The sequence below is a fragment of the Falco cherrug genome, chromosome 12, assembly GCF_023634085.1.
Source record: "Falco cherrug isolate bFalChe1 chromosome 12, bFalChe1.pri, whole genome shotgun sequence".
NCBI lineage: Eukaryota > Metazoa > Chordata > Aves > Falconiformes > Falconidae > Falco > Falco cherrug.
The window spans coordinates 18,507,873-18,652,051 of record NC_073708.1 but is presented as its reverse complement, the minus strand read 5'-3'; the positions used below and the strand labels follow the sequence as shown (position 1 = coordinate 18,652,051).

The window sequence follows — 144,179 nt, the reverse complement described above, 5'->3', positions numbered from 1 at the left end:
GCTCAACTTGCTGCATGTAAAATGGCTAAAGGTTTGTTGGCCTTCTGTGTTCATTCATTTTCCTGTCAAATGTTTCCTCTTGCTATCCAGCTCATTCTGGTCTTGTTTCAGATGTTTTCCATTCCAGACTGGATTGGTATAGTGTACTAAATACACTTACATCAGCACAGCATTAGGTGGTGTTTTTATCAGAGTATTTCTGATAATTTTAAGTATAGGATATTATATTCTTATTTCTCTGAGTTTACTAATGTAAACTTAGGATGCAAAGGAATTGATTTATTATTTTTTTGTCACTTCTGAAATTAATTTCACCCATTGGAGTGAAAGAAATTATGTAACTTTCCTATTTTTTTAATATGAGTAAGAGTGAATTATGTGAAATACAGGAATATGTAGAAATTGTTCCCTTCAAGTAGTGTTTTACAAATAACTGAAACTGAATAATGTCACATAAATTAATGGCTTAACTTAGAGTACAGAATATTCTAAATTTGTTGCATGGACTCAGTGTAGCTGGTTTTAGCACCATAACTGTGAAAGTGGGAAAGGAACGGGTTAATTATGTACAACATAGACTGTGCTGTTCAGCCTGTCCTAGTTTGGGTCCTGGATCTGCACAGATCTCAATTAGTGTTCCAGATTTCTCAGTTGTGATCAGATAAAAGAGTGAATAAACATGTTCGCTACATCTTGCTTCTGCAACTTTTATAAATGTTTCTTCCTAACAAAATCCCGATTGTGTCATCTTCTCACAACTGCAGAAAACAAAGGTTAAAGGAGAACAGCATTGCAAGAGGGAACTGGGTCAGCAAGCTGAAGTAATTAGTTTCTAAATTCCTTGCAGTTCTGTGATTTTGCTGTACTGCTTGCTACTACTTTAATGTTCAGTTTGAGATACCTCTGTAATATTTTAAATGTAGATTTCAATAAAAACACTTGTGAAATAGGAAATGGTAATGAAATTAGCAAGAGAAATCATTTATCTGTTTCAGTCTTTACTTAACATGGTGTTAAAACGAAAACAGCTTTTCATAGTTTTCCAATGCCTTAATACATTAAGGTAACTGAAATCCTTCTATAAGGTAACTTCGTTTGTCTGATTCATGTCATTTTCTAAGTAGTTATGTCTTCTGTTGTAATACCTTGTTTTAAATAGATTCTTGTAACGTACATGTTCAACAGGTCATATACTCTTCAGTATCTAACTTATTTCATAGATGTAGTGCTATCCATACTCACTGTAGTTTTATTGTACATGAGGGGCTTTGGACAACTGACTGATAGCACTCCTCAAATCCCTGTGAAATTTTGAGGACAGGAAAGTAGTTAAAAGCCAAAGTATGGTTGCATCCTGTATTAAAGTACAACTAATGTCTAAGTTTATATGTTTTTATTTCCCCCCTGCCCCTGCTTAATGCTGACTAGATATGGGCTGAGGAAGTGACAAAAGTAAGTAAACAATTTAGAAACTGCAGAATTCTCAAACCATAACTTGTGCAGGTCTAATGTAATAAAGGATATTGCATGTTGTTGATTTCAGTCTAATGCTTGGCAGCCTGATGCATTACATCAGAATTCACTGGTTCCCTCTAGGGCCTTTCAAACTCCAGTGGCGAAACAATGCTTGGGGCTTGTTTTATAGTAAGCTGTTCCTGGCTAACTGTCAGTTAGTACCACGAGTCTCATGTGACAAGATACAATAGAAAAAGACCTACAAGACTTGTCTCAAAATTTACTGGTATGGCATCCTGTTAAAAATGACCTCTTGAGAATGAGCTTACTTGAAAATTTTTTCAGAGAGGTTGGGGTCTAGTAATCTAGACTGTCCTGAGAAACACTGACCTTCAGCTTTTACCCAGAACATAGAACAGTAAGTAAAATGCTGGAGTGCATGCAAGAAATGCAGAGAAAAATATGCAATTTTATTAGGCATATAGAAAGCAGCACCTGTTGAGAAGAAACTACAACATACATGTTCTGCCAAAGGAGCAGTAATCCATCCAGGTTTCTAAAGGCAATCTGTCCTTCTGTGTTTGAAAGTTGGATGAAGAGATTAACGGATGTTTTACATTGAAATATAAGAAGCTTCCCAACAAGGATTTCAGACTGTCCAGTAATCTCTAGATCAATTACAGAGGTTTTTTTTGAGTTAGAACAAAAGATCTGTGTGGTGTCAATGACAAACTTTCTTCAGTTTAACTTGACCTCTGAAATGTGGAATTAGAGGATATTAAATACTGTACTATAAAACACATGGGGGAGGTACCAATGTTACATGCTTTATATACATGAATTTTTGTTAGGTGTCTTCTGAGGTGTCTGTTGTAGCCAGTGGAAGGAGCAGAGGCTTCTAGCCCGTGTTCAGCACATTGAGGTTAAACCGGTTTTGAGTGTCAAGAGGAGCTCCTGTCTTTCCTTTGTCTACGGAGGAAACAAGGAGGCTCTTATTGCTGTTTTACCAATAGTGTGGCTAATAAAACATTAGGAGAGTGATTTTATTTCCTGTGTGCTTATGGTTTTGTGTTATCTCCTAGCTACAGGGTTGCAGAGTATTTCTGAGAGGTCATATATTCCTGTGTGAAATTTGGGGAGATTATGAACATCTGGATATTCACTTTCAGAAACCAGGTTCATATTCTGAACTTGGGAAGCAAGTACCATTTTGAGGGGTCTTCAAGGGAGGTACCCAGTGAGGCTTTCCAGTTCTAAGAACAAAATATGACTGCAGCTGTGAGGCACTGGAAAGTTTAGGCTTGTATTTTGAGCTCTTCATTATGTTCAGAAACAAAGGTGATCAGGCCATAAGCTTTCCAGACTGAAAACCAGCTGACTTTCACCTTTACCACAAGGCGTAGAGTAGATATGCTGTCCTGCTCCTGTTCACCTAGCAGTACTGAAAATGGGGATGGGCAAAACAGATGATACACATAGTCACATAATGTAGTTTATGTAAATCTCTACAAACCCAGGAGAAGTTTAAAGTCAGCCTGTACTGGCTGAATTAATGCATGTTACTACATTACTCGCTTTGTCTTTTCTTATAGAAAGTAGTTGATTTGTTTAAATGTTCTTGAAACAAATAGAATTATTCTGATGGATAACTCCCCTTCTGATAAGTTCCTATTCTCATGTGTTTACTTACCTGGCAGGAGGAAGGAAACACTTCAGCGACTGCTGACTTCAGAGGAGACTAGACTATTTATCTCCAGATAATTTTGCTGGATTTTTAAAGGAAATGAAAATGTTGCTAGTATAGAAGGGAGTGCTTTTCTTCCTCTCCTGGCTATCAGATTTGCTTTTCTTCTCAGTTCTTAAATTTCTCTCAGGGACTGCCAGATGGATTTCACTGATAATAATACAGATTTAATAGGACAATTCCAAGCAAAGATCCTTGCCTCAACAAAGTTTGAAAACCAAATTAGTTTGTAACTTGATATACATACTGCTATCTCAGGTTTAAGAAAGAAACACATGGTACTTTACAGCTGCTTCCTCACTGTTTAATTAATGTATAAGCCTTCCCAGCTGCAGTGACTTCAGACCCAAGAAACACTTTTGATATCTGCATCATTCTTCTGTGCTCATTTCTGAGATTTAAGATCCTTCCATGCAACTTCTTGTATTGATTAACATTAGTGGAATGCAAGAGCAGAATGTCTGCAAACACATAAAATCCTTTTGAGACCAATGTTTTATCAGTATCACCTCATTAAGTTTCCTGAAAATACATTTCCTTATTTCATTTTGTTGAGAAGAGTAACTGCTGCATCTTGGACTTAATGCGGGTTTTTGCCTCTGGGTTTGTTTTTAGAAATAATGTATAAATGCATGTAAGCATTAAGGCAAGGTAATCTGGATTCCAGGCTGAGGACATTCTGTCATGGGACAGTATATATTAGAATCTTACAACACACATTTTTCTCTTTTTGTCTGTTTTGAGTTGTCGTTCCCCTCCCCCCTCCGTCTGTGTCCCCCCCCCCCCCCCCCCCAACACTTTGGCTTGTGCTAGATGGATGTCTTCTAAAACTGCTGTAACATTGCTGACTTAGTTAAAGATTGCTGATAATGTTATGTAACAAGGATTAGGTTTGAATTATTTAAATATGAAACTTAAATAATTTTAATAGATTTTTTTTCTATTTGAAGTTAGAACATTTGCTATAGTTTGGATTTATTTACTTTAAAGACGCCTCAATTACAAGCTCCAGAGATAGTTTGCAATAGCTTGGTGGCCAGTATGAGACATTGATTTATGAAATATTCTATTAAAACTTACTATCAAAGATTTATATACAGCTGATTGCTGTGCAGTTACCTGACAAAAATAATGTGAGGTTTACCCTAAATTATTTGCTCGGAGCCCTGTTAACTTGAAGTGTGGAAAAAAATTATATGGTCCTTGGCTGCCACCACTATGCTGTCAGAACCCCTGGTGCAGACATTGTTTTGCCCAGGAACATTTGTATTGTTATTGGGAGAGGTGGGGTAACACTGCTGGCAGAAAAATGCCTTCCTTTTGCCTACATTGATTCTATGTGGTAGGTGTCTGATGATAAAGCTGTTTGTTGTGTATACAGGGCCTCAACATTTCTGAACCCAAAATGCAATTACTTTTTTGCTTAGTGAAGATCAGCAGTGAAAAAGCACGTTTCAAACACCAAAGCTCGTGATTAATGCCTTTATATGAGTGCCTTTGAATAAAATGGAGCTGTTGCAGTCTGAAGGCATAACAGAGTGCATTGTACAAATACTTAATGTGCATCCTTACTTTTAGTCTGAACAGGAAGTACGAATTACTCAGAGTGAATTTGACCGCCAAGCAGAGATTACCAGACTTCTCCTGGAAGGAATCAGCAGCACACACGTGAGTACCCAAAAGGGGTAGAGGGGAAAAGTCAAAATCAGGGCATTCTCTAAAAGTAACTACAGTAAGCTACTTGAGGACTTTAGGCTATAAGGCTTCACTTCAGTGTGTTAACACATCAAATTGTGTGTATTTTAGTCTTTGAATTCTGTTTACTATCCATTGAATGTAACTTTAGTCTTCTGTTAACCTTGAGAATGCAGAAGCTTTCATTTTTATCCTTTAACCTCAGCTTCCCATTCGTCAGATCAACTGAATGTTGAAACCACAAAAAAGTGCTAAAATATTTATTCTGTTATGGAAACAGTGCATGTAAATGGCATGATGCTTGAACAGCCCTGACTTTTCTGCTCAAATATGTTAGTTTTTGTGACATTTTATCCCAATTACCTGGTAAATCCAGACATCATGCCTGTGTGGCACAAATCCTTATGTGCCAGTATTGGCATTAGCACCTGACTAGGAGACCAGGCTTTCTAATGCAGCGTAGTACTTCTAGAGACTAAAAACTTGTTTTCTTTGCTGGATTTTAGGCACATCATCTTCGCTGTCTGAATGATTTTGTTGAAGCTCAGATGACCTATTACGCGCAATGTTACCAATATATGTTGGATCTCCAGAAACAACTTGGAAGGTAGTAACACTGTAAAAACTTCAGAAAAAAAAATTTTTTTTCTAAGTGGTTATGAATAGCAGGAAAACTTACACTGATGTAACAGTGGTGAACACACAGGCATGCTGGACTGAAAGGAAATATATCTGTTCTCAGGTAGCTGATATGTAGTTGCCTTAGTGCAACTACTTCCCTAAGCCTATACACAGCACCAATGCCTTTTGAGGATTGATTTACTGAGATTTTGTATATTTTGTATTTGAGGAAGGTGAGCCCATAGTAACCTCATTTAATGGCACAAAAAGGAATTTCTAGACATGTAATCATTCAGTTGTCTTACACTTCATGCTACAAAACTGCTACACAATGTGGGAAAAGTTTTTGTACTGCCTGTAAATTCCTGTTACCTCTTCATTGGTGACAGGGCACTAACTGATCTTCAATTAAACTGTGTTCTCCACACAAGTGAGTTGCTAGCATAGATATTGTATCTAGGGAGAAATGTACTTTGTAATATAAATCCAAAGCACTCACAGTGGAATGAGCAAGTTTGTCTAGTTTTACTGTTCTGTGGGTTTAGCGTTTTTAAAGTAAGAGAAGAAACTCTCTGATGTTAGTTTGTGCTCACAATCCTTTTTGTGTGATTGGTGGTGATGTAAAGAGATCTACATACTTTTCTTAAAGTCTCCCTATTCTAATTCTTCCTGAAAAATCAGCCTTTCTTAGGGTTAGACCAGACCATGTTATTTAGGTGAGCATACACATTGAAGGATTGTCAGTGCTTAGAAGTTTACTGTAGTGTCTGTTCTAAATAACTGCCTCTATAAAGTATCTCTGTTTTGTTTTTCGTGACAAGGAAATAAAAACAAAAGTGTTCTTGAGTCTTGTCCTTTTCCTGACTTGCAACTTCCTGTGGTGTTTGATTTCCTTTCCTCAGTTCATTTGAATGGGTAGTTTAAGGACTTTTATTAAAACCTCTTTAAAACTGTGATTTTAAGAAAAGCTACATCTTTAAAGTTACATTTTTGTAGGACGTGAATGTAAGTTGTAAAATTGAAAGCTTGAAAATAAACATTTACTGGATTAAGGATAAAAGCCTCTTAAATTAGAAATTAAGTGAAGTATATGTACACAACTATTTTGAGAGAATGTTTTTAAAATCTGTGCTCTTATCCTAGTGTATTTACCAAACAGAAAGCTTTAAGCATAATACCCTTAAGCTAAGGAAGAACTCCTCTTTAAAATATCTTGCTTTAGGATGTATAGCATATCCAGAATAGCTGTCTTTGTTTAAAATTTGTGTAAAAGGCTACCAGGTATTAAAAAAAAAAGTATATTTGAAGAAAATAGTGTCTTTAGGAAAACAGAAGAATGTATCTTTATGTGGCTGTGATCCGATCAAAATTTTTGATAAAATTGCTGTGACTGCTAGAAGACCAAAAGCATGGAAGCTCTGCAAAATCCTACATGCCTCAGACAGCCAAATGAAGTTTCTCTGCCTATGTGGAGTAAACCAGGAATGGTATTAAATCTTGGGTGTGTCTTTCCTTCCTTGTGCAAGGAAGTCCTACTGAACTATAATGGACAGCACTGGGACAGGGTCTCAAGTTGCACTCCTTGCTTTGGAAGAGTTCCTCAACTTACAGGCATGTAGTGCATCACAGGTGCATTAAGTAAATGGATGAGCAGGGTGTGTGTAGTGTTCTTCCTGTGTTACGCATAGGCAGATATAGTACCAAATAAATAGCTTAGGTACCTCAGCTAGATTTTGGTTGTATTGCCAACACCGTGTTGGTTTACAAGGAATATATGGTACTGAGTTACATGTGTTCTTTCCACACATCCAAGTGTGACAGTGTACCATATTCTCATATGAAAGCCAAGAGCTGTGAGGGATGTACTTTTCTTTTGAGATCACTGGTGGACCAAAGGTGTCCAGCCTCTTAAGTGAGGGTTTGTTGTGTGAAACAGAAACCTGGTTCTTAGAGTAGATGCATTATATGTTTTACCTGGGTCAGAATCTAGGGTATAAACCCCAGTCTGGTTCACATTGAGACTATTCAAGTTCCAAATGAATTGGCTGTAGGGAAGGTGGGGAGCGAAAACTTGTGCTCACTTCTCTTTACATAAATAGACATGATTTTATGGATGTTTGTCTTCAAGGCAGCACCAGCTGCTTATCCCTCTACTGGCACCCCCTCCCATGGAGCTGCTTAAAGAATAAAGTCTCCCAGGTTAAAAGCGATCCTTTTTTTTTTTTTTTTTAGTTCCTCAGAATGGACTAAACAAATCTATTTCAAATATTCTGGTACTCTGGCAGCTTTTTTTTCTTGCTGATAACTGATTTTGCTTGGAATTTTCTCGGCTTCCCTGACTGCCAAGCTTAAGCTTTGGTGTCATTTTTTCAAATTACTCATTACTAGTCCCCTGCTCCACAAGCTGTGAAAGTCCTGCTACTCAAGTGTTCAAAAAAAATTACAGACAACCTCTGTATAGCTGAAGCTGTCTGGCTTTGCAAAGACAGAGACTTAATGCTTTACTGATTGACAGAGTGGTTATAAAGCTTTGGCTTTTCCACTAGCTGTACAAACTAGTGACCCTTTGAACTGAACTGATTTACAAGTAATTACTGTGTTAACAGAGAACAGGTTTAGCAGTATACTAAATGGTAATTTAGCAATTGAGAAACAGCTGATTATCATTTAAAATTAAATCCCTCTGCCAACTAATCAAGTAATAAATACATCATGAGGCACAGCTGAGTTATCCCTCCAAAAATGCAGGGTCTACATTTTCCTCCCTTCGGTCTGCTCATTTGATTTGCTCAGGGAACTTAGTGAACTGGTTTGAAAAACCAACCTGGCAAATAAAAAAATATATTTTGTTGTTGTTGTTGTTGTTGTGGACTTGCAGTCTTTTCTTGGTGAGTTGAACCAGCTTTTTATGATAAAATGAGGTGAAGGTAAGCCAGAGGAGGAAGTGGAACTTCCTCCTTTTGACAGTAGTAAACTGCTAACTAAACTCACCACAGTCTCCTGAAAGTCTACCCAATTTTTATATGCAATTCAGTCTAATTGTGAAGGGGCTAGTTCTGTCCCTCACAACATACTCGTGCTGTTTCCCTTCAGTCAGGTACAACAATTGCATGACTGCAAGGTGGACATATTTTACAAGCTGTTCTTGTGGAAAGTTAGCAGTCTTCTTGATGATTTTTGTTAATCAGATTATTGAATCAACTCTAAAGCAACAAATTGCTAGATCTGACTCAAATGACGGAGAATGAACATTTGTGCAAAAAATGGGTAGAGGAGTGGCTCCACCCTGTTTGGTGGCAGTGTAAATTTACCAGATTAAGCGTAGTGTGAAGCTGTAAACTTGTGTGCAGTACTACTGCAGCCAATACAGATTTGAGCGGCCTAAATTCCACCTATGTTCATGGCCACATGATCCAAAAATGAGTCACTATATTGATAGAGTTTTTACCTGCGTCATCTCCTTAAACAGCTCCTCCTATGATTATATAAGCCTGAATAGCGCTGCAGACATAGGTGTCAGAATAAGCTGATCTTGATTTATATGATTAAAGTCGCCACTGAACTACATCTTCAAGAAGAACTTAACTGAGGAGCATAGGTGGGAGGGTTTTAAGGTAGAATGAGTATTGGAATGAAGGAAGGCAGTAAAAGGACAAGGAATGACTACATCAACTGCTAAGTAAGAGGGTTTGGTCTGCCATGGATCTGCATACCAGGTTGCAGGGCAGAGTGACATGAGACAATCTCACAGATCATCATTGCCCCCTGTGCTGTTCCATTCCTCCTACCCCAAAATCTCTTGCTGCTTTGCTCATCTTTCTGCTTCTTCCACTCTTTAGCCATGTGATTCTGCCCTTTCCCTTGTATCTGCTCTGGTGCTCATCACAGTGTTTTGTGATTCAGCTTGTTAACTTAGTAGAAGATTATACACTTTTCTTTACCTTTTTTTTTTTTTTTAAAAAAAAATTCTTTCCAGGCAGGTTAATGAGTTGAATTGACGTCATGGAAGGGTCTAGCAAACACTACAGCTGGCACCGAACAACCAGCAGCCTAACCTAGGAAGGAGGGGCTTAAGCTGATACAAGTTCATCTTTACAGTTGTCCTGGACAAGCATAACACGTGCTTTTGTTTTACAGCATGTAGTTAGCTGAATCAACGAACTCTTTTAGATTACAAAAATAATTAGGTTTTGGGGTTTTTTACTTCTTTCAGAGGGAGGCTGTGTTTATAACCTGCAGACTTCCCTGGTCTGGTTCACCAGCGCAATCTTTTGTGTAGCCACATAAAGATTTGTGGATTGAGGATGAGCAGGAGGAGGTGGAGGCTACTTTTACTGGCAGAGCTGTCAAAATAAATGTTTATTAAAATACAGTCTGAATTAAGTCTGACCAACAGTGCTTTCTTGATTTTTTTTGTGGTTTTTTTTTTTTTTTTTTTGGGGGGGGGGGTTAAGAGGTAATTATCAAGGGTTTTTTAAGGTGGCAATATGTCTTTTTAAGTATATTGGTTTGATTTATACTACAGGTCAGGAACAAGCATCTTTATTTAGGTTTATACAGATATTGGTACCATTCTGTTATTGCTGTCCGCTGGTGTTTGTTCTGTAGCTGATTAAAGCAAGAATGCTAATTTAGGCATGGAGGCATGTATAACTTCCTATATAGTACTGATTCACTCAGAAGTCGTTTTGTTTTCTCCCACAGCTTTCCATCTACTTTTCTCTCTAACAACAATCAGTCTTCTTCAACTCCTGTGCAGAGTGTTTCTAGTCCCTCAGTCTTGGCCTCGGCCTCTGCTTCATTGCCTTCAGTAAGCAATTCAATAGTTACTTCAGGTATCAGTGAACTGAAGTCATCAAGTGGCAGCAGGAAAGCCAGAGTTCTCTATGATTATGATGCTGCAAACAGCAGTGAATTATCACTACTTGCAGATGAGGTAAGTTTTCTATGTACCTTGATAATTTAAAACTAAAATCGGAATGTTTTTGACTGACCATTTAAGATGGGCCACATCAAGAAATCTGTGTAGTTGATATTTTTAATTAAACTTCAGTAGTACTCTTAGAGCATTGTCCTGTATCTATATACCCTAATATTCTGTAACAAGAGGTAACATCTGTTACACCAGCTCAGCTTGCGAGATTTGCTAGACAATCAAGATTCAATTGTGCTGTCTACTTTTTACCACACCTTTAGCACTATTATCAATACAATTGGCCTTTCAAACATTAAATATTGCAATTTGGGAAAAGTACAAAAATACAGCTACTTCTTGGTTTGATGGTGGTGGTTGTGCTGTGTTTGTTCCTGTTCCAATTCAATTGTACTCTTAAGTCAGAGAGCCTATACAAAGCAGGCAGAGATATACAAAAAAGCAGGGTGCTGCAAGAGAGTTCCAACTGGTAATGTGACTGGAGCTTAATCCTGGAGAAAAGCATCCACAGAAAGGTTTTCAGACTTTTTGGTTTTTTTGTTATGTTTTGTGTTTTTTTTTTAAAAAAAATATGCATTATTTAAGAAAAGAAGTCAAGTTGAGATAATTATCTAGACAGTGACATATAAGCTGTGGCCTAAGATTTTCTGTTAACGTGTAGCATATCAACACCATCTGTCTTTCTATCATGCACTTGAAGATCCAACAAACTTTCTTCTAGATAGATTGCCTGTTAAAGTTGATGGTGATATACAAGATTTATAGATAATAATAGAAGAGAAACAATAAATGGGATTTCATCAGGAAAAAAAGGGACTTTAAAATGTGCTACTACATCTACTTCTTTTCCATAGACCAGTGAAGTAATTTTTATGGGCACTAGATTATGTTCCATGGGTGCTTATATTAAGTGCTCTATTTAAGTTCATTAATCCAGTATCTAAGACCTTGGAAATCACATGAAGGTAGACTGTAATTTTTCCTGGCAAGAAAATGTTGTAATAATGCGTTTCTGTTTTTTAGGTGATAACAGTGTACAGTATCCCTGGCATGGATTCAGACTGGCTGATGGGTGAAAGGGGAAATCAGAAAGGCAAAGTGCCTATTACTTATTTAGAACTGTTAAACTAAAAGGTTGGCCTGAATAAAGACTGTCAATTATGGCAACACCATATTTATATACAATTAACGTTATGTAAGCAGGTTTAAGTGTCTTCCATGTTATTGTCTTGAGGGACAAATACCAGCCATTACAAACTGGCTTTTCTGCCAGTGTGGTTGCATGGTAAATACTCTATTCAAACTTAACATGTTTAAAGCTTTTACTTCATGTGCCAAGAACATGTTTCCTACAGATTTGTTTCTACTGAAGTTTTCACTAATACAAGCTTCTACTTTTGAGTAATCTAGATTGAAAGCAGGAGGCACTGTTTTCTACTGAAATTTTTCATTAATGGCAAAGCTTTTCTTCACATAAAATAAACTTATTGTGAACTGATGCAGGTGTAATTCACATTATTTGAATAACCAAAACCAAAAGTGAAACATAAACCTTAAGCAGTCCATATGGTTCTCTTCCCAATGCTTGTGGAGTTCAAATGTGCTGAGGCATATATGGCTATCTGCTGAGGAACTTGTGCATTTAATCGCCTTTGCCAGATGAAAATAGTTGTTTTCTCTCCGCTGAAAGCTGAAGGCAAATTGCCAGTATGTTGATTTTAAACTACATCGAGGTGGGTTGACACAAGCTAATGACATATGTTCTAACTTGTTTTTAATCTTGCCTTGTATTTTTTCCCTTTAATTACTTTCCAGAAAAGAGGCTAATTCAGTTTGATTAGTAATTATTAAGATTCTTTCAACTGCAAATCAACCTTTATGATAAATTAAGCACTGCATTTTGCTAGCCAAATACACACTGTCTCTCTACATTTAAGTAGTTCTATAGATGAGCATACATTTGTTTGGATTATTGGTTTTAATGAAAATCTGCACCAATTCTTATGCAACAGTTTATTGTCATGTTCTAATTGGATTCAATTAGTACTGCACTTTTTTGTTTTGCAAGAGGACCTCCTTTATATAAGTGAAGTGGGAAGGAAAAAAAAGTTTTGAACCTAAAAATGGCTTTAACAAAGGTGGTATTATTTGCAAATAACGTAACTTTTTCCTAAACATTGCACCCTTTAACGTTTCATAAATAGATTTTTAAGGCTATAAAAAGATTAAAAGAATAGATTGCGTGGGAATATATATTTATTATTTTTTTTATAGTTCCAGCATATTTAATTACTTGAGTTGAACCTGGTTGAAGGAAGGAACTTCAACTGAGAAGGAAATTACTCTTCTTGCAGAAGATGCAATGTTGACAGAAGTCCACTTTAGCTCTCAAGGAGTACTGGTACCAGGTGCTTAGCTAACTGCTTCTGATCAGCAACTTTGTTTTCAATGACAGTTCTTTAAAAAAAATTTAACATTGTCATTGCAAACATGTAAAGAGGAAGCTTTCAGCAATATAAATTACTTCAATGTGATAGGTAAAATTGTATTCATTTAGGTAATGTAGTTGTTGAATTTAAAAATTATTATTTTTATTTTGAATTGCACTTCCAGAAATAGCCTCTTTCATTTTTAGAGTGCAGAGGTTACATTAAAACAAATGAATTGAGTTGGCTATTCAATTGCAACCTTCTTGAAGTAACTGCTGAGAAAATCCTAGATTTATTTGGTCTGTTGAATGCAACGATTAGAGGGAAAACAATAGTCTTAATTACAGGTGAATTTAAAATAACCATGAATAATTCATGATGCATTAAATAAAATTAATAGGAAGATGAAGTCCTACGGTTTAGAAGGAAAAAAGACTGAACACTTTAACCACAGTGATGGTCTTATTCATTCTTCTCCAATGTGAACTGACATCAAATGTTGTGTTTACATTCAAATCAGTATTACTTATTTGACTTAATTTATAGAATATTCAAGAATACACATATAAAACAATTAAAAAAATACACTTTACTCTCTGCTATGCTGGACCATTTGCTTCCTATTTAAATGCAATAAAATGTTATAGAGCAGCATTTAAAAAGATGGTGGGGGTTTAGTGAAATGTTAGTACAAGTATGTGAAGGTAACGTTTGGCAGCAAAATTACTTCTTGTTTTACATCAGCAGCTTAAGCTATGTGCAAGAGAAACCGCAGTTGACCCCTTAGTCTAACAAAAGTGCAAATCCATGTTCTCAGGTCTCCCTGTTTCTGTTTAATTTCAAACCAAAAATAATTTTCCTCTGAACTAAACAAAGTTGTTCCTGTTTTCTTGAACTCATCTATCTTGAGGTTCTCTGTTGTACCATTGGGAGGGGAAGCTGGTAGAAAAGTGCTTGTTTAACACTAGTATTAAATTGAATAGAATTTTATTGCAAGTGGTCCCAAAACAACCTCTTTAAGTGTGATATTGTAGAGAACTTACAAAGAAAAGTTGACTGGACTTACTTGGTTTTGTTTTCTGACTCAGTGATTTTTGTAACAAATAGGAAAGAATGGAAGTTGGCTTTGGGGGTCTCATTTCTTCAGTTAATTCCCTGTTTTCTTAGAACAAGCTTTATTGGTTGAAAGAAAGGAAAAAAGGTAAACCAGGCCAGAAAAGCATTATATGAAAGTTCCAGGCATCTGGGAAATCAGATTTCAAGCATGGAAAAAGGTGCAGAATACGCATTATCTTATACTTAATAACTGGTTTGGCAAGAAAAGTGCATCTGAATTGATACCTAAGGATGTGTGCATGGGGGGATAAATACTTTCATTGATGCTCAGCGTATACCTTTTTTTTTTTCTTTATTTACTGGCATTTTACTTTATTTTTCTAGTTAATGCTATGATTTTGGACCATTTCAACCAGAATGGCCATCCCACGTATACTCTGAAACAAACCCGAGTTAGTTTTTGTCAAAGATTATCAGCTTTTGTGGCAGATGGGATAATATATGGCATCGTTAGTGTGAGTAAATGAATGCTTTTAGAAAACCAAATACTAGCTTTAAATAGTTTCTACCATAATTGCTGGTTTTAATACTTTCTTAGTCTAAGATTGAAAAGTAACTCCTACTGATTCTTAACAGAAATCCTGTTTTGGACTTTTTGCAAACCATGAGATTTTTTTAATTGTTCTATAGCTTCTGTTTCTTTCTAGAGTAGTGTTGTATCTTGGAGCAGAATTCTCTACCATATGGAAATTTTGGCTATGAAACCATCAGTATACGTATCTTAATTCAGGCAAATGTGTGTGGGAAGGTAGAGGAAGGAAAGAAATATATCCATGAAGTACATGAATGTGCAAAGTTTATCAAACTTAGCATAGAGCTGTGCCCAAACTAATTAGTGTTCTGAAATGCAAGCATAATTAGCTCACAAACAATGCTGTTATTACAGCTTTACTACCTCTAGGACTGGAGCTAGCATCTCTGGATCTCATATACAGGGTATGAATTAGTATGCTGCCATATTAATTCTTACAAGTGTCACTAGCTCAGGTACCTCTATAACATTCAATAAACTGTACATTATAGAAGTTGCAAGAAAGGATACAATAAAGCCTGTATGTTTTATTTGTCAGGATATCCCATACCTTTAAGGAACACTAAGGAGAGTACTGTCTTGCTACAATGCAGATACTGTAGCAGTAGACTAAAGCAGTAATATGAAAATTTGAAAAATATGAAGTTTAATAACCGTAGGTACTCTGCCAAAACAGAACGTGAGAGAGTTACTTACAAGCTGCTTAGGCGATGACCAGCAAGTACATGTCCAACAGAAGCTTCCAAAAGATGGTTGTGATGTTTTGGGGGAAGAGAAGCAAAAAAGGAAATGTCCAAACATGAAACCTAAAGATATTTTGACAAAACCATGCACATAACCGGAGTTTATATATATGCTTAGTATATGGCTTATAGTAAGTAACCACTGAAAAAGTATAGGTATATTCTGGAACAAGATGTTGGCAGAATAAGAGTGATTCAGATTAAATATTTACACATGGTAATTTTAGATTTAATTTTTTGGATGTAGGTAGCTGTGCAGCTGGACCCTAAGTTTGGCCACAGGATGCAGTTTCGTAATTGCAGTTTGCTGTATTGTTCTCAGTAGAAGAAATATACATGACAGTTTCACTTTTAGATCTGGCCAAGGGAAGAGGTAATATTAAAACTGTTTTAGTTCTGCTATCAAGAATACATTCAGAGTTTAATCTGGGAATTAATTATAAGACATCAATATATTAAATGATATTAAATAGAAATCAGTTATTTCATGAGTGTTTGATTATTAGCACTGAATAAGGGCCTCTTAAATCTCAACTTGGTTCTTTATGGAAGATTGTACAGGAATGACCTGAGGTGTATTCTAGGAGCCTAGGTGTGATAATATATGGAAAATTAGTTAGTTTGCCTCTATAGTGCTTCAAAATAATTAGCAACACAAAAACTTGATTTACTATATGCAACTTCCATGTATCTGTGTAGAATGTGGCTTTTCATATATTACATCTGGCCTTTTCAGCCTCCTCTTAAAAGAATGCTTTCCACCAAGCAGCTTCGTTAAAGTTCATTCTGTGAATTGTGTGTTTTCCGTCTGCATCCATAGAGCTGCTTTTAACACCAATTGTAATTTTAATATCCCATGACAATGCTTTTTACTATTGTCTCAGTCAGTCATGCCACAAAATAAGCATCAGAAGTACAATGTATGTAGCTGCTTTTTCCCAGAAGATTATGGTCATGATTGCTTGGTTCCAGCAACGAGTTTCTGCTGTCAGCAGTCTGTCCATCTGGCTTTTAGATTTGGCAACAACACACACATTATAATGATGCTCCCTTTCAAGCACAGGCATTTGAGAGTATATGCTGACTCCAACAAGTACTGGTAATTACATGGTACTATTAAATGCAAGGTACACTAGCAGAATCTGCTGGGAGTATGGGTTGCTTCATAATGGTTTTGCTCTTTCTTCAGAAGTCATTATACCTTTAAGTATTAAGATGTCCATGCTAAAATTTAAGATTTACTGTGACAAGAAGTCTTTGTATACAACCTTCGTAGCATAATGCCAGTAATCACTGGAAGATACATTTAAGATGTAATATTGAACAGAACCAAATTAGTGTTGTATTTTTAGATTAGTGGTGCCCAAAGTCTGGGTTTCTAGGAATCTGTCTGGCCACACTATGTCATCTATCTTAGAATAATTCTGCTGTTTTTCTCTGTATCTGGTGGTACTGAATGTAGAGATGCCTGAAATTTATAGTTTGCTTTGTTTGTCCTTCTTTCTTAGCTTACTCTCAGGTCTGAGTCTTGCTATGAAACAGGCTATCAAGGCTTTCAGACCCACCCACCCCCCACACCCCCCCCTAAAACAAACTCAAGTATTTAGAAGTAAATAAGCAGCTCAAGAAGGCAGGAATTGGTAATTCCTAAAGACTGCAGTACTGGAGGAAAGCTTAAGTACAGTCTGTGCATTTTGTTTTAGAGCAGTGAAGGACAGGGGGCACATGCACCAATCAGCAAGATACGTGAATGATAAATTTCTTCCTCATGGTGTATAGAAAAAAAAGTTCCTCTAGTGCAGAATATAGTCTCCTGTATCCATACAGATCTGTAGGTCAAACCTAGAAGAAAACTGTATTTAGGAATGCCTTTGCTGTACATCAAAGGACTCCTGTCAGCTGTGGTAGGCCTGATCTTTACTCATGCATGTAGCATGGGATTTATGTATGATGACTTAGGAAAGTCAGCTGGGCAGGATTGGCCTCATCTGTATTTTGTACAGTAAAGATATGAGTACTCCCGATTTTACAAGGAGCTGGCATGGGCTTTCTGTATGATAGAAGATACCAAGAACATACTGCAATTTGGGAAACATAAGAACAAATATAAAACTTGTTAGAACTTATGCTGGCTGTGTTTGTACTGTGTAAACACCTTGACTGGGATTTCAGAATCAAAAGTATGTATTGACTGTATTTTAATACTAGTGTTCACATAATACGATTGGAATCGATTGGAATAGCTGAACTGTGCCTTTAAAAGCTGTGAGGGCTTAAAAACTGACATTATGAAACAGATCATTGGTCTGGGGTTCAAGCTAGGTACAGCAGTACAGTGGAATTGTATGAGAACAGTGACAGACTGCCTCTTCCTTTGTTTTCATTTTAAAAGCCCCAAGAATTTGTCATTTCAGTGTTGTACAGAGAAAGGCACTTGTCACAACCTGCAAATATGAAAGTCTTATGAAACAAATGTTCTCCATTCAAAAGACATCATATTACTTCCTTGACTCAAATTTCTGGCAGGAGTCCTGTTAGTAACTTTTATGCTTCCACCTGGAAGGAACAGACAAAAATATTCCCATTTGTATCCAGCACAAAATACTTGAGTGTAAAAGGAAACGGACTCTCAGATCCCCCAAAATGGAGGCTGAAATTGTCAGTGGAAGGTAGTGAAGCCCTGTAAAGTTCTGCAGTGCAACCTGGTACATTTTAATCCATCTTCAGTGTCTCCACCTAGTCATGCAACTCCATATTAAAGTTAGAGCAAAAGGACTTTATGTTTAAATGTCTAATCAGTAGTTGATGATAATATGTGGCTTCCCTTATCCCAACTCAAAGCTCATCTTTCAGAGGGTCAGGTAGTCATCTGGTCTGAAGTAAGTACTTCTGGGAAAGTGAACAGGGTTATCAAAACCCCCATCAGTCATAAATAAACTAAGTCCTGGAATCTTGTTTAACAAAAACTCCGGTAAGAGTTAGTAGATGATGTTTGTCCCTATATGAGGTCATGGGAAGTTAGTCATTGCCTTCCTGGCACTATGGTTACAACATGGGAACAAGGACTGCGGAATTAGGCTGCCTTATTTTCCATGGATTGCCAAATGTATTTTATTTAGGGTGAAAGTCTACTGAGTCCTGTGAGACTTGAGCTGAACCCCTGTATCTCAGACCTTCTTGAAACCATTTTTTCCCTCCATTTCATTCATTTTAAGAATTTATGAATTGCTGAAAATCCTTGCTAAACCTGGCCTGCAGCCCAATCCTGATTAATTTCCTTTTTTTTTTTTTTTTTTTTTTTTTTTGAAAAAAAAAAGTAGAATTCCTAGCCGGGTATGTTCTAATATAACGGGCTGTAACCATTTAATCACACAGCTATTAATGGCAGTACAAGGCAGTACATTGCAAGCTTGTTAGCTTCTCTTAGCTATGCGAATTTGTGTTTGGTGAAAATGCAAAGACATCAGTCAAGCTGACAGACGCAACCTCAGTTGTCTTCTGTGCTACTGCCCTTGCTATTGTTCAGTGACATGGAGCATTCAGCATGGCATCTGGCAGTGAGAAGCCCCTCGAAACTGATGAATTCTGTACTTGATTAATTCTGTACCTTAGCTGAGGAATGGCAAGAAAATGTACCATGAACGCAAACAAGACATTACTGTATGAATTTTATACCTTTTATAAATAGTTTCCTGCCAGAAGTGAACGATAGGAAACACATTTGCATGGGGAGCTTGCATGCAGTTAATAATTTGAATGCTAAGAAATTTTTTCCTCCTGACAGCACAGAATTGTTTTATAAATTTTTAAAAAACGTAAAATAGGTGTTTGACATGAGCGATTAAGGGAAGCTATTTAGAATTGCAAAATGAATTAGAGCTTTAAAATGTCTTTACACAGTTATAGGCAGAAGCAAAAGTACTGGAATTGGAATAATGAGCTAGGAAATCACTTCTTCAAAAGAAGAAACATTTGAAACCAGAAATAATCTTCCAGTTTTACTTCTCTGAGTTAAATTGCTTTTAGTTCTAGATACTCGACAGTGATATTGATATACATCAGGAGTCTCACAAATAGGAGGTTTTTGTATGTTACAAGTTTTGGTTTTGAAATGTTGAAATCCCCTTTTTTGAGATTTAAGGAGTTATGTTTTATGCATCTTTGGAAAAGGAAAGGTGAATGCCACCAAGGCTTAATTTCACATTTCCTACATTAACCTTTACATGCCATCCAGTGGAAACAGCGTTGGTATTTCTCCATTGGGAATATTAACCATCTAGGTGAGTTTCTAATCCTGTTCCCCTGCAGAGAAACTATTCATTGTTTTCAGTGTAATGCCTCCATATTGCTGATTATAAACGTCGTGTGTCATTGTCTCTTTACCTGGGAGAAACTGCAGCACAGAAATTGGGGGTGATTCATCTGTGTTGTCTTAGTGATACAGTGGTTGAGCCTACTGTTTCCTGATGGTTTGTGCCTTAGTCATATCCTCCTGTTGGCAGAGATGACCTCTTGAGGTCTGTGCTCATGTTTTGTATTAATAGAAAGAGAGAATTCTCTCTGAAGTGTTTTTTTCCATCTCACTTGTTGTCCTGAAAGCATACTTTAATGTTACTTCATAATTTTTTAATTTTCTCAAACTTTAATTGTGCTCTGATGTTTTGGTTCTTGGACAACCTGTTTAAAAAAAATAATAAAAAAATTGTTCAGCACCAGTTGTGAGAAGGTCTGGCAGCCACTTGGGGAATACAGTAGGAGACCGGGTCCAACCTGCATCAGAACAGACTTATTTGCCCTGTTCTAATAGAATAACTGCTGGTGTCAACTTCATAAGGATTTTTTTTCCCTGCCATTTCAGATATTTCTAGTGGTTTTTAGATCTGTAGATTTTAATGTCAAGATACTTCTAAAGACAAGAGTATTTCTCTCAAAAGCCGTATACAGTGACTCTAGTGCATCAGGTGAAGATCTACAAGTTACCATGACTACCCTAAGGCTTTTCCAAGTTGCACTTGACTGAGCTCACACAGCTTGTAGCACTTGAGTTTGCGGCTGTGAATGACAGGAACCAAAAGGCAAGTCCTGCCTCCACCAGACATGCTCCACTGCTGTACCACAGGAGTCTGAAGTTTCTCTGCACCATTTGTGCTGCAGGAAATGGGTTCTTGGAAGTGCAGATTCTTCCTCCCTCCAGACATGCTCAAACACTGCCATTATTGTGAGCAAGAAGGTAAGGGGTTGTAGGGCTATGGACGGTGAGAAATGAATGATTAGAAAACCAAAATCCAAACTCCTGTCAGTGTGCAGTGGAAACCCTGTGGTTCCAGTTGCAATCCAGTTTGGGGTCATTAGGTAGCATGTGTTTGCTAATAGGCTGAGAGTTTTGGAGAAATCTGTGGCAACAAGGGAGGAACATAGAGCTTTTTGGTAATTGTGTTAATGCTGTAAAAAGCCTGTAGATCACACACTTACCTTTTTTTTCTTTTTTTAATTTAAAGACATGCCTAAGGATAAATAGTGTTCAGCTATATTTGGCATGGAATGGCTGATGGAATAAATAAGGGAACCAGTTAAAATTAGAGATGAGGGGAGTCTGGCTGAATGTCAGTTCATGGATAGGTGTGATGGGCTAGACTGGTAGCTGTGCGTCTTTAAAGCATTGTAGAGTTTGACGGGAGCGGTGTTTAAGTTTTGGTGCCAGATGAATATTGAGTGGGCATGCAGGTAGCTTTTTAATTCTTCTGGAGACTTTGATCACTATGTATGTCAGGCTTTTATAGAGGTGGCTCTTCCTAGATTGGACATTTCCAGACATTTTTTGTCCCAACAGCCCCTGTAGGCTACTGGTTCTCTGATCATAGAGGACCAGAGCCAGTGGCATTGGTTTCTGTGATCCACTGAACTGCTCTCAGCTCATGCGAAATCCTGCATATTTTGCAGCTAACCTTTATTTGCTTTAGTTTAAAAATCTGCTGATGTCTCTGTAAGTCCAGCAAACCTTTTAAATGTGCTTATGTGAGTGGAATAGTTTGTACATTCAGATTATGTATATTTGTAAGGTCTTTGCTGGATGGAATTAAATGCTACTTTGCAGCAGTAACCATTTGGAAGAAATGTGGAAAGCAGCGTGTTATTTTAGCCCACTCTGTGGCACTGCTGCCAAATGCTGATTCTGTCTCGGTGATTACTGTAGTTGTCATCCTGTCAGTTCTGCAGCAAATAGCAGTGTAACAAATGTGCTAAATACAATTTGTAAAACCACACAGTTGGATCATGAACAATGGTGACAGTGGTGTCCATCCTTAAATGTGTATCTGCAGGGATTAGGTGCTGTTCTTTGTCAAGTGGCTGTGCTGAGAGGAAGGGAGACTTGGACTGTGGAGTTGGGAAGGGACATAATTTGCTTGTCTGCATTAGTGTTTTGATTCACAATGGGTGTGTGCTTTTGATGTGAACCTCTGCTGTCCTTGCTTAGTGTGCTTTGGTTTATGTCATTGTAGTCTTAGAGTATGCGGTCTGGATTCCTTTAATATGAAATGAAAGTGGGAGATGTTTCCTAGGAGCACACCTGGAACGTGCTATCATGTAATGCCTTCTCAGCACCAGCTCTTTTGCTCTCTAATTCTTTACCCCTGTGACATGCTAATGTAGACAGAGGTGGTCAGTGACACAAAAGAGTAGTGAAAACTCTCTTCAGAAAGTCTCACAGCTTTCTGAGCTTGGATGAAGGTTTTTACCTGAATTTTTTAACTAATTCTTGAAATGATACTGCTTTAAGCAAGACCACAACTTCTGCTTTTCTCACAAGCACTGGAATTCAAAACATAAGCAAACAGCCTCCCTTCACGGGGACAATGACCATAAGTAACTCACTTTAAAACCCATTTAAAATGACAGCATCTTCATACTGTGCTCCTATGTCAACAGAAGACCCATTAGAAGTATGCTGGCAGGCTCTGCCCTTTGGAAGGCTCTTTGTCCATAGGGGTGAGGTTTCTGGGTGTTGCTCAGTATCTGAACAAGAGGAGGCTGGTAATAGGCTACATGTTGCTCACATACTTCACTGCAGGGCCATAGACATATGTGCCTTTCTACATATAGAATTTATCTGCTAATGACAGCAATTCTTACCTGGATGGTGAACATTAGATCACATGAAAACTGTTGACTCTGCCGCAGGGTTTTTCAGTTAATGCAGAGGGGTTTTCAGTCGCTGTTTCAGTAGCCTGTTTCAATAGAGTTTGTACACCAACGCTGTAATTACAAGTATCCCATGAAAGACGTCTGTAGTCATGCTGCTCCAATGCAGACATATCTTTCATGCATGCATGATCTTTGTTGTCCAAATGACCCTTTTCTCCATCCCTGGTTTACACTGTTAATTCTCAGCTGGGGTAAATTGATGGTGAAGCAATGATGTCCTTGTGATTTTGTAATCAAAGATGCAAAATTAAACTGAGGTAAAATTTCTTCCTGAATACATATTCACAGTGTGTAAATGATGATCCTTGTGAGTACAGTTTACAGAAACAATTACCTGCTAAAAAGGAGGAGGGGTACAACTATGTCTAACTTAAAACCAAACAAACTCCAGCTCACAAAACCCGTAAGGGGCAGAGCACTGGCAGAGCCATGGCACTGCCTGTGCCTAATAAGCAGCAGGTGGCAGCCCGTGTTTTGCCATGTTTGGTCCTTGTCACCACACTCCCATCCTGAGCAGGAGCTGGCTGGGATCCAGTCCCAGAAAACGTGAGAAATAGGGGAACCAATGCTCCTAGTATGATTAAATTTTGTGGCTTCCCAGTGCTTGTACGTGCATGAGTGGTGAACAGCAGCAATGCTCATACTGGGCTAAGGGGTGAGTTTCACTTTCACAGAAATAATTTATGGCAATCCCCAGCTGTTACAATGATAAACAATGATAAATAAAATAGTTTCGTGGTGAAGAATCTGTAAACTAGGAAAAGGATGAGCTGGGGAGGCCAAAGCTACACACAGCTCTGAAGCATAGGGCAAGCAAACTGAATGTCCCTTTAGACTTACCTTTTATTTAAAAGAAGTAAGAAAAGCCAACTCTTAACACCCACTTCCTTGCATGATTCTGTCTCTCAGATCACCTCAGGAAAGCACGTCGCTGTCAGCCTGGCGCTGACCACCACCCCCAGCCCTGTGCAGACCGGCCCCTCTGTGGCGCCCAGCACTGTGGGCAGGGCGAGGGCAGCCAAGATGGCGCCCGGCAGCCTGCAGGGGCCGCGCTGGCTGGAGGGCAACGGTAGAAGTGTCGCTCTGCCTTTATGGATACACACACCTCCTCGTGTGGGTGTCAGATGTCCCCTAATATTTGTTTCACGGCAATATGTGCTTTGCCTGATGGCAGGATCTGCCTTTGTTCCAGCGATGCAGAAATGATCTGTAAGGCTTATTTCTTGGCCTGGCAGATCTGTTTGAGGGCCAGTGACAGCTGCTGTGTTTTTCTTTCAGAAATCCCAAATCTTTGCAGCCAGGATTAAGAAGTAGAAGTTCTGCTTTGATTTAGTTTCTCTGGATTTGCTGTTCCAATTGTTTGTAGTCTCTGGTGTGACAGGAACTGGGTGCCAGCACAGGCTCCGGAGGGAGCCGCTGCAGACAGCCGGGGTCCAGGCCGAGGCAGGAGGTCACGGGGAGGCTGTCCCACAGCCAGCGACACCGCTGCCTGCTCCACACAACGTGGAAAATCAGGTTGTGGATCTGCTTTGTCACAGTCCCTTCAGCAACCTTCCGGCACCGTCGAAGGTGGCACCCAGCCGTTCCCCTGGGGGACTGGGGGCATGCGGTGACCTCCCGCGGGGAGGCTGGGCACCCTGCGCCGGGGAGAGCCTGGCCGCGCTGCCAGGGCTGGTGTGGCCTTGGGGGCGGCAGAGTCCAGAAGTGACAAGTCATAAAACTAGATACTCTGTGACTGATGCACATAATCTGATAAAAGCGTCAGCAAGACTCCACTCTGCAGACACAGCTGCTTAGTTTGGGGCATGTGTGGCTGACTAATGCTGGAGCGTGAACACGGGTGTTTCCTCACTGCTGGGAGTGGAGGGACGCTGCGGTTTGTTGCTTTGTTACAGCTCTGCTCTGTCGTATCTGGGAGGGGAAAAACAAGCTGGCAGCACTAAGAGTCATACAGTCTGACTGGAAACTCCACAGGCTGGAGCCTGGCTGCACTAGGTGCAGAGGCCCTGAGGTGTTTCACCATGAGCCACCTAAACCTACTGGTAAAGACGCGTCCGCCTGTTCTGAAGACCTCTCCTTATTGAAGATGAGTGCTTTCCAGAAACTGGGTCATTTGGCCCAAAACGTCGAGTAATGTTGGAGAAATCAAGTCATTGAGGGCAGGGGGAAAAGGCAGAGTAAATAATTATCTTAACTATCCTGTTCTCTGCTTATCCTCATGCACAAAAAATCTGTGTTTGTCCATGGAATTTCTAGCCCAGTCAGGAACTGTGGCCTAGAGACAGGTTTGATAGACATCCTTCCTTAAAATTACATCCTACAATAGAAGAAAGTAGAAACTTTTCTCTGCCCATATTTAAGAGGAGGAATGCTTTTTGAGCCACTGTTCTGCTGAAATAACTACATGAAGACAATACTGGGTTAAAGAGAATTAGACTATACCAAAATGTGACTTGCCCTCCTAATCGTAGTTTTGTCCCAAGCACACAAGAGCAAATACTAAATGATGTGCTTTTCCTACCAGTCTCACTTTAATCCTGGGGGGAGTCAGAAGGACTCCTAGCTAACCAAACTAAATCCAAACTCGAAAGATCATTGTCAAGAGAACATCTTCCAGTATCTTTTCAGGATAAAAAACTTCATGGTATTAAAATTATTGAGGGACACATCTAGAAGTACTTTTATGGAAAGATTTTGAGCTGACCTTCAAGATTATATACCAGAAAGCAAAGGCCAGAGGTCTTCCACATTTAGGTACCACTGAGGTTCTCTTTTGCTGAGGTTTTACCCATCCATATTCCCAATGTTTTTTGGAGACCGATTCAGGTTACCTGGCAAGAGACTGTCATGCTGCTATAAGCTACGAACCTGTGCAGTCCCAATGTCTTCCCACTTCCTTCTTGTTTGTGCAACCAAATAGTGGTTGCGCCCTGGCATGCAGGTTCTGCAGCTATTACCTGTCCTGTGGAACCATTTTTCTAGTTACTGAGACATACCATCTAGATTACCTTCCCAACATGGCTTTCTAAAAGAAATTATGAAGTATTCTTTTATGCCTTTCCTAACCAAGCATCTGCTTGGGCCCCATCTACCTGGTAGGTAGAAGAGTGCTGTGGAATGTCTCTTCCCTCTGTCCTCACCCACAAATGCAGCCTTTGCTGGTGACTTTGGAAATGGTTTCTTTTGTGCTTGATGCACTTAACCCCAAGGAGATGTATTCCCTGCTCCAGGATACGTACTGTACTGTAGTGCTGTCAGAGAAGGTCAGGGTGTGGAACTGCTTTAGTGAATAATTTTGCAAATGTTAAAAACTTCTACGCTGTAAATCCATTACCTAGGTACTCCTATATATCAAATGCTCACACAGCCTCCTCTGAGGCTTTCCGTTACAAAGAAACTAGGAAGTATATTCTTAGATGAATTTGTGGATTTACAATAAGACTGGTTTACTCCTTCCCATTCCATTCAGCACGACTTAAAGTGGGATTTCACCACAGTAAAATCTTGGGAAGAATACTGAGAACTAAGACGCTCTCTTGACTCATGAGAGTGGTTGCTTTCCTACTGCTGCTGAGTAAATCAAGCACTTAAAAATAAGACAAAGTAGAAGTATCTCGGTCTCTGCAGTTTGATTCTGCTGGTTTGATTGTTAACTCTTTTTTTTTTTGGTGATGCATTTTGTATGGCACATGAACATAAAACTACCTCTCTATAGAAGACTAAATTGTTGAAAGCCTATGCAATTAATATAGCAGTAAATTAAGCAGGGTTTTTAAAGCAAGAAATTAAGGTGCTCTATTTTGTGTACAAATCTTTGCTGTTACGAGATCAAAACCCTGAATTATTTATGAAAAAATACTATGTTGTTTCGTAGCTTTGTAGTATCCATTGATTTTTTACTAAACAACTTTATTCTTATTCAAATTACTACTTAATTATTACTACCCTTCTGCCTTTGGTTCATGCCCTTGTTCCTACTAAATATAAAACACTGTTAAGTGTTCCTATGAAAATGTGAAATTGTTTTCCCCTCCGCTCCATTCTAATACATTCTTTTACTTGCTGTCACTTTTGGTAGAGGTTCAGAGCAAAGGGTATCTTTGTATTCCAGTAATGGATAAGGATGTAAATTTATGTCAAGTCAAACGACCTGAGCTTAATCTCAATCTGAAAGCAGTGAACAGGTAACCCTCAGGGAAACCAAGCAGCAGCACTGCAGGCACAACTGCAGCGTGCTGTAGCAAAGATGCCGTTTAAGCTTGTGTTCTGTGGGCTTGGCAGCTGTGGTATATACTCTAAGATCCCCTCAGTATTTGTAGCTTGTAATGATACTCATACCGGTTTGTCTTCTTTTCTTTTTTTTTTTTTGAAGCTAGTTGCACTGTGATGTCCCAAGACACCACATGTGCCATTAACTCTCTTTGATGTGGTACAGACCTACCCAAACTTACCACAACCACCGAAGTGCTCATCCTGGCAAGTATCTGCAGCTCTAACTGAACTCCTATGCACTAGGATCAATTCCCTTTCTACAAAATGTTTGAACTTCATGAGGCATATATGGCCTCTGAAGGCTTTTGGGATAAAATACTAATATTGCTAGAAACTTCCAAAAGATGCACAATTAATATGTCATTAATACAGCTTTGTACTGGGCCCTTGTAGAATGTAGGTGTGTGTGGTGTGAATTTTCAGGGAAAACAATTACTGGTAGGAATACCCATATGAGGGTATACGTATGTCACCACTGCCTACTTGAAGCTTATGCATAAGGCTGGCTAGGTCACGTGGGGCCACTGCATTCCTGCAAGTGTTTTGAAACAAATATGCTTGATAGCACCACCAGAGCGCAGACAAAATGTACTATGATTTAAAACAAGTGCTTGCTCGATGCAAAGGTACATCATGGTCAACTCTTGATTTTTGGTAGCATAGCAGTGGGAAGTACTTAATTTTTGTATTCCATTTCTCAGTGTTTAGGAGCTCTGTTTAACTTGTGTGTCAGTGGACACAAGCGTGCTGCTGTATGTAAGGCTTTCAGTGTACAAAGGTACAACTGAAATGCATAGCTGGATACCTTGCTTCTTGGACAGCAACAAAACTGATAGGCCTCATTCAGCATCAGGAATCCATTTAAAAATGTAACGGGTAAATCAAGTACTCTTTGAGATAGTCTGTGTTCACCTGGTGCCATTGTTTGTATTTAAATCAGTAAATGTAAGAATACTCCTGACTGCTTCTGCAGTTTGTCTCCTGTCTGAGCTCACTTGGTAATTTCATAATGTGTTTCCTTCTGTCCATGCTTTATGACAAGTGATAAGGAAAAAAAATTGCTGAAAATATTCTCCAGCTACCCGCTGCTTAGACTTTTTATGAGTGTGCACTTGGGAGGGAAGCTGGTGTTCTGAAACACAGGGGTTTGATAACATAATGTATCAGCAGGCTGCTTGTATCAGCTTTGTCTTTTCGCGTATCTTGTACCTCTTAAACCTGACAGCAAATTTGTTTCAGAGTAATGGGGTTGAGCCGTAACAGTTAGTAACTTAAGGAAAACCACACAAATTCAAAAGCTTGTGTTTTCTTTAGATGCTTTTGATACAAATATTCTGCATTTTAGCATTTGATGGACCCTTCTCAGGCACACTAGGCAAATTTCCGAGTCCATTTACTTTAAGTGGTCAAAGCATCCCTAGCAAAGGAAATGTTGTGCTTTGTCTAACCTTCCTTACACACTGCAAGAACCAGCAAATGATGTTCCTTGCAAACTTTCTCATTAGATTTGAGCCTGTTTGCCTTTATGGGCAGAATGTAGAGAAGTTCTAATGCAGCTCTAAAAATCCTGCTTCTATGCTAATGAAGCAGATTGACAAAAAATAGCATTTCTTAGCTTTTTATTTCTTTCGGGGTTTTTTGGAGGGGGAAGAGGGTCTAATCTCCCTGGCTGAAGGGTAACATCAGAAGATTTACTTTGCTTCTGAAAGCTCAGTTCAAATAAAAAGTGACATTTTCAATAGGACCCCAGGTTTCTGAACACACTTTTTGTGTGTGCTCTTCATTAAGTTGGCAACCTATACTATCTATGTGATGAAACCAGAAAACAAAGACAGAGTTGAATACTTACTTTCTCCCCATTATTTTAATGTCTGCTGGAAGGTTTCCCTTAGCTCTGAAACAGATTTTTGCCTGGTACAATCACTTTGTTCTAGTTCACGTTGCAGGTATCTATGACTAAGCAGGTACCCAGGAAACCCTTCCAAAAAAGCTTGTACACTGTGCTTCAAATTCACCCTCATATCATATATCTGTGTACAGAATGGAATGTATGACTTTTTTTTTTTTTTTTTCCTTAAAAGCACTGATTCTCTCTCTCCTGCATGATGAGTTGTCTTTTTTCCTTTCTAAAATGACAGGAGGGGTAGATGGACACTTCATATTTCAACTCAGTCATGCATACTTGCTGCTTTCATTCTTTCTTTCATTAACTCTCTTAAGATTTGGCACAACAAGAGCATTATATAAGACTAAATAATTCTTACATAAATCTGAGTGAATGCCTTTCATGAAGTACTGGCTGCTTATCATGGCTATAAGTAAAAATGAATCACTTCCTTTTTAAACAGGGGCTTTTAAACCTTGTATTTTGTGTAGTTAATTGCCACAAGCCAAAATAACCTTTTGAGCTCTATGAATTTTCACAGCTGCAGACTGGAGCAAAACACCCCCACACTGATAAATAGAAACTTAAGAATTTCCAAAGGAATTATTCCCCCGTCCAACTGCCCACAAAGCCCAACTCATTTTTGCCAGAATGTTAAATGTTCCTAGCTTGTGTCTGTAAAGCCAAGAAGCTGAGTGATCATCTAAAGGATAGAAGGAGAAAGAATAAAGCAAGGACAGTATGAATCTGACACTTCAAGAACAGCATGGAGAACAGTCAACAGGTCAAGCAGCATAGGTGATCAAGCTTCTGCTAGTGGTTAACAGATCTGGTAGGTTCAGGGCTCAGCCCCTCAGTAACAGAATCACAGAAGACTCTTGACATGTTCCTATATACAGGCGAATACAGGGATGTACCTTGTGCATGCTTTTAAGCCAAGGAAGTAAGGATCTGTATTACAAGGCAAGACTAGTATGTGGAATAAGAATCAGCAAATTGGGAACCTAGGAGGAAAACTAGGAGAAGATATCATTTCCAGTCTCCTTGATGAAAGGTGGTGAGAATCAGTACTGCGAAAGGTATGAGGCTGCAGAAACAGTACTGGCACTGCAGTCATAAACCCCAGTTATGCCGGAGGAGAAATTCTTTGGCCTGGCATCCTCCTCCACTATGGCACAGTTACCTCCTGGTACAAGAATGAGTTCCTTACTTCAGTAAAAGACAAAGAGCAGGTGTGATGGACTTGGTGTTGGAAGAGGAAGGTTTTGTAGGGAAGTAGTGCACTGAGAGTAGGAAGACATGGAAAGAAAAGGGAGGTTGAAGGTCAGAAACCCACTGGCCATCACATCATATTGAGGAGGAGGAATGAAATGCCAAATGAAGCAAACAATCTCTCCATTAAGTGGTAAAGAGGATCTAAGGCTGGAAAGGACAAGGTTAAAATATTTGCTAAAACAGCACAATAAATCATCAACACAGGAACAGAAATGCCTTGCTGGAAAACAGGAATGAGAAGTATGGGATATAGTCAGTATATTAAGAGACCAGTGGATGGCAGCATATTTTAAATACCAAAGTACTGGGTTGTCATGCCATATGTTTTGGTTGTAGTTTATCTCCTAATACAAGAACAAATCCATGTTTGACTCTGATAAGTTAGAACAAGCTGCAAAGATTTGTGAGTTTTGTGTATAGCTCATGTTTTTCTAAGACACTAGTGACCACTACTGTAGCTGTTCCACACTGAGTCATCTGGGAGATGAGCAGCATGTTTTACAAGGACAGGAGTGAAAGGCATAGAATAAGAGTGAGAACAACAGGGGTAACAACGTGTGACTTAGTTCTATGCACCTTCTAAGAGTTCATAAGAATATTTCAGGAATAAAAACTCAGAAGGCTATGCCTAAAAAATCACCTTAGTCTATTACTTCTGATAATTTAGTGTAGTCTCAGTCCCAAGTTTATTTTCTACTATGAAAGCTGATGATTTCTTCTCAAAAGTTAGGAACAAAATCTGTAAATTGTTGAAAAATTTCTTAAGATATAAAATCACATGTGAAGAAAAAAACCCCAAGTACCAATTCAGGCCATAGCATTAACACCCATCCAACCAAAAACCAGTGTGCATGAAGTAGTATAGAGGGAAGACTAACTTGCTAATTAGACTTCAGAAAAAAACAAAACCCACCAAACCCACATTATTCTTGCTTACCGTATTTATTCACTCTTAAGTGGAAAAAACCTGACAAGTCATAATGGATTTGACTCATCACTATACATACTGTCTATATTCCTTGATCACACAAAATTTAAACTGAGAAAGGAAAATACAAATTTTAAACAGTTTATAAATTCATTTGATAAACAGACTTCCAATAAACTTATGAAAGTTAGAAGGAAAGGTTTTTCAAGACTCATTTCTCATGTTTTCTGAAGCAAAACACTTAACATAAAGCACACCTGACATCTGACTAACATACACCTCAGAGGTTTTCTATGTAGTCTTCACTAAAGTGCACTTACTAAATGTTTTACAATACCAGACCATGAGTTCCTCCACCAGCTTCAAAACCTGTGAACTAGATACTCACTGTAAACAATGCTTCTAAAAAATGGACAGTTCAAATACAAAAAAAAAGAGGGCATTAGCAGTCAATTTTCTTTGGGAGATAGTACACTGCATTTGGTTCTCACTTTCTTACAAACAGCAGCAAACAAAAAGCATGGTAATAATTTCAATTATTTGAAGCTCTTCAGTTTTAAGAGCATTTGTAAGAACAGCTCCAATTATAACAAACTGATATTTGCATAATTAACTTTGAAACAAAGCATTCTGTTAGTGATAAATGCATTGAGCTGAAATATATTAAAGACAAGCTATTCTGTGAACTTGTCAGATACGTGTGCTGAAGCTTCCCCTTCTAATGACAAGATGTTTAGTACAGCACAAAAGATATTTTAAAATTAATATAGAAGCTGGAATGTTTTTTCAATTGTAGTACACTTCATTTGAGAAGATTACCATGACAAAGCATGAAAAGGAAAGAGGACTGAAAGCAATGATTTATAGACGTTCTAATTTTTCACTTAGAAATTCTTCCACGCTATCTGTATTCCACTTGAGGATGCTTAGTTCTTCTGCAATGTTCCCACTGTCATCCAGCAGCTTTAGTACAGGGTCAGAACCACGCACATACTGCAGAAAAAAACAACTCAGTTACCTTGGGCTGGAAATGCATTCTCCATATTAACACTCACCCTACCCCACCAGTTAAAAAGATGTCAAAGAAAGAATAGTAAGAAGTCCAAAGAGCAACACCATAAATACTTAGGAACAGAGCACTAAATTACATCAGAGTATTCTGAGCAAACTTTAGCAACACAATTTGTGCTAAGAAATCAACCTAAGCTTTGGCTTTTTAAAGCTTAGAATTCTCAAAAAACAAACAGACAAGCCTTGTTCCAGACAATGCTCAATGTTATAAATATTCTAATGCCACATATTTTGTTCTGATTTTATGAATTTCATCACTAGAGTGTTTAATCACAATGTATTCTACTTTTCTTGAAGAAAATAGATCTATAAAAATCAAATCAAGCTTATAAGATCAGTCTTCCAGGTTGCTTTCTCTTACGCTATAACCTCCTCTCCTCCAGTATTTTTTCACCTACTGTGCAGATTCAAAGAATTACATGTTCAAAACTAGAGTCTGCGTGTATGCGGAGGAAGAACTGGTAAAAGGGGAGACACCATACTGAAGCTTTAACGACAGAGAGATGCCCTTGGGTTGCACACTCCACCAGCAGCAACTGGCCAGTGCCTGCAGCTCTGGATTAGATGCTTTCTTGCCTAGTCCTCAGGAATGAGGGTGGGTGAAAAGAAGGAAGCATAAGGGACAAAGAGGCCTCATTTCACAGGAAATTAAAACACATCAAGAGCAGTAAATGTTTATCTTGAGATCCAGAACAGTTACCTGCCTTAAATAAAACAGGTAGGAAACAGATTCAGTTCCAACTTCTGCCTTGGATTTAACATCAAAGAGAGGAAAGTAGAAGAACAAGTCAAATGAAGACAGGGTGTGGGTGCGGGTGTTGGGGTGTGTGCATGCTGAACGTCTGTGTCTTCTTGGGCCACTGCACAAGCTAATGCATATGCAGGGACAACGCCGTAAGCCTAGCTGTGAAAAACAGTATTCTGCTTCAACTGTTTTAAGTTAACCAAAGCTGGATTTTTCAATCAAGCAGCTGAATGTTTTTTCTCATATTATCAGTAGCCTTTCTACCACTTTAGAAATTTCTGGTCACTTTAACAGCTCAAAGTTCTACTATCAATTTCTAATGTAATCACATTCCTTCCTGCTGTGTTGTATCTGTGCCTGCTAGGCTTTGCTGGTAACATAATACTTTAATGCTTCTGAAGACTCACTAAGTCACAAAATATGTAATGCAAATGAAAGCTTTTAACAGTATTAGAAGGCTCTAACCATTTAAGTTTATGGAAGAATTTCCCCAGGAGCACTTTACTTTACCCTACTGAGCTAACCTAGTTGGTTTTACTTAATGAAGACAGTGGCATCTAATCCATTTTCCACAAGTCTCATAAAATAAATACAGATCCATTTGCACTGAATTTTTTCTCGGTAGTGCTCTATACCAATTGTACTATATACTGCTTTGATGTTCAATACAGCTACAAAGTTTAAATGAAAATGAACCAGACATGCAGAAGGAAAGCTTTTGAAAGAAACTGGAGGACACAGAGACGTGAATGCATGAGACAGACAGAGGAAATCTGTTTTAGATGGAATCTGCTGCTGAGAAGACAAATCGCTTATTACAGCCATGCACAGCTATAAAGTGATTCCAGATGGTGCCATTTGGTGAATAGAGATGGGAGCAGGAGATGGGAGAATCAAGATGTATATCTGTGAAGTACACTGGAAGTTCACACAGGATTTTAAGAGGAAGGTGAAGTCTTACACTAGGTCTTAAAAGCAAAGAACTGTTTGGGCTTAAGGCAGTGCAGCTTATGCATGAGAAACACCGTTCAGTACATGCATTTGTATAAGGTTGGATGTTTGAATACTATAAAGAAAAACAAAATCACAGAACACAGCAAGGAAATTCTGACAGGGTGAAGAAAAATCTAAGAATGACTGAATGTATGGAAATGGCAGCTCCATCAGAAAATGAGGGAAGAACAGAACAGGAGAAAAAGAAACTACGGCAGAATAAGCTTCAGTAAATCCAAGGTATCCGCAGAGTAAGGACAGAACACAAGTATTCCTTGCATTGTTTTGCCATCTGCTATTACTTACGGGTTCCAGTATATTTTTTATTGGATTAAAAAAAGCAACAAACCCTAACAAGAAAAAAACTCAAATCCCCAACAACAATAAAAAATTGATACCAAACAGTTACCAAGCAATAAACCAATTAGTATTAGCAGCAGGAACTTGTAAAGATTTATGTTGGCAAAGCAAATATATGTCCTGCTAAAGGATTACTTGATCAGCAAATAAGGAACAATCCACAGTCTCTACCAAGCTTAATTCTTCCTAACATCCCAAATAGAAAAAGTTAGGTTACAACTCACCTTGATTTGCAGTCCCCTGAAGAGTTTTGGCTTATCACTCCTGACAAAAGCTATGGTTTGGAGAAAAGAAAGATAATCAAACTCCTTCACTTGCATAAAGTAGCTTTACATTCAAGCTAGTATTCCCTGAATTATTTCTTTTGGAATAATGCTTTAGAAAGTATCTTAATGCCCTAAAAAAGTTAATCATACTAGAGCTATTATGCCTAAGGAACACCCTATTTTCCACTAGTAGTCCAAACGAGCTTCTTATCTGCTTGGATTTTCCTCAAACACTAGTGCAACTGTCTAAATCAGTGTATTTGCATGTACAACTGCCAGTCTTCAGCAGACTGGCCCACATGTAGCTGGGATACGTAAATGTGAGGAAAAGCATTAAGACTGATCAAAATCTGGCTGAAGATAAGCTTTGTGAGGGAGGCTAAATATGACACATATCCCGTCAGCACGCTCCATGCAAGCTGCAGCAGTGCGGGTGAAAGGGCACAGAGGAAACTGTGGATAGAGGTGTTAATTCTTGCAAACAAGACAGACAATCTTCTCTTGCAGAGATCTCTGAGATTACACATCAAAACCCAGCAAGAAAACATGAACAGAAAACATTCTCTTGTTGGTATGTCTTCTCTTGACAGTCCTAAAGGCAATCAGCTTTAAGATGGACTCTTACGGCCTACTGTGTAGCTACACAGAGTAAAGTTCAGCTCTGAGGTGGGCTGCTGCTGAACAATTCATCACTCGAAGCAGCAGTCAGCAAACAAAAAGCATTAACAGCAGCATAGTCCCTGTACCCCTACGGCACAACCCAGGCCTTGTATTATCTTTAATTTTAAAAAGAAAAGGTTATACGAATTATTTCAGGGCAAAGTGTAAGAATAAACCCCTACTTCCAAACACTTTAGCCTAATGAATGTCTGAATTCTAGAAGTATTTAAAGTTTATTTAGAAAAATAGCATAGTCTTCATTCCTCCTTTTTACATTCAAGTTACGCTAAAGACTGAATTCTAATCTCTGACATTAAGTGGATTCAGGACACTCCTGTAGTATGTCAGTAGCATCTCCCCAAGGATGAACCCTGTCAGTACAGATTGACTCTTACAGAAGTGCTAGCCACATTTTAAAGCTGCTTTTGTGAGGTTAGACAACAATGAATCTCTCACAAATTGCAGTGCATCCAGCTGGAGCATGGAGATGAGTGCAACCTGAGGACTAATGTTTCATACTGCCTTACGAAGTGTAGTGCTTTCCTCTGTAATTGTAGAGATGTCCCCTGGCATCTTTATACCTATCTTTATATTACTGTAGACAGTTACCTTAACACTTTCTCAGTATGTGTATGCTGTGAGTGGCATTTATTTTCTTCCCTCTTCAATGGTGCTCTCTGTACAAATCAAAATCATATACTCTGCCTGCTGCACCAACCACTACAGTGTAAACTAGTCTAAAAAATACCAATGGCCCAATGAGCTGCCAGGTATACTAGAGCCCTGAAGAAGAAAACAAGGGTTGTTTTTGTTCTTTCTGTAGAACTATACACTAATGTCATATTGTAAGCTGTACTTGTATAACAATCCCAAATAGCACTAAATAACCAGTACTTGCTCACATGCTACAGTTCAATTCCGATTTAAACTCAAAGACTTAATTTTCAGCTTCAGTGTTTCCCATGTCCTTCTGACCTGTTAGTTGTCCTGGCTGTCATCAACTGCAACATGCAAAAAAAAATGGTAAAGATATTTCTTATTCTTTGTAAAATCCACAGCATGTTGAACTATTTCAACAGGAATTTTTCCACATTTTTTCCCCAATTTAAATCTAAACCTGAAATCAGTCTCTACGGCTTTATATGAAAAGGAGGTTGTAAGCAGCAGTCAGTATGGTGGGTAACTTTAATTGCAAAACTTTAAGAAAAATGGTAAGAGAGCACAGTAAAAAGGATAAAGTTTCAGACGCAAATCTGAACTGTGGAACTCGATTGTATTAAAGAATAGCCTTTGGGGGTTACCACAGGTTACGGCACTTTAAGCTTGTAACAGGTGTGAGGATTTGTTACTTATTTGACAGATGAAAACTCATTTGGACATGAGTGGCTGTTCTCTGGCTGCAGTGCTGGACTGAACAAGCTTGCATAAAATGGGAACAGAATTAGGTGGAGGAAGCAAGTATTCTACAGGCAGTATTACATTTTATCACTTTAAAAGTAGCTATTACACACTTGTATCAATGTCAAATGTCTAAATCTTCTGAAAGCTGAAGCACTACAGAACATTTTTCCTGATGTTTTAGACAACTGGAACAAGATCCGTTTCTGTTAATGGCATATATTTATTTCTAATGCTGATCATAGTTACTTTCTGCATTAGTCACTTGAATTTGCAGTGCAACAAAGAAACATTCACTGTACAAACAACTTAATTTGTATAGTCTGAATTTTGGAAGCTAAAGTAAGCAACTAATATACTGGCATGCATTAAAAATACAGGTTATCCCATCAAACACTTTTTTCCTTTCCACAAAATAAGTTGAATAAACAGCCTTGGAATTGAGGAGGTCAGGAAGTCAGATGCAGCTACAGCACACAATTTGGGACATATGCCTGCTTGCTCATGTGATGGGGTGCACCTTCCGCACTGCCCCAACAGTTTCCCCTCTACACCCTGAAATCAACACTGCTTCCTATGATCCTATGTCTGAAGGCTACTTGCATGTCTTTACACCATTTTTTTTAATAGTTTGATGTTTAATACTAAAATCCTAGCTACCTCCTCATTGTGCTCTCCTTGTAGCACCTTTAGAAATTACACACTGGAGAGAAACAAGCATTTATACAATCCATCCATGGGTGAGCAGGGAAGGCATTTTCCACTTCGACTTCCATAAGATGAACTCTGAGCTTAGTGCCATGACACGATGTTCCAGTGAATTAAACACCAGACTAGAAGTCAGAGCTGTTCTACTGCCAGCTTTGCAACTGTCCTTCCACATAATGTTAAGAAAACCACTTCACCTTATAAAAGATGTGCAATACCAAAGCATATGCCTTCTGTTTGAAGGCAATCCTAAGGTGAGCTAACAGAGCAGACTAGATTGCCATGCGATCAGCTACAATGAAAAGGTCAGAGAAAAGTACCAGGTGTGTGTGGGCATTTTAAAGCCTGCTCAGCACCAAACTGTTTTGCAAAGAGAGGCAATATCGAACAGTGCTTTTCAAGACCTAAAAGCATCCTCTGCCTGTGAACACAGCAGAACAGAGAAGCTCACTGCTATCACTGTAACGTCACTTTGTTTTGATATGTAACACCTATTTGTTTTGAGAGTCTGTGAAAACCAGCCTGTTGGAATTAAAGCCTGAAGTCCTAAATGGAGATTACGAAGGAATCTAAGAATCAGAGGCCCAAACGGCAAGTCTATGTATCTGCATGCACACACCTGCACTATTCTCCGAGGTACAGAAGGATATACCGTAAGAAAACTTCCTGACCCAAAATGGACATGACACTCTCCATGTGGAGTTGCAGATCTATATGCTAGGCATAACCTTTGTAAAGACAGTTGACTACCCACTGTTCTATATTATGGGCATGATCCAGACTACCGAGGATATCCACCATTCAGGAATATTCACATTATTTAGATTCCTGCTTTATGAGGAAAGATCTCATGCTTGATCTGTAACTGAAAAAATACTGTTGAGAAAAAAAATAACTTTATCTCTTAATACTTGAATGACAGCCAATATACAATGGCAGTAAAATCTCACACTAGTTTTCAAACAAATGTGCACGCAGACAAGCAATTTTAACCTTGTCTGTCTCTACACGCATCAGAAGGATTATAATGGCCTCAAATCAGAAAGGCCTGGAGGAGATTAAAAAACCTTACTGTCTCTATTATATCCTTTTCAGATTTTAATGGCAGAAAAGCACAAGTCAGAACTAGTCAAATCTTCAGCACAAGGTCAGCAATAAATTTTTACTGCACAATTTTTCCTCTTGGTAAGCTACAGCATGTCTTCTAGCAGGAATCTAATGTGATTAAGTATCTGCCAGTAATGGGAAACTGCACTTGTTCAAACTTCTAATCCTTTTGTTATTTAAAAAGCTGTGCTTTCCGTTTAGATTTGTTCCATTGCTTACTGTTATAACACTTACAAGGACTATGTATGCCCACGGGGATTCACCCAGCTTTTTACACTGCCTACACCCTTCTTAGTTTATCCTATTTTTCTAGTAAATGCAACCCTTTAGCTTCTTCTGAACGCTTGATGCTGTGTACAGATACACAACTTCATATTACAGATAAGTCATTAAAAATGCTGGCTGTGCACTGAAAAGCAGCTGCATACTTTTCTGATGGTGACTATCCCTGCTGTCCCTCAGTATTACACCAAAAGAGTCCATTATGCGATCATGGCAAGGAATTGTTAGTGCTTCAAGAGTAACATTAGAAAGGAATGCTTCCATCATCATTCATAAGTAAGGAAGGATGTTCCAAAATCTGTATGAAGAATGATCTATTTTTAAAAAAATATTTAAAGTCTTTGTGATGCATTTAAAATGTTTCACACACTGAATTAGCAATAGGAAGCACATAAGTTATTACCAACTTTCAAAAGACTTGCATTTTATGGAACAGTAGCATGGTACTTTGTGCAACTCAATGCAGCACGTACGTTTTTATTTGATTTTTAAAACTCAAAAGTAAGAAAGACTAAATGTATACAAAATGTGTTACAGGAAAAAACTGAAGTGATCTAATACTAATAAAAGAGGATGATTGAAATACTTGTAGGATTATCTGTAGTTTTTCTGAGTTAATTTCAATAAAGAAAACGCAGCATTACTTAGCATAAATCAATGAAATAAAGGGTAGTTTGCCTAACTTGGCCCTGAATTATTAGACACAAGCAGTTTGAAAGTAAAAAAAAAATACTAGAAACACAAGCTTGTGCAGAATGTCATAGATTTGTACGTTAAGAAAGGCAAAAAGGACTTGACCGTACCACAAACTTAACCATTTTGTACCTGAAATGAACTTGAATAAAGCAATGGTTTTATCGAGGCATTGCTAATTATCAAGTGTTAAACCTATGAAAAAGAAAAGCAACCAAAACAAGAGTAGCAGAGTGATATTTTATGAAGACAGAAAAACCCCAGCGTTTAATTATGTCACAAATACCTAAGCATTGCTAAGACATCTGGCAATATTTCCTAAAAATGTGAATGTGTAAGTCACTGGGAATACAGGCAAACCAAAAGCATTAGTTTCTTTCCTCATACTCTTCAATAATTTATTTTGGGGACATATAAATGCTCTGCAGTTTTGAAGATCGCGTGAGCCTGCTTCCAAAGATACCATGAAAGCCTAGCAAAAAGATGGAACTACAGCAGACCTCAAACTCTCATTTACATTTTAAAGGCTATAGCTCTTTACCTTTTGGAGACCTCAGTCTCAGATAAGAATTTAAATATAAGAATTCATAAGGCACATCAATAACTACTATTTGTAGTCTATTAATCGAGTTACAATGCAGCTGTTCACAATTTCATACAAAGCACCACACGCTTTCAAAATCAAATCCAAGACAGAGCTCTGATCAAGTCTGAAGAAGAAAGTTCACAAAAAACCCACAGACAGGGTACTTTATAGAACCAGCAGACCAAAAGACATTTCCAAATCTGAAGAGGACCACTGTTTTAGTTTCTGTATAATCTGCTTACCAAAGACTATGATAAAACGATGCATGTCTGCCACTATAGTATCCTACATTTCTTAGCAAGAGTTTTACTAATATTTCTACCAATGCAAGATTTAAGGTTAATAAAAGTTTCTAACCTTCCTCCTCCAGTGTAAGAATTGCAAATTAAAATAACCTGGAAATAAGTGATCTTACCTACAAATACAATCCCATAACAAATTACACTTTAGTAGCTAAAAGAATCCCCTTCACGATTGCAAACCTGGGCAATGTAAGAGTGCTTACTGACCCTGAAGTCAGAGGATCTAATGTAGTTGCATACTGCATGAGTTCAAGGATGAAGGACCTTGTTCCTCTAACAGATTTGCTGGGAGCACGTCCATTTCTTAACTAAGAGAGCCACACAGGGAGAGGTGACAGTTATTCTATTGATGAACAAAAGGAATGCAGAGAAATAGCAAAGAAATACTCAATTAAACCCCCCAGCCTAATTAAGTTATTGTTAAACTGGAAAGAACACAGGAGTCCAGACACTGTGATCTCCCATCTCATCATTAACAGAACATGGCTGCCACCAAAAAGTCAACTTAAAACAAATATGCTGGGTTAATCACTGACCCAGCTAGTTTATTATGCTATTTCAGAGACTTAGTTTTATGGATGTCAGTCAAAAACTGTTACATTTTCTGTGTTTCCTGGTATAATAAGATACTGCTTCATCTATGACTCTTGTCACTGAAGTTTTCAACGTTCCACTTTGATGAAGTGCTTTTAAATGGTAAATATTTAAGAACAATTTTATACAGAACAATTTCAAAATATATGTAATATAGGAATTAATTTTACAGTACAGCATTTATAATGAAGCAATTTATTTTTAAGGGAAACTTAACAGGAGAAATATTTCAGCACTGAACTTAGAGAAACTTACAGAAACCTGTAAGTGGTCTGTTCCCTGACTTAGCACAAGAAGATGTATTTGAAAAACATAATAGACATCCCTGGCCATATTCACAAGGGCATTTAATACTTTGCTATGGTATTGCAAAGAATAACATTCAGTTTACGATTGAGATAATCTTGCCAAGGACTAGATTTTTTCATCACTTGTCACTTCTTTGCTTTCCCAGTATCTACAAATATATTTCATATGTAATGGTTCTCCCATATCAGGCACACAGGTGTATTCAGCAACTATTTGTAGCCTAAAATTATATAACCAGTAATTCTGATACAAATTTTGATACAGAAGGACCACAGAATATTGCATTTAGTTACCATGAGCAATGCAGGTTTTTCCAACTGTGTAATATCCTTACTGTGTAACTTTTACAAACATTTATTAATTCAACAAATTAATATTAACTATTAACACAAATACTACAAATTAATGATTTTAAGGTGTGAATCTCATAAAACAAACATGCACAGTATTCATCCTTTGGCCAAATAAAATATAATCCAGAAGTAGTCTGTGACAAATCAAGTCTGTGAGAGTAAACAGTGACAAAACAATTTACACAGGTGCTTAAAAGTGAAGACTTCACAGTCAGATACAGGAGTAACATATACTAATCCAAGGAATACTAATACATACACAGTCCTGCAATTAGTGGTGCCATTTTCTGTATATTCTGGAAAAAGAAAAAATCCCAACAAAATCCTAGCAGAAGCTATAGGAAAGGAACCAAGAGTTATTTGTGATAAGACATTGTCGATGACAAGCTACACAGTTCAATGAAGCCTACAAAAACAATGCCTCGAAAGCAGCAGCACGACCTTCAGGCAACCTAACTTCCGTAGCAAACATCAAACTGAAAAGTTAAAACAGCAACACTTCTTGAATGTTAATGTCTTAAGATGAAGACATTAAATACCTGTTTCTGGTACAAGTTAAAATCAAGGGGAAAAAAATCACAATAGAAGTATTCTTAGATTAATACTAACGTAAGGACAAATTCCAGCTGGAAGAATATATTCTACTGCTTTTTAAAATTTCTAAGTATGCTCTTAAAATTTAATTCCAACCTGTTTTAATACTCTAGAAGTAAATTTGGTCAAGATAAATTTAGATTGGGTAACTGCAGAAACTGGTAATGAACAGGCAAACAAGAACTTAAGCACACTAGTCAGTCCTTTTTTTCCTTCTCACTGTACCAAAGAACTGGTAGTTAAAACAAAATCTACTGAAAAACCACTGAAATTCATTCAGTCATTTTAAAAAGCAAGTTCTATGATTAATTGAATGCAAATCTTTGAGCATCTTTAAATAACAAAGGACTGAAAGGAAAATAAATCTTTAAAATGTTCAGGCTTTTCCTTTTGTACTGTAAGCTTCTGGAACATGTTTCACGGTGTGCACGCAGCAGAAATTAAGGGCCATTTCCTTTTAGGACCTACTGAGGACATAACGCAGGTGGGAGTCAGGCCAATAGGTTGACCTCTTCCTTCAAACCAACAGCTCAAAAGAGCACTTCAGTGTAATAAATTCACAACCATGAAGAAGCTGAGCGAACAGGCAACAACAGTTGGGAATGTTTTTATGTTTACTAAATTTGAATAGTCACGGAGATAATATGGACTCCTGTGCTAATAAAGTTAATCTCCTTGTGCCCCTGCACTAAACAAGTCATTTAAACAATCCCTCTTCTGGCATTTTAAACAGTGGAAAAGAGAAAATAGTTCGGCTCTGGTCTCGCGGTCAACTGAACTGTATGTGGGTAGAGGCGGAAGGAGAGGGTCTAAAGCAGCACAACTTACATAAATTATAATCTGTTTTAAAATCTTCTTACGTGTTTGTCAGTCAGCCTTCAAACAGGCAGGTATGAATACTGACCACGGTAGATGGAGACATGCTGTTTGTGCAATTTTTTTGTCTAACGCTAGACTAGATTAGTTTTTGTTCTCTATGCATCTGTGTCCAACGTACAGTATTAGGATCTTCATCACGGGGGGTGGGAGGGAATCTAAGTAGTGCTATCACCTAAGCTCTTCCCCATTTATAAGAAAATTCCAGTTTGAAATTTCTCACAGATGTTTTTCCTGCAGCTTCTTCCCACCACACACTGATGATACTGATTTTCCTTTTAAACTACCGTATTCCACTTGTTACAGATTTGCTAATAAGTTAAGATTGATTGACTTTATTTAATTGATTATTTGATTCTATAAAATCAATTATGTAATAGAAATATAGAAGGGTAAGAAATATATTTTAATGAAACTTCTATAGTAAAAGCTGCTATAAAAATCCTCTGTACAGCCCCATACTAAGGCCGGAGGTATTGGTCAGAATCACCTAGTAGGAATGTTTAGAACTTAGATAACAGACTTAAGATTTGAGATGATTGTTCATATGTAACCTAGGAAAATGTACTAAAATGTCAAAATGAGAATTAATGTGAACTGGGGAAAGTCGAGTGAAGCAACCCATAGTTGCCGGCCAAGAAACAGTTACCTTAAGTGAAAGGTAATTCCGGCAGGGGGAGATCGAGACCACCGACTCATATACCACCTACCCAAATCGTATCCCAGACCCATTTCCGGAACTTTCTAACCTTTATTGCGCAGAATCGGATATGGGAGGAGAGTATGTTAATGATTTATGGGAAAACTTATGATTTTGTATGAATACTCAATGAATATGTAGGGATGAGTTTTATAAAAGGTGTATGATTTTGAACCATGGTGTGCGTTGATCGTGAGAGGACTCACTCACGCACCCGGCCGTTAATAAAGAAGTGTCTGCTTATCTACATCACATTGGTGTCAACAAGTTCTTCATTCCGAGATTTCGGTAACACATTCACTTTAGTTGACATTATCCACAGACAAAACAATTCTACTAGAGGATCTGTGAAAAGGAAGTAGTTCTGTAAGTGCACAATACAATTTCATTACTGGAGACCAGTTCCATGAGTCTCAGGTCAATGCAACTTTCCTGACATAATATATGAAATTTATGATATATGAAATTTATGACTACTTGTAGTAGTACTTAAAAGCACATTTTGTCATTCAGCTGTGAAAGGATTTCATATTTGAAAGAGCAGTAGTGGCTTTACTTACCCTGGACTTGAGGGAACCTTCCCAGTTTTCATCCACATACCTCTAGGACAGCTCCTGCATAAAGCTGTAATGAAAAAAAGCTGTTAGTGACATAAAAATTCTAAATCACTAGTTTACTTATGGCATGTTATCTGTTGAACTATTTTTCTTTGAAAAGACAATATGCTATTGTGTTGATGGTACCTACAAATAAGATCTTAAATAGAATCACAATTCCAGACCTGCCTCCAATTTAATGCAACAACAGACTGTTCCCTCAAGACACATGATATTTCATTTATTATATTAAAAATGTAAAAACAGGAACAAAGTTCATGTCAGATATACTGTTGCTGGATGCAAAGTTTCATTTTAAAAAAATGAACACAACTGAACATTTTACAATGCAACTTACAGACTAACAATAGGAAAACAACTTTCTCCCCAAAGATGCTAAGAAAAGTCTAATTAGGTGAAATTTTAGTTTCCATTTTAAACCTAACTTGGACAGTGAAATACTGTTTATAATAAAGAAAAGGCAATGAATTTAGACTTACAATTTGGGCTAACTATTAGTAGCTTATTGTAGTTAACTGGGATTGCAGAAAGAGGACAGATCACATTAACAGACCTCAGCTGAAGTAATATATGCAGGCTGGACTAAATTTGATGCTTGTACTTAGATGTCACTCACTTCTGACAGCTATACAAGATACTCAGATGCAGTGTTCTTAAAGCTAAGTAGAAGTTCATTTCAATTTTATGTGCTATCTAAATAAAAAAACCCTATTGATAACCTATTGATCTTGTATATTGTCACATGTTTTTAAACTTCCTGGTTTGTTTCTTTTTGCAACATGCAATTGATTCTATAGTTTGATGAATCTTAAATCTAAACAACAAATTTTTCCAGCTACTGTAAAGTTAGGCATTTTAATCTTACATAGCTGTCAATACTGTATACCAAATCATGTCCTTCTAACCCTGAAACCCCACTGTTAACAGAGAAGCTGACAGAATAAGCTTCAGTTAATTTTTTTAAATTCAATTCATTACCTTCTACAAACAACTAAGACCCCTGCTTTCATTCTCTTTCAGACAGTGTCTTCATAACAAATATGCAAGTCAGGACATGGAAAATATAACCTTACTGAAGTGAAGCAAATCCACGTTTCACTTACAATATGAAATGTGAATACGTGTAATTAAAAGTGAGCTTTCACTATGAAATTTAATCAGCACTAACCCCTCTGAAAACGGGGTGACAAGTTGTAAAAGAGAACCATACATGATACAACAGAAATCTCAGAGACAATTAACTTTGTCACCTATATATGTAGGCATTATGGACAGCCAGGAATACATCTTCATTTCAGAATACGAATCTTCTGAATTCAGGTCCAACTCAATACTTGCCTAAATTCTACAAATTAGAATATAACTACCCAAATCATTTGCAGGGAAATAACAACTTCTTTCCTGACACAAACTAATCTGTAATCATTACTTCCACAGGAAACAACTAAAAACGTTACATTACATTATCTCTTCAGAACAGCATCTCAGAAATTTGCTTAACTGCATTTAGATTTTTAACTAGACATTAGATTTAAGATAAAACCTAACGCAGGACTGCTATGAAACAATACTTGAGATCAAAAATACCAATTTTTTAAAAAAGCTTTTTCTCACTGCTCAAAGATTTTAATTAAAAAAAGGCGCTGATAAACAGCTCAGATACTAGCTTGCATAATTAAAGTTCCTCTGGACTTAAAACATGAAGTAATTACCAAGATAGAGGAAATATGGAATACTGAGATTATAAACTTAATTTACCTTGTCTCTATTAATTATTGTTTAAAAAGTTCAACAATAATTATATCAGCAGTTCTAGATTTAGATATTAGTTTGCACACTCACTAATACACTGAACATTTATACTTGTTCTCTGATACTAACCATTATCTGCATTTTTCTATCAAGAAGTTAATATAAAGAAGTAGACAAAGGCATAAATAGCTTTTTTCTGTCTAATTATTTCATTTATGAGTATAAAGAACTATGTACACCCAAATTTAGGACAATGGTAAAATGAGCATTTTTCAATTCTCATTACTGCAATTAATTCTTACAGTTCATTTCTTCCTTTCAAACAAGGATTTCTATGGAACAAGATCACTGTAAACTACTAAAACTATTAAACTACTCAAATACTTAGTTACTAGCATATGTGTTATATTTAACTATATAATATATAGTTATATATAACTTATATATACTTAAAACTAGTTTAATACTTAAACTATTAAAAACTACCCCCAGTTTGTAACTCCTAGACAATATCTGATAGAAGTGAAGTTTAACAAAGAAAACAGCTCAGTTGCTGATGTCTATATTTTGAGCTTGTGACTGCCGTAATTGAAGCCCAACTGTGCTGATACAAAAAAATTCAGATTCACGCTGGGACAAACAGCTGCTGTCTAGATGGCCGGACAAGAAAAAAAGAAAAATCAACTGGCTTCATTTATAAATCTAAACAAAGGTGTCTTTTGCAAGAAACACAGGTTTATTTGCATCACTTAGCCCACAACAAAAGCATACTTGTTAGTATCTGCTGCTGCTACCATCTCATCATGTCCAGAGCAGATGTCTTCCAAACTTACTTGTGAAGGCAATTACTGTGTTCAAGTATTACTAAGAATGACATGTATCACTCAGTGTGGAGGCATACAAACGTGTCGAGTCAGTTCATTACACAATGCTTAACTCATAAGTTAGTTCATTTTAAAATAATGCTTCACTTGTTTTAGTGCTCATGAAAGTGGGTTTACTACTACAAGCAACGAAATAAAGACTCTCTAAACTATTACTACTGTCCATTTTAACATCCAAAAAAGTCCTGCTATGACTTCCAGGCTGATTCATGTCTGCATCTATAAAAATAACTTAGCTTTTTTTAAAACATTCTAGTGGTGTGCTTTCTAAGGCTATTGTGACAAAATCTGAACTCTTCCCTCATCTTTTACAAAGCATTGTCTTGAGTTAAGTTTCATTCAAAAGCTTTTTGTAAACACCCAAAGGTCTTGTAATAGTTCACACTGATGTAATGAAGATGGCTCTTCACAACTGAGAGGAGGAAAACCACACTATCAGTCATGCCTGCTTTAATAATAAAGGAAAGTGGTAATTATAACAGAATAAGCCATTTACATAAGAATCATATTAAAAATATGTATTGTAAAAATAACTGTTCCAGCAATAAAAAGCAAGGAACCTTAACTTAGGTTAAAGAAAACATTTCACTGGTTATTAGGAAGAGAGTTGAAGTAATTTCTGCAAGACAACATTCCAGCAGCGTTTCATTTATACATAGATATGGTACTGTTATCACAATAACTCATGTTAAAAACTCCAGAAGAAAAATTAAATTCCTGCTACAACGCTGCTATATAACTCTTAAAAACTAAACAGGAACTCAGATCAAACCAAACTGAAAAAACGGTACTTAACAGTGATTGCTTCTTGATAATAATAAAATGATGTTAGATCAAAGGTGACAAAAGAAGTTTTGTAAAATACAATAAATTATCACTAATTTTACTTCCATAGCACCTATATTTTGCATAGTGGTTTCTTCTAACTACTGACTAAGCCTGACCTTACAGAGTTTACAAAGTGTCACTCAAACTGGATTTGTACAGCTGTTTGCAATCAGCTGAAAAAAAAATTGTAGTACCATCATGTCTTAAGACATGCAATGAAACAGGCTGTTAAGATAAAGCCACACAATGGTAAACAGCTATCTTACGGTATCTGGATTTTCTCAGATACCTGCGTATTTTCCTGTCCTAACATCAAACAGTTTTAAAAAAAAAATAGTTAAGCTCTGAAAACAAATGGTAAAGCACACTTATGACTACTGCTAAAACTCTGGAATTTTCAGTTGCCTCAGGTACAAGACAATCTTTTACTAAATATTTACCAAAACTAATCTCTTTTCAATGCAAAGAATTTTTGTTTTTATGAAATTCGCTGTAATTTTGATTTTATGTTACTATATAAGCAGATCTGCCAAAGAAACCTCCTCATCCCCTATCAACGGATACTAGAGTTTTACTTCAAGTAAGTCAGGAAAGATAAGGATATTATTATTCTTATTGGCCAAAGTTACTTGGCATGTGCAAACCTATATTGTTTTAAAATAAGGTGCATGATCTCTTTTTTCAAAGGCATGCAAATTAAGTTTTAGTGTCCCACCCACAAAGCAAAGCAAATTAAGAACTGAGTTGTTCTGAGAAATACAACAAAGAAAAGAGATTTTGATGCAAGTTTCTTCTGCTCTTTCCTAAACTATTATAAGTACCAATTAATTAGTTACTTTTACTAGAAAACTACGTTAGTTAAAAGAAAGGAATATACATTGTGATATAAAATATTTTGTTTTCCATGGGGACAGAATGTGGGGTATTTGTATGAACAGCTAGAAGTTTTTAAAAAAAAAAAAAAAATCACTCTAGTCTTCCCCTTTCCTGGAGACAGAAAGTGAGCAAGAATCTGTGGGTCAGCAGAGAGCAGTCAGAAAGCCTCACTGCCAGGAACAGTTATGAATTGCTGTTCTGTAATGCAAAAAGCCAATAAAGTCATTGCTACACACACATCACTCAGATCTGATGTAATCAGTAAATTTAGCAACAAAGAAACTGCTCCTATTCACAACTCATGATCCAGTGAAGGCAGATGCCTAACTCTTAAATAAGAGTTTGGAAACAAAGAGTCAGTCAAAAAAAGTTATCTGAATTAGCACTATGTATTACAGGCAAATTCCTCTGAAGAAAGCTCAAGCAGAATCTAAGCTTGCATTTATTTGCAGGGAAGGAAACTCCCAACAGAATACAAGGGTGACAAGTTACAATGAGCATGTTTAAGCACCGAAATAATTTATAGGAAAGCTTGTAGAATCTATATCTTTGGAGATCTTCAGAACTTTTGAGTTCTGCTTTGAACTCAACTTTTTCATTCTGAATGTACACAACACAGTTGTACATTACTATTCAAATCTTCAGCATACAGAAAGTGTGTCATCCATTAAGTGTCTTATTTTTTGGTGTTAAAAAAACTCCTCCACGCAGTATTAAGTAAACAGTTTTGCTCTTTGAATCCAGCCACCACCAAAAAGCTCAAAATCAACTTCCCTTCCTGGCAGACTATTTTTTGTTAACTTTGCTCTCAGAATGGTTTGGTATAAGGTCATGTGAGCAAAAGATGAAAATGCAGAAGCTGAGCAGCCATCAATTCTAGACCTCCAGAGCTGCAGCATGGATTAGATGGTGTGAATGCCCAATTTACCCGAGTGGCAGTGGAGGCAGTGCAGAGTGGAATAGAGAAGGGTGGCAGAAAAAGGGCTCCTGTGTACAGACTCACTTGGATCTGGTTAACAGAATTATATAAACTAAAACATAGAGAATGTTAACAGTTAAAATTCTAATTTTGGAACACACTGTCCAATTAACTTAGCTATCTAACCATCTACTTGTCTCTAGAAGCAGAATCACCAAACATCTCGTATTCTCCAGAATCTGCTTTTTTAAAGTTGCAAAGAAAACATTCAGAACAGAACTCATCAACTGTTTAATCTGACTTTGCGCATTCAAGTAATTTTGAGACTGTACTTTTTGAAGTTGTTTTCAACAGAGTCAAATACCAGTATTTTATCCAGATGGAGGAGGTCAGACTTCATTAGCTAAACCTATTCCATTCACCATCACAGATGCGCATCAACAACTGTAACTCAGACTTAGCAAATACACATTTATCATTTCCTTAACTTTTCTTTTTCACTGATAAGACTAGAAAGTGCTCTTCCATATGTAAGGCTTGCCCTGCTACAGACAGATAATCTATTTTACCTTAGTTTATCTGACAGAAATGAACCTTCAGTGAATCTTAAACATTGACTAGCTAGCTGGACCTTCCTTATCTAGGACTACTGTTTGTCAACATAGTTTTCATTGCTGATAACAACATGTACAGAATGAAGGGAAAGAGTGTACATGGTAAAGTTCTTGAGAAGGACATCCACTTCACATTTTTAGTACGAGGTATGGTTGTGCATAATATTTGGAAGTGACAGTATTCTTTCTCAACTAGAGAGAACAATCATCTCAATTACCCAACTTCTCCATCAATATTCCTCAAAGTTATTCCTCTGAACTGTATGGGACACGTTTTTAGTTAAAAGCAAACTTCGAAGGGAGGTCATTTGACGTATCTGATTGATTTGAATGTTAAAATAAGCTGTCACTGAATTATGTTATTTTGAAAATTCACACTTAGTAAAAACAATGAACATGAACCATTTTTAGGTAGCATGTTAAAAATAAGGAGTACATCCACGTAAAAGCAGAACTTGATTTTTACAAAGCAGACAAAGAATTTTATACAACCCAGCTTTTTCTGTCTTGTGGTTTTTGAGAAACAGCTACATGTAAACTAAAATTCTAATGAATTGGTATCACTTACACTTATGTTACACTACTGAGGTGTCAACGAATTCTAAGTAGTTCTCTATTTTTACCCATCAAGTTAAAAACCAAGAGATGAGACTGCTTCATTGGAACTATTCATATTAAAAGTCTCTGGCAGAAAGAGGAGGCTGCCAACAGTAATTTTTGAGTTTAGCACTTTAAATAGTGAAATGAAAAGAAAAAACCCTAAAAAATGAAACTAAATTGGGTCATGCAAGAGTAGCCTAAAGCATTAAAAGCATTTCAAATTTTTCTACAGTTGGTAATTATTGTGAGTTTTATATACTATTTTGAGTTTTAAAAAGCAAGTCTGAACAAGAATGTCAACTTGCTCCTCCTTGTAATTCATAACAGCACATTTAAAACATCTGTACATATAAAAAGATGAGAGTTTTAAAAGAACTTTCAACTTGATTTTTTATTAAAAGTAGCACACAGTCAATTACAGTGGGCATGTTTATTACTAATATTACACTAAAATATTTGTTTTGTTTCCAGGAGGGGTCCAACACTAATTCCACCCAAAGAAGTGGTTTTAAGTTATGGTCAAACTACATCATAAGGAGCATATAAGCATTATCCATTAGGATTAAAATAAACTGTTCTGAGGAACAGTTTTCTGCATACATGCTCATCTCCTACTCTACAATGTTTAAAGGCCTATGTAACAATTTTGTTGTGAGTGACAAAGTAGACTACAGCAAACTGAATTTGTATAGGCATATTTTTTACCTTTCAGTGAAATTAAGAGTCATCTTTTCCTCAGAACAGAGCAAGCTGAATGTTAGCAGCTACTTCATACGTGGACTAAACACGTATAATTCACTCTTCTGTTGCATATTGTCCCTCACCTCTGTATTCTTCACCCAGAAACAAGCCCCTCAAATTGTGTGATACTATGCAGAAACAGGTGGCTGACATGGAAGAAGGGGTCAGAGCCCAGGCTTCACTTTTGACAGACTAAGTTCTGTGGTTTTGCGGGGTTGAAACAGGCTGAATCATTAATATCTTAAAATGATTTCCCACAATTTCAAGTACCAAGGACTTGCAACAAAAATAATCTCATCTTGATGTGGTGAAAACAGGTATAACCTTCCTGCAGAAACCACAAAAGAACCTGGTTAAGTACAGCACCAGTTACAATGTAATAGCTAGCAAACAGGTCTGCAACATGCCTCATTGCCACGTTTAGATCAATCCAGCTGCAAAACTGCTTACCCAACTGGTCAGGGGAAATACATAAAACTCTAGGAAAGATTCCTCTGCTGTACTTTGGGTTTTCTCCCCATTTTCCAGTGTTTTACTATGCATTCTTAGGATTTTATCTCCAGTTGGTTTTCAGCATTTTTCAAAATGTTGAGAAAGCATAATACTTAAAGGTCACTAAATTCCACTCTTTTCTAAATCTCATCCATTCTGTTTGTCTACAGCTAATGGGGTTATGTCCCTAGACTTGCATTAACTTTCAAACAGCAGTCATAAATACTGAAAATCATTTTAGGTTCAGGTAGGATGTAGAATGAGGAGCTGCATGTAAAGCAACCTTAAGATATAGGCTTTAAGATTTTTTGGAAAAATAGCAAAGTTTAAGTTGCCCATCTTTATTTCAGGTTAATATTTCACAATACTTCCATGTCAAAATGAAAGGAACCTTCTGTATTTACTGGTGCAGAAAGAACATCAAGTTGGAAACCTCCCCTCTTACAGCACAATAATCCTTTTCAAGTTTCTGAAATATTTTAGTTTGTCTTGTTACATCTAGTATGAGTTTGGTGAAAAATAACCCTAGATTTCTCACTGTCTTAGCAATGCAGAGGCCAGACATTTCAACAAATTGTTAAACCATACTTTGACAGCTTGTATTTTGACAACCCTGAATATGTGCACAAGATAGTTGCTAAAAATGTCAGGATTTTATGTTTTTGCTTGAATTTTTACAGTGGCACTATTATTACCCATCTGTATGTAACTTTATGCATATAGACTTCTATATTGTTACGTTTGCCTTGATTTACAACAGAATCATAAACTATTTAGAAATAGCATATGATAGACACATGTGATGTTACCCATGACAACTGGCCATCTACACCATCCATCCTCATGTCTCAAATTTCCTGGCCAACTTTTGCTTACACCTGATGTTACATTATCTAATTCATCAAACACCATAACAATAACAAATCAAAGTGCTGAAATTCAACACATCTTAGTGAGCAAAATATATTTCAAAGCTCCATTTAGCAATATTGATTACTTTTAAGGGTTGTAGCAATCCTGCACAGTGCAACTGTGAAATTTAATGTATTGCAAATTTCATTACAGAGTTGATTCTTAAAATCAATTTGGATTTTGACATGCATATATTGTATATTATAATCTTAGATTTATCTCAACAATTAATGGAATATGCTTATCGCTATGTCTGAAGTGATCACACAGCATAAGTGAAGCTGCAGATGGAGTGCAGCTATTTTCAGCTACTGCAAAATATGGACAATCTCTCCTGCTACTACAATTTCACGCACAGTTAGCTTCACCTCCATTTCATCCTTCTACATTTTACACACCAGCAGTACTCTGCATCTGACAGACTGAGGCTTAAAACTTGCAGCTGTCTAAAGCAATACTGTTTAAGCTACCTTCTAAATTAGTCTGGAAGTGAATACAAAATCTCTAGAAGAGGAGAAAATACCCAAAATAATTTTTTCATTTTACCCACAGTACAATTATAAAGTAATAAAAATATTTCATTGGACAGGTGTCAGCAGAAGTTAAGAGCAAGACAAACACTGAATAACAAGATTACCTCACAGCTATTTTCCACAATGTCAATTCACAGAATACTGGACCAATAACAAGACCAGGGTTAATAAACATTTTTCAAGGATATGAAACAGTTGAAATCTGTCAACATCTCATCTGAGGTTGCACTGATGCTGTGCAGCACAAAATATTTTTAGGACTGGGCATATTTCACAGATCATTTGTGAACAGTAACAATGACAGACAAAAATTCTCAGATACACATGCTATCACCTTACCTTTAATTTTAAATTCTCATTTAAAACTCAGGCACAAGTTGTGCAATAAAATAACTCTTGCTTTCTAACACTTGACACATACTTACAAGAAGAATTAACTTTGAATCCTGAAGTCTGTCCAGGAATTCTAGTAGTTTGCAAGTTTGTAGCTCAAACTGCAAACATGCTGTGTCACATGATCTGAACAGTGACCTGCTCACATAATGAACAAGCTAGGTCATGTACTGGAATCATGTTTCGGAAAAAACCCCATAATCATACACTTTGATGATGTTCAAGCATGTAGTCACAGCATCAACAACACCCAGAGCATGCTCTGGAACTCTGCAACATATAAAGCTGCTAATCAGCAAGTTAGACATCTTACACTTAGATGCAAGTTGTTAGAGTAAGATTTAAAAAAAATCTTCAAGGAAGAGGGTAGGAAAAAAAAAAAAACTTTTAAAGACTTTCAACATCTATTCACTCTTGACTATCAAATTTTCATTAGAAAGATTTCTATTATAACCTGAAAAAAAACAGGGAAAGGGGAAAAATTACAGCAAAAGGCAGCATTCAGTTTTTCCATTCTTCATGCATATCATGAGAATACTACTTTAGCAAGAAATTACTATGCTCAATTACAGACACCTATTACAACCAGCACTATGATAAAATACAAGTCAATCCAAAATGTGATGATTCTGAATACATTTGTGGTCATTCTTCCCAACATTACTTTTCCACTGGCTAGTCTTCAAGGAAGATTACTCAGTATAAATTTAAAAAAAAATGAAAAAAGCTTCCACAATCAGAAAATACAAAAATATATATTTCCAAGTAGTGGTAACAGTATAAAAAACCTTCCACCTTCTGAAACAGCATTCAAAACATTAGAAACAATGCTATAATTTAGCACACAGCCATAATGTTACAACAATCCAGTATTTCTATTCACACACACCGTATGGAAAAGCCTGCACTCGAAACTGGATATGAAAGTGCATGAAAATATTATCGTAATCACTCCATGCTGATACTTAACATGCTAACTCCAGATCTCAAGTATAACTTGTTCTAAATTTCTTACTTCCGTGACATTTTTGAAAAGCTAAAATACTAATCAAGATGTACATTTTTCTGTGCTATATCAGGAAATTGTTCATATTTACTGCAAAGCGCAAGCAGAAAATGAAGCTGGGTAAACCAACACAAATAAATTAAAACCCCTAAAACTTATAATACACAATTTCTTGGTTCCCATGAATATACAACAAATACTGTTCACTATGTGAAGGGATTTGTTGAACAACCCTGAGACCTCATCTAGCCCTATGCTATTTGTTCGACTACATTCTGCATGACTAAAATAGAAGTTTTGAAACTAGAAACATTTATAATGTAAAGCCCTGACCACAAAATGGCATTTGATTAGTCTTACTCAAAAAAGTATGATTATCCACACAGTGAAATCTAGGTCTGATTCACGATAATCATAAATATCTACTGATTTAAAATCTTTTGGTTGACCCGGCTTTTATTCCCGTAACGTTTACAATACAAACTATGTTACATCCTTGAGTAAATTACTGATAAATTGATAAAGACAGATTATTTTTTTCCTCAGAAGTCACACTGACAGAAATGCAACAACTCCTCTAGCTTATTTTCCCAACAAATGACAACAGAAATTATCCTGCTCCACAAGTGCTTGTGCTGTATCTTATGCACACTGAGGGAAAACTTTACGAATACTACCTGAACAAATAAGAGCATCCTCTTCTTAGATGACAACAGGAAGCCTTGCTGCTGCCACCGTAACTGTCACTGGTTGTGGTACACAACCACAGCACAACTGGAGATGCCTTCCTGTTTTTCCATTCCCTTTTAGTGCATTTCATTAGATTTTATCCTGAAACTGTTCAGCTTTTGTGCATGTATAGATATATACATACATATACACAAGAACTATGGCATTTTCCAGAGACAACTTTACAAGATTCCTATATCTAGTAAAGAAAAAGTCTTATATATCAAGTCCCATAAGGATTGTACTGAAATATTGCTCCAAGCATTCTTTTGTCAATATATGAAACCGCACAATTTATAGTCTTGCCTCTTACCTTAATAGCCTGCCAATATTAAGGAACTACTAATTATCAATTCTCTGCAAGTCTCAAACACTTGTTTCTTGATATTTATTATATTGTACCTAACATCGTAATCAGTAATTTTATTAAAAATTTTAGGCACAATTTTTCTTCAATATTATGGTGAATTTAATTGACAGGAGAAATATGTTAGATCTCCTCATTATTTTCATGGTGTCAGTTACATAGCTATCTCCCAGCCACTAAAAATAATTTCAGCATCTCTTCTCCATGAAATCTCTACTTTCCTGATAAATCACTGGTCTTCAATGTATTCTAGAGTGCTTTTTAATTAAACATATTTGAAAGCATAGGTTCTTTTCAAGAGCTCTGTAAAAATTCTTCCTTGCTGATGTACCTTAAGATACATAAGGTTTTGCCTTAGCCTAACTGCCTGAAGCACAGCATGGGCTCCGAGCAAGATCATTCCCAGTATTTCTAGCTGTTAGAACTTAGCTGTTCCCATCACTGCAGAATGGAATTGAGCAGTCCTGCTTCTGTCAGGTTTGTGCCACTTCAGGAGCTGACCTGACAGCTACACCAGCCTTTTGTTTCTCAGGACTGAACTGAACTATCCTGGCCTACCCCATTACACCATGGTCAGTGACCGAGCAACAGCTGCAATCAAGGACACCTGTCTCCTCATCCTTTTTTTTTTTTTTTGCCCTCTTCAAATCCCATACATATTTCAATGTAAAGAAATTGGACATAGCTCCCATTAGTCACTTCATGCTAGAGAAGGGCTTGTACAGGGGCATTATTTTAGAGCAGTATGGCAAGTTGCAAATCTAGTCCCTACATATACTAGACTATTGAGAAAAGTTGCATTTTCCTCTTGAGATTATACTCCAGATGGCCATATATTTTTAACATATATAAACATAACGTGTTAAATTATTGCACAAAGGACTTGTTCCAAAACCCACCTTTCTAGTTTCCAGCTGAGCTTCTTCTTGGCAGCACTGCCTGCAGAATGGATCCAACTGATTCAGATTGAACTGTCCAAGAAGGTTGCAAGAACTGCATAGCAAGTTACTGGAGAAGCCCAGCTCTCTGCAAGCTTCTGATGACAACTGTGTTCCATATACACTTACCTGAAAATCAATATGTTATACTTTAGTATTAAATTTGATGTTTAAAAAAAAAAAAAAAGGAAGACTAAATTCTTTCATGATTAGGAAGAACAACTAAGTCTCTTGCAACTGTTTTACAGTAATAACTAATGGTCTGCTCCTAAGTGCAAAACACCATCTTATGGTCTTAACAATGGTCTTGAACTAATAGCAAAAATTCTACACACCCATAATACATATATTTCAAGGTATCAGATCTGCCAAAATTCATTTATACACACTTCTGACAACTACTGTTTTTCCACAGCTAGCTCTAAATTAAGAAAAAAACAAGCATAATGAATCAGCTGAAACACACACAACTACAGCTCTCTAAAGCCCGCTCTTTCAAAACAATTTCAGTAAAATTCATATCACTGAAAACACACTTGGAAAATAAGTGCAACAGCTAAGCTTGGGAAAAGCACAAACAGGGAGTGACAGAATAGACTGCTCAACAAGGCATACAAGTAGAATTTTAATTTCATGTTTGCATTAATGTTACAGGGAAAATTGCATATTAGAAGTGGAAGTGTAGATAGAAACCCGCAATTCTGATTTACTAGTAATACATTAAAGTAGGCAACTCAATTACATGTTTTCTATGTAAAACACCGGTTCTGTTTTTAATAAGCAGCAAACCCATTTTTACCAACTATGCCAACACTTAAAATATTTGGGGGTTGTATTTCTCACACCCTTGCTTAAACCTTTTTTTCCAGCTGTATGCTAGTGAGAGGGTGGGGAAGCAAGAGAGGAAACAGTTTTTGCAGATGCTTCTCAGTCTGGGTAAAAGCCCTCAGGCAAAACCCACATCTAGAACCCCAACAAAACAATCAGCCAGCACCTCTGTGTTCAGAGAAGAGTGAGATGATACCAGCAAACTGGACTGGATGATAACAGATCAAGAGTCAGAAGAAGTATGCTGGGCCAAACAGAAAAATACAGAAGAAAAACTAAGTTTGTCCTTCAGCAAACCAGACTTTCTTCACATTCACCTATCATTTAACACATACAGCATAACCAAGTAAGGCAGAGACAAAACCCATTTCCTCTGCTGAAGTGGCCAACTTATGGCCAAAAGAAAGACATGTCACTGATGTGACAGACAGGAAGCGTTATGGATTAGGAACCGGTAGAAAATATTAGGTGCCTCATTATTCTGTTTCTCTGTATCTGCTAAAAAAGTTAAAGCATGAACAGAAAAGTATAACGTACAGAAAGTTATTCTGAAATTACTATTTTGTCAGGCAGAAAGCTATTTTTCTTCTTCCTAAAGGACACTTAAAGTAATTTCTAAGTACGACAGCAGGCAAGCAAAAATCGGACGCTCTTATGCTATTCCTCACATTTTTGAATCTGTGCACCTGAGAGCAAAAATGGCTTTACTGGAATTGTCATTTTGCTTCCACCAGCAACACTCTTCGCACCTTTCCCCAACAGAGCTCTAGAGCATCTGCATATATAGGGTCAACACTCTCCTGTTTTGGGGGGAGGGACGACCAACCAAAAAACAACATATGAAAGCAATAAAAGTCTCCATTACAAGATAATTCCTTAGTGAAGAAGTTCTGGTTTCACAGCAAGCTTGAAACAGCTTGAGAATAAAACTACAGGGAGGAGGAGGAGGAAAAGAAAAAAAGAGAAACTGGCACTCCCTAGTATCTTCCCTCAATTTTTAGTACCATAACTACTGTATTATCCTGAAGTAAGTACAGGAATTGTAGTAAGTGTCTGTTTAGGATTAGAAAAGAACCCTCACATTTCAAAAGCTAACTTCCCACGAGTACAAGATAATTTCAGTTACTCAGCCAGTGATGCGCCTCAGCAGCGGCATGCTCTCCTTTGAAACTTTGATTACAAATACACATTACACGACTGCTTTGCTTTCACATTAGATAATTTAATATATTAAAACAAATGTAGCATCAATACAAACTGCTTTAGTGTGTACTTAAGAGTTAAGGGTGAAAAGTTTGAACAGGTCTTTTGTATAACCTCATGTCTCTGGAGTTCAAGTGGGTCCAAACCGGAGGAGCCTGACCTTCCTGCAAGCCGAGGGAGAGCCCTCCCCGGACAGCCTTCCCCTAGGAACCACAGCCCGCCCAGCTTCCCTTCCCAAACCCATCCTTAACCGCGTAACCCGGGTCATGAAGTTGATAGCAGCACGCAAATCCCGTTACAAACTGTAAATTTATTTCAGGCGACACCGCAAGCGCCACGCGGCCCACCCCGTTTTCCGAGCCGAGGGGGTAAAGCAGGGCCGAGGGGAGGGCAAGGCGGAGGCGTTCAGGCTCCACAACGCGCCTCTCGCAGCCGGGAGCAGAGGCAGCATGAGCAGGCGGGCAGAGGGCAGGAACAGACAACAGGCTGCGATAAAGAGCGCAAGAGGCGGCCACGGAGGCAGGAGAGGGCCGAGGCTCAGGACGACGCCCCGGCTACGGGACGGGGTGGGGTGGGCAGGGCAAGGCCCGCTGCATCCGCCTCCCGCTACGGGACACGTCAGTCTCCCTCCCCCTACACCTGCACTTTTTCTCCCACGAAATTGCAGCCGCAGTCAGCCCCGAGCGCGAAAAAACCGGAACGGCCTCTCACCGCCTGCAGCCCCACTAGCAACCAGAACCAGCAACGCCCCAGGGCCGACAACTCGACAGCCACCGCCATCTTGGTGCCGAACGCTCCTGCCAGCGTCGCCGGAAGGCTGCTGAGGGACCTCACCGGGCGCGGGTGCCCGACGCGCTGCCTGATACGAGAGAGGGCAGACGTCCTCCCGACCCCGGCACCACAGGCAGAAACTGCTAACCCAGAGCACCCGCGGGAAGCGCCTTTTAGTCTGTTCAGAGCAGCGCTCCGCAGCAAGGCTAGAGGAGGCGCCGCTCCGCAGCCTTAGTCAGGCATTGCGGAAACAACCCTGAATGAGGTCCTTTCCGGACAGTTCCTGCCAACCGGCATGTAAGCCGCAAGCCCCGGCGATTGACAGCCGGCCTGAGCAATGCGGTCGTGCCTTTCTCCAGCGCCGCGGCGCCTGTGCGCAACGAGGGTGGGCAGGTGGGTGGGACCGCAAGAGGGGCACCCAATCACGAAGGGACGCATGTAGGCGGGGCATCGCGAGGGCCCGGCAGCTCGGAGACGAGGGGGAAGAAGGAGGAGCCGACGTTTCGTGGGCGGGGCGTCGCCTGAGCGGGGCCAATCCCGCGCAGGGAGAGGCGGGGCGTCTGCAGTACCGCCCAATGGCGGAGGGCGCGGGGGCGGTCCCGCTGCCGGGACTCGGTGGCGGCGGGGGGGGGCGAGCGCGCGGTCGGGCGTTCCGTTGCTGAGCAGCGCACGCAGACGGGGGAGGGGCGCGCCGGCGGCCGCCGCGCGGCGGTTGGTGACGGGCGCGCGGGCAGCGCGGCGATGTGAGAGCGGCGGCGGGCCCTGTCGCGCAACCCCAGCCGCGCTCCCTTCGCCTCCCCTTGCTCGCGCCGTCCCTGCGGCGGCGGCGGCGGCGGCTCCCGCCGGCCTGCGCGGCCGGGCCCCGCGTTATGTCGTGATCCCGGGCGGGCGGCGCTGCTGCTGCTGCTCATGGGGCTGCTCAGGATTATGCTGCCGCCCAAGTTGCAGCTGCTGGCGGTGCTGGTTTTCGGGGTGGCCGTGCTTTTCCTGGAGAACCAGATCCAGAAGCTGGAGGAGTCCCGCGGCAAGCTGGGTGAGCGGCGGCGGGGCGCGGCCGGGGGCCTGGGCCGGGGCCCGGGGCGTGGGCGGGCGGCCCGGCGGCGGGCGCGGGAGGGGTCGCCGCCCGCCCCCCCCCCGCCTCGGTGTGCCCCGGGCCGGGGCGTGGGGACACGCTCCGCTGGCCGCTCCCACGCGGCCCCCGTGTTTACATGCCCGACACGGTGAAGGGCCGGATCGATACGCGCTGGGGGCTGCGGGGGGGCTGTCAGCCGCGCAGGCGGCAGCCTTGGCCCCTGAGTCCGTTTGTGTGCGGGCTCTGCGGGTCGGCAGCGCTAGAGGGACGCCGCCGGGAGCGGCGCGCTGCCCGTCGTGGCCGGGCGCGTTGTCCGAACCGGGCCGCGGGGAGCGGGAAGCGGGGCCGGGCAGCCCGGCAGGCGGGGGGCAACGGGGGTGCCGAGCGTGTGCCCGGGTCTGCTGCAGCGCGGCACCGGCGGCTGCCACTTCAGCGGCTGCCTCCGGCGGTTTGCCAACGCCTGACATTGCAAAGGAAAGCACAGTGTGAAAAAAAACAACCCAAAACAAATCCAAACAACAAAACACCTAGAGACATCGCTCTTGCGGGCAAATGGGCAGTTTGTTTTACGCTCACGGGATGCAGGGTATTTTCTGCAGGTTGCTGAGTGGAGCTAGGGATCGCCTAGACAGTCGCTGAGCTGTAGTTGAACAGAGTAATGATGAACATGACAACTCTTCTGTAAGATTTCTTTTGCTTTTCCTGCTTCAAAAAGACCTTGTTAGAGTAATATCTGCCTGGTAGGTAACATATTGCTACTTCATCTGTTGTACGTAAGGCTGCAGAACTTGTATAGATTTTACGTTACTTAATTAAGGGTCTCGGGGATGTGAAAAAATACCATTCTGAACCCAGTCTGTGGTGCCTGAGTTTTAAAACCCGAGCAATGACACTTCTGGTCTGGGGACTGGTCTGCAAACATTGTTGGTTTGAGTCCTCATATTATTTGACTGTACTAAGGTACTTTAGACTATGAACACTTGGAGTTTGTAGGAAGACAAGTGCACATGTTATGTCCCTACCGGTCTTCAAACTCGAAGTGGCCTTTGAGTGACATGGAAAGTTTCACAATGAGCTTCTAGCAGCACCGGAGTCAGCTTAACGTAACATTGAGATGTATGAATGCTGTTCGGATTTCATTTCTCAGCATTTCTTTTCCACTTTGCTCTCTCTGAACTGGATGTTAGAAATTAGGACCCTTGACATGGCAGTGGTTGACTGCTTGAGGTACAGGCTGCTCTTACTCTGCATATTTTTCAACTGAAAGTTCATACCGGTTGTAATCAAGGCATAATTTTTGCAGGATCTCAATAACTGTAAATAAAAATTTAAAGAAGAAAGTGGGTGAAACTGGAAGGTAATTCAAGCAGATGTTAACGTAGTGCTCAAGGTTTGGTGGAATTTTCTATCCATCTGTCTTAAACTGGTTGGTACCCGTGGCTTCAGTGCCTCTGTTGCAGGCAGGGTGTGTTACTTTAGGGAAATCTACCTCCTGGCATGAAAAGATTAACATAATGCATGTGACAATAAAGAATTTTGCTGGTAAAACTTCCTTTTCTTCATTAATGTATGTGCAATGGGCATGATTAAGTTATGTATTTAGAGGATTAAAATACACAGCTCATACTGCTTTGGGACAAGAATGTAATTACTATGTTCTGCTGATTTTATTTCTTAAGGAGAAGGGAAAACTATTGTAAAGTTTATTGAAAGTATAATGAGAATTTGCTTTTTGAGCAACTTACTAGTGATTCTCTAAAACCTGTGTAAAGAGGAGAAAAAGAGTTTTCTGCAACAGCTTTGAACTCGTGTTCTGTGTTTTTTTTAACGTGAGAGTATGCTTTGTTAAAAAGCTTCTGGCTGTCTAAATGTTTCCTTTTTTACATACTGTTTTGGTATGTATTTCATGACTAGCAAATGTTAAGGCTTCATTACAGAAAATTTTTTACCATCATGGTTGGTGGTATTTCTACTGAGCCGTAATATGGAGAATGATTTTCTCCAAATCAAAGTAATTAGTTGGCCTAATGCACTTGAATTTCAGTCTTTCTCCCTGCCCGGCGAAAGAATGAGGGGGGTGTGTGGGAAGAGGCAGTGATACTATGATTCGATGATAATGACAAAGTAGTTCTTTTGGTCTTTCAGTTATGTTTCAGTGGGTGCTTTATGTTAGAAGTCATGTGGCATATTGTTTGGGTACTGGGTTTTGAACTATGCTATCTGTTTGCTTTGATATATCATGATAAACTGTCATGTTGGAAAGTAATTACAAGAATTAGGAGCCGACTAGGAAAACCAAATGACTTCAGAATTGAATAGCAAATAAAATAATTCTGCCTTTTTATAAGCGGTTTTAATAATATTCAGCCATACTTTCTAAAAGAAAGTAACATACCACTACTTTGTCTGTTGTATGTAAGGCTGCAGAACTTGTGTAGATTTTACGTTACTTAATTAAGGGTCTCAGGGATGTGAAATAATGCCCATTTCTTTGCATATGAGCAACTCCTGATTCTGTACTGAACAACTGGTGTGTGTGTGGTAATTTCAGTTCAACATCTTAAAATACCTTGCCTGTAACATGAAATTTGAGCATGTTTCTGGGAGAAAAAAGAATGGGAACCTCTTTCTTCCTGTAAGACTTTATATAGGTAAAACTCAGTCACCCTGGCAAACTTTTCCTGTTTAAAGTTGAGAAGTACAGGCGACAGAAACAAATGACCATCGCAAATGCTGATGCTTTTTTTCTTTGTGATGAGATTATTATGATCCTATTATAATTTTAAAAGGTATTTGTAAACCTGTGGGTTTCTTCATCACATGAAAGATAACTCCCTAATTAAAAAAATAAAGAACAATCAAAATATTCATTCTAACTTCTCTGCAGCTGTTGGACTTCTTAAGCTCTTTACAGATAGCTCGTAGCAGTGAGATCACAGGCAGAGCCCAGGCAGAACCCAGTTTCAAGTACTTTTTTGGTGAGCTTTGTACATACAGCTGTTAATCTTGTATGTTATTTTCAAGTTTGCATGTAAAGGCAGCTAAAGTGGCATTCTCTCCAGACTAAGCTGTTCCCAGTTGCCAGTGAATACTTTAGTGTTTTTATTTACGCCTGTTTGTAGGTGCTTGGCCATTACCTCTAGGAATGCACAGTCCTAACAGAGGGTATCGCATGTGAAAGGCAGATGTTGAGGTTTGCACTATCATTCCTGGAACAGAGATAATGTCTGACCATCCCCTTTGGTTTATGGAAGCCTGGTGGGTTCCGCTCTGTGTATGGTTTAAACTGACCTAGCATGAAACATCTACCATGCCATCTCCTGTATTGCCATGAGTGTTCATGGTGAGTTGGATCAAAAACCTGATACAGCTGGAAGTAATTGATCCCTCTCTTCTCTCCCCAAAATTTAGTAATGTGTTGGTGGAGAGAAGGAAGAAAAGAGGGAAATTTGTATGTCTTCTAGTTCTTCTGTTAAATTAATTTTATTCTACAATAGCAAGTACTAGAAGCACGTCAGTAGCGGGTGGGGGAAGTCTGCCTCATTCAAGGAAGGATAGATTAGAGATCGTGAGGATAGTAGATGGGTAAGGATTAGATTACTCTTTGGTGGGGTAGATGTGCGGTAATGCTGCTACTTTCTAGCTCTTTAGTAATACTTATCTATTGGATTTTGAAAATAGTCCATGTCTGAGTAACATAATATACTGTGACAGGGAGAGCAAGGATTGAACAACTATTACTGTTGCAAATTCTGCTTCAGATCGTGTTGAAACACTGGTTAGCTGTATTGTGGGAGTATTTCTTCTGCTAAGTGATAAATTTAGAGCTCATATCTGTTAATTCAGCACCTTGAATTCAGCATATAGAAATCTGTCATTTGAAAGAAATTCCTAATGTTTAACTTAAAAAAAAAAAGAAAATAGTTGAGAATATGTGAGTAATTTGAAAGGCTAAGGCTCTTTTCCTACGCTCAGGGAAGAAAATTTAATTGGTGATTAACTGATTGCCAGATTTTTATTATTTTTAAGGTAGTTTCCTAGCACCTGTGGCCCTTGCTGGGGTAGTATCCTTCTAAGCACTGTGCAAGTACCTAAGAAACCACTGTTCCTTCAAAGTTAAATGATTTAACTTCCCAGTGATTAAATCTTATGCTTTCTAGAAATATGAGAGTATCTGCTTTTGGGGGATGTTGAAATAATTGGTATCCTATGTTTCCTTCATTTAGAAATAAAAAATAATCTCCTGTCAATAGGCCTGCCAGTTGCATGTGTTTGGAAAATCCCTCAGAAAACTTCTTAATTTGTCCCTCATAATATAGCATGCATGGCTCCTTAGTATATTATTTATATTTGAACTTCATTTGTAAAGAGTAGTTTGTGATTGTTGGCAGTTCTGGCTGCACACAGCTATGCAAATAATTTACTAGCATTTCTTTTAAATATAGCTCTATTGCCCAATAGTTATTATTTTCCGCTGAGTAGCCTGAGGCATTCTTTCAGAAGCTGTTTTCTGGTGTACCGGGTTTCCTGAAATAAGAGTTTTAATGCTGCTTCCTCAGTATATCTTCAGCCAGTGAAACACTCTTCCATTTTGCCTTGCTGGTTCTATCATACTTTTTCATTTAGTTCCCCCTTACCATGCCCCGAGTCGTCCCAGGAACTTTCAGAATAAATTTTTAACTACTCCCATACTATGGTTGTACTTGCCATTGAAAATTGTGATATAGAGCAATTGTATGAATTTTATTTTATTTATTTCTTTATTATCTTATTGTTTGTAATTTTATATTTATTTATAACTTTTGGGGGGTTAAGTGTTGCAGCTGCTGCTGTTGCATTTTCTATGAAATCGGTAATGTCTGAATTTTGACTAATACAGAACTGTGCATGTTCGCAAACATGTACCAAGATGGTTCAGACTTCTTAATGGGCTCCGAGGCTCGATCTCACCGCTTTTTGCTGGCACTCCAGCAGCTGTTTCTAATGGTGGAAGTAAGAGGCACAACTTTTAAAATTTCTTTCCTCTTCTGCAAGGCTGCACACGAGAAGCTCCAGTGTTGTACCCAGTTCGCAGCCCTCATGCTTTTAGTGAAACGGGTTTGAGAATTAGTGATATGGTGAGAGCTGTGCCTTCATGTCTAATAGCAGATGCTGTCCTGAAGAGTTATCTGGCAAGGGGATATTTTTGTTAGACATATTTTGAGGGCAGTTCTGAGAGATTAAATGGACTTGAGAAATCAGATAAAGCTTACGCCTCCGGTCCCTCCAGCCATGGACTGCAGTGGGTGAGAGAATCGCCAGGTAAGACACTGCATCTCTAGATTCTCCATTGGAAAAGGTCAGGTTTGGGCTAGTGCATATCTGCGGATGTTACTTCTTAATGCACAAATTTAAGTTGAAGAGCTCAAAGACTTACAATACCACCCCCCAGGGATATTCTGGAAAAGAGCCATGATTGCAATCAGGTGTTTAGGATAGAAGGGCTTGTTGGACAGCCAAAGAAATGCAAGTGCTGTACTCCTCCTCCTCTTTGTGAATTGATGCAATACTACAGATTTCGTAACGGTAGCTGTGAGGTAGGTTCAAGGCTGAGAACCTCAGGAGAGAGTGTTTAAAGGAGATCTAGGTCCTGTTCTTCCATATATTTTTTTTTTTCTACATAGGAAGTGAGATTGCATTATTTCAATGATGAAATACCTGGCAGGTTTTAGCAATGTGCTTGGCACTGAAAAGAAAAAGTGGTAGCACTGCTGGAAATCAGAAAAAACTACTTTTAATGCCTTTATTTACTGTGATAAAGTAACTAAAATGACATTATGGCATGTGACACACCAACGCTCCCTTTGTTTTTCTTGTCTATTTTCTACTGCTGAGTATGGTGAAAGAAACTAAAATTTTCATGTCTGCAACATGCCTTTGAAATGGAACGATTGGAAGTTGCTGTCGTTTTTTTTTAGTTCTCACTGGAGATTATTATCAAAGGGACTGGTTTAAAACACAGCAAAACCCTAACAAAACCAGAGACCCCCCTCAAATACTCCACCAAATTAAAATTGACTGGTTGTGCAATTTATGTATGTATATATGTATATAAACACATACAAAATGTATACATATTTAAAAAATCAAAAGCCCCAAACAGCCCTTGCTAAACTACTTAAACTTCTGAATTAGCATAACAGGTTAAACTATTGCTTTCCAGTTTATAATGTGCATCTGAAGTGAAATGAATTTTAGTTGGGTTGGTTTTTTTTCTGTATTTCAGGAAACTGACATATTTGCAGTTGAATTCTTTTTTTACACTTTGTATTGCCCCTGGCTGTTGAAGTTAGGGACATTTGAACAGTACATGAACAAGTCATTTCCATATCTACTGACTGGCGACTGTGAGTCACTCACTGTTAGACTTACTCTGGCCAGACTTATCTTGTCGTCTAAGAATTAATGCCTTCCCTCAAATTCATGCTTCTCTTCAGGAAATAGATGGCTTTTGCACGTGGTATCCACCATGCATTATCGCTTAATTGGGTCAAAAGACAGCCTTTTTGTGTAATTGTGTGCAATCTGTAGTTTTTGTCACTTAACTGAAGTGTATTTAAACCTTGTCAAAGCAGTATTAAAATAGTGGTAAGTGCTTTGCTTGAAATGTGGTGCTATTTATCTGTTTATATATTTGAAATACTGGCTTAGCAAGCATAATGAAAGTGCCATGCTGTGGAAAAATAGCTGAACTGTTACATGTATTTGTATTATTTTTTCAACCAGAAATAAAAGATAAAAGACTGAGTGAAAGGAGTCCAGTGTTGAGAGAGGCATCTGAAATTTGGCCAGCTGGCTGCAGCCTTTCATCAATATGTACAGACTTTTAACTGCAATCTGTCCTAGTCACTATCTAGATGGGGGCGGGTGGTGTCTTATTCAAACCCTTAGCTTTGTGTGATACTCAAGCCCATCAATTCTGTTGGATTTGCCCACTCCCCTAAAAACTTGTGGCCCTGTGCAGTTGTTGTATTCAAAGCAAAGTCTTCATTCTCCTATGAGAGAAAAGCCAACCTCTTTCCTTCCTGGAACTGGGTCAGTTGGTTCTTTATCCAAACGCCCTCCCCCCGGCCCCCAACTCCTCTCCACTTGACCTTTTAAGTTTTGGAGAACTGAAGTCCCTCCATTTGGCATTCCTATCGGTAATTGCATGTATTAAAATTACTGCTAGTTCTGATTATAATTGGGCACTAAAGGTATAAATTCTCAATACTTGCAGAAGCATCCGTGTTGCACATGTATGTATGTTTTTGTGTCAGGAATATGCTGACTACCAGGACATCAGGGTTATTGCAGGATGTGCCCTTGAGCGTTAGGGTCTTGCTTCATATTGAGTCTCTGTATGTTCCCAAGTAATTAATTCATTGCTGTGATTTAGCTTTTTATGGCTATAAATTAAGAAGATATTTTTACCATAGAGGTATTGTTTTCAGATATGTCTGCAAGAAGCCCAACTACATCTGCATGTCTTCTTACTTCTAGTATTCAGGGTATTATTGTTGTCCTTACTTTGCAATATCCTTGTGTCATCATGATTCCAATAACATTACTGCTATAATAATTATTATTCAAGCTTTCTGGTAGTGATAAAATTCATCACGAGTAGCTAGGAGTCTAGGGCAGTGAGAGAATTAATAAGATAATTAAATTACAAAAAGTATTTGGAAAGAAGCTATCTATCACTTTGGCCCAGTCTTTGTCTGCGTTTCTTTAGGTCCATCCTCTATATCCAGTTAGAGTTTAAAATGACAGCTGACATCCTTTTTTTTTATCAACTTGCTGTTTAATTCTGAATACTAATTTGTGTTGAAACATATGTAAAACTTAAGTGCTGTTTTGATAAAACAGCTTTTGATGATTTTGAAGTGTTTATGCAAACCTTATGCATAATTGCTGTAAAACTGTAAAGAGTATGGGGATGGGATCTTAGGTTCCTTAAATTAAAATGCATATCTTCCCCATTTACTTGTGTAGTGGGTTTTCTCTCAGATCTTATTTTATATTCATCTTTATATATATGAACTACACAGGGGAAGGTAAGTAATAAATAAATCTATAATGTATATGATTATAATAAACATAAATGTTATCCATGTATATATCCCTCACCCTCATTGTCTGTATTTTCCAATGTTGTAGTATAAGACTAATCTTTCTTGGACAACAGATTGAAAGGCAGTAGCATTCCATTCGACTTTTTAAAATGTGCAAAAAGGCTGTTGAGATCATGAAGGAACTTTGAGATAGGAGAGCAATTGCACAGAGACTATGCTTGTTCTCACTTTCTGCAAAGTGGAGAGGGAAATCCAACTGATTTTTTTTTTCCTCCTGAATCTTTTCCCTGCATATCTTTCCATTTTCAGTATTTCTGTTCTCTTCTTTTCTGGATATATTGTTGTTGAACATACTCAGAAAAATTGTATAAATAGCATATCTGTGTTTTCATTGAAATATATGCATTTCTTTACATTGATTGTGTGAGGGGCTTTGAAGGAGGTTTTGCAGTAGTAGAAGTCTCTTTTTGCAAAATGTGGCATTTGCTGTGCGTTTTAATATACAAAGCATTAGTCAGTAATTGATTGTTTTATATTGGAGTTGATTTTGATCATTCATTCTGACCAATGGATTTCTGTAGTTCTGAGAAGGATTTACAAATTTAGAGTAAAAGGGAATGAAGTCAAAAAGTAGGGTGTGAAAATGATAGAATCTTATTCTGACACATTAAATAGACCAAAAAGTGTCTCCAGAACAAAACGAAGCAGTCTAAGATTTTATCTCCTTTAACATTTGAATGACAAATGTGAATTGAGGAGAAAATAACTTTTTGGAAGACCTAAGTTCAAATTTTTGTTTCCTTCAAAAAACAGGGATTCATTTTTACAAAAGCTGAGCCCAGCCATGTCCTTCCATTGCCTGTGGTAAAAGTGTATCTCACAAGGCTTTATTCCCATGCTGAAGGACAAAAATACTATACCTTGTCTGTTGACCAAAACACTTGAGCCCAAGTGTATGATCACTTTCTGAAGATGTCATTTTGTACCCAGTGCACAAAATACCTTGTGTGAGGATCTGTGGTTTTGGAGACAAAGTCATAATGTCAGGTTTTGTGTAGCTTGGTGTTGAATGAAGCATTTCATAGGTAGAATCCTGTTTCAGCTGCATTCCCACTGACAACTTTGGAGCCAGGATTTTTCAGCATCTCATTTGTCAGTAAACCTTCAGCAGTATGTGTTCTTAAAAGTGAGAAAACTTATTTTCCTGGCAGAATATCTATAACTGCGTACTATTACTAATACATTATCCTATGAACTCTGCTGAGATGACCATAGCACTAAAATGCTTTCCCTTAATCAAGTTGGTGCCTTTGGGAATATTGAGTGTCTTATAGTTTGCCCCTCTTTTTTTTTTTTTTTTTTTAATTTTAAGCCAAACAGAAGAAGCTTTCAAAGCCCTCCTGCATGTCTGACAACAATTTAGTCTGTTTTAATAGGGTTTTAGGCAAATTAAATATTTTGTATTAACTTTGGTGATGCTGCCAACAAGGCAAGGTTTCCAAGATAAGTACCTAATAAATAGTTTGCTGTCTTATGATGAAGCAATTAGATCTTACTGTCCAATTTGATGACTTCAGAGTGTGTAAAGTGGGATTGGACTTGCTATGTTTCAGAACTCCATTTCACTTAACACAGGTAGCATTTCAAGTGTAGATGTATATTTGTTTTTTGGAGAATGTTCTTGGTTACAAAGTGACCTTTTGCAGTATGATCATTTAGTAGGAATTGGAACATTGCATATTTTTACTTTCTTGTTAAAACAAATTTTAATTTTTAAACACTTCTGGGCTTCCCTCCCTCTGCTTTCTAAATTGTTAGTCCTAACGTGCTGCTTGTGCAGCTGCTGGTGGTTTGAGTGAAGACAAAACTTGCAGTAGCTCCTGTGTTTTAGCAGGACCTGTTTAAAGTTATCTTCAACAGGAGTGTACTTCATGTTTTCGTTTGATCAAGCTGTAACCAAAAAAACCCCAGAAACCTAGAAAATTTATGGCATACTGCTTGATTTATATACTACTAAATTAAGGCTTATAGTCTGTGTGTTTAATGTGTGTGCAGTAATCTAGGTGTTTTCTGCTATGAGATGTACCAGCACACCATACTTTTTAGTAGGCTGGTAGTATTTATTCTAGTCCTTGAACTGCCTCACAAACATGCTTTCTGAGCCAAAAGCAAAGGCTGAATGACCAGAAATACCTTTCCAAGCTTTACGTTTAAACATAGCAGTGTTCATAACCTGTCATGTCTGGTGCAAACTTGAATTTTATCTTTGAAACTATTCAATGGCCAAAGCAGTTAGGATTACTTTTCCACAGAATTCGGCTGGAGCAACTTTTATTCCAAAGTTTTGAATTTTGAGGAGAGGTTTTGGAAGGGGTGATGGAGTAAAATTGCTGTCAGTCATGGAGGTGCATAAGAGGGCTTGAGAAGTCACAAGACCCAACAGATGAGCTGTCAAAGCTAGCAGCGGGTGCATACAATGTTGTTGCCCCAGCAGTGTGCCCAGCACTCTTGTGGGATAGTGTTACCCCATTGCCAGCCAGGGTGGTAACCAAAGGTGTGCCCAGCTGCTCCTCCAGCAGGGACCAGAGCATGGAGCACAAAGCTAAAGCAATCTCATTTTCAGATTAGTTCAGTGCTTTGGGCTTTGAGCTGCAGAGATGGCATATGTTTGCTTCTGGACAGGAAAGGACAGCCACCCCTTCATCCAACCCAGAAAAAATTGGTAGAGCATATTTGTCAGGCTCCTTAGTTATTCATGAAGCATGTGAAATGCATTCAGCCTAAAGGCAAATTTATCTTGTAAGCGCGTGGTCAAGCTTAGAGGAGAATATTAAAGAAGAACTTTTGAAGAGGGGAAATGAGGAGTAGAAAGGACATGCATGTGAGGATCAGTGCAACTTTTGCATGTGTGAGCTATCCACAATCTCTATGATTCCAACAGAAAGGCAGAGAGTATTTTCAAGGCTGGCTTCGCTCTAATTTAACAGTCTGAAAATGTACTTGCTTCTGATTCCTTTTGCTATGTCGTTTACCCTCTACAATACTATTACACCCTCCTTTCTGATGTGAAAAAATGACATAAAACTGAGGTGGTCATTTAGCAGCAAGAAATGATAAATCAAGTAGTAAAATATTTAAATGCATCCTCTTCTGGTTTTCCTGTCTGTGCTTTCCAAACCATGCTCTGAAAAACATGGTCTTGCTAAAATTCCGAGGGAGCATTTTTCTAAACATTTGTGGTCACTGGAGCAACCCAAAGCATTTTTTCTAGTGATTTTTATGTGCCTACTTATGTGTGGTTGCATAGTGCAGATGGCAAGGCAGTCTTAATATGAGAATTAGGAAAGAGGAATAGATGATAAATTACTCACGTATCAAGTTTAAAGAAAAAAATACACATGTAAAGGAGGAATGAAGATACTGAAAGACGTGGTTTTTTTCTTTTTCTTTCTTTCTTGTTCTAAGCTGTAGAAGAAAAGCCCTTAGAAACTGAAAGAACATTTTCATATTTTTCCAGGAGCATTATTGGTGATTATGTGTAAGTTTTAAGTATGTGCACTATTTGGTGGAAGCTTGTGTCAAGGTTGCAGTTAAAAGTGCCTATTGTTTTGTGATAAGTAATGGGATGTAATAAATTAAATTTCTTTAACTGGTACTGTAAAATTTACATACAACGTATTTGTTTTGCTGGAATTGATGAGAAAAGGTTTTAAATGTTAACTAAGATTGAAATACTGGTTTTCAGGAATGAATGTTGGTAAACAGGGTAAACTTTTTTTCTAGACTTGCTTCCTCTCATTGTTATACCATCTTAAAACAATATGGAAATAAAAATAGCACTTAGATCATGTGCTTTGTAAGTATGAAAAAACCCTACTAAATGTCTAATAACATGACACTTAAGCAACAAAATCTGTCAAATATATAGCAGCAGGAATATGAAATACAGTGATTGTTGCTACATCTCTTTTACTTAGTATATATTAATTATGTGTGTGTAAATATAAATATGAGGTGGTACTCTAAAGATAACTAGTATGCAAAGAAACCTATATGAAAATCCTCTCAGATATCCAGGAATTGATTTGGATGAGTTTTATGCCCTTGATGGAATCACACATCCAGAAACTCTCCACAAATCTGTTAATCCTTCAACATTTGCTGTATCAGGTTCCATAATTATGGAGTAACCTAAACTGGCAAGAATATTTGGCTTCTCTACAGGAACATATCTAAGCCTTACAAATATGTATCAGGCAAAACTACCAGGTAGTTTAAAGCTTTACTAACTGATAAGGGTTAACCAAGTAAAAACTGTAAAAAGGGATTGTTCTTTTTCATTTGTTCAAAACCTTTTGTTACAAGGAATTTGAGAAGCTAAAATAACTGATATTTGAGGATTGGAAATGCATTGATTTTGAACATGCCTAAACTTGCTGGTTTATGTAATTTCAGTAACACCCTTCATAGTTTTCCTGCGCTATTTAATATACGGCATTTTGTGGTGACAAGATTTTAAGTAACTGCATGCTGTATGAGATGGAACATGGTAATGTAGCGTATGCTGATGGTTTGTGTATGTGTCCTCATCTTGTCCCAGGGAGGCCTTCATAGAAGTTTTGAGTGTTGTGTTTGTGTCAGAGCAAAGAACCTTTGTTCGAGGAAGTTTGTAGACAGAAAAAAGTAATGATTTGAGGATAATTATTTTCTTAACTTTACAACTGCTTCCTGTTTGACCTAAATGCAAGGTCAAAATTAGCTAAAAATATCCCAACATTCTTTGAAAAGTATGGCACTTAAATTATTAGAAAGTACAAAGTTTTTAGGAGGTGTATCATTCAAGAACTGTTACCATATGTCACAGAGCATATGAATTAGTTGCTAGAAGTATTCGTGGATAATGGTGGCTGGTTTTCTCTAATAATTAATTTAAAAAACAAGTAACAGTTGGCACTTCTCTAAACTATGTCTGAGCTTACTGCAATAATTATACATTTTATTGGTATTGTTTTATTGTACTCTGCCTTGACAGTAGTACTGATTTTATAAATGTAAAATTAGTTATGGTTTAATTCCTTTTTTTAAAAATAAAAGATAGTCTGATCTAAAGCAAACTTCCCAAACTTCATTTTAGTACTTATTAATCATTCTGTGTCTGTAACCTTCAATAGGCCTCACAGAATGAGTGTTAAATGAAGTAGTTGTGTTTCCAAACTAGAACCAGACAGTTTTGTGTAGGGTAATACTTCCAACATTAACTAAGCACTTAGCATTCTAAATTTAATTTTGGGGTTGTTTGTTTGTTTTAGCTGCAGGCTTATTTCAGGTGAATTTAGAGTACTTTGGATTTAATAATTTTTTATAAAGGGATTGCTTTGACCAGAAAATTTCAGTGTAAATTGTACTTGAGAATTTTATGTGGTAGACACACATATTAGCAATTCTGGTGGCAGTTTTGTGACTAATACTGTTAATTTTATAATAGTGGGAATAAAATTATGCAGTGACACTGTCTTTCGTGGTTGGTTGCTAAAGAGCTAAACTTTTTGGCGTAGAAGTAACTATTGGGTTGGGGGGGGAGGTGTTTAGGTTTGTTTTAAGTGAACAGTTACTAATGCCAACTGCTGGAGTGGCATTTTCTAACAAAAATTTAAGATCTCTTCCCTTGAGTGGTCTAGCAACCACTGCATCAACAAAGTGCATGTGGCTTTCCTTGTTTGTGTGTTTTGTGGAAATTTTCCCTTTCATGCTCTGTGAGCCTTGGCTATGATGTTAGAATGAAGAACATCTTTTATTGAGCTTTTTGCCATTTTACAGGTTAATTTGTGAACCGCTGACTGAACAGAACAACTTTTACAGACTATAAAGTGCAGCCTTGTAACGTGGAGTAACAATCAAATAAACCAGAGTCTGTTGGGGAAAGTAATTTTCCCACATCTTTTAAAGAGTCTGTGCTTGAAGCAGGGGAAGGTTGGGGCTGTAGGGTCTTGTGATGATTCATAGCAGTACAAGAGATGTCGGGATGGGAGCAGGTTAGTACTGACAGTGTGGGCCACTATAGGCCATCAAGCATGGAGACATTTAGTAACACTTCTGTCTTTGCTCCCCTTGTGTGTGGAGTCCCAAGGATATAGGTGATTGGTTTATATGAGGGGGGCGGGGGGGGCAGGAGGAAATAAATGAAAACGTCTTAGTATTTCAGATGGACAGTAATTTTCAAAATATCTGTAGTGACCATCCTAGTACAGAAATTATACAGTCTATCACTTTGATTTGTGTCCTTTGCAGGTATGTGATGTTCATCTGTAGTGACCACCCTAGTACAGAAATTATACAGTCTATCACTTTGATTTGTGTCCTTTGCAGGTATGTGATGTTCTAAACTTGTGAATGTACAAAAAGCCAGTGTTTGTATTTATACTCAAGTTTAAATTTGGTATTTCTTCATACAAATTTGAGAAATATTGCTATGGGTAGAAAACCGTATTGGTATCCTTGTGTCACCTGACAGAGAACTCCTTAGTCTTCCTTACCCTGTTTAAAGCTACGTTGAGTTAGGTTTGAATGAGCCAGTATGTTTACTCAGGCTACTGCAGCCTGTTTTGAAGATATGAACTTGGCTTCTCTAAGCATGTTTCTGCCCAGGCGTTTGTTCCACAGCTCACTTGCATCTTATGAAGTGCTGCATTTGTGATGTATATTTAAGCATCAGCCTGTTCATGATGTATGTTGCCTTGAAGTTGCTGCAAAATAGGGGTTTATGGGTCTTCTTTTTTTTCTATGCCATTTGTTCCATTGTATATCATACAGAATATAGAGCAATTTCTTCTCTTGGAGTCCTGCACCCATCTTAGTGCTGAGAGAATCTTTATAGTTGGGGTTAAAGAATTTCCTGAAATATTTTTAGTTATTAGTCCATGTGGATTGTTAATTATATAAATAACTGTTCAGTAGGCATTGAAATAAAACCTTTATAGAGTTAGTTACTTTTTAGATTAATTGGAATTAAGCTCATTAAACTAACATTTCAGGGGAGAGAGCATATGTTTAGAAGACTGATGACTGTTTCAGGGACAGTATGTAATTTCTGCACAGTACCTTATCATAAAATCATGCTATTAAAGACTTTCCTGTATCTAACGTGTATATGGGCAAATGTGCTATGATTATTATTCTATTCCTTAAATAAGCAGTAGTCTGTCAGCCTTGGAAGGTCACTGGCTATGTCAAGAATTTAACCTGCTTTGACACTTCCATGCTTTCTTCCTGTGAGCAGCTTGAATACCACTTACTCAGCAGTAAGTTAAATAAAATCAGCTAAAGAGAACAGCATACTGTAAATGATGCTGGTAACAGAAAAGACATGTAAAATTGCTTGTCGAGATGATAACATTTCATAACATTCTGGAAAACAACCTATCATGTATTGATCCTTTTTTTTCCCTCATTTTTTTTTTAGTTGTTCTCCCCCCTGCAAAGATGAAATATAGTCTTTCAAGGAGTCTTATTCCTTTCTTGAAGACTTGCTGTATTGATCTGAAACCACAGAGCTGAAATTGGTCATATTTTAATAGTGTTCCTTCTCTAATGACAATATATGGCCCTGCTGTTTAAGTGGAAAACTTGCTGCAGTATTTCTGTTACTGGAATTTGTAGAAGAGTCAGTGAGGGACTGCTGTAAAACCCCTTATGAGATACTGCTAATGGAACGCTGCACTGACATCTGTGTGAATGAATGGCAGACCTCCGCAGGTGTGATTCCTTAGTTGTGCTTCATGGAAGCATACCACCAACCTGCTCCAGAATAAAGTAATGGGACAGAAGAGATGTTGAGTAACCCCTGTATGAATACAGATTTTTGTGTTTTCTTTTTGGCCTGCTGCTTCACTTATCACAGGCCAACTACTCAATACACTTCTTGTTAGTGCAACTTTAGGTTTCTCAATCAGTGATAAATACAACTTACCATCTTCCTCAGAACAAGGGACGAGACAGTTTCCCCTTTGCCAAATGATTAATTTAAAAATTGCTGCATATTAATTATTCCCCATAATAACTGTTAGCCCTTGTTGCAAGACCTTGCTGTTATTCTAAAAATAAGTTTACAAAAGGACTTAGCATTAATGAGAAGGCTTCTCCCTCTCTCTGCAAAGAAAATAGGAAAATATAGTCTGTAAGAAAGCATAACACAGAGGCTTGTGGCGATTTTTATTCAATTTTTTTTTTTTTTAAGTCTAGTTCTAGAAACAAAGGAAGTACAAAAGATCAGAATGACAATGTAGCATTTTTGGTGCTTTCCAGCCTCACATGTTCTTTTACCTCCACTGGCATAAGCCTGATGCTTCAGAAAGTGGCAATGTGTTTGTAATCTCTTAGTGGAACTACAAGTGAGTTAACGTAAGTTTGAGAGTAACAAATATCATCTTAAACTCATTTAGCCTGGCCACTCAAACTTACAGCAGTATATATGCAACAGTAGAATTACTGTATTTTTAGCAATCTGTATAAATAAATAAAATAAAAATATTTTTAACAATCTGCAAGGTGAGGATAGACAACTGAAGGACATCAAGAGTGTGCAAGCTTGGCTTTAGGGAAGAATAGGAACCCAGTAGGTCTAAGTAACTTAAACTGAGCCTGTTAAATTTACAGTCTCAGAACAGATTATTCTATTTTGGATACCACATAATATAAATTTAACATTAAATCAACAAATAATTAAATTGCAGACATGTCTGCAGTGAGCCTTGTTTTTAAATCCTAGTGCAGTGCAATTTATGCCAGGAAAATGGCCCTCCAATGAAACAAGCAAACAAACAAAAAACGATGATAAACCATACAGTTTGAAGTTTTGAAAAACTTAAAGTCCAAAATGTTTGTTCTCATCCAATGCACAGGAAAACCAGTTGGTTAATAATGTCACACATGGTTGGGAACAAAATGAATTCAGAATGATGCACTCTTGTGTGATATAAACTGTTCCAGAAAGTGGTGTTGTCAAGAGAACATAGAACACTAAGCAGATGTATTGTTGCACAGAAATTATAAAGGCATGTTAGGCACAGATTTACTGAAACGAGATAGGAGCTAGACAGTGAATTTGATATTCCTCCCCTTCCCTATTGCAGTTGTGCTGTTCTCACGTTCATCGCATGAGAAATTATTATTGTATGATTTCACAGCAATTTTGCTGAGGGAGGACGGTGTTACCTCGAAACTCACCGAAACTGTACGGTCTCAACATTGTAACGTTGCTTTGCATATTAAGTAGCAAAAGTTTTTAAAGCTAAAGTTTCATCAGTAAAAAAGCAACAATTGCCCTGCTGGTCTTTAATAAAGCCACATGGTAGTGTTGGCTTACATCTGGCAGCGTTGGTGTCTTGTGATGAGTAGTTGTTAACAGTAAAATTGAGTCATCTGGAGTGTCATTCTGAAATTAGTTTTCTTAAGTTTCTAATGTAGTCACACCCGCTCCAGTAGTACCCAGTGAATGCTTTTGCATGTTATTTAAGTGTGTGTTTATATATGTATCTTTAAATTTAAATTCTGAAGAAGTCTATTTAAAAAACAAAAATGGAAACAAGCTCTATTGCATGGAAACTGCTTTAATATATTTTGGAGTAGTGGAGTTTCAGTCTTTAAGTATTGGGGCCTGTGTGGGCTTTTAAAAAATAACCACATGGTATGATCTCTGCAGGTATCTCCTCCTTTACATCTGGTTCCTGCTCCTTCTAATGCTTTAGGGAGAGGGCTGAATGGTAGCTGAACAAGATTTGTAAATTTTTTTAAAAGCCTTTCTGTCCTGTTAATTATCTCAAAAACTGAATCTTTTAAGGGTTGTGATTAGAATTGTTACATGTATTTTTTACTGAGCATTAATTCATGGTTTGCATTTGTGATATGCATTTTTCTGTTTGTTTTAGAGATTATTGTGCATTGTGGGAAGACAGTTTAATGATAACAAGCTATTTGGGGAAGAATCTCTCAATACCAAGTGATCGGGTAATGGCAGGTGAAACTGAATTTTTTCATATGTAAGTGTATTTGGAGAAAAACCCCAGATTTGCACATGGCGGATTCTGAATTGGCTGTCCTCACTGACGACAGAGTTCTTTGAGTTACAGAAGTTAGCTCTATGTAATCTTAAGATCAATTCTCCACAGCGGTCAGAAATGCATGTAGCGTGCTGGAAGCTGTTAAAAACGAATGAATAACCATATGAGAATCTTTTTTTTTTTTTCTTTTTCCATTGGATACAGCAGTTCTACTGTGTTGTCCTTTCTTGCCCTTCATCTCGGAAAAGGTTATAGCAGTGTTGGAAAATATATATGACTGGTGAGGATAATCAAAGGAACAAAGCATCACCCATATATAGGGGATGATTCAGTAGACTAAGGCTCATCAGACTTAGGAAAACATGTTAGGAAATGAAAGATAGGAGCCTCTCGACCCATGAATAGTATGGAAAAAGTGAGGAAGGAATGCCTATTATACAAGTGTAGGAAACAATAAAAAATAAACTATTGGCTCATAGCTTCAAAAATACTGAAACAAACTGATGAACTGTAGAACACAATGCCAGAGTATATAATGATTATAGAAATGCTTAGAAAACTAGGGGTGGAAAAAATCATTGATCTAAAAATTCACTAATTACTAAGTGGCAAGTAGGTGGACAATAGTAAATACACCAAGAAGATATGACCATGTGCTTGACCTGGTTTTGTGTCCTCTCCAGACATCTGTTGGCCTTTATCAGAAACAGGACATTGGAGCTTTGGTCTGAACCAGTAAACCCCATTAGGTAATGTATGCACCAGGCCACTTCCCTTAAATACCATGTGTCCCTTAATGCATCCTATTCATTCTTTTCATGCAAGGGTTTGCCTGACAGTTTTTCAGCACTGCATAGATTCATAGCTTTTGCCACTTCAGAAGGCAATTAAATACTTAGGCTGACCTTTTGTTTGTCATTAGTCACTTAAATTTCAAGTGGTACCTAGCAAAAGTTTTGCTAATCCATTTCTTCCAGGAGGGGATTCGATCTTGCTTTGAAAAGATCATCAAGAAATGGAACATTTCCGTTGCTCGTTTGTGAATCACCTTTGGAACCTTTCACTATTTCAAAATGAGGCCTCAACTTCTTAAAATCCAGACACGGTTGGTCTCACGTTTCAGCACTGGATCTTGTTAGTATGTTCTCTGTAGTCCCCTCCCCACCACCCTGTGGTATTTTCCCCTGTGAAAGTACTTTTATCCTGTAATCATCTCTCTTCTCAATCTCTGGAAAACTAAACACCCTGAATTCCCTAAGCCTCTCATTGCAACATAGCTTTCTGATTCTTGAATCATTTTTATGGCACTTCTGCAACCTCTAGTTTTCCACTGACCACTTTAAAATGCGGACAAATATACGGGGTGTTCCAGCAGCAGCCTCCTCCCTGCCATGCACTCCATCTTCCCTCTGCCCTGCCACGTGGATGCATTTTTGGTTGGCAGCGGAGGCAGCTGCGGGTATGGCTGAAGTGGCAGGCTGTGTTAACCAGGTGCCGTGCTCCGACGTTTCTCAATTTTTACCGAAATCAAGTAGTAGATAGAATTCTGATAACAGCAGCATTATGTGGAATTGAAAGCAGAGAATTTATCATACTATCTCCAAACTAAAAATGCCAACAAATATTCAGTTTCAATTTATTCGCTAGATACTAGCGACTTAGTTTGTAAATCAAAATACAGAGCTTTTATAGTATGGAGATGAAAGTATAGCTAAAGCTTCCCCAGACTCCTTTGAAAAGTTGATACTTGCAGTATTTACTGATTTATTTTATTGATAGAAAAATCTATCATCTACCATCTATCAAATACTGTGAATATATGTAATGTGGAGTTTGTAATTCCAGTCCAAAAACACTATAGTTGAGCTAGCATGGAGCCATATTTGTGCAGCTGTGCTGCGTTTATTTTTCAGCTGGTTTCAGGTTTGTCCACATGTTACTCAGGGATTCAGTAGGATTTCTTTATAGAACGCAAATCAGGAAAAAAAAACCCCATATCTTAATTTTAAAGGTCTGCATAGGTTTTGCAGAGTGTTTAAATGTCTGTGATTTTAGTATTTATTTGAAACACTGCATAATTTTCAGTGTTATAACAGTATGAAACATGATTGAACATGTTTAAGGATGAGCGATGAATTACATTCTGAGTGTTGGTGGAGTAAATAACAGATCTTAAGATAACATGCTTCTTCTTTATTGCTTGTAATAGTACAGTGAAAGAGAAAGAAACTCACACTTTCATCTCTCCAGTTTTGTTGTTTGTTTGTATTTCCTGAAAGAAAATGGTTTCCCTGGTTTTTCCTTGAGAAAGTAGTTGGGCTTTTTGGATTTCATAATTGACAAGTGGTACTTCTGCTGTTCGACTACCTTAAATATTTAAAATGTAATTTCTTCCGCTTGAGAGGAGACAAACAGTTACTTTTCTGCCTGAGTGTTCTGATTTCTATTTGTGATGTGCTTAAACTGGAGATAATGTGGTTTGTAGCTTGTATTTCTGTTCCATAGCTGATACTGTCACACATAAGAGGTTGGAAACCCTTCTGCTAGTAGCGCTACATTGAGAACAAGGCATTCATGGTAGCAGATGCTTTACATTGCATTTATATTTAAATAGGAGAGAGTGATATATTTTCAATTTTAAGAGTTTTTCCCATGACAAAGTAACTTGCTGTCTTGTCTTTTTCTTTGCCATTGATTGATCCATTTGCTTACTTATCCCCAGGAGTGGGAAAGAAGAAATGTAGAGTGAAAAAGCCTTCATTTAGGAGTATGCTGAATGCTTCCTAATAGCGTTTGAGTTCAAAAGACCAGAGTCCTCTGGGTCTGGTTCATTTATATAGTTTTAATTAGAACTGAGCCTCATTAATGAAAATGTGCAAAATAAAACAAGCACATCTCTTTAAAGTTCAAACATACACGTTGTGAGAGTGGGATTTGTGTTTAACCCAGGCAGCTGTGAGTTAGGTGCAGTACAGTGTGCAAGTCAACCATTGCAAAGGATCTTACCCATGCTGACCATTATTATTCACCTGGTTCTCATTCTTCCTAAATTAATTACTGTTTCTTCAGATGTAAACTTTTAGAATCATTGCTCAGGTTATCTATGTTCCGGGCTTGTGAAGTGAAGAGTTCGAATGTAGCTGAGAAAATGATTTCCAACTTGTTATAAAGGGATCTCTGTTTTATGAAGAAATATTGTTGGAGTGCTCTTTGCACTGACTGAGGTTGGGACTCTGTACAGAGCACCGTGAGTGACAGAAGAGTGGGCACTCGCTGTCTCTCTGGTTGCCTATCCAGATTTTTTGGATGATGAAGGAATAGAGCAGCTATAAGAGCTCTGCTCATTTTTAACACGGACAGTCATGGTTGTAACACCAAATGTGTAAGGAGTTGCACTGCTTTATGTAAGTAATTGTTTTGAAAACTAACTAAGCAGTATTTTTGTTTGTTTGTTTGTTTTTCTGGAGTCAAGACCATAGCTTGATCTTGTATGTCACTGGATATTGGGGGTATTTTATAGAAGAGCATGTGTATATGGTGCTTACTATATGCAGCATGCCATTAGGACAAGACTTTATCTACTGTGCCTCCTAAGATGCTGTAAGGTACCGTGCCAGTCCCAGTTTGGAGAGAGACAGACAAACTGGATCAGATATTGGAGAGCTTGTTTCCTGCCCAGCCAGCAGTAGCCCTTGTGTGGTTGGTAGTGGAACCTCTCTGAGACACTGATAATGCAGGAGTAACGTGCTACAAGTGGTTTGCTGTGTTATGGAGAAAGATTAAGTGCATCATACGGCTTTATCAGAAAAACAGACACTCAGTTTTTCAGGTGCAGTCTTGTCACAAATGGAACTGTTTGGGACAGAGGAACAAACACAGATCAAGTGTGGTCATAGTAGCTTTAATCTGTGATTATTCTGGATTGAAAGCATGTTTCTTCATGTTGAGAAGTATGTGGCGTGCATTTACTTGAATGTTGGAATCATTCAGTTTCTCTTAATTCCTTCAATTTTAAAGAGGAGGAATACGTACAGAACTTAAATGCACACAACATATGGCTGAAATACCACGTATACTAAAGATGTAAAAATCAAAGTTGCTGTTTCCATGACAACTGTAACAGAGCCAAAGAGTTCTTTTCATAAAGACAGCAGCCATGCACAGCTAAAGTTCAGAGTCTGGGAACCTGATTCCTAGGATGCTTTAGGGTCTCCATATAGATCTCTGGGGATGTGCTATTTATGTTTGTTATCCACTTGTAACTTAGAGTGTCGCTTGTTCGCAGATACTGCCTACAGAACACACTGATGGGAGTAGAGTGTTTTTATGATATATGATTGATACGTCTGAGATGTTGCAGATGGGAGTAGCAAACTAAGAAGTGATACCACCTTGGCAAAGAGGAGTTTAAAATGGAAAATGGGAGCATTTCTATCTTGAATTTTGGGGGCGAGGGATGATGAGGGCTTTGAACTGCAGCTTTTACTAATCTGAATTGTTTATACGAATACCCATAACCAGATTCTTTCCATGGAAAGACTCTCTGATCGTGTTTACTGGAAAAATTAGTCTATTCAATTTTTCTGCTGTAATGCCACTATATTTCAGTCATGTCAGATGGAAATCTAGTTTTTCTTCCCTCTGACATTAATTGTTCATGTCTTCATGAACTTCAGGAAAAGTGAGACCATAGTTAGTCAAGACAGTGAAGTGAGTGAACCAGTATCTTAAGTATGGCCAGTTCTATGTAAGCGTAGGGTTGCACTGATGTATTTATCATGCTTAACTCCGGTTTAATTTGGATTTTAGATCGATACTGGAATAGAATTTTTATGAGATTATTTACTATTTACCCTTTTTTGAGTTTCCAGACATAGAGATAAATCAAGGGTGGATTAGCCAAATCTCTCTGCAAGTCATTTAACTTCATCCAGGCTACCCAGCAGAGAAGCTTCATTTTACTCAACTAAAGCAAATATTTCAAATATCTTTTTTTTGTCTCTTTTTTTGGCTAGTCTCCAATTTAATATAAAGAACTTTAGTTTAAAATTATAAAATGGGTAATCTAGACGTTTTAATTTTGGTGAACAAAAGCTCTATTACTTAAAAAGGGAGGAAATAATAATTATAATATACTCTAGTTTTTTCCCAATTAAGAAGTAAAACTTTTAATACATGAAAATTCTTAAAAATGTAATTGAACTTTCAAGAACCCCATTACTGTAACTGGTTGACATTACTTTGATTTGAAGAGTTCAAACCTTTTCTACTGGGACAGCCTGTACAATAATAGAATTGTTCCTTTTTTCTGCTCTGGCTCCTCTATATTAACATACCTCAGTGGCAGTAATCGAGTTTGATCATCATATTTCTGGAATACTAATTCATGAAAATTTAATCCCCCGGTGATACAAGTTAGCCTTTCCAAATGTGCTGTTATAAAACCACGTGAGAACTGAGCTGGTGGTGGTTTGCAGTCAGTGTTAGCACAGTAGATGGAAGCTAAGTGTTTAGAAACGTGATGCCCCTCCTTCATAAAAGAGCTCTCATTCACATTCCCAGATGGACTTTGCTATCTTGGTTTAAGTGATTCTGTGCCTTATGGGCCTGACCTCCCCAGCTGCCAAAGGTGGTGCTCCTTGGCAGTGATGGTAGGAGGGGCTTTGGGCCAGCTCATCGACCCCTTGACACTGGTATCCTTCAAGGTTTGACATGAACTCTAGGCTAGACCAGAAGCAAAGTCTCTTGGCTGAAGGAGCAGAACGGGATGTACTCATTGGGCTTTGGTTTAGGTAGGTGCTCAGATACATTCAGGCAATTTTATCACTACTTACTTATTTGAGGGGACTGGGGGTGTGAGGGTGGAGAAAGGCTTCGCTGTCAGAGAGAGCATGGGCATGTGAGGTGTCTGACTAGACAGAAACTCCCAAATACAATTATGAATTAATGAATAAATCTCTATTAATAAATAACAGGAAAAGCATTAAAAATATAGCAATTGCCTAGTAACAATGCCTAGCAAATGCCTAGTAACAGATTCTTTCCTTCCACTATTTGGAAAAGGTTTGTGGACAATGCCACTTGCCCCCATCGTCCTAAAGTCAGTGCTGTGTGTTACCAGTGAGGGCACCCTCTTGATCGAAGAAGTTATAGATACAGATTGCAACAGAAGTTCTAAACTGGCTTTTTAAGTGACATTGATTTTTGGAGACATATTTAGAAATGGAACTGTATTTCCTGACAAATGGCTTTACAGTTAAATTTTTTGTTATTACTTGAAATAACTGAATGTGCTTTAGCTTCTGTCGTTGAAGTCTTGGCTCATGCATCAGGTTTTGAAATTGAATTTGTAGATAGCATTCTTGGAAAAAGTGCCACCCAAATGAAACATTTTTCTTCTGGTTCCTTAAGTGCTACAGATGTATCAGAGACTGAACATGGATGTCACTGAAACAGAATTCTTAAATACTATTTTCAGAACCAGTACACTGGAAAATATGACCTTTCACTTCAATTTTTCTTTACCTCCAAGCCCAGGTGATGTTCCTCAGTTTCTACAAAGTATATGAGACCACATCACAGTAAAGTTGCAGATTTTCTGAGCATTGTAGGGTTTTAGATTGTACAGGCTCTGTCATCTGTCACAATTCTGCAGATACTTGTACAGAAGAGCATAATTTTTTCCATTCTTTGTTTTCATTTAATGGCAAAAAATCATTACATTTTGCTAGATTTCAAAATGAACTGTTCATGGCTGCTTTCCTAGGCTCCATTTTGTAGACCAAAAGTCTTTTGAGAATAGCTTATGATGTTTTAGCAAAAGCATATATAATTGATAAACTTCCTTTGAGAGTAATATTTAAACATATAATTCAAGTGTCTCTGTTAAAATGCTTAAACATTGATTAGCAAGAGACAAATTTTATCTTTCCCAGCCCAATTCACAAGTGACTAAGGTTGATGAGAGAGAAGTAATTGCCATTGACATGACTGTTAGCATTACATTTGAGTATTGAAAGTGTAGATGGGCTTGAGTTACTGTAATGGGTTGAACCTTCTATCCTGAAAGTTCTGTACATGCAGCATTTTCCCTTTTCTGAGGTCTTTCTTAACAAACTGCTACTCTGACATAACAGATTTTCTCCCTCGATAAAATTTTCCTTTATGTATCCCATGCCCTTTTGTACCTTTAAGGCTTTCATATACTCCTGTTATTTTTGTTTTGTTTCTTATTATGGAAATACAACTGTTTAACAACTCCAGTATTCAGCTACAGTTGTTTTCAGGCGTTTCCTAAAGAGTGATTTTTACTTTTTCCTGGGGGAGAATGTAATTGAGAAGGGTTGTTAAACCTGGCACATCCTCATTTGGTGTTACTAAACACATGAGGAATCATTTTACAATGCAGAATCCATGTCTTTCTAATCAACATTAGTGAAATCTGGCCAGAATATTTAAAACAAGCTATATTTTTTCTTGTTAGAGGTCTAAAAGTGCATGATGTCTGGATTCCAGACTTGTCTTCTATATTATGAATTGGAGGTAGAATACAAAATATAGTTTTGAATTGTAATACATTTGTTGCTTAGCTAAGTAGTTGCAACTTAAAAATTTATTCAGAACTGATGTTTAACATGGCAAGTTGATGTTATTGACGTACTTCTGCCAACCAGCACTTTATACAGTGGTAGTATGGTGCGTGGTAGTTTACTACTGGGAATACACTTTTTTTTTTGTGGTGTAGGACTTTATACTGACAAGAGTTCTTTCAATGAAGTCCATCAAGCTTCAGTCCTGGGCAGGAATCTGGTGGTAGTGTGATTCATTACTTTTAAAGCAAGACAAGTTTAGGTGAGTCATCGAAAAATAAATTACTAAAGCACAGACTTAAACAGTGAATGCTACATGTTGATGCAAGTTGGCAGAAAAAAATTACAGATGTAATCTTTGGCTTTTTACTGAATAGTTCTTTGTATAGACGTAGCTTAACTGCTTTGTTATTGTCTGGTATAATCGGTGCAAGCTTGCCGGTTACATTTTGGAATTTGGAAGTCTGCATGGGACACTACTTTGAAATATCTTGGAATACTTCTATGATCTAATGCTGGTTTTAAATGGCAATTTGATCTTGGCAAGATTAGCCTGGGGCTTCCTCTAGCTAAGCTTGAATAATGAAATACTAAATGCAGTGACAAGTTGTGAGGTTTCTAATAATGGTCTGGATCGATCAAGATCAACTTTATGCTTTGTGCGTTGGTGTTTAATGGTGATCACCGTCTAAATAATGCACCAACTTGATGGTATACCATAAGGGTATGGACCCTCAGCCCATCCGAGCTTACATCCTGGTGGAAGATACTGAATGAAGCTTCCAACTTTCTGGGCAAAGACTCAAAACTGCTAGTTAAACCATTGTAACTAATTGTGCTATATGTTATGTTAGGATCACTTAAGAACACATTGTGCTGTGACGTAGCATCTCCTTTATAAAAAACTTAATGCTTCATAGCTCTGGTGTTATGTTGTATCAGTTTAAATAAAGATTGTCCAAGGAAAAAAAACAGGAGAAAGAGGTGAAGATAATCACAATTCAGCTTAAAAGTGTTTAAGCATTCCCTGACTAGTCTAGACAGTGGTTTTAATTAGTACAGGAAAGAAAGACTTGTGAGCAGATATTTATTAAGTGCATTTGGAAGGGAGGACAATACAAAATAGTTATCCTGAAAACTGTCTGCCAGATTATTTTCCCCTCTCTTTCAAGAGCAGAGATTGAAAATGTGAAGTGTGCTTTTCAGATCTTTGAAAATACTTTACTATATTTCATATTACTCTGGCATCTGGGTTAGATATCTTGTTTTATTTCTGTTTTAGGACTTTACAAATCTGTGCTTTTAGAAGCAAAGAAATGAGGAAAACAGGCATTTAAGTCTGCCTGCAGACCAAACAGTCTTACTAACAATAACAAGTTTGTGTATTTCTTACTAGTAAAACCTCAAAAAAAACAAACACCAACTCATCCTCTCACCTCCGCTTTTGTGGTCTTCCTTTGTTGCTACATTTCTAACTATTAAGTTTTCAGCAGTCTTGTGAATTTCAGCTATTTAAAATATGTACCATACAAATAAATTAAAACAAGCAGGAGTTCACTAAGATGTGATAGCAATGATCTATACAGTTTATCCCTTCTCACAGTTGTATTTGAAATAATCTGCTATAGTCAGGCATTAAATGTGCACTCATAACTCCTGGGGTTTTTTGGTGATATTTCTACTAAAGATATATATAAAAAAAGTGTAACTTGCATTACCTGTGGAATATTGCTTAAAATTCACATAAATGTATATTGTACCAAGAGGGAAAACATAACATAATCATATCCTAATTGCATAATCAATTCACTGTGATTATATTTTCTCCCTCAATGCAATTTAGTAAATGGGTGTTCAGGTGAAACAGTTTCTTGCTTACTGTGATTTGTTCAGTTAGTTTTGGGTGGCTTTTTTACCTTAGAAATAATATCTCTTTAACTTAATTCAGAATGTATTTCCCTAATTACCTTTTCAGATTGCACAGGAGGTTAGATTGCTTTCTCATTGTTTGTCTACATTCTGTATAGTTTAGATTTAAACCAGAATAATACAAAAAACAATTCCTTAACACAAAACTTTTTTTCCATTAGTATTAGTATGATTATTCAACATTTGTGGCATTCCTTTATAGTAGCTAAGGATATAGTAAGTTTTTGTGAGCAAAAAAGGCGACAAAAGAAGAGGAGTTTGAGATCTGGAAGTTACTTTTAGCGTTTGGAAGAGAAACTAGTTCCTATTTAATACAGAATAAATACAAGAAAATAGCTTAAATATTGGGAGTGTTAGTATAACATAAAGGCACTTGTCAGCTAGGTTTTTGTGTCTAGTTTAAACCTTAGTGTAAATTTCTCAGTTGTGCTTGACATGACCCAACACTGAGCATCATGGAGTATCACTGACTATAGTGTTGATTCGTACACACTGTACTGTATTTAGGACTTTGTGGTGTGTTTGTATAGGATAAAGCGTATATTCTAGTTGCACCTACTGTAACAGGGATAGACATTCTTATGTGGGCAACCAGTCAAAAGAGCTAGAACCCTGTCTTGAAAGCAGTTTTTCTATTTCAATGAGGTGTAATGATGTGGGGGCAGAGAAGAAGCAATAGGTAGTATATAGGTATGTGGTCCACGTAAGTGCCTTATGCATATAAATTAGCCAGATGCTATTTTAAATTCTCAGTGCTTTCACACAGGGGAAGAGACCAGGGTGTTGTGTGTGTCAGTAGGTGTCACTGAGAAGCTCTACTATTGAAAGTAGAATACAAAGTCTGCTGGAATACAAGGTAGATCACAAGGCAGTCATAGCTTTATAGCTCTGAATTAGAAAAAGGGGAAAGTCAGCTCTGTCCTGAGAAAGGTGACTGAATACCTATGATCAATAGCGACGCTCAGAAGGAATGGATGAGAGCTGAAAAGATGCGCTTTTCTTTAAGCACGGACACACATTGCTTCTCATTATGCACCTGGACCTTTCAAACCTTTCTGTCGTACTGAGACTCCCAGCCAGGTGTTTTTGCACTGTGAAACGAAACAGTCTTGGGTGCTTATGTAGCTAATGGAGAAGATGCCCAAGGCCTGGGGCAGAGGTCCTTCTCTGCATCTAGCTGTGCTTATTAATTAAGTTAATGCTGCTGCCCAGGTGGAGATTGCTGCCCTCACTGTTTTGCTGAAAAAAGGGGATTCTGTGTATGCTTCCTTGCCTGCTTTAGGTTGTAGTTTAAACAGATGATAAAGGCTGATAAGAGCTAACTCACCTGACCTTGCCTGAGGTTGTTTAGGAGAGCTCACATAATACTTAAACTGAGTAACGGCTGATAGAGGTCAGCAGTCAAGAACTGTACGCTACAGGATTTTTAGGTGAACATCATCCTATGACCTGAGGAAAACAAGTCTAAGAAATTTCTATAGAAGTAAGTGCTTGCATATTAGGATTGTGCAGATATAACTTGATTATTTCCTTTATTAATTAGGAGTTAAGTTACATGATTTTTCAAGTCTATAATTGTTTTCACTTCAGTGAGTCAGTAGGTGCTGGCCTACGTGTTTACTAGACAAAGGCACAGCACTTCTGATTTTTATGTTTGTGAATTTTGGCCTTGCTGTTTACATAAGCAGTATTTATGACAGCAAATTGATGGGTTGGTTTGTTTGAAAGCAGTCTCTGCTTTGGCAGTGATAGACAAAATGATACTGATTTTACAAGCAAAATGTTTAGCAGTTATACAGTGTATTCATAGAGATGTCTTCAAACATTTTTGGGGATATTATGAATACTTCTTTGATGCACAGGGTATACGAATATCTCCATCATACAAGTATTTTTTTAAAAAAATAGTGCGCCCTAAACAAATGAAAAAGAAAGCCCCAGAAACCTAAGATTTCTGATAATAAATAATTTTAAATGTGACTAGTCCTATACTAGTGAGTGGAAATAGTCAGTCATATGCTTGGAAGCAGAGCTATTAGCAGTATCTTCAACCAGTACAGTTAGATGTCTATCTCACTTATATGCAGAGGTCCAAGAATTAAACTCCTGGGGCGTATTGTTGGTGAATGCGCTGTCTAACTGAGCTCTCCTCCCTTTCTGGAACACTGAGCAGAGTTTTTTTTCTATTAGGATAACTAAGTGTAGCTTGCAAAATTGCTTTAGCTGTGTGTTACTGCTTCAGAATTTCTAATTTTAGGAAGTAATGCTACAAACATCTTGAAATACATAACTTAAATCTACTTACTTTTCCATTAAAACGTTTGTCACTTATGTCATGTAATAGTTGTTATGTTTTGGTAAGGCTTTTTCCTGAAAGCTGAGTCATATTACACTGAAATATAGAACATCTTGTTGGAAAACCATGTGATTTTGGTGTTTTGTTTTGTTGGCTGTTTGCTGGGGTGTTTTTTGATTAGCTTTTTAAAGACATCTTAATTGGTCTTATATTTCTTTTCAGGTATTCCACAAGTTACGTTTAATATTACACTGAGAGCAAAGCGGGTTTGAGAAGAGTGTTGCTTTTCTGAAAGGCAGGCTAGCATCCAGACATATTATTTATTCATTCCTCAATGTTCTAGGTGTCTTAGGGATGTACTTTGACATGCGTTATTTCTGGCAGCAATGATGACTTAGGCATACCCTGCTCCTCCTTCCCTTACCGCTTCTTCCAAATTCTGTATAATCTTTGTGGGTTACAGAGGTAAACTGAATCAGAGATTTGGTTTACCATGTAGCAAAAGTGGTACTGGGAAGCATAAGGACAGAAAGAGCAGTGGAGAATGTGAATATTGCTTAAATATCTGTATATTGGTGGGGAGTGTTTCTGTTTCTCTCCTTTATTTCTCTGAAAATAGATGCTTTGGCATAGAGAGAAGCTAGTTTCTGAAGTGCTGCTGGCCATTGGAACAGGAAGTTATGAAGCTGATCTCACTGTAGGGGTAGCAGGAAGAAGATGAAAAAATATACCCCAAAAGTAACTTAGTTTAGGTATGTATGCTCTCTAAGATTAGTTTTCCCCTCCTCATTACGGTGTACAGTTACACTATTAATGAAAGTATGGTTGAAGGTGTGTTTATCTCATTGTATAGGAGCTCTGATGAAGAGTAAAGAATGGTAAATAAAGGGGACAGCAAAGTAATAAGGATTGATGTTTATTTTTATTTTTCCTTTGTCTTAAGTTGGCATGTTGGAAGTCACTGGAATTGAGACTTCATAAAAGACGGAAGATCAGGACTTGGGAAAGAGTCTTAATTGTTATACTATGTTTTCACTTCAGCATTAGATGTAGGTTATTCCATAGTCCCTGTTACGTTGTTTATGGAATGGTTTCGTACATTTCTCTGCGTTATCACAGACATCTGTATCTTCCATAGTGACTGTTCCTTGGCAAGTCAGCAGAGATGCTCTCCTAGTACTTCATTCTCCATCTATTTGCTGAACGTTCTTTGTCTTCCCGGTATCTAAAAAAGATAGGGAGCCAGGAAGCTAGCTGACATGCACTTTAGTTTCGCTAAAGACAATGATGGTTTTGGGCAGAAGGTTGAAGCAGTTTTAGAAATTAGCTGGATTGGTAAATGCAATTTGATTTGAAGGCATAAGGCCTTCATTTGTGAAGGTGAACTGCAGTCTGAGTTGTAAGATTTACTGCTTGTTCTTTGGATTGCCTGGGTAGCCAGGAAAATATATTTGTTTCCAGCTGGCCAAATGATTACAGCTTTTCTTTGAGGATTTGAACGAAACTGCAGGCATCCATCTTTGTCATCTTTAGGCTTGATTACTATAGCACACATTTTCTTTATGTACTTTATGCCTGACATTTTGCTTTAATCAGCATTTCCAAGTGAAACTGCTTGTAATTGGGCTTGCTAGCCTAACATGCTCTATATTTTGCGTTATTTACAAGTTTACTCTTGGAATTGCTTAGTATTTGATGACCTGACATTTCATATACCCAAAGACTGACTTTATGGGGCGTATATTGATATATATCTGGACACACTAGCAGCCTGCTTAATTAAGACAATTCTGGTTTTCATGAGAGCCTGAATCTTACTATTTCTGAGTCTTTATACATTGATCTGAGCTATATGAATTAGTAAATTTTTTTAGCCTCCTTGCTTACTGAGATCACTTCCATCTTACATTTTTCTGGCTTGAACAGGTTTTCCTTAGTTCTTGGTTTTTTGCATCATGCAACTGGTAGTATCTCTTGCAGTTACTTATGATTAGAATTGTACTATTTTTAAGCCTCTGAAAATATTTGAAGTTCTACACTTCTATTGATAAATAAGGCTTCAGTTTTACAGTAGTAAAAATAGAAGAGTATAGGGATTGTATCTGGAATTTGCAGCTGCTGAAAATTATATTCACAGATTCTTTATGCATCCTTGGTATCACACCCACACCCCAAGACCCTCAAACCCAAACATCAGTCTTTTTTCAAGCCTTAAAACTTTGTAAGGTCTGTGAATACCTCGACTGCCATTAAAAGAGGAAAAGAGCCAATGTAACTGTTGATACTTTGTATAGTACTTCCTTACATACAAAACCTGAAATGCCTTTACAGATACAGCACTTTAAAAGCGAATGCAACAGTATAAACAGTGTCTTAGGAAACAAGTAAATAGCTTGCCATGTAGTCTGCTTTATTTATGGCCTGACAGCTTACTTGTGCAGTTGGACGTACAGACTTAGACAAGCGTATTTGAGAAGGTACTTTAGAAATATTTCTCAGCACCAGCTCTATAGAAAACCCATTGACCTGTAAAAGTGTGCTGCTGAGAGCTGTATGTTCATCTGGATAGTAAATGTATTTTGTTTTTCATTACTGGTGCTAGTGATCCTGAAGATGTTCCAATGTATACTTAACTCAGGTTTTCCTCTGTATTTGCAGTCAAATGTTACTCTGTTTTCATCTGATTTAGTGTAATGATAGCAAAGAATGGCTCTCAACATTTGGTTGCAAGAATAAAGATACAAAAAAAAAATATCTGGAAATAGCCTGATGTAAATAATGTCTGCATTTGTAAGACAAGGGTTTTGTTTTAATATTCAGCTTTAATATATTAGTAACGGGAATGACCCTGACTGAAAGGACACTTTACCTCCCTTGGAGGAAACTTACTACATTTTTTAAATTATTTCTCTGCATTTCCTTTAGATATCACATTACTGACTATTGTTTTTAATATCGTATGAACTGATTCCCTTGGTCTCCAGGGGAAGTATGTGGAAAAAGGTCCCCCATCCCATCTTGTAACACAGGAACATCTCTGGTGCATCTATTCGTAAAAAACAATATGACACAAGGGAAACAAAAAAAAAAAATCTTTCAAGAAATCATTGAAAATATCTCTGGGGAAAAAATCCCAAAATATAATGGAAAACAAGGAAGACAGAATCAACTCCAATTTATGACTATAAATACCATTTTATTGCAATGGTGAACAGGAAATCCCTGGTAGGGAACTGCTTGGTCAGTGGCTAAGTGCTTGGGTTTGAACATATTTATGAAATGGATACTCTGGATATTTGCTGCAAATAGATGAGTAGCCTATTACCCCTGACTCCTATTGCAACTTTCTGTCATTGTTTTCTGTGACGTATGTAAAATCTAGAATTCTTTTCAATTTAAGAGTTAGAATGTCAGCTTTTCCTGCTGACATATTCAGAATTGATTTGCCCAGGAAAAGTGAAAAAAATTAAAGTTCTTCTAAAAATGTATTCTAGAATATAAATGGAAATATTTACCCTTGTTTCCATTCACGTGAAGGGAGAAGAGATGAATAAGAACATTCAGATCATATTTGGTATGGAGTAACACTTACATTCTTAATACAGTTTTGGATTATAAAGTTAAATTAGGTGGCTATCTTTCTTGCACAAATTGAGGAGACGTTTTGTTTTACTATAAATTTTAATGAAATTCCAGAATAAATTGACAGGCACTGTTTTCCTTGGGGTATCTTCCGTTACTTTAATATGTTCAGCAAAGTAGTCATAACAATATTTTCTATTGAGAGTAGTGGTGAATTGAAGCCGGGTTTTCACATCAACATTACCAGCTCAGCTGCTTTTTGCTGCCAGAAGAACTCAGTGCAGTTTACAGCAGTATTTCCAACCATATTAGTTGTGCTGGTTTGTTGGTATAGTGCATTTTAAATACCATTAAATCCTTAATAAAAGCATTAATGTAAATAATATGTCTATAATATTTAGAAGTCAGCTGGGGCTGATTTGCATAGACAGAGGCTGTGTGCTGATTGATGGCATCCATTACAGCAACTCTGTATTTGTTTTAAACAACAAATGGGTAATTATGTGCAGACTGCCAGGTACAGAAGGTAATTCTCAGGTAGATAAATTATAGTTCTTGATCTCATTGATTGGGTCTGCTGTGGGACTATTGATTCCTATTGTAAATGTTTCTTATCAGGATTGTAGAAAAAGCTGAAAATAGGGAAACCTGTCATAAACCTCTACACTTCTATAATTATTAGGATGTTAGGAGAAAAATCCACTTTTTGGCATGTAGTTTCATAACAATAGTTTAGATTATCAAGTTCTTAGAGCAGTAATTGTTTGAGAGCGCTATGAGTTACACAGCTCCTCACCGGTTCCCAGCTTCCACATTCCCTTCAATGCCTGGAGTGGGTTATCTTCCTGAGTTCTATCTTTGGAGTATCCTGAATGAAAAAATACAGAGTTTGAGAGAAAGCATGTATTTCTAGAACTGTAAACTTCAATGATTTCATCTTTTAAAACTCGATTAGTTAATATTTTATATTTCATTGGATAGGTTAGATTATGGTTGGATGGTTTCTTATTGTAGCTCAGCAAGTGAAACCTACTGATTGATTATAAACTCTGGTCAGTATTAGGTATGTTTCAAATTTTTTATTAAAATTAAATTGGCTTTTAATTCTGTGAAGGGTAAATATACAGTGGCATGTAAGTTGTTTCTCCTATGAATCTAATGTTTAATGTTCAGAATATAAGTTTACCCAATGCCTCCAAGTAAAAAACCCACAATGTGTATGTGATAGAAAGGATAGATAATAATATTGGTCATGGAAACTGCAAGATGCAAAGAATTGTTTTTGTTTCCAAAAGCACAAAGAAGTGAAGGAAGTATTTTTAAGATAAAATTTAACATTGCGTGTCAAGGTGGAAATCCAAAGCAGTAACGAGCTCATTCTAACAGGCAGGGTGCTTACAAAGGGCAGCAAACCTACCTGTGCAAAACTAGCTGCCATCCACAGAGTGAGCTGAGGAATATAGCCAGGTTCTTAATGTAGCACTGCATCTGTGTTTGAGGCTAACACTGCTGACATTCTCCTTTGCAATTTTGGCATGACTTTCACTTTAGAAGGACTTCTTTTAGGGAAATAAAGCACCCTTTTTTAACAGGCTGAATAAATATTGTGTATTAATTTACTATCAAAGAGAAGGATGCCCTTTTCCCATATATTCATCTTTAATAGTCACATCCACCTTAATTAATAATATCTTCAAAAAGTCATTACACAATTACTACTTGTGTTGGGGGGGATAGAGCATATATCTTGGATGAATCTGCCAGAACTTCTTTCACCTAGCTTTCAAACAGCTGAACCACTCTACTAAATCTTTTCTGATAAAGAGCAACAGACATCACATGGTAGGAGACCTTGCTAGAGCAGTAACTAAAGCTTGCAAGTCTCAAGGGACACTCAGAAAAGTACATCAAAGTACATTAATTTTGTGTATGTATAGTTACAACATGTATTTTATTCAGTCTGGTACTCTCTTTGTCCATGTGGAAACCATGTTGGTGGAACTAAAATACAAGGACGAATTCTCAAAGAATTGATGAATAAACATCTAATTGCAACGTAGTACCATACCACTAATATCTTGGGGCTTATTACAAGACGTCTGGGTAAGACAAGTCTTGATAACTGAAATTTAACATTTGATTGAATAAACCTTATAGTTGGTAGAGACACTGATTTTTGTCGCTTTTTTCCCCCCTGCTAACCCTTCACATATGCCACGTTGTCTCTATACAGGTACTAGCAACTTGGTCCCATGCTAATAGAATCTTTCAAAGCCAGCTATCCTTTTTCTCTCAAGGGGCCTAATTAGTATAGTTAAGTTTAACTAAGCACAATTCTCGAAAACTGTAATTAGTTTGGAAAGTGTCACTTCTTGTCAGACCTGACACTTCAGAGACTGAACACTTGCTCACCCATTTTTATTTTTTTCCTCACGTATATCTTTTTGTGTAACTTGAAGTGCACAAGATAAATGAGTAGAGAAAGGTAAACTTTTGATGACAGAATTTTTTTTCTGAGAGTTGTGTGATGCCTGCTGTCATCCTCAAAGGACACCAGTGACTTAACTGATTTTGATAAGGTATTGCGCTTTATGCAGTAATGTAATTGAATTATCTGCAGCGAGTGTCAGCTTCACTGCTATCTTGACTCTCTGCTGCATGCAAGATTCAGATGTAGTACAATGTGTCCTTTTAATCCAGCTACTTCAGTGTCAAGTGCCCATACAGGTAATTTTATGCATATTAGAGAGCTGCATTAGTAGCAAAACAGGGCATAAGGTGACACTGCAGCAAAATAAATCTTATCTAGCTGTTTGACAAAACATTCTGGTGAAGAAGTAGAAAATAAAATGTGCATTCTGGTGTGCAGCTGAAGGTCTTGTTCTGAGAAACAAACTTGAATAAGATTGCAAGACACCCGCCTTGAAATATCAGCAGCTTCTTTGGATCAGTCAGAGCTGCAGAGAACTGTGACAAGTCAAATTGATGCTACGATTAAGGTCTGAGCCCAGGATTTACACAGCCTAGCTTTAAATTCTGGGGTGTGTGCGTACGCATGCGCAAACAGCTTCTTTGTGCTATGCTTCCTTGTTTATAAAATAAAGATACATCTTCCAATCTCAAAGGATTTTTGGGATATTAAATCCATAAATTCTGGGACTGTGCAGGTTTCATGGCAGATGTGGCCGTCATGGTCCTTCCAGAAACTCCTAAGATACAAGAAAGCAGCACTTGGCTCTAAAATGCTCTAGACACAATGGTCAAGTTAAGGACAATTGTATACTACTAGTTAGGTTCTTTTTAGAAATACTTCCTTTTTTTTCTCTACTTTTCAAAATCTTTCATAGAGAAGGGTATTTCATTTTAGGAGTATACCAGCTCAGAACCGAATAGCTATAGATAAATGCAATGAAATTTTCTTGGCATCAGCTGTGTTACTCTTTCTCACTATTTCTATGAAATAGTCCCTGTTCAACATTAAAAACACTCTCCTTGCTAGGAATTTAAGCTTTGAGGCCAATATTCATTTAGTAAATAGTTGCACTCATTTCTAAATTTAGTTATTACACCGTGGTGGGTTGTTTGCCTCTCACCAGAAGTGGAAGAGGAGAAAGAAGAGCAGATTCTGGGGAGGAAAGAGCAGCTCTGTTGCAACATTCCAGCCCTTTGTGGTACTCCAAAGGGCGGGAAGAAATCACTGTAGATTTGGAGAGACATTTTTAGGAACAGAGTTGGGCAATCAAGTACCGTGAGCTATCAGAAACTCACACGGAAATTAGTTTTGCAAAGAATAAAGTTCTTGCCAGGTACATTCCCTCTAACTGCTCTGCCAGTTGTGGCATCTGGGAGTGTAGCTGGAGGAAGGAGCAGGGAAGGAATTGCTTCTCTATGTTGAGTTGATCTGAGGCCCAGCCAACCATGAAAACTTGGTGCCATCCTTGTGGAGCTGCTTTAAAAGCACCCGTGTAGATTCCTTTGATGTGTTAAATAGCTTCTCTGATCACACCTGTGAAGATTTTTGCAAGAAGTAACTTAAAACCAGAAACTCTATTAATTTTGCTGTTACTTTGAAATACCTGTTCCATGACTGGCATTTATTCTCTTCTTTTAATGTTCATTTAAAGCTATGAAAAAGCACATTTTCTATTTAGTCTTTATAAGCTTATTCACTAGTTTTGGTTTCTATTTTCCAGTGCAGTATAAACATCAGACTATAACTGTCTAACTGTAGCAGTAGTAGTTTTACTGTTTATTGTATAAAAACTAAATATGCAGCAGTTTTTATCAAAATGTTTTGCAAACTTTTGACTAAATTAATAGCACTCCTGGGGAAAAGCCAAAAAAATCTAGCCATTGAATACACATGCAGATCAGACCATCATGAGTTGTGAAACTTTATGTAGCAGTATATTAAAGTTGGTCTCAAAATGCAAGTGTTCCCATCATTTCATCCCGTGTTAATCTTTGGATCTGTGTGTATTTATTGTCATAGAAATTTAATTGTGTTAATGTAGTGCCTGACTCCTAATGAATAATTTGCAAAAGAAGTGGACTGACACTTTCTCAGCATATTGTGTTTGCATCTTAATGAACATTTTCTGCTTGGTCATGATCAAAATAGGAGTACATTTACATAATGTTAATCAAGCACTTGTTCTTAGCATTTGGAAAAGGGCAGGACTTAAATTTAATTTTTAGTGTGTGCATGTCTCTTAACACAAATTTAACGGCTAGTTTAAACTACAAGCTACTGTCACAGTGAAAACTGGTATTAACTGTCCCTTCTACAAACTCTGTATTAAATGTTCTTTTAAGATGTTTTATAGATGGATATTTTATAAGTCATTCCTATTGCTTGCTCTCTGGACATAAATCTTATATGAACTTTCCCTAATCTTTCTCAACCTTTTTAATTTAGATGATTACTTGCCATTTTTAGCTATTCATGGAGTGATAATTCTTTTCTGCTAGTTTGGTACCACTTCATCTTTGCAACCGGAGAATAACAAGTGCTTATAAACATCTTTAAAGATTTTTGTCTCAAAGTCTAAAGGAAGCAGGTATTTTGTTGGTATTTTCCTTTTCTTGTCTTTTTTTCTCCTTTCTCCAGTGTTAAAGTGGAAGTATAATCAGCTTAAAGTTGAGAGAAACAAAATTCTGAAAGGAAGCATAAGAAAATAATGTGTGACACTTCAACAGAAAAAGAAAATGTCAGTCACAGGCAACCTGTTTTGACTATATAGTTATTATTATTATTATTTGCCTCTTTTTGGTTTTTGTTTGGGCTTTGTGTTGGTTTGTGGTGTGTGGTGTGTTGTTTTTCTTTTGCTTCCTATTCTAAGAGTGTCGTGTATTTCATTGTTTTATTAATTGACAACCTAAAAGTTAGCATTCACCTTTCTGGAATCAGGGGGAAAAGAAGCTCCTGCCAGGTGGAGATTTTGCAGTAAGAGAAATGTGTGTTGGTTCCCACTGTGAGAATAGAATATTTGGGCCAGAAGATGATGTGGCATTGCACAGGAAAGTAGAATGGAAAGATGAAAAATGAGAAGGATGAGAATATAGGAAAAAGAGGTTGGACTAAGGAAAAAAACCCCAACATACCACATTGATACTTTGCTTTCTTAATTACTGTTGTTTATTTTTAAAAGAGAAGAGCATGCTCTGCATCTGTCTCCCCACTTCAATCTTTCAGAAGAAGCTAAAATGTGCTTTTCTCATTTTTCAGTGCAAACAGAGCAAGGCTACAGGGCGTTGTATGCTTTCTGGCATATTGTAAGAACTGGATTATGAGGGAAATATCAGTGTATAAATGGACTGTGTTATCTGTTGGATTCCTGAATGGTGTTTAGCAAGTCATTTGAAGCACAGGCTTGGGTTGTTAGTGCTTCTGTGACAGCATCTTTCATCTGTTGCTGCCAATTGTGTCCGTAATGGTTCTTTTGGGCTGCTTTGGAATATCAACGCGGTTCCAATATGACTAGAATCAGGTATCAGTTAATGTAGTAGTCCAACTGTCTCCCAGTGTTTAATTGTCATAAAAATCATATGCAGACTGTATGAAGCAATTCTGTCATGATCTTCGTTCCAACAGGTTCTCACTGTTTTCTGTCGGCTTCTCACTGAGATAAATCATCCATTATCGGTGTTAAAACACTGCGCTTCAGGCTGCACCTTTTACTCTGCAGTAAGCTCGCACAACTTGATTTCTTTTGAAAAAGAAACATGTCTGTGTGTACAGCTGTAGGACAGCAGCAGGAAAAAACTAATACTGGTAACAGCAAAATGAAGACTACTTTCTCTTGGTAATCTTCATCTATATATGGTGACTTCGTTTTTGTGAATTGTTTGATTTAGAGCCCATGGATTTAATGAGAAAACTTCAAAAATTTCTCTTGATTGCCTTTGTGCAAAACAAATACTGATCTGGCTTTTGCCATCCCAAACTTCTTTTTTTCCAGTCCGAATGGCTATGACATTTCCATAGCGCCAGGCAGTTTTGGCACAATGCCTTTCTCTCAGAACTTTCTCTTCACCCATGGCGTTGCTTCCCACATGAAGCAAAAATCACGAGAGGATCAAACTGAGAGTCATTCTTTGGGCCTGATAGATGAATTTTGCTGTATTTTGATGCAGCTGTTGAAAAAGTGCATGTGTCCTAGTTTCCTTCAGCTCACAGCTGTGTCTTTGTTGAAAGTTTGTCACTGGTTCATGGTTTACCATACTGGCTTAAGCCACCAACAGGAGTGTTAGGAGGCTGAGATGGGAGGTAGGGCTGACACATGGCCCGTTCCTCATTCCTGGGATGGAATGGTACTTCCCAGCCTCTGCTGTGTCTATCTGAGCTCTTCTGTACAGTAACCAAGTGTCCAAAGGAGCAAACAAATATTGCACTGACATCTGGAATTTTAGGCAAGCCAAACAAAAGTATGTATATCTGCTGTCACCTTTCCTACAAATGCTTTGATAGAAGCAGACACTCTAGTAGCAAATGTTTAATGTTTAATGTCACAAGTTTAATGAGCAGCCTTGTAAAGACAGTTACTGGTTTTGATTTTACAGAGGGTTTGACTGGTTTACGAACCATTGTACATAGTACATGTACATAGTAGCTGCAGTTGCATAATGAGAATATGATGGTGTGTAATGTGAAGATTTTGTTTCAAGGAGGAACTGCAATGTTCTGACAGTCCAGGTTCTTTCTGAAAAGGAATGAATTAGCAATTCACTGTGGTGAACCTCTGAAGGGTCTGAGTAATCTAAAAATTCAGTCAGTGCTGGGAAGAGCATTGCAAGCCGATGTGTAATGCTGCTTCCAAAGTAGGTATTGACAATGGACTCTCATGGTGAGAGAAGGAAAAGTGATGGAGTATTTGCCCTTTGAAATCAGAAGTCTAGTGTCTTTAATTCATTCTTTCAAATATACATGAGCATTATTAAATTTTTTTACTGGCAAATTTTTTTTGCACTCAGGGGATGTTCTGATTCTGGTGTCATTAGATATTCCACTGGATCTCTGTACTTCAAGGATGGAGAAATTGATCCCTTAGCGTAAGTTTCATTTGCATAAGTATGCTATATCTGTTCTGCATAATTATACACCACCAGTATGAGCAGCAGAATGTTACATATCTGGAGCTTGAAAAATTCTTTTAATTTGACTTTTTTTTAATTGTTTTGTCAGTCAAGGGTTGGTTTCATTTTACAGAACAGCTGAATAGGGAAACTATGATTGAAGTAACAGTTTCAAGCATCTAGTCTATGTGTTAGTCATTACCATGCTTGCTATACCAGTGTTTATTTATCCTGTATGAGAATTTTCCTTTTTTTTGTTGTTGTTGTTTTTATTCTTTTTTGGAAAAATACAGGCATAAAAAATGCATATGACTAACTTGGGTTGGGATATAAATGTCTAAAAATATAGCATGGAGCAGAAAACAAAAACAACTGGAAAAAAACCCAATAGTTCAATTTGTCACAGTGTAGTGATTACCCAGACCTTGATATATGTAAGAGAGCTTAATAATAAAGATTTCCAAGTGATTTTTGTTTGTCTAGCGTTCACAGCTTCTTCAGAGTGAAAGTGAAATCTTTCCAGGAAGCATCCATGTATTCCTGAAGATAAATCTCTAATAAAACATTTCAAAATTGCAGCTGAGGCAGCAAGTGTTTGCTATGGGACAGAATTTGTGAAATGCAAAGAACAAAACTCTTCTTTTAGCTGCAAAATGCATAATTCTTGTTTCTTTTCTGTAGGTGTGTTTGTTCAGGGGAGTTGTCTTGCGACTGGCATTATCATAATCTGGGGACTGCTTCTGCATCAATAGATAAAGTGTGGATTTTCTTAGATAAGAAGAATGTTTCTATCCATAAGTGTTTAGCTTCTTTATTCCAGTTGCTTTGTTTTTAATTGTGGATGGAAACTAGGCAAAGCAACTTGGATGTGTCTTAACATTTGGGAGTATTTAAGACAGGGGAGTAGGAGCTTCAGCATGCTTAATAAGAAGGAGGGGAGTTTAGGGAATACTGGGGAGGTTTGACACTGGAAGCTGAAGAGCTAAAGGGTTGGTGCTTGACATGAAGGCAGTGAAGGCAGACGAGGTGTGTTTGAGGAGACACCAATTCCTGTGGATAGAACACAAATAGGGCCATCATAGCTGAAAACTCACAACTGTGGGCTTTATTACAAAGTACTTTGTATAATTGTGTACTGGTATGCAGTTTTTTATGTTGGTGGCAGGGAATTATTTTGGGTGCGTTTTTTTTGTTTTGGGGTGGTTTTTTTCAGGAGGTACTATAACTGGGTACTGTATCTTTTTTTCCCCAAGAAGAAGTAAATGCTCTGTCTTCCCAGTGGCAGTGCTTTGAGAAGAAAGGAGTTGGATGTTATATTCCTTCCCTTTAGTTTACAGGTCTGCAATCAAAAAACTTGTTTACTTTGGTCCGCCAGCACAAATACCAAGTGTATTGAAAGATCCCCTGGTTCCTCACTTTGATATATTGCTGAATACCAGTGTACTTTCTCTGAACAGATCAGTGGCTCTGTATACTTGGTTCTTTTTTCAGTCTCTAATAAATGGGCAAAGAAATGTCTTGATTATTTTTATAGAAACAGTTACATTCTGTAGAGCAGAAGTTTGTGCTTGGAGGGAGTTTAAGGGGAGCTAAAGTGATGTCCCCAGTGTTTTCAGCCTGCTTCACGAGCCTTTTGTATGTCATGTTATATTACCTCTGAGTTGGAAGATACTAAACCAAAATCCATTAAGACAAGACCTAATGTTATCTCAACTGCCTTACATATAAAAAGATAGATGAAGACTATCATTCTTCTGTATAGAGAAAGCCAAATGTCCATTCCCCCTCAAATTCCTGAGGCTTTATAAACAAGTATTTGTGTTCATTCTTTGATAAAGCAACCGCAGAAAAAAGGCTGAGGCAGTTGATTGCATAAGCCCGATGGTTGGAAGATGGGATCCTCAGGCCTGTCACTGCTTCCTGGCCTCAGACTGTTCTCATTCAAGCATGTTAAAAGCTACCTAAAAAAACTTTAAAAGCTTCTGAAACTCCTGGGTTTTTTTGTATGGAACTAGCACTGTTTCTTTACCTTCAGTGCCCCTGGTTAGAGCTCAGGGTGTCTGCCGTTCTTTCATTCTATATGGGGGTCTATTTTTCTGCTGTCTGGGATCATTTCCCACCTTTTTTAGTGGTTTTCTGGCTGTTTTTTTTTTTTTCATTAACTTCACTTGCTAGAACTACGGTTGTGTTTTAATGGTGGTTTCCAATAAAGCCTAAGACTCCTCTCTTGTTTGGGTTAACAGGAGAGTTGTTATTCAGCTACATAATATAAAATGAAAGGAAAACACTGTTAATTATAAATGACTAGCATTATTAACCGTATCCAAACATATATTGCAGAATTCTGATGCCCTTCCCAATGGTAAGCTCAAGATAGCTGTGTGCTGCCAGGTTTACTTTCTGTGTAGACTCTATTCCCAGCTCTCACCAAAATAACCTAGGCTTTTTGAACTTCTGTGCAACTGTATGTGTCTGTATGTACAAATAAGAAATTCTACGTACAAAGTTTGCTCTTTAGTTGAGGATGGAATAATACAGCATTTTCTAATTGATAGACAAATTGGACGTTATTTTTTCTTTCCAATTTCTCTCCTTCCTCCCATGTTTAATGTACTTTGACATCCTGAATTCACCACATTGATTGGGGAATTAAGAATGTTGGCTTGGATGTGCTTGAAGCCCTAACTGTTGTTAGTTTGGAGTAATTAATAGTAAGGCCCTCCGTTATTTAAATCCTTTTGGAGGTCATCAGTGATCTTGAAGATTGGTTTGTCTTTAAGACCATTGAAACAGGAGTAAGTCTGTATGCTTCTCAGCTTGTATTGCATTCGTGCAGAAAGGGAGGTGAAATAAAAGAAGCTGAATGTGTGGGAAAATAGTGTTCAAAGCTTTCACTGGCGAGTCTAGGAAGAAAATAGCAAATTCAGTCTATGTACAGACTAAAAAACTTATGCTACTATTGACTTGCTAAAGGAAACGTTTGTGTAGTACTTAATGTGTTCTGAAGTCTTGATGAAATATTTTGGAGATTTGCTAGTTTTCAGGTAGCTTTATCAATTTATCAGTTGTGGAATACAACTCCGATGACTGATTTATATTGAACAATAAACTGAACCCAATCTATTTAATGAAGTATGCTAGGTACTTCAAGGAGTGCCTCACCCTTCACTCTGTATCTTACCTCCTTTACCCCCACATTCCTCTTGGATGGCATGTTCAGCAACTGTTATTCTGACATTGGATTTTTACTATAACCTTTCTATAATGATGTCTGTATTGCGCTTTAATTGCATTAATATTTACTGGGTTTTAAAGTCCTGGCAATGAAGCAAAAGGTTCTCATTAAGTGTAATCCAAGACAAGACTGTATTTCAAAGTAGTTGTATTGATTGCAACAGCTGATAATACTTTGCCCTTAAACTAAGGGAGCAGTTTATTTTCATAGTAAGTTGGTGTTATGCACCTTGATCTTTGCAACTGGAGTAACTTTCACATCTGAATGAAATAAACAATGTGTTTGCTATTCTAGCTAAGACAGTTCATTACAGCTTATAATGGGAAAGTTTAATATGTTTCTGGTCCTTGATCCTATAATCAGCCCTTCAGACAAATCTGTGAAGCTCTGTAGGGCTTGACTGACTTCCACAGATGTTCAGCCAGAAGTAAGAATTCAAACCTGAGAAGTCTTAATTTTTGACTGCAGCTGAAATGCATTGTCATGAAAGTTCTTTGGTGGCTACTTTATTGGTTTTGATCCTATGTTGTCTGCTTAAAGGTGAAAATATAGTCTTATTTATGCCTATCTTTATATGCAAGGGACTTGAAAAAATATGGGTTAAAAATAAGTTGCTGTGTCACAGGCATTACATGGATTCCTCTGATTTTTTTCAGTGATTTGATGTTGGCTAATAGAAAATGTTGAACATATTTCCTCCCCTTCTTTTTATATAAGTTTCTGACAGGAAATCTGTAGCTAAATATCATTTTATGATTTCCATCTGTTCATGTATGATAGTGTTTTATAATGCAGTCCAGATTGCTGCCCAATAGAAATGTCTGTCCTATAGCAGGAGATAGGCTTTCAAGAGATTGTTGTACATACTAATTATTTTTTTAATGAGTGCTTCATTTAATTTTGAGGAAAAGTAACTAATTTCACAGACAGCTTCCTTGATGCAAAATTTTCCACTAATTAACCTTAAGATAGTGCCTCATTTTTCTAGTGCCAGTATTTTTTAAAAGAAAGGTTTGAATAGTTGTACTACCACAGTAAAATAAGAAAATAGAATGCACCCTTAGATTCAGAGGTAAAGAAAAAGAAGGCAGCAGAAACAGAAAATTGTTGCTGAGATGTTTCTCAGTAGCTAACTTTTGTGATCTCTGCGGTGTTTCCCAGATAGTGAGGACTAGATTAAAGAGCATTTACAATAACAGATATAATTTTAATTTTGACAACTCAAGTGATTTCCTCAAGTATTAAGAGTAATTGATGTAACTATTAAAACACTAGCTCCCTAAAGATGTTTGTCAGCATATGTTTTAAAATGAAAGTTTGCGTCCTTCACAGCTGGGAAGAAAGGGTTGGTAATGGGAACCAGGTGTATCCGTATGGTGGGAAAACAAGAAGGCAAATGAAAAAAATTTACCTGTGTTATTCATGCTCTTCATCACATGCCAGTCTTGATTTTTGTACAACTGACCGTAAATCATTGCAGGGGTAGTGGACTAGGTGACCTTTAAAGATCCCTTCCAACCCAAACTACAAATCTATGATAAATTATTGTCGCTTTTCTTTATAAACTTTGCAATCAAATTGCCTTTACATGTCTTTACTGCCTGGGAATTTCCGTCTTTCACATTTAATGATAATCTGAATAATTAACATGAAAATTGGTTTAATGTTTATCACCTCAGGACTAACTTAGGGACAACTGTAGTGTGTATTAAACGAGGCAGGACACTGTCTGTGACCTGCGAATGGGGCTGGAAGTACCTCTCCAGGGCAGAGCTGTGCTGCCCCCAGTGAGGATTAGCTTTCTAATAGCCTAAATAATTGTTATAAAGAGCTCTTGCTTCCTAAAAAGAAACTTGTTTTCTATCCATGTTAGATTTCCTTTCACCCAGACAGTTAGTTGCAGACATTTTAATGGCATGAATCTGAATTTTTGTGGGGTTTGCAGTTCAGTTGTTATCAATTAAAAAATGTTCTCTATAGATAAGCTAATTTCCTATGGTTTGTCTCCCGTGGCTGTACGTTTTGCACAGGGTGACCATTTGCAGAGAAGGAGGTAGTAATCCATCTGAAGTTCGGAGTTTGGAACTATTCATGTATGTAGTCGTGAAGGAGTACGGATCTATCATTTTGTAAAATGAATGCCATTGGATTCAACTGCTTTTTTGATGAATATACTGAGTGAGTTAGTATCTGGGCTGAAAGCAGGGATTGTTCTCAAATGCTTATGCCCACAACAGATGTGCAGAGACAGCTAGTCTGACTCCCACAGCTCTGTTGGGCTAGACAGCGCCATTAAACTTCTGTCAATTACCCCATTGCCAGTCACATCACAGCGGCTTGCGACAGCTTTCCTCTGATGTCAGGAGAGACGTCTGTTGTGTTCTGATGCAGACTCATGTTTTCCTCCTCAGAGAGAAGCAGCGTGAAACTCTTTTGCTTCAAAGATGTTGAGAGCCATGATTTAAAAACAAAACCAAAACTCCACAACACTTAAAACTACATATTTTTTTTTCCCCGCTCTGAGCAGTTGGAAGACACAAAAGCAGAACAGAGCTGTGGCAGCTCAGGTTTTTTTTGTTCAAGAGAAACCTGCCGTTTGGAAACGTGTTACATTTTGAAATAACGCATACCATGTACATTTGTAAATTTAGCTTTCAGACGTTAATGCATTACAGAAATTGTACCTCAGATGGAGCACAGGTTAGAAACAGTTTACGGGGCATACAGAAATTACTGAAGTTGCAGATATTTGTTTTAAGTGGCACATCTAAGGTCAAATGAAATTTCTCCTACTTGAATTTGCAGGCTTGTAACTGACTACAGAGGGTGGCCTTTTCTGTAGGCTCTGGAAGAAGCGGCTACTGGTTTAATCAAATTATCACTGTGGTAATGTGTCCACATTTGAGGGCAGGCCACTTGGACAGAATAACCTGTTTTATATTTAACGTAATTTTGCTGAAAAAATTAGATATATACATACATACTGAAGTACGGCTCTGTATCTTGCTTGAGAGTTCTCTTATCTTCTCAGTTGGCCATAGGCTAGTAGCGTACAGAGATGTGAAATCCTGATCTATAACAATTTCAATACAGAATTTTCTTTTGATAAGAAGTGACCCATTTTCTCATTGGTATGGTGATGTTTGAAACATAGTGAGAATTTTTACCGTAAGTCAGTTTTAGTCCTCCAGATTGATGTCAGCCCATGATATCCTCTCCTTCCTGAGAAGGTAGCATGGTATGAATTAGGTGTCAAGAGAAGCGTGAAAATATTTTGAGGTGGCTGTTCAGAAACTACGAGAAGTTGCTTTTATCTGGGAGCGTAAAAGCAGTAAGACTTCAGAAGTTATTTTAGTATGAGCAAGAGAGGTATTTGTTTACAACTTACAGGCAGCCAAAGTATTTCCTTTTGAAGGATAAATTGTGTATTAAAAAAAAAAAAAAAGGTGCTTTAATCAAAAGGCCAAGTGATTTTGCACTTGAAAAATGTGCACTAGCAATGTGGCTTCTTTGTATGTCTTTAAAAAGCGTTTGTAGATGTCAGGTTTTGGGAGAAGTGCATTAACACTAGCCTTCCAAGGAGGCAGTAGAAATGTAATCCTTCCTGTATCCGAGCAGGTCATTATGAGTTTAAATGATTCATGGGAAACCATGGGCAGTGGTGTATGATTATTAGCAGAGTGCCAGGAGTCTGTGAGGAGAGGCTGTAGCTATCAGAGGAAGATGATGTGGCAAATAACTGGAAGGTTTAAGAAGATGTGAGATAAGGCAGTTGAAGGAGACTGGTATGCAGATGCTATTCTGTAGTGGGCATACTGTACTGCTAAATCATTTGTTACCGAATACTGTAAGTTTGTCTATTATTTATTTTTGAGTACCAGTTTACTGAAGTCCTTGTGTGGGAGCTTTCATTCTTTTTCCCATACACAGCTGCTTGGTTCCTTTGTATTGCCTTTGCAGAAGGGATGATGTTCCTTCCTTGAAGAAAAGTCCATTGAAGAGAAAAGGGCACGAAGGGATGAGGATAACCTTAAAACTTGACAGGAATTATTGATGGGGTGGATCTAGAGCGGTGACTGAGGAGATGAAGGGTGGGAATACGCACGTTCTCACTATTATTTGCTTATCCTGGAGCTTCCTTTGGACCATGTGGTACACTGAAGGATTATTGGCTCCCTCTTTTCTGCCCAAACTCATGTCTGGATTGCTCCTACCGTGATACGGTGTCTTTAGAGCTCTGTTGGTACATGGGTAGTTTGTTTCTAACCACTGCAACTAAATCTGCTGAGGATTGTGAGTCAAATTTCTATTTATATGTTATTTTATTTTATTTTATTCCTTATGTGACAGTGTTGCCAGAGGGTCTGTGTCATGGCAGAGAAGTCCTTTTCATGTTTTCCTCTGCTCACTCAGACTGAAGAATACCTTCAGTGTGTGACATGTTTCTGGAAGGTAATATGTCATCTCCCTGGAAACAGAATTCACCAGTGGTATTTTTTGCTTTGAAGTATCCCAGACAAATAAGCTATTTCTTACAAAAACTGTATCAATTGGTATATCCTCCCACAGAAGTTTATAATACACACACCCTCAACCCCCCCAGTAATGGCTTGGTTTAAAACACCTTTCTGATTTAACACTCTGAAGAAGTAACTTCCACTTCATATAGCAAAAAAGAGGACTTGTGTGTTTTTCCATACGTCCTTTATTTGAGGTACCAACAGATATTAAAATATCCTTACATGGTTACAGCTTGTTAATATAAAAATGAACTTTTTAGCCTTGCTATTCGTATACACAAAAATAGTAACTGAGACTAGCGGAATTTGAGGATGGTGATTTAATGCAAGGCAAATTTATAAATATATATATATGGAAACCATCTGTGGTCACTGGAGACTTAAACAAAAAGCAGCTCAGGAAATTTAGGGTTCTTGTAGGGAGATGTGAAGAAAAAAGAGGAAAAGCTTTTTTAGATGACTTCTGTAGCTTTAATACTGGGGTAGAAAGGAAGTGTTACGGCTGTACAGCTTCTCTGGGGAAAGCTGAGCTGAGACAAATACCTGCATCCCTGGTGAGAGCACACAGTTCTCAGCGTCACACACCTTCATGTGGTGGGAACATAGGCCGTGAAGTTTCAACAGATCTTTGCTTCAAAACACAGTTTTAGCATTGCTACGCGCATCTGTGCTGACTGTGTAACGTATTGCTTAATATCAGGTTAAAATACCTTAGGTGGCTCAGTATTGACAGTTCAAAACACTTTCTGTCTGAATGACAGCAAAAGGATTATTCCCTTACAGAGCTCTACAGGTTTCAGCCATATTAGAAATGGGTTAATGCTAGATTTTAGGCTATTGACTATTGTTAGAAGCAGATTACTTTGCTTGTATAAAATAAAAGATGACAATTTAAAGTCTTGATGTCTGCAAAAAATAATCTGACCAAATACGTGAATGTTCCTGGTGGTTGCTTTTTGGTTTTTGTTTTCAAGACCAGCCAGCTCTTATATACTGTGCAATTCTACGTCAGCTGCCAACAAAATTATATGTAAAGCTAAATTAACTTTCTCATTGTTCCAGGGGCCTTCGTAGAATGAGTATTTTAATGGATTTGAAATGCTAAAAAGAGAATCTTGATTCCTTTTTTCTCTGTTTTTACTGGGGGTGGTCGGGGTGGTGGTGTATCGGTAGGAATTCTTCTTTACTTTTATTTCAGTGGCATTGCATTATCCAGCGTAACTTTCTTCAATTCTGACTTTTAGTAAGTTCAGCGATGATGTACCTTCTGATAATGGGTTACTGTAGTGTCTTTTAGTCGGGAAGCACTGTCAGACATTGATGAATATAAATCTATTGTATCCCCTACAGTCCGTATCCCCAAAGCTCTGAGCAAGGGGCTGGAGTTCTTGTTACCTTTTTGCAACAGCTGCCTGAGATGCAGCAAGGGAATTGCTTGCCCTTTTGTTCTGGTCAAATTTTCATCAAATAGTCATCCTTGTGCAAAAAAGGACTGATTTGGGGGAAGAACAAAATATTTCTCATGCATGTAGGAAAATAATTCCTTTTAATTAAAAAGCTTAATCCAATTTAAATCAGGATTAACACCCAGAGGCTCTCAGTGAGCAGCTGGCTCGCTTACTAGTGGGAAGTTTTTTGTACAAAACCACCTTACTGCACATCTCACCAGTCCTGGGCTGTCTCTGTTTTTGCAAGAAGGAGCCTCCATATCATCACACTGACATGGAACTAGATAAAGCTCTTGCTTGTATAATTTTGATATTGCTGATCAGTGTCTACTGAAAAGAGTTTTTATGGTAGTATTGTTGGTGTGCAAGTATATTTGAGCTGAGCATGCCTGCTCAGTTTCTTAGCACGGAGAAGATGGATGTGGAAGGTTTGCATTAGCTGGTTAGTTGTGTCACAAGTGTTCTCTAAGGCACAATTTCAAACTCCCCGGGTAGGGCCTGGGAGGGTACACATTGCTAGGACTTGCAAGCTTTCCTTTGTAATATTCCCTCTACCAACCCCTTGAACCCACTGGGCCACTGCTCCTTGTAATGCTCTGAAAGTCAGAGGGGAAGGGCTACCTTTAGAGCAGGTGATTATTTTATTCAGGTAGAAACCAGGTTGATACTGCGTGTATTTGCTCTCCTAGTTCTGCCTGAATATAGCCTGGACCCCCAGGTATGAAGAGGTGTAGGATATAGCAAGAAGAGATTTCCAGAGGTAGGTTAAAAACTATTTAATTCAGTGTTCATTGTAGTTCTAGCATTTAATTAAAAAAGAGTTTTTCTTGTACTTTCATTTATCTAAAATGGCTTGAGGTTCCTGAAATGTAATTTTTGAGTGGTCTGTGTGTTGTTAGAGTTGATCTTTATTCATGTTTATCATTTTTCATCTTCATCTCAGATGAGGTCTATAGTCTGCAAGCCTAAGATTAGAATAACAGATAAAGCAGTATTTTTTTTATATATACATTGATATTTAAGCTGCATGAGCTAGCAAAACTCTCGATTAAAAACTTGCAGGTTTTGGGGAAAAATAAAACATACTTTTTATTTGTATATGAAGCAACCAGGGTATAGAATTAAACTGAAGTTCCTATAATGAGTTAAGAGCAAGATAAATGGTTTTCACAAAGAAAGCAAAATATGTAATCAAGAGCTTATCTAGTCAGTATTTAAGAAACGTAATTAAAATGAATCTGTTATGACTTAATAGCAGTGGGGCTCATTCAGCATGCAGACTCATTTCTGTTTTTTCAAAGGACTTTACACAAACTCCTATAACTACATTAAAGTTAGAAATCATGCTTATCACTGTAAATGCTAAGACACAGCCAATGTTAATTAAACAAATACCATGCTGTATCTGTTGGTACTACACAGAGTTATCATGTTTATTCTTGGTACTCATAACTTCCTAAGATTCCTAATAAAATATTTACAATCTTCTACCTTAACCACGTCAGCCGCTGTTCTGATCAGAAGGCAGTGCTGTTTGCTATCTTGCTGGTTTTTGGCTGCTAGACCAGCTGGCAATAGTCTGTTTTCCAGATTAGGTTAGTTTAGCCAAGAGCTGTGAAGACAAGCAGGGGTGGTATGAGTGGAATATGTTGCAAACAGCACTATATCTTACCAGTTACTTTCATTAAATCTGATGGTGGCTTACTGTAATACAGCATTGTCCATACACCCAGGTCTTTCAATGATTTTTACAGACAGCTTAGTGATCCTTTTTGCTTTTATGCTAGTCAGTATCCTTTTAGAAAAAGTAAATGATTGTATGTCTGGAGCAAGCTTGTATAGAAACAACAAAACAGTCTCCAGGCTGCCTTACTAAATGGAGTCAGATGATCTATATTGATCTTGCTTTCTTTCATTACTTGAATTGGATTTTGCTTGAAGGAGTGACATGCATGCACATTTATATAGTGAAACGCTGGTGACAACTGTATCCTTGTATAAAACAGTCCCATTAACTTTTCTTGCTAACACTGAAGTCCTGCATTACGATATTAAGGCACTGTAAAAGCAAATCCTGCTGTTACATACTCAGCTGCAGTTTATTATTTAGAGAACAAATCCTTGATTTGCAAGTATTTTTCATTGCTGTTTTAGTCACAGTGCTTCGTAACAGTTCATGGACAGTTTTGGGGTTCTGAAAAGCCACAAACCTTTTTCTTGTGTGATTACATCCTTCTCTTTACAGCTATCTATTATTCAAGTTTCCTTGTCCTAAAGAAACTAGAAATTGCAAGTGACTGGGAGGAAAAAAAGATAAATGGTGTCTATTGTGTTTGCTGTCACGCTAATTCATTAACTGGAATTCACCACTTGTCAAGCAAAACAGTTCAGTCTGAAGTTGGAGAGATTATGGAGCTGTTTGACATATGCTTATCTTTAAATTTTACTGCTGCACCATGTTGCCTAAAATGTTTCTCTAAATTTGTATGTAGCTTTGTAATTAGGTTTATTAGCAATTTTCAGAAGTCGCAGTAGTGATGCTATAATTACAGCTGAAGATGTGTTTTTATGCACCTTTTCCAGAATTTACAAATTTTTCAAAATTTCATATTTGGTGGAATGAAATATCCTTTTTTTTGTTTTATTGGATATTCTTACACAAATATGTCTGCTGTAAGCCATAACCATGCTTGTTGGGGTACCTAATATTTGAATCTATAAGTGCGATTTATCAGATCTGTGACTTTTCATGGGTTCTTTTTTAGTTACGCCCTTCCTGGGACTTGAGATGCAGGCCCTTACCTGTCCTATGTATTATGTAGCTAAAACCCAGACTGACTTCATAGTACATGCGTGGTGTGTCTGGTCCTGTGTCAAAAAGGGCCACAACATAGTCTTTCATTAAGATATTCTGCCCAACAGAATGCTGGAAGAAAAATATGTAAGGCTTTTATGTTAGCTGGCTTTTTTTAAAAAAAAAAAAAGATAAAAAAGTAAATACTTGTTCAGAGCTTAATCCTGAAATACTCTGTTCCTTATAAATGCAGTTGATCAACTAAAAAAAAATTGCAGGAAAATGAGAAATGCAGGCTCTGATGTTAAAACCAGCTTGGATGTGCATGTAAGACAGTGATTTCACTGTTGGGTAGACTTTTTTTATAAGCTTAAGTCAAACCCTTAACAATATTACACACTAATCAATATGCTTCTACTTATGTGTTCAAAATAAAGCCCTGGCAAAAATGCTATCTTGAAATTAAATGATGAGTATCAAATGCTAATGAAACTGTAGCAGGTTTTTCAGCATCACTACTTCTAATTTTCAGACAGCTGCTGCATTAGATTTTAGTTAACAATCTCAGTGCCTAGCTGGAGGTGCCTCCTTGGTGGTCTGGGTTGGGTTTTTTGGGGAGTTATCCTTGCTTTTAACTAGTTCCAATCTGCATTTGTTGGAGTTTAAAGTTTGGAGTTTGAAAACAATTCTCTTCTGTCTGACTTCATTTTCTTTCTGTTCTGAAAATGCATTAACCACTATTAAAAAAAAATATGTTTTGGCAATGTTAGTGACTTTTAATTGTTCACTGAACTACAGTTTATTACAGGAGATCTTTTATATCTGTTTCTTTTCATGCCTTACTGGGAAAAAAACCAAGCTGGAATGAAATTTCTAGAATTAGTCATTAGAATCTCTTGACACTAAGGCAAATTAATTTTTAGAAGGGGGAGGAAAACATGGGAGGTTTTCTTATCTGACTGGTATTGCAAGACTAGTAGTTCATACTTCTATCACATAGCCCGCTTTCCTTGTTTCTTAATGTTGATTGTAATACGTATATTTATAGATGTTAATGGAGAAACAAACTAGTTAGTTACGATTTTAAGGGTGGTCAGTCAGAGACGGTGGTAAGGAGTCACACTTGAGATCTCATCTGAAGTCCCCGGGACTGGTTTTAAGAGCGCTGCGGTTACCGCAGCGGGAAGGCAGGGTTTGCTGCCCCTCTGGCACTCCCCTCACCCAGTGGCTCACCCAGAACTGCCTTTGAGAACATTACAAACATTCATTAATCAGCAGTAGAGAGACAGCAGGTTCATGGAATATTTGCATAGAGGAAAAGAAAATTGGGAGAAACCGAAGGCTTGCTCAAAATACATGTTGGTCATTAAGTCGTGCAGCTGCTAAAGAATCAATGTGGTGATTCTGCTGTTAGTAAGACTTGAAACTAGAGCGGGATAGAGTTGTTATTCTTAAAGGTCTTGGAAAGTGTTGGTATGTTAATACTGATACCTTAAACAAATTCAACTTTAGGCATCTTTTATTAATTCAATCTATATTTTCCCTGCATTTTTAACTGGGTATAGTGACACAAATCCTCCATGGCCATAAATTGTCATAGCGCCATTGATTCTGTCTCTCCTCCTCTCAGTCCCCAAAGTATCGATACCCACATACAGCAGCACTGTGCTGGTTTGTAAGATCTATGCTGTTAAACAGCTCCCAGAGGGGGCTGCATTTCAGTGAAGGATGGAGGCTACGTGTGTATGGTGGGTGTATATAATTTGAAAATGAATCAGGACATTAACTTTGCTATGTAATTATGGTTCATTTTTAAGCCGCTGTTCAGTTCAGTTTTCATTCTTCATCAGAGGAGAATGCAGTCAATAGTGAGTGGGTTTTCAGTCCTGCTTTGGTTCAGTATTTAGGGCAATCGTGTGTTTAATGCAGCTTTTGGGCAGGGAAACAGCTTGAGAGCTGCTCGGTGCCGCAGGCTACCAGCTGCTTGCCTAATTGGCCTGGGAGCATGGTGGAAGGAAAGCGGAGACACCGAGTCAGCTGGCTTCAATATTGTTCCCAATTGGAAGAAACCTGCTTATTGGTTTGAAATGGCATCCAGTATCATGGATACAGAGCAACTGTTTGCACAGGGTTGATGCTATCCATACTAGCTGTCGAGTTCCTTCACCACCACAGCAAGTGAGTGGAGTTTGAATCCACAACTTTTTCTTCTGTTGGGTAAGGCTTGAAGGCAGCTGAGCTATAATTTAAGACTGAGCCTGTCCTCACCCGTGTGGGAGGTTTCACCAGGTAGCATGGCAGGCGCAGAAGACACACTGAAGAGAGAGCCTAAATAATATCCATAGGTGGGTGCAGAAGGGAAATAGACATAGGGGACAGAAAACATAGTTTGGAGATGCAGAGTGGCATGCTCTGTATTATTCTTCCAGGTGCTTGGTTAACTTGACTTTGATAGCCAGCGAGGCTCAAAATGTATCCCTCATCCAGAGTGGTAGGGGAAAGAAGCGTTCTGGGTTTGATAGATTTTCCTGTTAAGAAATCGCAGGAGGTTCTTGGGTTTTTGTGAAAAATGCAAGGAGTTTGAAATGCTTGGTTTTGTTAACTTTTAAGTTGTTAAAATCCATGCCACTCTGTTTTGTTTGGGACAATAATTATGCAGTTAACATTTGGATTTGAAATAAATGCTAATAAATTTGTTGTATCTAAGACATTTGTTTGAATGTACAAGAAATGTAGACAAATAATTGCTTATGATCACATTGATTAGTTTCTATAATTATTTAAATATTTTTCAGTTGGGTGATTGGTTTCTAGAATTATGTAAATATTGCCCGGTTGGATTTTCAAATATTTTTATAGGTATGTTTGGGTCCAGTGTATTTTCACAGGTGATTTTATTAGCTGAGATCCTAACAAAACATGGCTAAGCAATCAAACGTGGTGTGTCGATTTCTCTACCGGGCGTTACTTCTTGTATTAATAGCTTTTTAAACTTGTTGACAAACAGCTTGTAACTTGAAAGGGCAGTTGTCTTGAAAATAAATAATTCTGAATTTTTCCATAATCAGTGGTGGCATACAGATTGAATGTTGCTATTAGTGTTTCTGCTGAAGGAGAAGACATAACTTGCCCATTATATGTCATTTTCTGATAGCATCTCACTGTCAAACCAAGTTGTTGCTAGCCATGGTATTTTCTGGTTTATTGCTACGAAAGGGTGGCTCAAGAAATGTAAGTTGTGGGAAGATGCTGATAGTTACAGAAATGGGGTAAAGGAGGATTTTGAAGAACATGTAGACAAGTAGGTGGGAAAATGAGCTTGTTCTGTTGTTTACAAAACACCTGCTTCTGCCAACTGAAGACTTTCTGCAAGTAATTCCTCTGCTGGTAAATAACCACTGTAGTAAACCTTATTACAGTGATCTTACATGGTGCTGCCTGTGTGCAAACTGGCCTTGCAGTTGATGAAAGTTTGTGTGTAGGACAACTGCAGAACAGCATTTTTACTGACTGTATAGTAATTACATTATTTATGACAGTGAACCTAAACAGGCAGTAATAAAAAAAAGTGTGAGACAGAGTATTTTATGCCTTAAAATTATCCTGTATTATATTACTATGAAAATCTCTTGTATTCGAAGTACTACATTCTTAAATGCTGCTTACCTTTTTAAATTGATATCAAACTTAGTGTGGACAGTCTTAACCCAGTTTACACATTTAGCTCAATAATTTTGCCTAGATGTTTTTCTTACAAAATTAAGTTTAAATAGAATGGAATGAAGGTGGTGAAACTGTAGGATATCATTTTGTCCACGGGATCTCAGATAGAAAAAAAATTACCTAACCTGATTATTTTTTTTTAATTGACTTCAGAGAAACCAATCTAAGTCAAGTTCTCATAAACAAAGTTAAATTTGCAGGGCTGTCATCTAAGGTTATTCTTTGGTAAACAAAATATACTTAATAAATGCCTAACATCGTCTTCCTCCCTATCTTCTACATGTAAAAAGTTATTAGAACATACATTGCATTTTCTACTGCACTTGTAAAAGCAGGTAAGAGCTGGTCATTTTTCAACCGTTACAGGACTTCTGCTTCCAAAGATACTTAAATTTCATAGAAGAGCAAATGAAGTAGTTAGTCAAAGGCCCATCAACTCCTCAAATTCTCTTAACTCCTGATTAACTTAGTTATCCCAAAGACTATTCTCAGTTGCCTGTGACCATTACTGGTTCTCCTCCTCCTCCACAAATGAATAATTAAAAAAATAAATATAATTCATATGTATCAAATCACGTGCCATTTTAAGAGTTAAACTGACTTCAGAAAGTAACAAAGAAAGCTTCCGACTTCAGAGGAAAACTGCAAACTACTCATCTGTGGGAAGAAACATGCATTTTTACAAAACTGGCAGTTTTCCTTGTTGTGTTATTAACAGACTACAGTGAAATTGGCCATTAGGGTGGCTGACCAGGGTAGACGCTTTCAGGTGCTGCTGTATCTGCTTCTCACTGGCTTTAGCTTCCCTTTGCACTTCTGCAGTTTATATCCTGCGCTTCATCTCAGCTTTTGGGTTTTAACTATTGTTAAATAGTTATTTCAAGAAGATTATTGTGGTTCTTAATCATAAATATTTGTTTTAATTTGAAATGTAAAGCCTTCTTATTCTTTAGGTGTTAGAACTGTGTACTTGACACTTGTGAAGGTTCTCTTCCTTGTGTGCGTTCTTGCTTTCCCTTCTCACCGTACAGAGTTGAAGGTTATCATATGTAATAGCCTTTCTGCTAATTGCATCTTTTATATCTTATGCACAGTCTTTAAAGTGCACTTATCATGCTAATTCTTGAATCATCGTGGTTTCAAATACCTCATTAGAGGAACACTTCTCATTGCTCCTCTTGCAAATCATGTCTGTTTCTCACAAATGTTTACTACTTCGTTGTGGAAGGGGCAGCTTCCCTCTGCACCAGCCAGCCTCATCAGCCCTGGAGCTCTGCGCAGTTACAATTCAAATCTAGCTGAGGTCTACTACTCTGGTGTAGAAAATACAAATTAAATTTGTTTCATTTCCGCCTCTCTAGGTGGTATTCAGTATCTGTGTAGCCTTGGGCAGCCATGTGATTAACTGTGCCCCCTACCAAATGCTTCCTCTGATCTGTTACTGGCAGGCAGGGGGGAGTTGCCAGTCCCTTTTTGTTGTAGCCGTCTTCAGACAGAAGAAACCTGAGTCTGTTGTCTCATCTCTTTCCAAAACAGGACCTTTGCCAGCAGTGATGGGAGAGGTGGCAAATGAGAAAGGAAGGAGCAGAAACTGTGACTGATGTAGTGGGGAGCAACAGATGTCATGTGGAAAATTGAGATATACTCAATAAGCATTTTCTACAAACATTTTCATACTGATGTAACTTAGTTATGGGGTGTGAGATACGAGCATATGAGAGAGTGAGTGAGTTTAAGCTTTGAAGCATTTCAGACAGATGGAAGTTTGTGGTTGAAGACAATTTATGTGGAATTACAGGCTAGTGGTGTTCACAGCTTAATGATTCTGCTTTAAAAGTGATTTTATGTTATAATTAAAGAGATGTGTTGAAAGAGAATAGAAGGAGCTGGGTTACAGGAAGCAAGGGAAGTAAAGGCCAGAGCTGCTGCCGTTAAAAGCGTGTCATCCAGAAAGAGCTAAACCCCGTGTAAGAACACAATACAGAGAATTACAGGTTACTGTTGTGGGACTGACTTCAGTGTGCACTGTTGGCCAATGGAGGTGTCTTTGAATACATTATTAAAGGCAATATCGCAATAAATGAATCAGAAAAGATGCTTTGACATCTGTATTACAAATCATATTAAAGTATATACTTATCTAGAGCAGAACAGAGCTGTGTCTGAATCAGCAAAAAGTATTCACTGTTCAGCAGCAGGAAAAAAAATTAAAATGCTAAAATACTGGTGATTTTATTTTCTGGATAGGCTTTTAGCACTTGAAGCAGAGTTCAATTACTCCGAGTATTGCCCTTTGTATAAAAGGAAAAATGGTTTATTTGCAATGTACTTACCTTGCCAAAATGTTTTGTTCATAGCTTGCTTTTCCATGTTTCCTTCTTTTTGATGTATTTGATGTATTTCAGTACTGAGAGATCGCTTTTCACCTTAACATTAACGGTTTCATAACCACCTCTTGCTTCTATTCTTGTCATACCTGAAATTAATAAATCTAATTGCATTTTTGCAAATCCATTTATTGTAATACTTCACACTTGGGGCTTGTATCAATTGAAATAACAAAACCATGTTTTCACCTGAATTCCAGTGTTTCTACACAGTTACTTGACTAAATCTCTAGTGTTAGTATTTCTACTGTTTTCAGAAAATTCGTATTCTCCAAATTGCCTGACGTATTCCTTCTATTATTATTTTAAAACAGGTGTTTTATAGAAATTATTTGGGATATTTTGGGGATGTCACCATTTTGATAGCGCACTATAGACATTTTTCTTTAGAGACAATGGCTTTAGGTAACAGTATTATGAGTCATGGAATACAGTATGTGTTCCCTAAACATTGTTTTCCAGTCTTTGTGTTCTGTGTCAAACTAACTCACCTTTTATCATTCGTTCACTTTATAGATTAAGTTCTGCTTCAGATGTATCAGAAATATATATGACAGCAAGTGTTTCCTTTATCGCTGAGGAGTTACTGCTTTTCACCAGGTCTTTTGCATTCTGTGGTTTGAGCTTCACAATTGGTGATAACTTACATCGAAATTCTGTATTTGTCATCCTTAACAGAAAGGGCTATCGCAAGACATGAAGTCAGAGAAATAGAACAGCGCCATACAGTAGATGGCCCCCGCCAAGATGTGACACTGGATGAAGAAGATGATGTGGTGATTATTTACAACAGAGTACCTAAGACTGCCAGCACATCCTTCACAAATATTGCCTATGATCTTTGTGCAAAGAACAAATACCATGTTCTACATATCAACACAACCAAAAATAATCCTGTTATGTCTCTGCAAGATCAGGTAAGCTACTGCATTTGGGATGTTTTTATTAAACAAGGGGAAAGTATAGGAAAATTTATTGCTATTGCAGACTTACGTGGTCTGATGGAATTGGCTTTTATGTCCCATTTTGCAATATAAATGGATTCTAATGTGTTTTGTAATCTCTTTGTAGAGAATTAATATTACTTTTTAAATAATAGGTTTAGGTTTTTGCTGGGCTGCTGGGTGGTGGTAAGTATCTGTTTATTGGACAAAAACAAAGATAAAAAGGGACACAGCTGGGGCAGAAATTACAATTGTTTTAACTGTAAAAGTTTATTGTATTGTCAACTGTCTGCCTTTTGGCTGTGTAATAGTATTTGCTTGTCATCTCCATCTGTGGTGAATGCAGTCTTACATGATTTCCTCTCCCAAGTAGTGCAGGCACCGTTCCATGCTGTCAGGGCTATACTTTTGTCTTTGGTACTGGGTCCGGTCAGGTCTCACAGGTGATAAAAAACAGGTAAAAAGAAGTGGTTGTAAATCGCTTGCACTCTAAAGGAACAGTCACTTTGCATCCATGTAAAGTTCTCACTAAAATCAGTGTAGTCCCAGGCTAGAAATGATCATGGCTACTACCACTGCATCAGATGGTGGGTGTTAAAAAAAAGATGAAGGGTCAGCGCTCTGTTTTTCTTGGGGTGTGGTGTGGTGAGGGAGTAGATTTTTTTTGTTGTTGTTGTTTCATTTTTTAAAATAATATTTCTTTACTTGTGAGTGCACATGTAGGAAACACAGGTCAGAGGTCTGAAACATCACCATGTCATCATCCCTGTCTGTAAAACAAACATTTCCAAACTCCCGAGGAATGTACCACCGGTGGTGTGCTGATCATCTGAAGTTGATATGCAGCACAGGCAGGAGCTGCTCTGCATTGCAGCACGTCAGCACCGAGGTTTCCAGCTCCTTTAAGTGCATGCCTGCAGGCAGAGGCAGCTCAGCACAGCTGCTGGAGTGGGGCAAGGGGAAGCAGGTGCGGCCCCTCGCTTCCAGTTCTGTATACAGGGAGAAAGGACTGAGGTCAGGATCTCAGCACAGGGGACATAGAGTGTACTTGGGGTGGGACTGGGAACCTGTTTTGTGATAGTGGGGTTCTGTTACTGTTGGGGTTTTGCTGTAGTGAAATCTTTTCCTAAATATGAATGTGATATTGTCAGACATGATTACTGAGATTACTAAAAGTAAATCTGGTAGCCATCCCTATAGTCCTGTCCACTGCGTAGAACAAGTACTAAAGACCCGTGCACTAACAGCAGAGTGATTTTTTTTTTTTCCCCAAAAGATTTAACAGGCTTATATCTGTTAATTAAAAGTCATGCTCAAGTCAGTCATACTTAGTGCTGTGCTTCCAACCACAGACTCTTTGAATTGTACTGGTCTGTCCTGAAGGACCAGGAGAGCTAGTCATTGATGGTGTAACATTAAACATAGGCAACCTTTCCTTAAATTTCTGCTTTTGTTTGGAATTCATTCAAATCAAATGTGTTCTTTATTAGCTTAGTTTTGTCTAAGAGAAACTCTGCTCCTCATCTTCCCTCTTAAGAATTACTTACTGAAAAATGAAAATCCATCAGTGCTGGGCATGTATGCAATACTGGCAGTCCTACCTTCATTTGATACTATGCTATTGTCCAAGGTGGTAAATTATGTTGTTTAATTAGACAATTGATACTCCTTCAGTGGCCATTAACTGGGAGATGCTGACAATGAAAAACTATGTATTGCATAGTTGTTCAAAGAATAAGAAATAATGATTTATCATTAGTCTATTGAGATAGCACTTGCCATTGTAAATCATAACACATAATTCTGGAGGTGGCAAGGGTCCTGATATTAGCTGATGAGGTATACTCTTTGTGGGCTTGGATTTGCAACAAATACTCACATACTATCTTCATCAGTGTAGCTCATTTGAGTGTATTAGGTGTGTATGCAGCAGTAGTAAAATACATAAACATATCACAGAGGCAGAATTGTTTTATAAGTGATGCTGTTTGTTGAAGCAAGTCTCCCTAGGCAAAGTGAAGATTGTCTTGGGCCTGACATAAATTTGTAAGATAGTGAGCTCTCCATTATGCACTCCTGCTGTGCTTTTTCCAAACTACTATAATTCTGTAACACATTTTAAGTTTTCTGCCCACGTGTGAAACCTTTACTTCTTGAATGCAATCTGAAAAAAAACCCAAAAAACCCTATTTAAAATCCACTCCAAACACAGTCTGTATCTGATTTGAGATAATCCACTAAGAGTCCCTAATACATCCATTTTAGTTTCAGATGGAACTTGTTCCAGCAGCCCTCCTTTCTTTTGCAGCTTCTCTGGCAGCAGGATCCTGGGAACTGCCCCTCTTTATGCAGGTTGGGCCTTTTCTCTGCAGCAAGCTGAGTGCCATGTTGCCCATCTTGCATTTCTGACCTCTGTGGTCTGTAACAAAACCACTTGCTTTCATTAAACCAGAGTAGTTGTTTGGTTGGATTTTATTTGTTGCTTGCATGTTTCAGTACTGATACTTTTTGTCCTACAAGTATGCCTGTGCTGTGGCTAGCTGAATGGCATACCAGCTACACAGACTTCAGCTTTTTTGTTACATGGTGAAGTTGTCACCTAAAACGTTTAAAATGAAATTACTATTCTGTCTTGCAGCATGTATTCTCGATATATTGTTAGAAAAGGGGGTATGAGAACACATTCTCTGTACTGTTGCAAACATAGACAAGCCATGGTACAATTATCCAGCATTTCACTCCCTCAGCTTGCTGTTTTCTGTTCCTTGTTCTTTTTTCTCCCACAGTTTCTCTCCCCGTTTTTCTTGAAAAAGCAACCTGAAAACATATAATCTTGCTTCCAAATGTATTCTAAAACAGTGCCCTCTCAGAGGATAGCACACTTACACTGACTTTAGTGCTTATTTCCTCTGCTGGTGAAGTTCAGTGGCTGTCAGAAGTGGAACAAGCGTAAGGTTGCCATACACTGCTAGAGGTGGAAGTACTGTCATGTACTCCTGAACATTTAAGAGTGTTTCTCTAGGAGTCAGATGGCCTAGTGAGTGCTAGCATCTGCTGCTGTCCATGTGCCGGTTGTCTTTTTCCTTCTGAGAAAGAACTGTTCACATGAGGTGGGTAGCCTCGCTGTACTGTGGCTGAACTGGTGAACTCTCTTTTCACCATCTCACAAAATTGCTTCTCAGCTGCCCTTGCCTTGAACTTGTTTGTGGCTTTTCATGGCATGCAGCCACAGGTGTGCTGCTAGCCTGTTTCCAGTGTTCCTGACCCTCTGATTTAGAGCTAACTGTTAGTTATTAGCTTGTATGACAGTTTTGATAGCTAAGCGACCAGTGCCTTCCTGCAGAGCAGTTCTGATTCAGTCATTCCATCACGCTTGGTCTTTAAATCTGAATATGAGATTTCCTTTAATGGGGACACTGTGTGGGTCTTCAGCCTTACTTGAGAGCCCTAATTTTGTAGCTCAAATGAAAAAATCCTCATGGTGTTTCTCAGCAGGCTAGGCTTGTGATATTCATCCCCCCAGTTATTTGTCATTTTAAGACAGTTATTCAGCAACTGACAAACAAAACTAGAATGTAATGACCTGAAAAGCTGGGGCTTTTTTGGTAGCCAGGATTCCGTGTGATACCAGCCCACAGGGTAATGACCATACCACCTTCTGGGGGCAAAGGCAGGGGGTGTGTTTGTGTTCAGACTGTAGAGAAGTGGGATTGATGGAAGCAGGTAGTGGACAGAGATGACAGTTTACAACATCGCTTTGGTTTGCATGTACAGATTTTCCAGGGCTTTTTTTCTCAGACCAAGTGTGCTGGTGATGGTTTTTTGGTTGGGGTTTTGGGGGATTTATTTTTATTTTTTTTTAAATTTTGGCTCACTGAGACTTGTTTTAAGTTCTTATCATCCTAGAAACTGAATGTATTTAACTCACCTTTCAGGACATCTTACGCCCCCAGAGTACATTTGCTCTGACTTTTTAATTCAGTGAAGCTCAGCTGATTTCTCACTTACTAAAGGCTGTGAAGCAACTTTGTAGCTAATTATATAAAAGCACCATGAAACAACTTCCCAGCAATTCCATTCACGTCTATCCGCACTTTTAAAGTAACTTCAAATTTTATTCAGTTGGGTTCAGATGGAGAACCTTGCTTGGTCTCTTGAAAGCTCCACTGTCTGCTAAGCCCTGAAAAGAAAGGTAAAATTGATCATAGTTAACAATATGAAGCGGCAAGCAATATTGATTTCTGCCTTTCTGCCCTAAAATGTGTTAATCCAGTCCAAACTCATTGGGCTGTCTGTAACCTGGAACAATTCTGATTTTGGAATGCTGCAAACTTGGGGTGAAGGGGGAGGGGGGGTATTCTTGCCTGCAGGCTGCTTACAGTTGTTAGAAACTTAAGTTCTCAGGGCCACAGCACGTTGCTGGTCTATCTTAAGGCAGATGTAAATGTTGCATCTGTCTTACAAAACCTTCCTAGCCTTCTCTTGGCTTGCCTGGTGTTAAAGTTAGTAAAAGGCTAGAATATCCATCCTATGTTTATAAAAATTATTTCCTTAGCAGACAACAACATTGTAGGGTAAAGACAGTAAAGGATTTCTGAACTGTTACTGGAACATCCAAGGTCTGATGCCCGATGGTGGCATGGGGATCTAAGATAGACCTGACCCTTGGGATTTTGCACTAAACATTTCCCTGTGTCTAGTCCTAGTCTATTAGAAACTGAAGTCTAGCTGGTGCTAGATTTCAGAAAGCTTATTCATGGAAACGTAACTGAAATGTACACTTTAATATGCATGCTGCAGTACACACGATAGGTAGCATAACTGGTTTACTTGCAGGGTTGTATCAACTAACCGTGATATTTTGGAGTCTGAGGGTGAGGGAAGAGAGAATTATATATACTTTGCATTTAGGAAACTTCTTTCCTAAGTATAGAAATACCTGTAGCTGAGGCTGTTCACTGAAAATACCTTATGATTGATCTTTGGCAGGTACAGTTAATGAAAGTGTGGTTTGTTTCAATTGCAGTAAAGGTTGTTCAACTAGATTCAGAATCTCATAGATATATCATCAGTTTATGCTGTGGACAACACCAGACAGAAAGCAAATGCAGTTTATGAAACACCATTGTATAACATTGTGCAGTGCTTTTCAGCTACATTTGCCACAATTTTCATGTGCAATATATAGTTTAAATTGTGAAATGCCACAGACTGTAAAACTTGTACACTGAAAAAATGAGCACTGCCTGTTATTAAGAGTAATATATATTTCTTTTACCTGAGAGTCCAAGAACTATCATCTGGAGAAATAAGCAAAGGTATCAACCTCTTAAATTCTAGACTGTGAGTTTTGCATGTTTGAAGAAACAGCATCAGGCCAGTCTTGCTTCTTAAAATCCTCAACTGGATAATTATAATAAATACCATGTTTCAGGACACTCTCAATCCATTAGACCTTGCAGAATGTTAATATGTTGTCCTGAGCTCTCAGACTTTTGTTTTTTCACTCTCATCTCACCTCAGTAGGTGGTGGTCATCTATGTCACTGTATAACAGAAAATATATTGTAGATGTGTAAGGAATGCTGTCTTCTAATTCTTAGCTTCAGAAATGACGTATCATTGTCAGACAGCTCAGGCAGTGCAGATTTATCATCTTTTCTTTATTATCCAGTTCACTAGTTTTGGAATAACTTCCAGAGTTAAATGCTTCGATGTTAAAATATTCTGTTCATTTAATAAAGCCAAGCTATATCAGGATTTGCATGTCCCACTTAATTTGATCATAGTTTCTGGTTTGGGGCATGCATCTTATTTTGTTCTTTGAAATGTAAAGCTATTCCTATTTTTGTGAAGTTTGCCCATAACTGCTTGATCAACTTTTGTTTAAGGGCTACTTCATGCTTTAACATGGAAGTTTCACTGAAATGTTAGGCATAAGGTAACTGTTCCAAATGGTAAACTATATATCTGATTTACAATGTATATATTTATAAAATTTCTGGATTACTCATGCATGGCATTTTGGAATGGGGGAGCAAATAAACCACCAGATTTGTTTCTGATGTCCCAGTCAAAAAGGTCTAAGAACATGCTTGTAAATCTGGTACACTTTTTTTTTTTATTTTTACTTGGGGGATAAATACAGATCAGACAATTCCGTTAAAACTGTACTTGCATTTCTACTTGTTGCTGAGGGAATTTCACATTCCTTTCAAATTGCAAATAAAATGGACTGACAAAAATCTAAATGTTTGTCTTGCTAATGTTTTTGTGGTAGCTTTCCTTGAATTGCCCTTCTGATAGCTGTATGCTGCTTTTGCTTAGTTTCTGGTCATTAAATTGTGATGATCTAAAATGAGTCAGCTGTATGCTTGCAGAAAAGTCTATTTTAGCTGGCACAAATTCTTCGGTAATATTCAAAATAGACTTTTTTTCCTAATGCATTATAAGATTTTACTTACACAACAGAAAACACTATGTATGATGAAACTTAGTATGTTCCAGCTGTATAGAAACATTTTCTGCTGTCTACTTTTGCAGGTCCGGTTTGTGAAGAATGTGACTTCCTGGAAGGAAATGAAACCAGGGTTTTACCACGGACATATATCTTATTTGGACTTTGCAAAGTATGTTACCCTTGGGTTTATCTGTTGAGTAGCATAGTAGTTTTAAGTTGCTTGGATCCAGCTGGGCTATTAGTGCCCTCTAGTGATGCAGGGCTGACAGCTGCGGTTTCGAAAAATTCACACGCTGAAATTCGTATGATGAGCAATATTTGGTTTTGATTTTTCAGTTTTCTCTTGTCTATTGCATGATAAAATGTAGCTGAGTCTCCTTTCAAAACTATTTATATGCCAGCTTTATTCCTTGTCTGAATTACAAGCTCGTTTTACTGAAAATCCTGGCTTTTCTCTGGAACTCTGGCAGATCTGCCTAAGGGTTGGCTTCCCATTCTGGGAATTTTAAGATACCTGTTCTCAAATATATTTCATATAGCAGCTAATACTACCTGGCTCTTAAGTTCTGTAGTTCTTCTATATTAGAGTGTCCTTTTACACTTTATCAAAATAGTAAAAGTTATACTTTAAAGCAGTTTTCTTGCCTATATTAATTTGACTTGCTGTAAAAAGCATTGAAATAATTGTTGTGGAGTTAAATTCTGTGATTTCTAAAAGCAATTTAAAAGAAAATGAGGTAAAAACCCTCCTAGTGTCTTCAAAGGTTCAGGATTTTATCTGTAGTCATTGTCTTATTTTTGCTTGTGGATCTAAAGCAGTGGTCCTCCGTAGCTCAGTCTTGTGAAAACTCCCCTCGAACTGGCAAGCCAGTTTTGCTTAAGATGCTTAGTAGGCAGTGCTTCATCTTGCACTTGCAGCGTGTGGAAAGTGGTTTAAAATTGGAAGTGGAATTTTCAGCTCTCAGAATATTCAACTGCACAAACAATAGTAACCACTACTTTTACCTCTTGGTGGTGGTCAGTCCGTAGTAATGTTATATTTCTCTGTATTAAAACATTTATTTAATGAAATGAGGTTTTTGTATGCAAGAACTTATTTTGTTTAGTCATTTGTTTTAATTATTCATTATGTACACTGATTTCAGCTTTCTATTACAAAGAATGAGAAGGGAAAGAGAGAGCGTCATAGATTCCCAGGACAGTATATTACATAATAGAAAATGCTAAAAGCTACAGTAGTGGCTGGAAATTACCAATGGCACAAATTAAAAGTTTGAAGTTTACAAAAAGTAACAGGCAAGAAGTCTTAATTGCAAATCAATCATTAAAATAAAATTTTCAAATTTCATTAACTTCCTTTCTGCGTTTTTAACGTTTAAATCCTGCAACATTAATAAACTAAAACTGAATAACAGCTTTCTGGAACAGCAAAGGTGAATATTATTTTATACATTAGTCACTTCATAAAGCTGAAAACATTTTCAGATACCAGAACTTTTTTAAACTAAAATAATTACTTTACATCTTCAAAGCAATTTCACAGATTTCTTTCATCTGCATCTTCCCTCCAGGACTGTTATTCTTGTGTTTGTTGTTTGTTATCCTTTCACCTATATGATTTATTTTTTTCCCACAACAGCTTGCTTTTTCATACTTTGGGTTTTCATTTTTAAAATAATATCTTGAATACTATGGTTGCGCTTAGCAAGGCCCACGCTTTTAAGGCTGGAGGTGTGTTCTCATAGTGAACATTTTTGTAGTTGAGAAATGTAAGACCTTTCAGAAGTCTATGCCTGTTTATACGCAGACATCAGACTTAGGTCCAGGGTCAAATATCAAAAGTACCTCTTAAATTATGCTGAAGCTTAAAGTACTGGATTCAATGGATGACTTACAGTGTTGAGGACAGGTTATCATAACCCATCCATATAGAAATTACAGTAATAAGAGTTTATTTTTTCCCCCTTTTTTTAAACTTCTGATTCACCCTTATTTTCTCTGGTAAATGGTTGGGAAAAAAGTTCTTTGACAACACAGCTGCCAAATCATTATCATTATCAATAAAGTTACAGTGGTAAGTGGCTTGTGTTACCGTAACTGAAGCTGGTTTGACAAGGTCATGTGCAAATCCATATGAATGTATAACCCAGCACAAATATTCCAAGGGCCTTGACACTTTTATTTATCCCAGAGTTACATATCATTAGTTGAGGCTGCTGCTGTATCAGGATGGTTTGTTATAGCCTTCTACAGCACTTGCAGTAGAGTGTGTAGAAGGAGACACATGTGCATGTCTTGGGCACTTGAGTGGACCTGAAAGAGAGTGCAGTTCAAAGTCTGGAATTTGCATCAAAATGATTGAAATATTCACAGGCTCCTTTTTTGCGGACGCTGCGGGGTAAGAGCATGCAGAGAGATGTCAGCAATACTGCCTTTAACTGCTACGCTCTGATTCATTGGTACTCTGCTGGCAACATCTGAAGAAGCAATTGCTTTTTCTGTAGCCTTTAGCAATTTCTGTATCTGTAGTGCTAGTCTTTTGCCAAAGTAATGCTTTTTAATTGTTTTTTTTCTAACCTTTTTCTGCTGTTTATTCTATGTTTCTGTTCTTTTGCTTTTCAACATGAGATTCCTCACATGAGCAGTACGTGGTATAATTTACAGAGTACCGCTTTAACAACAACAGTACTGCACCTTAAAACTATGAGCACACTCTTGGTTTTTAGCCAAGCTGGGAGGCTTGGACAGCCCTCTGTCAATGCAGAACACTTTCCCAGTTTGCATGGGAACGGAAGATAATTTTTTTTTCCAGCTCCCAGCTTTGCTTCAGGGCACTTGACACACTTGCAATTTCTATTGTGATATAACTTCTTTAATGTTTGGATACCAAATTTATTTGCCACAGTAATGTCTCAAATGGAAAAGAAAATAAAACTGAGAAATGCATCTTAAAAGCTGTCTTGATTGTAGATCATGGAAAGGTAGTGTTTGTTCAAAACAGTTTTGGTGGTTTAAATCTTCCTTGTGTTTTTCCTTATTTCATCAAGCATCCTGTTTGTACCACAGTAAATCAAAATTTGCTTATGGTAAATGTCTAAGGAAAAATATTATATCTTTGGATAGAAAAGTTAATATGGTTAAAGATACTATCTTAGGGTTATATTTAATAAGCATAGCCATATGGATTTAATCCAGGTAATAGATGGGCTCGGAGCTCTGTCTTCCTTCTGTTAGAGTTCATGTCTCTGGCAACTGATGATCTGCCAGGAAAACCACTTGCAGCATCGCATAGCACAGTTCAGGAGGGCAGGAGCTCAATCTGAAACGTCCTTGTACTTTACACATGTGACTGCTAGGTTAATAAGGCATTTCTAGAGGCAGAATGGTTGTATAAACATATTTAGTATTTGTTGTGTGAGAATGTTTCAGGTTTGTTTGTTTCTCTAATAAAAAACCCTAAAAATTCACAGTCCTAGGAGAAGTGAAATTGAACTGACTTTCACATCCGTGTAACGCACTGGATATGGGGATGAGAGGATCATTAAACTTCCTCTCACCATCATCTTCCCTGTATATAGATTTCAGTTGTATCAATAGAGACAGGCTTTTAAGTATTAGATGAGAAGCTTTGATTTGGCCTTCTAAAGACATTTTTTCCTTTTTTACTTTAGATTTGGTGTTAAAAAGAAACCAATTTACATAAATGTCATAAGAGATCCTATAGAACGACTAGTTTCTTATTATTACTTTCTGCGCTTTGGAGATGATTACAGACCAGGGCTGCGGAGGCGAAAACAGGGGGATAAAAAGGTAAAGTACACTTTATTATATATGTTGTTCTTACTGAAGTTAACGTGAAAACAGTTTTTTAAAATGCTTTGATAAAAGCTAAATAGTTCTTGTATCAGCCTCTGGGTGATGGTGATGGCTTTGGAAGTTACATTCTCCCCTTCATGTCCATACTCGACCAGAATATAACATTAAATATGGTCTTTGTAACATTATAAATTCACTTTATGTTGCAATTTTCAAAAAAAAAAAAAAAATTAAATTAAAAAATGTTTTCAGGTGTCCAGAGTTGAAGTATCAAGTTAAGCTTATCCTTCTGTGTAAGAAGTATACATCTCTTCTTGTTGAAAACTGAGACTTTTTTCACCAAGAGCTGTAGAAATGATGCTTTTGCTGTGATTTTATATATTTATTTATATATATATATATATAATTAGCAACCCTTTTTTAAATGTAGCTACTTCAATGGAATTGTGTTAAAAGTCTGCTTGAAAACTGTGGAGTATGAACCATACATTCCTATACTTCCTCCATCTTAGGTGGCTATAGGAGTAGTTCAAACCTTGATTACTAATAGAGTTTCAGAATGGCAGCATCATTTAGTCTCCATAATGAATTTATTCCAGAAAGAATTTACACATCCACTGTCAGGGTTTACAGTAAGATATTTGTTGCAGCAAGTTGCTTTGGACTTTTCTTAAATCAGAAGGAAAAGTAAGGTATTAAGTATATGAAGATGGCTTATAAAACTATAGTTAGAACAGTGTGGAAGCTTTTATAAAATGTAAAGGGATTTTGTACTTCAGAGGCAAACGTTTTAAAATGTCAGTGGCAATATTCTTTTAAACTGCTGAAATTTTTCTGTGATGTTGACAATTCAGTGTAGCACTGTGTGAATGCCAAGAGATATTGAAAAAATAACTAAGCAAAAATCACACGGAATACAGCTTACTCTATAAACACCATAACAACTAATAAATGTGAATAATCCTTTTGTGTGTGCCCCCCCATCCAAAGAGCATCCCCCTTTTCTTCCCAGTCGATAACTGCTCCTCTGTTCTTTAGGTTTTAGCGCCATCTTCAGCTACTGCATTTCAGTTTGTCCCAACATCCTACAGCGTAGGTAGAGGAAAGCTTCAAACAGAACAAATTGAAATTAAGCTTAAAAACATGTATCTTCATAGGACTGGCTACAGAGACGCTTTGGTGATATGGTATCATAAAGGCATTTTTAAAAAGAGAGAGAGGATCTCATCTTCTGTAACCTACTCTGTTCCTCTTCACAAGGAGCATGATTTGGCCAGTGGAATTCCTTCCTGGTGGAGATCAATAAGTTGGAAAGCTGAGCATGCTACCAAGTCCAAGCTGTTTAGAAGACTTTATATTTATTAAAAATAATGAAATTTAACAGTGCTGGTTTAGTTTTGAATTATATTCCGAACAGCCTTATTAGGTAGTCACTGGGAAGCATTAGGCCAAAATCCCTAATTCTACTGCTTGGTAGGCTGCGCTGTAAGTTCTGTCTGGTGGAAGAAGTTGAAATGTATTCCTATGGATAATATTTGTAATGCATTGCAAATAATTTTATGTTTTCCTACTAAAGATGCTTTTTTTTTTCATTTTGTCACTATCATACTACTTTGTTTAGGTCTGAGACTTAGTTGTTGCCATACAGATTTAACTTGTCCTCTAGTTCATTAGAAGTGAAATTGATTGGCTATGCCAAGTTTTAGGGTTTCTTTCGTTTTCATCAGGTAATACTATTTTTCCATGCTGTTTCTAAGAAAACTGTACATATATAAACAGTGTCAGTTTTATATATATTAGATATAAAATTCGGTAAGCTCAAAAGTGGATTGACCTGTGTTACAGTAGATTTCACTAAGAACTTTTCACATGAAAAATAGGAAAGTAAAAAATGCAATCTTCCTAACGAAGTCAATTTTTCCTTTATTAAGCAGAAAGGAATCTCAACATACTTTACACTCTTGCCCCTCCCAGTCCCTACTACAGCATATATATGGAAGAGTTCTTCATTCATTTTCTTTCTATATCCCTCTGCTTCCAAAGTTACAGATAGTTTGTCTCCAAGAACAGAATCTGTAAAGACAAGTGTTTCTTATAATAAAATCTCTGGATGGAATAGTCAAGGTAAGTACATAAGAAGAAGTGGGGAAGGAAGCCTGTCCTGTTTCATCTTAGAAAATTACTTGCTTGCTTTTGCATATTAGCTATAAAATAACCTGCAGGTATAAGCAAAAAAAAAGTCTTTCTTTTGACAGGTGCCAGTTCACATTTAGTATATACATTCATAAGTTAGGAGGTGCATTTAAACAGTTTAGATTTTAGGTAATGTTGATGTTATAAAGTACTCATGATAGATCAGTGCAAGATTTCTCTAGAGAGCTGTGCTAGAGAAAGCATACAATTGTTGTCCTGGTTAAGCTGCATTTTTGTCTGTGATATGCGACATGTACAAGCTATTCTAAACTCAAAAGTGCAAGGCACTGCAGTTAATCACTGCTTTGGCCTGGTATCAGTAAGTTTTTCAGGTTGACTCAGGAACTGCACCTCACAGCTGTTTTGAACAGGAACTTGTACTTATACAGGAGAAACAGTCTAAAAAGTTGTCCATGTGATCACTTATTTGTTATTAAATACCTCTTTAAAAAAAATCTATCCTAGCTGCATGGCTTATATCTTGATTAGAAATATTATAAATACTTACTTTATGGTGACTGGGTAAAATATTTACAATTTCTTTCCTGTGCTAATGGAGTTCTTAATGTAACTGTGTTACTACAGTTGAAAATCTGTATTGCTACAGCTGTTTATCCACGTAAAGTGATGTTGTATGGAATATTCTGTTATGCAATGAACAATTAGCTTTTACTTCTTCTGATTGCCAAAAACATATTAGCCTTGGAAATGGCAGTTACTTGTCATAATATTTAAAATGTAATAGAACATTGTTTAATCTAAAACGTATTCTATGGTATAAAGATCCAGCTGTTCCAGTATCACACAAATCCGGATGGCATTTGTTGCTGGTTTTCCAGTGACTTCTTCTGTAAGGGAAAATGAATGATACCAACACTTATTGACTGTTCCTGCTTGTTTTGGCATATAGCCTTTATCAGGGTTATATCAAAGGTATATCAAATGTATCAGGTAAGATCAAATTGTTATTAGTTCTAACCATAAAAGACTGTCCAAGTACTATTTTAATTTAAATGAATAGGTCCTCCTAATAACTCTGTGAAAGCAAGGCTTGAAAAAAATATTTTTTTTCTTTCTTATCATATCTTGTGGTTTTCTGTCCCAAATACATTTAGCAGCTAACCAGATTGAGATGTTTGATACATATACTCGATTTTAAAACTCAGCTCTACTTTGTCTTTGTTCCAGACCTTTGATGAATGTGTGGCAGCTGGAGGTTCAGACTGCGCTCCAGAGAAACTTTGGCTTCAAATTCCATTCTTCTGTGGCCACAGCTCCGAATGCTGGTAGGGAGATAAATGTAGCTGAAGTTGTTAGTCAAGTATATCAGCACTGAAATCTTAACTTAACAAATTTGAATGTATAGCACAGCTGGGGAAATTGATAGGGACTGGACACAGTGAAGCAGCAGTTACTTTAGTAATGCGTTTTCTTTTGAAGATGCATTTTAGTGAAACAGTCTTGCAATTCTTTAAGTAAGCAATACGTTAGCATACTGTATCAGCAGTGCTATCAGGGAAAACAGATGGTTTTAATTTAAAAAATTTTTTGTAGATTTGGAGTCTTGAAATTTTTTTCTTATGTCAGGCTACAGTATCTGTCTTTCTGAATGGAGATACTTTGTTCAAGCTCCTAGAGTTTCTGGGGAAAATAAAATAATTGAGATCAAGATAAATTTGTCGTCTTAAACCTTTACCAGACATCTAGTAGTCAATGCTACTTAGTAGAAATGAAAACAAAAGCAAATAGTGTCCATCTGTCAATGCAGCATGTTTTATAACAATGGCACAGACTTTTAAAAACTCTTTAGCAAACTCAAAGAAAAAAGGACATAAATAATTTGAAGGATTCTGAGTGAAGTCAAGGGCAATTATTTGTCAAAGGTGCTGTTCATCCAAACAGAAGGAAAGTAAATGGCCGCTTGGGAGCTCCCCTTCCAGTGCCTGTTGGTCAGACTTATCTACACCTGGGCCCGGTGGAGAAATAGAGAAACAACAAACTATGAATCTGTTTTTTCACCCTGTCTAGAGCTATAAAAAAGGAAAAAAAAATTTAGTTTAATTTCGGTCTGTTGTTCAGTAGGGAAATCATCCCCTTAAGTGCAATGACTTTCTAGTTCAGAGTTAGGCTTGTAGAATGCAAAAGGGAAGGTGTGTTCTTACCAGAACCATTTCTGGTATCTAATGTGAAAGTGGAGACTGAGTACTGACATTGAGAAAATGTAAATCTTCCAATAAATGCATTAATAGAGACAGTAACCATATACACACATAGGTGGTTTTGTGGATGAGGTACTAGTCAAAATTTTAGGTAAGAACACAAATGAGAGAAACTAATGGTTATAACTTCAAATGAGTCTTGCCTTGCGTATACAAATGTCCTGTTATGAAGTAATCTCCATCTAGGGACCAAGGATTGTTGGCTGACACCAGAACTTGCTGTAATTGTTCTGTCATTTTAGGAATGTGGGAAGCAGATGGGCTTTGGAACAAGCCAAATACAATCTGATTAATGAATACTTCCTAGTGGGAGTTACTGAAGAGCTTGAAGACTTTATCATGTTATTGGAGGCAGCTTTGCCCCGGTTCTTCAGGGGTGCCACAGAACTGTACCGGACAGGTATTTAAATGGTTGATTTCCATGGATTTTTAATCCTCTTATCACTTTTTCTAATGTGGATTCTTTAGACCTAGATGAATAGTTTTGAGTCCCTGCCAGGACTGCCTCTCAGTTGGCTGATGTTCCTGCAGAAGAGTCGAACTCTTTACAAATTTTTGAGGGCAGCCCAAGTATCTTCCTGCCTTACGCAAATTGTAAATTTAAGGCTTGGGGTAAAGGCAGTGGTGCAGGTCTACTACACTTAAAAAATTGTGACAGATATTTATCAGAATATTTCTGAAAGGTCTTGCAGGGGCCTCACTTTTGTAAAACGGCTGCTAGCAGCAGATTTCCATTTCCTCAGAAACCCTGCTGAAATTAACTGTGCTTGATGCAACCTGGCTGGTTGTGCAAAAAGGCCCTGGGATACAAAGGCCCAAGTATGTGCTTCTCTTCCTGGGGTCGTAGTAAGACACTTGTTTTACAGCTAGTAGCTCAGTTTCTAGGAGCTGGCCATGCAATTTATGATGAAGAAAAGGTCCATCTTAGCAGGACTTCTGTCTGCAAACAGAAGGAGAAAAGGGTCTGATGTATAGGGCCTAGATGTGGGCTATAAACAGGTTTATTACAAAGCAACAGATAGCACTTCCTAGGGAAAATGCTGTCATCATTTTGGTCATCTTTGTCTTATGAAAGAAGTCTCTTGCTCTGCAGTTTCAGAATTCTTAACATTTGATACCAGATTAACATCTAAATAATTAATTTTGAAAGACCAATCTTGCTCCAAGTACATTATGTGGACTAATCTTGTTCCTTAAATGAAGTGTTCATTCCCTGGGTTTATTAGAGTAAGGAGGAAGAACTGAAAGAACTGATGCAAAATTCATTAACATTTAGTGAGAGAGACTGCAATTTTCCAACCCCGTATGTTATGTTAATAAATTCTGGATTAAATTCTGTCACTTCTAATGCAGTTCATCAACATGCTGAGAGTATAAAACTCTGTAAATGAAAGGACTGTAAACACTTTTTAATCACGTGAGCTTTAAAGTGAAGTTATTGCTTTCATTTTGCATTTAGGAAAGAAGTCTCATCTTAGGAAAACAACTGAGAAAAAACTTCCCACAAAAGAAACTATTGCCAAGTTACAACAGTCTGAAATCTGGAAAATGGAGAATGAGTTCTATGAATTTGCACTGGAGCAGTTTCAGTTTGTCAGAGCACATGCAGTTCGGGAAAAAGATGGAGAATTGTATATTCTGGCTCAAAACTTTTTCTATGAAAAGATTTACCCTAAATCAAACTAAGAACACTATACTGTTAGATTTATGGACCTAAATCTTTGGTCACATCGTCATCTTAGTCCTCAGCCATGGAAACTAGATTGCTCGTAAACCTTCAAGACGTTTCTTTATAGATCTGAAAAAAGTGGGCTGTGGATCACCTCCAGGGCATTGGATACTGGCTAACTATGTTGGTAATCCAAAAGCAAAGGCTTAATTTCTTTTATCTAACTAATACTTTCAGTGGGAGTTAATATCCTTTACCTGAAGAAACCTACACTTTAATTCGGAAAAATTAATACACAGCAGTTCTAGTTGAAAATATAAACAAACATAAAATGCTTCTGTTGATGCTCTTTTTAATTTTCAGAGCAATACATTTTCATTTATACTTCTGTGAAGAGGAAATCTTTTTTCCCAGCTTTCAACATGGAAATTTTGGTTGTATACAATATGAGTAGTGTTAATAACTGGTTGACATCTGTGCTTTGTTTTTGTGAATCATGTCACATAATATTAATTGGGATGGTTAATCATGTTCTGCTCAGAAATGCTGCTGCTGCTGCTGGAATTGCCCATATTTATATATGTGGTTTTATTAAAAAATGAGAACTAATCGTTAGTGTTAAAACATCATTTCCACATTAATATTGTAAAAAGTTAAAGAATCAGAGCAGTGGGGTTTTTGTTTTGTTTTTTATCCCCACCACCACTGACTGAGGTTGGGAAAACTATGAAGAAAGTTGGTATTTGTCTGCGGTTCTAGTTGATCCTTACACAGTGGTATAAAAATCGTAAATTTCAGTATTGAGTTTCTCCATGGATTCTTTGTAATGTAAACAGAGGTATTGGTGAATCCATATTATGACTCCATTAGTGAGCTGTGGTATGGTTAGGGTTTTCCTACTACTTCGATACTTTTATCTGTAGAATATTTTTACTAAGGTGCTTTATAACGTGTTTTAAAGCATTGCATTTACAAAAGGAATAAAATGCTGTAAATACTGCTTATTTTATGTATTTGGACCAAAAGGTTTAAAGTAACTAGTTTAAAGTGGGTTTTTTTGCACAAGTTCTGTTATGTGTGAAGTGAAAAACATCACATCTACTTCCTGGTTGAGTTAACTGTTGGACATTGCTGAAATGCACTTCAGTGACCTCTCAGACTTCAATACCAGAAAGTTGTCCAGGGATTCTCTTTACAGAAATGTAGTCTTCATCCTTTTATTATGGTAAGAGGACAAGAAGAAAAATGTCATGTGTAGTCTGGTTAAGAAAGATGCAGTGACCTTGATTGACATAGTTGTATTTATGTAACTGCCTTATGTGACTATTGTAAATTTGTGGGTTGCCATTATTAACAATGTGAAACACCTGGTAGATGAAGTAAATTGCAATTTGAGAGCAGATGTTTGGGGCCACTGCATTATAGCAAATGGCAGTGGAGAACTACAGGAATTTGTTTCCTATTGAATTTTCTTTAAGATCTGAGTATTTACACATCTTACACCTGCCTTTTCTTAAAGTGCTTTTCACAAGGTTTGATGGGGGAAGGCACTGAGGAGACAAAGTAAGGAATGGTGGTAAAAGTTTAAATTCCTAAGGGATGATGCTGAAGGCTTAGTTTAAAATTACCAAGTGGAGTTTCTTTAACCAGCTTGTTCTTGTAATGAAAACAAAGGAAATGGAAAATGGTCTGTGAACTGGATGTCTGCAGCCAAAAGCAACAGCTCAATTACAGAGAGGATAATGAGAGTCTATCAAGTACATCTTGTAGTTTTTTTGTTTTCTTAGATTTTTCCCTTTGAATTTTAAAAATAGATCTCTCTTTGTTCTTCCCAAATAATCAGGGAAGTTCCTTCTGATAGCTTACCATTTATATAGCATGAACCATGCATAAGAGTTCCTGTTCTAGTTCTCATCTATTGATGTCATTAATAATGCCAACATGTTTGGGAATAGGATGTGTTAGTTCACACATGAAAACATGTTTCCTAGCTAAAGAAAGGAACAGAGGAGTCATACACAAGACGTAGCTAACAGAGATCTAAAGATTTCCATAACAAAGCAGTAACTTTTTTGAAATAAAATGAATATTTATAGTCCCAGGAAAGATTATCCACTCAGTGATAGTTTTATGCTGGATTTTATTTTGACTGTGTTGTTTTCCCTCAGAATAATTTGGATCAGTTTACCTCCTTGAATCTCCTTCAAAATTTTCAGAAGAGAAGCTCTAAGAGAGCAGAAGAGTTTACTAAGTGAAAGCATAAAATACTCATCTAAGTAATGAAACAGGTATGTAGGCAAATGCTTCTGTATTGACAAGAAAACAACAGGCAAAACTTCTGATTTCAGTAGGGTCTACAGAAACCTCTTCTATTCTGTAAGCAATTTTAAAAGTTGTGTTTCTTTTTTTCTTTCCAGGATTTAGAATTTCTTAATTAAGAGTCTTCAGTAACAAAAATAATAGAACAATGCAAACTTTTTTACTTTCAGAAGAGCAATATATTTTTCATACTTCATATAAGAAAACACATTTTATTTAATCAGATATTGCTTCCTGTTCTTTGCTGTGAACTGACAGGGTTGAGACAAATGAGAATTTTAGGAATATTTTTTAAAAATGCTAGCTACAGTTGGAGAGGTATTCATTCTACACGTACTCTGAAAATGTTACTGTCTGTGGAACACAGAAGGAATCAAGACTGTCTACTTTTATATCTAGTGCAACGGTTAAGTCAACTGTGAACTTTTTAGAATCCTTTGAATTCAGAACTCTCAGACTTGGATTTACGAGAAGACAGTTTAGGAAAACTGATTTTTAATAACCTACTCTGTTCATCTTATGTTTGGAAATGGAAACAATCCAAGTTGTTGGTATTAAAAATACTTTACAGTATATAAACAGAATTTATATTGTGTATTTTCCCTTAATTACTTATAGTGAAAAGCAGCAATATATGGATTTTTGTTGTTGCAGGTTGTGTGATCAGTAAACTTACTATGCAGCCTCCTGAACACGGATCTTTTAACTGAAGTCACTGTAGTCTCTGCACAGGAGTAAGTTTGGCTTTTTGCAGGGCTAAGTTGGTTTGAAAGGTGCTGAAATGCTCGTATATATATATGATAGTAGGTTTTGTTACACTGTTCTGTACTTTTTGTACAAAATTAATGCCCAGATTTTGCGCAAACCTGTAGCCCTGTTGAAACTCTTGATGTCAGCATAATGGCACTAGGTCCAGCTGTGCTGGTGACTACATGTCCATAACCACAGCATGCCTGGAGCCCATGCGATACACTGGGCAGTGCTGACAGGAGAGCAACAGTGTTTTTAGCTCCTTCCCGTATTAATTCTGCAGCCATGCAACAAGAATTTCACTCTTATTTTGTTAGTGAGTCTGTAAGCAGACACAAGACTAGGATATGGAATGTCCTAAGTGCACGTTGCCACTTGCTCTCGGTTGATTTTCAAGCAGTCTCTGTTAATGGTACGCTGATCAGGGCTTCATTTTCAAACTGGCATGAGAATGTGTAGCTATACAATATGGGAGAGGAAGAACCAGCCCATCCTGGTTGTTTGAAATGCCTTTTCTGGGTACTCAGTTTTTGTGAAGATACTTCGCTATTTTTACCTTCCAGGAATAAACATTTGCTTATTTATGGTCTCAGAGCAGTTCTATCTTATATCAGGGAAGATTCAGTTATTTTCTGTTACAATTCTGTTAAAAATTTCCATTAAGCTTACCTGGTGTTGCTAAACATGTGTATGACAAAAAGATGTATGGATGACGCTGTCTGAACTGTGCTGCTTAAGCAGTCAGTGGAAAAGCCTGATTCAAGTGCACTGCCAATTTAGCTCTTCAAAGTCTGAGCATATTTTATGACTACTAGAGATTAAACTTAAGGAAACTGTAAGGCTGCTTAGTTGGATGGAAGCTTCCTTTACTGTAAGCCTATGCAACTATGTAACCTTTGCAGCAGTATTTATAGAAAGAGCCCTCTTCCTGAGACTTTTCTGGAACATAATTATAAATGTTCATACACTTGTACTGTCTGATATTTACATCAGCAGCTTTCTGTAGCTTCTGTAAAAAGAGACAGGTTTGTGAGCATTTCTAAAGCAGTACTGAATGTAATTTTGAAAAACATGGATTGTGCTTCATGACTTTTTTTTTTCGTTTTAAACACACACAGAGCTAAATAGTGCCTTTTTTCCTCACAATCCATGTTGAAGATGCTCGCTCCCACTCACCCTCCATAAACTGATTCGTTTGTGCAATACTATTCCAACTTGAAACCATTTTGTCACAGCTGTTTGAGAAATAATCTCCATTTTTCCTTACTATGCTGCCAGCTTTCTGTTGTTGAAGTGTTTCAGTTGATTACCTAATGCAAATGCTATAAAATAAAACACCCAATGGGAAGGGGAAAGAAAAGAAGTTTGGTGTCCTGTCTTAATATTTGCATGTCACATTCACATTAGTTTATTTTTTTTCCCTAGAAGATACTGTTATGCAGTATTGTGAACTTCATTTGCAGCTATTGTGATTTTGGAGGGGAGGGGTGAGCTGGAGCGTAGCTCGTCTGTAATAATTTCATATAGCTATAACCAAATATATTTATAGGCCTTTAGAATTTGCATTGGGCTTTCTGACCAGAAATGTAATAAATTTCCAGAGGGTATACACTGTGCTGAAAGTGTCAATGAAAAGTTCTGAATATTAAAACTGAGATTTGTAAGAATAGAAAACTGGCATTAAAACAGTTCATTGATACATACGTGCTTTCCTGCCTGAGGGAACAAATGACTGGAGTGATTACTGTGGTACTGGGAAATGCTCAGTTACTGCAGTGGTGAGTGTGGTATAAGAACTGGAGTAGAATAGGAATGTCATTTACATTTTACGCAAGCACTTAAAACAAGAAAATTACAGTGGGCATGGGTATTCCTGATGTGCACCTTAAGCATTGCCCTGTAAACCTGCCTGCCTGCAGGCACTATGGAGCTGGACAGTCATCTGACCCAGCCAAGTTTCTTAACGCAGTAGTTCCTAAATATTTAGTTATCAGCCTTGATGATTAAGAACCATCATGCAGTTACTCAGCAACTTCCACTTGAGGATTTTGATGCTTTTTAAATCCCCCTTTCATTGGAAGTACACTTGTCCTTACTTTCATCAGTGGAAGCGATAGGTGTAGTTGTGCGCAGGAAACAGTCTCTCTGCTTGTATCAGCCAGGGGGAAGTAGAGGAAAAAATTTCCTCTACAAAGGTACAGGACTTCCTAAGGTCACTGTACCTCGTTCTGAAATGATGTAGTAATAAAATGACAGCCAAAACCAGTTACAATACAAAATTTAATAAATATTGTAATGAACAATATTTATTAAATACAATTTAAATAAAATGCTTTATTTAAAATGACAGTAGCTTCTCCTGTGAAAGACAGAAGAACTGTAATATTACAGATGTGTTAAATACCGGTTGAACAATTTTTTTAACTAATGCTGCCATGTGCACGTGTGATTAATCTCATCAGTTAGAATTCATGGGAGGAGAGTGAAAGAAGGGAAAGGGGTTTTTTTTTCAAAGCTACTTATTTTTCCGGTCCTGTATTTTCATTTTATTTATTGTTTGAATCCTTCATTTGATTTCAGTATAATTTCCTTACTTCTTAGTAAAATACAAGAAGTTGCTAGTGAATGTCAAAGCAATGTCCAGATGTTTTCTTCAAGCACAAGTCCCCTGCTATGACCTCCCCCTGGCTTCATTACCACATAACGCAGATGTGGTAACTTTCAATAAGAGCTAATTTAAAGGACTAATAATACTCTTTATTAAAAAAAAACTCTACAAAGAACACCTGTGGCCTAAAAATGAAAGCTTTGAGACCTTTCACCTTGTCATAATAACCAACTGCATCCTCATAAAAATGGAAAATACTGTGATAAACATTCTCTGCCCATTTTCTGCATGTTTACAAGGCTGATCCTGAATCCACTCTCAGATTTGCTGCACACAAACATTAACTTCTCATAATAAATATGGCTGTCACAATAATTGCACGAAGAACAGCTACCCATCTTCCTATTGAAAAAAAAAATATATATATCTCAGAACAAAATAGATTAAAATGGTGACTCATGGGTATTGTGGTTATAGTTCAAGTATACAGGTATTGCATTCCTCTGATGCTTTAAGAAATGGTTCACTGCCATGCTGTATACATACATGTGTTGTTTCATTCTGTTACTGATATGAACTCATTTGTGTTTTTGAACTAAAAAAGCATTGTATTTCAAACATAAATTCAGTATTAATAAGGAAAAACTCTGTTCTATTTTGAAGGAGAAACATACCTAATTTGGTATGATAATTTAAATGCTCTAACTCAACCAGAACTCTGGGTTTGCTGCAGCAGTTACTGGAAAATATTATGAACTGTCTCTTTACCAAAAAAAGAAGAAGAAAAAAAAAGAGTAGAAAATAATGGTCTTCTGGCCCTAAAGACATTATTGTCTCGACAAATATTGATTCCCATTTTTAGCACAGAATAGAATTTGGCATCCTTAGTCTCCTTTATTTAGAATTTAATAACTTTTAAAATGTTGCGTGACTTGGAGAATTGGCAAGGGGAAAAGGAATGCTTAACTGTTAGAGACTTGTGCAGTTACAAGCTGGCTTTGTCAAGACTGCCTCGGTGCAGTGTGTAACGAGTGAATATACAGACAAATGGTGGGTAAAGCCGTCGATATGGTAAGAAAGGGTATTTATGCATCTGTGAAGACAGTATGTAAAGAATGCAGAGGGGAGGGCAAGCAGAAATAAAAACCACTGTGTGAGACTGCAATAATTCCTTAAGTTAACATCCGCTGATGGCTATCTTTGGCCTATCTGCTTTGGATCTTCTGTGCCTTCCCTTGACTGACTTAATGAATTCAAATTTGCAGCTGTCAAGGCCAGTGCTGTTGTAAGCAAGGCCCCTACACCGACAAATGAAATGTCTCCTATTTATAACCCCAGACCAAATATCTACTTCCAGCACTTTGCTCCAGTACTACTTACAGCTAAGCTATAGATCTGGAAAAATATGAGGAGGCTCATCTGCTCTGCATTTGAGGTCCTTGCTTCTTGAAGATAAAATAGTCGGCAATTGCA

The 144,179-nt window shown here is 37.6% G+C and overlaps 3 protein-coding genes across 10 annotated transcripts in view; 2 read left to right on the top strand and 1 right to left on the bottom strand.

Moving 5' to 3' along the window:
• The window catches only part of SH3GLB1 (SH3 domain containing GRB2 like, endophilin B1), a 23,992-nt gene extending 12,046 nt beyond the window's left edge, over positions 1 to 11,946 (top strand). For 2 of the 5 annotated variants that reach the window (XM_055725319.1, XM_055725318.1), the window contains 5 exons: positions 1,429 to 1,452; positions 4,778 to 4,867; positions 5,401 to 5,501; positions 10,220 to 10,451; positions 11,472 to 11,946. In XM_055725319.1, coding sequence (XP_055581294.1) covers positions 1,429 to 1,452; positions 4,778 to 4,867; positions 5,401 to 5,501; positions 10,220 to 10,451; positions 11,472 to 11,579 — 555 coding nt within the window. In that variant the 3' untranslated portion in view covers positions 11,580 to 11,946. Of the gene's footprint in view, positions 32 to 1,428; positions 1,453 to 4,777; positions 4,868 to 5,400; positions 5,502 to 10,219; positions 10,452 to 11,471 lie in introns of all 5 variants that reach the window. The other 3 variants (XM_055725321.1, XM_055725320.1, XM_055725317.1) reach the window with 2 other exon arrangements.
• An 18,880-nt stretch (positions 11,947 to 30,826) lies between these two features.
• SELENOF (selenoprotein F) lies at positions 30,827 to 59,527 on the bottom strand. The gene is made up of 5 exons (XM_005445517.4): positions 59,372 to 59,527; positions 56,591 to 56,758; positions 43,989 to 44,052; positions 34,225 to 34,274; positions 30,827 to 31,824 (listed from the first exon to the last, which is right to left on the bottom strand). The coding sequence occupies exons 1-5, from the start codon at positions 59,438 to 59,440 to the stop codon at positions 31,693 to 31,695; spliced, it is 483 nt and encodes a 160-aa protein (XP_005445574.2). The 5' UTR covers positions 59,441 to 59,527; the 3' UTR covers positions 30,827 to 31,692.
• A 520-nt stretch (positions 59,528 to 60,047) lies between these two features.
• Positions 60,048 to 141,461, top strand: HS2ST1 (heparan sulfate 2-O-sulfotransferase 1). Of its 4 annotated transcripts, XR_008734644.1 has the most exons (9): positions 60,048 to 60,464; positions 120,408 to 120,646; positions 127,216 to 127,301; positions 130,804 to 130,942; positions 134,330 to 134,427; positions 135,603 to 135,760; positions 136,820 to 138,254; positions 139,198 to 139,317; positions 140,003 to 141,461. XR_008734644.1 is itself a non-coding variant. In XM_055724211.1 (7 exons), the coding sequence occupies exons 1-7, from the start codon at positions 60,341 to 60,343 to the stop codon at positions 137,044 to 137,046; spliced, it is 1,071 nt and encodes a 356-aa protein (XP_055580186.1). In that variant the 5' UTR covers positions 60,048 to 60,340; the 3' UTR covers positions 137,047 to 141,461. The 4 variants fall into 4 exon arrangements, 1 of the variants encoding a protein (XP_055580186.1); XR_008734643.1 differs by having other exon boundaries at positions 139,198 to 141,461; XR_008734642.1 differs by having other exon boundaries at positions 136,820 to 139,317.
• Positions 141,462 to 144,179: the final 2,718 nt, after the last annotated feature.

Bases quoted from the DNA above. Each gene is read 5' to 3' on its own strand.
- HS2ST1 (XM_055724211.1), top strand. From the start codon at position 60,341: ATGGGGCTGCTCAGGATTATGCTGCCGCCCAAGTTGCAGCTGCTGGCG. The intron at 130,943-134,329 runs GTAAAGTACACT...TCTTTGTTCCAG, and splicing joins GAAAACAGGGGGATAAAAAG to ACCTTTGATGAATGTGTGGC. The intron at 134,428-135,602 runs GTAGGGAGATAA...CTGTCATTTTAG, and splicing joins GGCCACAGCTCCGAATGCTG to GAATGTGGGAAGCAGATGGG.